The 144,179-nt window shown below is 40.4% G+C and overlaps 4 protein-coding genes and 1 pseudogene across 4 annotated transcripts; 4 read left to right on the top strand and 1 right to left on the bottom strand.

The window, feature by feature from the left end:
- Positions 1–39,351: 39,351 nt before the first annotated feature.
- Positions 39,352–39,470, bottom strand: LOC133368100 (5S ribosomal RNA; annotated as a pseudogene).
- Positions 39,471–65,332: 25,862 nt separating this feature from the next.
- Positions 65,333–75,775, top strand: LOC133367602 (vomeronasal type-2 receptor 26-like). Its single transcript, XM_061591698.1, has 5 exons — positions 65,333–65,392; positions 65,479–65,808; positions 68,922–69,149; positions 71,778–71,904; positions 74,877–75,775. Exons 1-5 carry the CDS (start codon positions 65,333–65,335, stop codon positions 75,773–75,775), a joined length of 1,644 nt encoding a protein of 547 aa, XP_061447682.1.
- A 4,761-nt stretch (positions 75,776–80,536) lies between these two features.
- Positions 80,537–90,746, top strand: LOC133367601 (vomeronasal type-2 receptor 26-like). The gene is made up of 5 exons (XM_061591697.1): positions 80,537–80,824; positions 82,759–83,625; positions 83,907–84,134; positions 86,762–86,888; positions 89,848–90,746. The coding sequence occupies exons 1-5, from the start codon at positions 80,537–80,539 to the stop codon at positions 90,744–90,746; spliced, it is 2,409 nt and encodes an 802-aa protein (XP_061447681.1).
- Positions 90,747–97,767: 7,021 nt separating this feature from the next.
- On the top strand, positions 97,768–117,360 carry LOC133367600 (vomeronasal type-2 receptor 26-like). Its single transcript, XM_061591696.1, has 6 exons — positions 97,768–97,910; positions 99,737–100,028; positions 110,333–111,199; positions 113,671–113,898; positions 115,076–115,202; positions 116,459–117,360. The coding sequence occupies exons 1-6, from the start codon at positions 97,768–97,770 to the stop codon at positions 117,358–117,360; spliced, it is 2,559 nt and encodes an 852-aa protein (XP_061447680.1).
- Positions 117,361–130,351: 12,991 nt separating this feature from the next.
- On the top strand, positions 130,352–134,875 carry LOC133367598 (uncharacterized). The gene is made up of 4 exons (XM_061591695.1): positions 130,352–131,179; positions 131,708–131,848; positions 133,364–133,472; positions 134,127–134,875. Exons 1-4 carry the CDS (start codon positions 130,352–130,354, stop codon positions 134,873–134,875), a joined length of 1,827 nt encoding a protein of 608 aa, XP_061447679.1.
- The last annotated feature ends 9,304 nt before the right edge of the window (positions 134,876–144,179 follow it).

The raw sequence follows: 144,179 nt of genomic DNA, 5'->3' as shown, positions 1-144,179 counted from the left end.
GGGGGACGCAAGGTTCCTACCAACCTTCGTCTGCTGTTGTGCAATGCCAGGTCTGTGGTACAAAAAACTCCACTCATCCATGACATGATCTTGGATGAGTGTGCAGACCTGGCATGTATTACGGAGACTTGGCTGGATGAGGCCTCTGTACCCATTCTCGAGGCCATGTGTCCGCCGGGATTCCGCTGCACACAGCAGCCAAGGGTGGGTAGGCGGGGAGGGGGTGTGGCAGCTATTTACCGGGAATCCTTAGTTTTTGCCAGATCTCCTCTCCATAGGACCAAGTTTGTTAACTGCATGTACTGGAGGTTGGGCCCGAAGGGCAGTTCAGGGATCCTGCTGGTGTACCGCCCACCCCGCTGCACAGCAGACTCCCTGGCCGAGGTGCTGGAGGTGGTCTCGGCTGTATGGACGTTGTCCCCAGAATTGTTAGTGCTGGGTGACTTCAACGTGCATGCCGGGACCACTCTCACTGGAGCCCCTCGGGATTTCCTGGAAACCATGGCTTCCTGGGAACTGCACCTCAGTAATACTGGGCCCACCCATGTAGCCAGTCATGCTGTCGACCTTGTGTTTGTCCTGGGAGAGGAGAAAAGTGCTCTGAAGTTGGGAGTGGTTCTTTCCACTCCTGTGTCATGGTCAGATGACCATCTGGTGAACATGGACTTCATGTTGCCACACCCTCTCCACAGGGGTGATGGATTAGAATGGTCCGTCCCAGGCGCCTGATGGATCCTGATGGATTCCTGACTGCGCTAGGGGAACTGGAACCTGCTGAAGGTTGCCCGGTTGAAACCCTGGTGATAGAGTGGAATGGAAGGATCACCAGGGCGTTAGACCGGGTGGCAACGAAATGTCCTCTCCCCCTGAATAGAACTCAGTTAGCACCGTGGTATACACCACGGCTGCGTACTCTGAGACAGGAGGTGAGACGACTAGAACGCCGGTGGCGGAAATCCCGCTCTGACGGTGTTCGGAGACAAGTTAGAGCAGCAGTAACTGCCTACCTAGTGGCAATAAAGACAGAAAAGAAGGCTTTCTTTACTGCCTCTATTGCGTCTGCAGAGTGCTGTCCCAGGAGATTGTTCCAAGTGGTCCGAAGCCTGGTCAGTCCAGTTGCTCAGGAACCTTGGAACAGTCAAAAGCCTCCTGTGACACTTTGGCTAAGCACTTTGTTGATAAAATCGAACACATTCGGAGCTCGATTCCATGCGCCGTGGATACAGTGAATGAATCGGAGTTGACCGGTTGCACGCCGGTATGCTGGGATCGTTTTCAGCCTCTCTCTTCTGAGGATGTGGACAAGGTGCTCTCGACTGTAAGTGTTGCGTGTGTGCGTGTGTAGATCATACAAGGATGGAATCCAAGAGCCGCATAGAAGAGGAATAAGCTAGGCCAGGCAAGTTTCTTGTAAGAGTCTTTACTAGGCAAAGACATTAGACACAGTTCTCTCCACAGACAGTTTCCCCCACACTGAGATTCTGCAAGTCTCCCACCTTATCACGCTTCCCAGTCAGCTGCTGACCTTGGCAAACTGGCACTCTGTTCTTACAGCTTAACCCTTCTGCTTCAGGTTTCACTCTCTCTGCTAAAAACCCTGTCTGTGAGTCTCACAGCATGCTTCACTGACCAACAGCCCCCACCTGAGACTCACAGATTACAAAACTTCATGTTACATTATTACATTTCTACAACATTAACTTTTCATCACAATACATATCAGTTTGTTTCCTTACAGTTTCTATTTACATTTTCAGTTCAGTTCTTGTTTCTTTATTTCTTTATTCACACAAGTTTCACAGATTCATGGTTGTTCACTTTTATTTGATAATACATTTATATTTCATTCCTCAACACAAAACTTCCACATGAGATCCATTGTTTCTTTGTCTATTGGTCCTTCTTTTTCCCATTCTACTGGATATTTATCTGTTTCATTATTCTGTTGTGTAACATTAAATGTGAATCTCTGAGGTGGTTGACCTTTCGTTTTTCTTTCTGATCTCCTAACATTATCTATTTCCATTTCTTCTTCACTCTCTATTTTACTTGGACCTGCACCTGTGTCTGCACTGGTACTTGGCATTTCTGTATCTTGCATTGCCATGTCTTCTCCTCTCAGTCTTTTCACAGTACGTTTGCCACCGTGTATTAGATCAGTCAATGCAGTTTTTAATGGAATTTGCTGTCCAAAAGGAACATCTGCTGCTTCCTGCTTGTTTGCACTATCTAGGATAACTGTTTGACTGTCTCTCCAAGGTTTATCTATCACCTTTATGCTTCTGCTTAACACTACTTGTTTCTCAGGCAACCAAACTCTATAGTATGAATTCTGAAATCCCAAAACGCGTCCTGCCTGAGCTCTTGAGCCTAATTTGCCATGCTTTTTCTGTTTTGCTACATGTACCCAGCATTTTGCCCCAAAACGTTCTATGTGTTTCACCCTGGGTTTTCTTCCAGTCAGTTTCTCATAGGGAGACATGCCTATTGTTCTGTGCATAAGACGGTTCTGAATATAAACAGTGTACAGAATACATTCACCCCAATAAGTGTTATTCATATCAGCATCTGCTAGCATGGCTCTCATTGAATCCTGCAATGACCGGTTCCTCCTCTCTGCAGTTCCGTTGGAGGATGGGCTGAAGGGAGCAGTGAGACTCTGTATTATTCCCTTCTTTTCCAAATATGTTTTGAATGAATTACTGGTAAATTCTCCACCTTGATCTGATCTGATATTCTTGATAACAACCCCATATTGTGTCTCTGTCCTCTGTATAAATGCCTTTAATTTCTCTTCTGCTTCACTTTTCTTTTTCAATAAGAACACATGTGTAAATCTGGAGAAATCATCCACAATCACTAAATAAAACCTTGCTCCACCTTTTGAGCACTGGAAAGGTCCAGCCAAATCCACATGTATGAGCTGATAGGGTTCAGTGGTCGTGCTTTCACAGCTCTTATTTACCGGAGTCACAGTCATTTTGTTTTATAACATACCTCACACTCATCCACATGCTCACAATGTGTTAATTTCAAATCTTGACTATGTTTTGGGGTGTTTTGTACCTTTTCGAAATGTGCGTGTGCCAGTTTTCTGTGCCATTCATGGAAACAATTATCATGTTTATCTTTATTAACTCCTATCCAGGCACACGTGGGTTTATCAAGATTGCACTCAACCATAAACATTTGGTTCTGTAATTTCCCTTGCATGCACATTTCACCATCCTTTCTCACAAAACATCTATCCCCTTCAAATGTAACTTTACAACCTATTTGAGCCAATTTTCTTACTGATAGAATGTTATATTTTAAACCAGAAACCAATAATACATCTGTCAATATAGTTCCCAAATTACCCAACTTCAGCGTGCCTGTTGCAATCGCGTCCTGAGTCGATCCGTCAGCCAGATAAAGCTTCTCCTGCGTCGGCTTTGAAGTGTAAAATAAACTAGAGTCTGTGATTAGGCAATTAGACGCTCCGCTGTCGAGAAGCCACTTAGAGTTAATGAGTTTATTGTCCTCCCTAGCAACAAAGTTCACGCTTGTTCTCTGACTTCCAAAGTCCCTGTTATTTCTCTTCTTTAAACAATGTCTCTGTATATGTCCACGGGACCCACAAAAGTAACATATTTTATTCTCTTGCCTGCTTCTTTGATTTTGTTGTTGTTGTACAGCTACAGTCTCTGTTAACTCAGGTTTCTTATTCTCTTGTCTTCTATTCCACTCTTGTTGAAGTTTCTGTTCTACAAAGTCCAAATGCAGATGTCCGTCAGGTAAAGTTTCCAGACTAGAGACCAGGACATCCCATTTTTGATCAAATGAAGATAACAGGATATAGACCATCTGAATGTCACTATGCTGCACTCCTCTATCTTGCAGCTCAGCATTTAATCTACGAAATTCAGCCAGATGCTCTGTCATAGTCACTTCATCTGTAAAACGCATCTGATAAAGTTTCCGTGCTAAACACAGCCTGCTCCCAGCAGTTTGCTGCACATGAGCGGCTCTTAGCTTCTCCCACATCTGATTAGCTGTCGGCTCATTACTCACCAGCAACAGTTGAGAATCAGACAGCCCCAGAGTAATAAAAGCCTTCGCTTTCTCATCTTTATTCAACCACGCTGCTGGAGGAGCTGCCGGAGGGGGGTTTTCTACGACATCATTCAAATCCTCTTTAATCAGAACTGCTCTCATTCTCCATTTCCAGCTGGAGTAGTTTACAGCATTCAGTCTCTCCATCGGCATCCCGGATAACAGGTTTACAGCCATGTTGTCCACTCTTACTTGCCTCTTTCTTGCACTTTGTTTCTCTCTGCAACAACATCACGTCAATGGCTCTCGAACCCACTACCACGTATGATAAGCTGGGCCCATAACCCCTGTTGCACGTGTGTAGATCATACAAGGATGGAATCCAAGAGCCGCATAGAACAGGAATAAGCTAGGCCAGGCAAGTTTCTTGTAAGAGTCTTTACTAGGCAAAGACATTAGACACAGTTCTCTCCACAGACAGTTTCCCCCACACTGAGATTCCGCAAGTCTCCCACCTTATCACGCTTCCCAGCCAGCTGCTGACCTTGGCAAACTGGCACTCTGTTCTTACAGCTTAACCCTTCTGCTTCAGGTTTCACTCTCTCTGCTAAAAACCCTGTCTGTGAGTCTCACAGCATGCTTCACTGACCAACAGTAAGGCCTACCACCTGTCTAACTGACCCTTGCCCATCGTGGCTCATTATGAGATGCAGAGAGAAGTTGGGTAAGGGGATCAAGGCGGTGGTAAACGCATCCTTGAAAGAGGGTGTGATGCCATCAGCCCTCAATGAGGCAATTGTAAAGCCCATCTTAAAGAAGCCCTCCTTGGATCCCCAAGTTTTTAATAACTTTCGCCCAATTTCGAATTTACCATTCTTGGGCAAGGTCATTGAGCGAGTGGTGGCCAATCAGTTGTCGACACACTTGGATGAAACGGATTACTTAGATCCATACCAATCGGGCTTCAGGACTGGTCACGGAACTGAAACAGCCTTGGTCACTCTGGTAGATGATATGAGGAGGGCATTAGATAGGGGAGAATTTACCTTCCTTGTCCTCCTCGATCTCTCAGCGGCTTTTGATACTGTCGACCACAGTATCCTTTTATATCGCCTAGAGGGATTGGGAATAGGAGGCACTGTATTACGGTGGTTCTGCTCCTTTCTCTCTGATACGTACCAACAGGTGGCATTGGGGGAGGAGGTTTCAGACCCTTGGCCTCTCAATTGTGGTGTGCCACAGGGTTCTATCCTCTCTCCCATGCTATTTAACATCTATATGAAGCCGCTGGGGGCAATCATCAGGAGATTTGGGCTGCAGTGTCACCAATATGCAGATGACACTCAGCTCTATCTCTCATTTAAATCCTCACCAGAGTTGGCTGTGGAGACCTTGTCCAAGTGCTTGGAGTCCGTGAGTGGATGGATGGGAAGGAATAGGCTGAAACTGAACCCCGACAAGACCGAGGTACTGCTCGTGGGGGACAAGAGAAGGTTGGGAACCATTGACCTGAAGTTCAATGGGGTGAGTCTACCCCTAAAGGACCAGGTCCGCAGCCTAGGGGTTGTACTTGATTCCAAGCTGTCCATGGAGGCTCAGATTTCGGCTGTGAGCCGGGCAGCTTGGTACCAACTACACCTTATACGTAGGCTGCAACCCTACCTTCCTGTTCATCAGCTCCCATTGGTAGTACATGCTCTGGTCACCTCTCGATTGGATTACTGTAATGCGCTCTACGTGGGGTTACCCTTGAAAACGGTCCGGAAACTAGAACTTATTCAAAATGCGGTGGCTCGATAACTCACAAACAGTCGTCACCGGGACCACATCACGCCAGTGTTGTTCGATCTGCACTGGCTTCCAGTTTTCCGGGCCCAATTCAAGGTGTTGATATTAACCTTTAAATCCCTATACAGTTTCGGCCCAGTTTATCTAAAGGAGCGCCTACAACACCACCAATCATGCCGCCTGACAAGATCGGCCACACAAGGCCTTCTCTCAGTCCCACCAACCAAAGCAGCTAGGTTGGCGGGTACTAGAGGGAAGGCCTTTTCAGTGGCGGGCCCCACCCTCTGGAACTCCCTCCCACAAGATCTTTGGCACATCTCTTCCCTGAATATGTTCAGCAAGGCCTTAAAGACCTGGCTTTTTCAGCAGGCTTTTGGGACTTCTGGGGAGGCTTAATATTCTCCTGTTTTAAATGCCTCCTATTAAGTATGTTATGTATTATATTATTTCATTGTATTTTGTATTCTATTTTGCCATATTTATTGTATGTACGTCGCCTAGAGTGGCCATCGGCCAGATAGGCGATACATAAATTAAATTTATTATTATTATTATTATTATTTATCTTATATACAGGATTGGACTCAGTGGGATTTATATCTGAGTAGCATGCACAGGATTGTGCTGTCAAAACTCTTGTCACTCCCAAAAGCTAAAAAGACTTTTGTAATGCATGACAAAGCAAGTCTGTGTATGAAGCCAGAATCTCTGTCTGAAGACTCAAACTATCAACAAACTCCCACCCACTCAACAAAGTCATCTTCAATATGCCCAATAGGTTGTTTCAGTTCCAAACTAGAATTTTGTTCATGGGCATAGCTCCTGGCTCCATCTCCAGAGAGTTTTGGCTGGACCAAAATGGGAAAAGCAAGGGTGCCACTTTCGATAACAGTTCCAGAGGTCTTTAAAATATACAGCAAGCTTATCCTGTAATAGCTTTAAAAATATTTTCAATGATCTCACAAACGATTCCCATTCAGGCAGTGACCAGACCCCAGACTTACTTTCAGTTCAGGTTGTTGCATCATGTGATCTCAGACCATGCCCTGAGACTGGTCAGAAATACATGTTTAAAGATGTAAGTCATAAGGAAAGAATATAGGGAAAGATCAGTGTGTACATGATGTGTAAGTGTTTCCAAAGCAAGTTGTAACTATTTCAAACCTCCCTGAGTTTCTAGTGATTGTCTGTTTTCCCTCTATAAGCTAATGATTAGGTTTCTTAAAACAGTTTTTCAAACTACTTTCCAAATGAGTTATATGCATTGATTTGTAAATCACCAAATCTTGTTCTTGAAAAAATATATTGTTTATTCTTTCACAGTCATCGAAGATGTATACTATCTTCCACAGATGTTCAAATATAGTTGCTAACAGTTTAGATATTTCCACTGCCTGTGCCTTCAGCACCCTGAGGTGTAAGTCATTAGCACCTGCTGTCTTAAAATCATTAAGATTAGTTCTGCTTTGTTTCTACCCTTACCTGCACCTCTTTCCCTCCAACTACCATGACTAGCATTTTTGCGAAGCTGGAGACAAACCCCCACACTGCTGCCTGGATCTAAGATGCTATTCAGCAAGAGAACTTTGAGCTTAAGTCTATTCTCTGCTAAATAAAATTAGTATTTCATAGGAGAAACTCATTCCACGCCCTCCTCATATGGAGGTTTTATTATGGGAAACTGCAGCTGAAGACCTTGTGACAATGTTAATTTGACAATAAGATGTATTGATTTCTCACTTCTGTTCAGACTTGTAGGAATCTATTGACTAAAAAAATTCACTTCAAGTGAATGAGCATCTGTCAAAAGAAAGCAAGCAAGCTTCAGAAAATTCTTTGTGGAACTGTTACTGAAAGATTGGTACAACACACACATTTTGCATACCACAGACTGCAAAAAAGACAAATAATTGGGTGTTTGAATAAATTAAACCAGAACTGTCACTAGAAGCTAAAATGGTGAAACTGAGGTTATCATACTTTGGACACATAATGAGAAGACATGTTTCACTAAAAAAGACAATAATGCTGGGGAACACAGAAGGGAGTAGAAAAAGAGGAAGGCCAAACAAGAGATGGATTGATTCCATAAAGGAAGCCACGGACCTGAACTTAAAAGATCTGAATAGGGTGGTTCATGACAAATGCTCTTGGAGGTCACTGATTCATAGGGTCGCCATAAGTCATAATTGACTTGAAGGCACATAATAACAATAACAAAGCTTGCTTCCAAGAGATAACTTTTCTTGCTCTCCCAACAACCAGCTCTTAGAAGCCATAATTCTTAGATAAAACTCCAGGCTAGGTTTGCCTGCCTTTACCTGGGATGCTCTGCCTGACTTCCTTCCCTTGCAGACTGATATGCTTAGGGAAGCTTATCTGTCCTTCCTCCTTCCACCCTTTCCCCCTCTTCTCTTCTTCGACTGTCTGAGAGAGAGGAGACACCTTTGTCTCTGCTCTCTCCCTCTTTGGGGTAACAGCCCACTGGATCAACCCAACTACCCTGAAATGTGAGGTCAGGGTGGGGGGATGTAAGATTCTGTTATGCCATTCTGTTAATCTTATGGTTAATTTTTTTTATTCTACTATCCCCTGTGTTTGTGTGTGTGTGTTTATTTTCAATATTGTTTTAGGCTTCTTAGATGTGCAGCAGCCAAGGCCAGCACTTTGTAGGAGTTTTTTTTAAAAAAAGTAACTGAAATGTAACTGTAGTGATTACTTTTGAGAAAAAGTAATCAGTTACTTTCAGAGCAATTGTAATTGTAACGGTAGTTACTACTTTTTGGGGCCAAGTAATTGTAACTGTAATTTATTACTTTTTAAAAGTAATCTTCCAAGCTCTGATTCTGCTGTCCCCCCTTGACTAATGTTTTGTGGCCTATTACTCCAAAATATAACCTTATAATGTTGAAAATGCTTTGCCAAGTATACCCAGCCCATAACGTTACCATTGCTCCTGATCGGTCAGGCTTGCCTAGTCCATTTGTTGTTATAGAAACATCTTCTACATAGCTACTCCCTTAAGGAAGATGACCATTCATCAAATGTTAATAATATATGAACCTGCGACTGCTCAAGTCAGGGTTGTTGGAAGTTCAAGGCAGAACAAGCCTATTGCTTCTTTATGATTTTCCTAATTCCTATAGTTAGAGTATCTCTTCTAACTTATATATATTTATTGGAAACATTGGAGACATATGGGATATATATGATATATATGATTTCCCCATATGCTAACAAAACTTTCCATCTATCTCATCGATTTAACAAGCCTAGCCATTAAAGCACATCTAGCCCTGGTAAACCTTCACTTACAGGCTTACTTGTTCACCAACAATATACTCATTAATCAAAGGTTAATCACACACAGGTAAATTTTGCAAAGTATTGCTGTACTTCACTTATTCACAGAAATAGAAGCAAAACAAAATGAGTTCCTATAGGAAACTTCACTAAAATTGCAAAATAAATCAGACATATTTAAAGTGACCATCTGAACAATATCAACTGTCTTAATATTGTTGCTTCCTCCCTGCTAAAACAAGATCAGCACAGCATATGTCTTGTTTCTAGTATTTGGGCCGACTGCAGGTGTTGCCACCACTCCCCATATGCTCAGAGGCACATGTTACCAAATTTTTCCAAGGTACACAAGAAGTGGATTGGACTATGAAAAACCAACTCAAATGGTGTTTGCATTTTGACAAACGTGTAGGGCAGTACACAATCTCAGAGAGAAGGCCAGGTCTCCTGCTCCCCTGGTGTATTCACTATAGCTGCCCAATTTCCCTGCTTTTTAAAGTTTGATACAAATATCTGTTGGCTATAGGTATGTTCTTAAACTGCAAGGGTTTTTTTGCCTATTACTGAATTTCTCTGATTTTTAATGCAGGAGGCAATAAATGGGATCCTGTGCAAGTTTGCTGAGAATGGATTGATCATTTGCATGCTTATTGAGTTCAGTGGGATTTATGACCCTGCAATCATTGCTTAGGATAGGTGAAACTGACCACAGGTGATGGGGAGGAGGGGTAAGGGGGAGGGGAGCATGCAGGAGGGGAGGAGAAGGACAGGTTTGATCATTTGCATGTTTATTGAGTTCAGTGGGATTTACTCCTGTGCATTCATGCTTAGTATAGGTAAAACTGACCAGGGGGAGGGAGGGATGGCTGGAGTGAGCAGGGGAGGAGGAAGAAACAAGAGGGGAGGAGAGGGGAGGGGAGGAGAGGGGAAGGAGAGGAAAGGCAGATCTGATCATTTGCATGCTTATTGAGTTCAGTGGGATTTACTCCTGTGCAATCATGGCTAGGATAGGTAAAACTGACCATGGGGGAGGGGAGAGTAGAGAGAAGGAGAAAGGGAGGGGAGAAGGGAGCAGAATGAGGGGGAGGAGGAAGTAGGGGATTGGAGGGGGAGGGGCAAAGGAAGGGGGAGGGGAGGGGAGGTTTGATTGTTTGAATGCTTTTTGAGTTCAGTGGTATTTACTCCTGTCTAATGCTATAGGTAAAACTGACCATGGAAAGGAGGAGGAGGAGGGAAAGGATGGGATTGGAAGGGGTGAGGAAGGGTGGGGCAAAGGAAGGGGCAAGAGGGAAGGGATAGAAGGGAGGAGAAGGGAAGGTAGGTTTGATCATTTGCATACTTTTTGAGTTCAATGGGATTTATTTCTGTGCAGTCATGTTTAGGATAGGTGAAACTGACCTGGGGAGGAGCAGGGAGGGTAGGAGGAGGGTAGGAGATTGGGTGCATGGGCACTGGGCAGAAGGAAGTCCCTTTCTTTTACAAAAGGAAGACATTGTGAACAGTATCATTCTTTTTCAGCATTTCCCCCACCTTTTTATTCTATAGGAGGCACATGTAGCCTCCCACCCTATTTTAAACCAAAGCTGCCACTGGCCACATCTACACCAGACCTTTATTTCACTTGAGACAGTCATGGCTTCCCCCAAAGAATCCTGGGAAGTGTGGTTAGTGAAGGGTGCTGAGAGTTGCTAGAAGATTACCTGTTCCCCTCACAGAGCTTCAATCAGAGTGGCTGACTGTTAAACCACTCTGGCCACTGAAGCTCTGTCAGGGGACTAGGAGTGTCCTCTCAGCACCCTTCACAAACTACAATTCCCGGGATTCTTTTGGAGAAGCCATGCCTGTCTCAAGTGAAACAAAGTTCTTGTGTGAGTGTGGCCGCCTGATTAACCAAGCCAAACAGCTGGCTTTATACAGTCATCGCTTCCCCCAAAGAATCCTGGGAAGTGTAGATTGTAAAGGGTGCTCAGAGTAGTTAGGAGACACCTATTACCCTGACAGAGCTCCAGCAGCCAGAGTGGTTTAACAGTCAGCCCCTCTTCTGGGGATTACCAAATACAAATGGTTGCCAGGCCCGGCCTCCAAGAGGTCTTCTGTATCTTTAAAAGTTGTGCAGGGGGAAGGGAGAATTCTGCCTTGTGGTTTTTCCCATTACAAAGTTGCAAGAACACCTGCACTTGGCTGACTTTCTCTTCTTCTAAAGATACAGGATCAGTCTGAGGCCCTGAACCTGGCAACTCTATTCTTGGCCTAGTTACCAAATAGAAGTTTGTTTCTTTATTAGATTTATATCCCACCCTTCCTCCCAATAGAGTCCAGGGCTAGTGATGAAGCTACATAGTAGACTGGCATAAGGCAAACGAGGGCACAAACTGTTATTCGTAGTGGCAGTGACATTCCCAGTAGAGAGAGAGAGAGTAGCATAAGAACAATCCTGAAGAGTAGGGTTTGGCAGGGGGAGAAATGACAAGAAGCCTGATCTAAATGTGTAGGCTCCCTGCAAAAATGCAGAGCAGTCTCTTGGAGAAGTTTACCCCAATGCATGTACAATACCAACAAAGTGATGATAGCGCGGGGTGTGTGTGCCAATGAGCATGGTGTACTTCCACTTTCATATGATTGGAATCACATGAGCAGTAATCGTGCAAATAGGATTAACTCTACCAATTTACAATAATCCTAAATAAATCAAAATGAGGGCAGGCTTAGCATCTATCAGCTGGAGTCTCTGAGCACTAATCAAGACCAGCCCTACAGAGAACAAATTCTGTAACTTCATTTATTTATTTATTGCCATAAAACAGGAGAAAGTGGTTGGTCAATAATATCAATGATATGTTCATCCTAAATATGCAGGCTCCATCTCTACCTCCATCCTAGGGCCTTACTCTTCTTCCACAACTTCTCTCTGTTCCCTATTGAAAGCACATGTCACATTTGCTCCACTAACTTACACTAAGATCCAGAGCTTGGAAAAGTTACTTTTTTGAACTACAACTCCCATCAGCCCAATCCAGTGGCCATGCTGGCTGGGGCTGATGGGAGTTGTAGTTCAAAAAAGTAACTTTTCCAAGCTCTGCTAAGATCTAGTAACATTTTTTTTCCACTTGCTGGAAATAAAGTCTTGTATGAGGGAACTCTCTGGAGAAATTAGTTTTGCACCTGTAATTATCCCAGATTACTGTAACATCCTATACTTTGGCAAACTCCTCATGGGTTTGCTAAGACTAAAAGGGTGATCAAAACCACAGTCTGAAAGCCTATCTAGAATACATATTTGTCTATTCAGAGCTCGATGACAGAAACAGCTATTACAACTTGATATTTGTCAATTTAATCTGATAAGGAATCTGAAACTACTGGAGAAAGATTTTTGTGAATGACACAGAAAACAGAATTCTAGACCAACATTTCCTCTGAGATGTCAGGGATGTGTTTGTGGTTGCTATTCCTGTTTCTGTGTCTGCAGGTGCATCCAGCAGAGGAAAAGGAAGACAATGTTTTGTGTGGCATGACCAATCCTTTCCAGTTTCCATTTGAGTATTATCAGAAAGGTGACCTAATCATTGGAGGAATAACTTCTCAGCTTGGCTTTGTATTTGACGAATTGTCTTTCAGTGAACACCCAAAATCTAACTTTGCATATGAACTTCTGTAAGTATTTTCCCTCCATTACAGGTACTAGATCAGATCAGATCAGATCTATTAGGTCATTTCAAATAATAGCAAGTTCAGAAAATAGTATGCATATGATTTAAAACAAAGGTATGTTTTCAAGATGAAATTTCATCTACAAAATGTTTTTAGTATTTTTTCTCTTTTTGCCCTTCATCTAGTGAGTGGCTGCTCTTGCAAACAGTTGTGAAGAAAGAACAGGAGATGGCCCGGTCCCCCACCCAGCAGTACCCAAGGGAAAATGTTATTTGCTTCTCTCTTCAGAAATCCAGGATCCATTTGTTAGGCAGGACCCATATTTAGGCACTGTGAGGATTGGGTACCTGGATTATTGCAGCACCATCAAGGGATATATACATACAGATGTTCATAAAGATAGAAAGCAAGCTGAATGTAATACAGACAAATTGAAAGATTGTTAGATCCATTTACTGCAAAGGAAGGGGAGATAATCGTATTCAAAACAATCCATTGAAACAAATAGGAACCAATGTGTTTAAAACTGGGTGAGTTGTCTTCATGCATTTTATTTTTTAAAAAATGGTGGGAAACCCCATTTTTACATTGGTTATCTGGTCTCAGAAGACAACTCAGAAGAAAAAGTATGCTAATCATGAAGGATCAACAACTAGAAAATAATGTTACAGGCCAAGCAAACCTCTATGGCTGTTAGGGGATTGGGAGTATATGTCATTGCCAGGAGAATGAAACATTTCCCCACCCCAAACTATGAAGAATCCAGGAAGAAAGAGGAAAGCAGGGCTATGTAAAACATCACAAAATGGTGCAAAAATTACAGTAATATTACTAAGATACATGGAAATACTGCCTAAGCCCACCAAGCAAGGGCTGTGGAGGAATTGAGGGCTACACACCACACACACATTGAAAGAATGATGGGGACATCTCCATGCACAAGAACATGCATAAGGGCCACATGACCTTCTCTATGAACTCCAGTGTCCATCCTCCTAGGCAGGCTCCTTATTGCAGCAGAGGGTTGAAATAATACATGGACACAGCAAGCTGGGTTGAACAAAGGGTTACTTTATTAAACTTCAAACAACCCCCTTAAACTAAACCTGCAGAGGAGAAACCTAGGTGCGGGAGCTGTTTATAAGCAAGCAGCTAAACTACAGCATTCCCTTCTCAAAAATGGTGCTTGGGGCTTCAACCCCAGGCTGCAAATACACATGCCTGTCCAGGCTGCACTTGGGCAAGTGAAGCGGGAATTCCTTAAACTACACACTGCAAGGAAAGCCACAACCACACTGACAGCTGCTTCCATCAATCAACTTCATAGGTCAGGGGGTTGAAGCAGGAGATAGTTATTGTACTCATTTCCTTCTTAAATGTATCACTCGGCCATGTGATTAGTCATCTAAAACAGAATGCTGGATTAGAAGGGTCCTTGTTCTGATCCAAGAGAGCTGCTCTTATGAAATGTGAGTACAAGCCCCAACAACATGAATTGTCAGTAATGGTCCTGATCCCAAACAAGAAATGGAGCTCAAACCCACACTGGGAACACTGAAAATCAGCCACAGCAGCAGTAGCAAACAAAGACAATAAGGGATGTTTTCTCTCCACCAGCACTAAACTTCAGTCATAGATACCAGAATCACATGTATTCCATAAAGAGCCCTAATATGGTAAACAAGCTGGGGTCTAACATGCAGGAAGCCCAAAGTTTAAACCCAATGTAAAATCCCAGATAAGGGAAGGCAGGAGGTCCCCCACACTAAGGCACATCTGAGCCAACCAGGATGAGTGTTGTGTGAACCAACCAGCTCTTTTGGCTCATACAATCTGCTGGCAATGAACTCCATCTTGCTGTGGGTTGATAGGCCAGCCTCGCCAGATAGTATCTCAGCAAGTTTCATTTTCCCTTCTTCACCTCATCTGTTTCTTATTCTCCCTCACTTTCCTCACCATCCCCAACTTGCTGCCTCATACACCCTGGCAGCAGCACCTATGGTAACCTCCTTCAGAGTACCATCCTACTTATGAGCGAAAGCCAGATCAAACAATGGTGTGGAAAATGGATTCCTATCTAGCACTCCCTAGTGACAAAGAAGGAACATAGGTAGCAAAGCCAAAGCCAATATTGAACAGCTTGCTCCAAACTTCAGTAGCTTTTTCCCAACAACAGATTTCCCCCCTCAATATATTGTTCTTTTATTGATTTTACTCACAGCATAGCACAGCGGTACATCTCTCTCTCTCTCTCTCTCTCTCTCTCTGCCACTCCCCACCACTCCAATAATCCAAACTCCAAGCAGGAGGAAGCAAGCCCAAGTCCCACCCACATCGACTCTAGGCTTTCCGAGGAAGACAGGGTGGGGGCACTGAAAGCTGCTTTCCTCTTTTCCTTTCCAAAAGAAAAGCAACTGGACTCTGCTTGCTAACATTAAAACTGACCAGCGTCAGTCATTCATAGCAAAGAAAGAGGCAGCAAAACGGGTTTCCTTTCCTTTATCAATATTTTCTTTCCAAATATTGATATTTTCCAAAATGTGGACATTCTCTTTCCAAATAGTGATATTTTATTTCTTTCCAAATAGTGATATCTTCTTTCATTTATCAATATTTCCTTTCAAAATATAAATATCTGGAAAGAAATATCAATATTAATATCAATATTTTTAGAGCGGGGAAAAACCAGAGCCATAAAAGCAGTGGATAGAGCACAAAGAACAAACTTGAGTGGATATTGCTTGTTAGGTTGATGGAATGTTTTTGAAGTGGCACCAGCTAACAGATCCCATCCCAAATGGCAAGCCGCACCAGGGGAGTGATTACCTACCTGCTTGTCACCCTCCTCCATGGTCAACATAATTTCAGTTTTCTGACATTTTCATAGAGCTGGGAGGGCGGCTTACAGACTTCCCTTGGTGAATTCTGACTTTTATATTGTGTTATGTATATGTTTATGTATACGGATATTGTTTATGTATTTTGCTTTGTAAATTAATTTGATATGTTTTTATTGTACCTTGTGTATTCTGTTGTAAACTGCTTTGAGACCTAGTAAGCAGTCTATAAATGGAAATAACAACAACAACAACAATAATATAGTATCTCTTATGGCTCTAGCTCCTTGTTTGGAAACATCTTCTGATCAACAGCAGTCTATCATGGAACTTGTGAGGGTGTAGGAGCCTGCCTGGAGCAAGAATGAGTTGTTTATAAAACAGAGACAGTGGGTGGGGCTGTCATTGTCAGGCTGGTGATAATGTTGATTTATTTATTTCCTCCTCTCACTGATTTCAGTGGAACATGAGAGTAGGGAATGGCATCACAGTGCTACTTTTCTGCCCTTTCCCCAATCCTCTGCATCTCTCTACTCCATTTTGGATATTACATTTTTGCTTGTGCAGCAATCACACTATTTGTGTCTGTTGCTCAATCAACTTATCTCCACTATTCAATTATACCCTAAAACGAATTATTTGTTTTGACTAAATTTTGTCTTTCAATTTGAAGATACTGTATGCAGATGTCAGTCCACATATAATTTCCAGCCATGATGACCTAAACAATGATAATCTCACAGACAGATAGTTCATAAAGGGTTGGATATCTATCTTATATATGCTGTAAATCTTTATCTAGGTCAATATCAAAGAAATACCGGCATGTACTGTCCTTGGTATTTGCTGTGAAGGAGATAAATGAGAATGCAAAGATCCTACCAAATGTCAGCCTGGGGTTCCACATCTATGACAGCTATACAAATGCAAGGATGACTCATCAGAACACCTTGAATCTTATCTCTACCACAGAAAAAATGGTCCCCAACTTCAAATGTGGCAAGAAAAATAATCTGATAGCAGTTATTGGAGGACTTGACTCTGACATCTCCCTTCACATGGCTACTCTCTTAGGCATCTACAAGATCCCACAGGTAGGCTGAGAGTGTGGGTCATGAAGCTTTTCTGATTGTAATACTTATTTTCCATATTCTCGTGGCGTTATTTCTCTTTTGTGTGGTCTCTCTCTCTCTCTCTCTCTCTCTCTGATGTGCATGTGGGAAAAGGGGCATACATTATTTTATGTTGAGGTGAGTATCACGTTTGAAAATGGCAATATGTTCTGTGATGTATTTTACTGATCTGCAAAGATGATGCAAGAGTGATTCTTATGTCTTCCCAACCAATTGCTTGCATAGATGTCTCTCATGAGGATGGTTCAAACCAATTATTTATGTAAAAAATAAGAATTACTTTTCTGAAGAGAAACCATAAACCTTTCAGGATATGTCTATTACTTCTTCCCGATATTGTATAAAAAGTCTAAGGGACAGTTCATACTTTAATTTAATAGTGTTGTTTCAGTTTCTACGTGTGATTTGCTAATGTGGGAAGGATTATAAAGTAGTTTGAATTTGTTTCTAAATTAATTTCTCTAAACATTTGTAAGATATGGAAACAGCAAGGAAAGACATATTATAGAACTACAAGAGTGCCTGTATACTATAGCTAGCATAGATTTTCACATTCTGCCATATTAAATAGAAAATACATCCCATTCCGTTCTGCTGCTTCTCATAAACTCACTTCAAAACATAATCTTACAAAACGTATAGTCCTGAACTAAGAAATGCTTGCTTAACAGCCCTCTACGTTTGCATGGCGATACACAAAACACTCAGAGAGAATCCAGTCTTCAAAGTCTAAAACTAGAATAAAAAAATCCAGATTCCTGTTGGACTTTTTTCTGTCCGTGATTTCATAATTTGTTGAAATGAATTAAGATCAGCCATATTCACAGAGTAGCTGTAATCCTATTACTGACCTTGCCCCCATATCCTGACCTTCATCTTCTGCAGTTTAAAAGTTAAACAAAAATGCATGGCTGATTTGAAATTAAGAAAATTAACATTGGAGTCTTTGATAGAAGAGGCATGCTCAGTAAGAACCAACTGTCAACGTTCTAAAAGCCAGACTAACAGCTATTTGGCTTGGCTAATCAGGGGGCCACACCCTTGTCAGACATTTTTTTCCACTTTAAACAGTTGTGTCTTTCCCCAAAGAGTCCTGGGAAGTGTAGTTTGTGAAGGATGCTGAAAATTGTTAGGTGACTCATGTTCCCTTGACAGAGCATCAGTGGCCAGAGTGGTTTAACAGTCAGCCCCTCTTTCCAGAGAATTCAGGGGATTGTAGCTCTGTAAAAAGAATAGGGTATCTCCTTACAACTCTCAGCACTCTTTACAAACTACACTTTCAAGGATTCTTTAGGAGAAGCCATGACAGTTTAAAGTGGAAAAAATGTCTAGTATGGATGTGGCTGGGGACAGCTTTGGTTTAAATTGGGTAGGAGACTACATGTGTCTGCTGTTTTCCTTTGGAAAGAAAAGGATCTTTCCCTCTGCCCAGTGCCCACCCACCAAATCTCCTCCTCTTCTCCACCCTCACCCTTCCCCCTCTCTGTGCCTCCCCCAGTCATTTTCACTTATCCAATGCATGATTGCAGGGGAGTAAATCCCATTAAACTCAATAAGCTGGCAAGTGATCAAACCTGCTCTCTCCTTCTCCTTCCTCATCCCTTTCCCCTCTTTTCCTTCCTTCTCCCCTCCCCTCCCCTTCCTCTCTCTCAGTCCCTCTTCCCCTCTACTTCCCCCTCCCTCCCCCTCCCCCTCCCTCCCTTCCCCATTCCCCTCCTTCCTCCCCCTCCCCTCCCTTCTTCCTCCATTTCTCCCCTCCCTCCCTCCCTCCCTGTTATGTCTCCTCTCCAGCCCACCCTCCCTCCTCCTTATCCTCTGCCCCCATGGTCAGTTTCACTTTTTTTAAGCATGATTGCACAGGAGTAAATCCCACTGAACTCAATAAGCATGCAAATGATCCCCTCCTATCACCTCCTCCCTGCCCCCCTTTCCCTCCTCCCCTCCTATCACCTCCTCCCTGCCCCCCTTTCCCACTCATCCTCTTTCCCCTCCCCTAACTCTCTCCTCCCCTTTTCTTTCCAGCCCTCTTTCCCTCCCTCCCTTCCCCTTATCTTCCTCCCCCAAGGTCAGTTTTACCTATTCTAAGAATGATTACAGGGGAGTAAATCTCATTGAACTCAATAAGCATGCAGATGATCAATCCATTCTTAGCAAATTTGCACAGAAACCCATTTTTTCCATCCCGGATTAAAAAACAGAGAAATTCACTAATAGGCAAAACAAACTTGTGGTTTAAGAACCAACAGATATTTCTATCAATCTTTAAAAAGCAGGGAAATTGGGCAGCTGTAGTGAATGCACCAGGGGAGCAGGAGACCTAACCTCCTCTTTGAGATATTGTGAAATGGAAATGGACTGCCTTCAATTTGATCCCGACTTATGGCAACCCTATGAATAGGGTTTTCATGGTAAGTGGTATTCAGAGGGGGTTTACCATTGCCTCCCTCTGAGGCTGAGAGGCAGTGACTGGCCTAAGGTCACCCAGTGAGCTTCCTGGTGTAGCTTGGAGGAATTCCTGTGTAGCTTGGAAGAATTTGCTAACATATGCCTCTGAGGATATGGTGAGTGGTGGCTTCCAATTCAGCAGATATTTGGGGTGTATCTTTTTTTAAAAAAAAATGTACAACTCTTACAAATTCTAAACATCAGGTGGCTTATACATACATACATACATATATAAATACTGTTCATAATCATTTCTGCCCATCATGGTGAAATCATTTTTCTCCCCTCAGATTGCCAATTGTGTATTAGCTCCAGAGATGAGAGTTGAATCCCAGCTCCCTTCTCTCTACCGTATGATCCCAAATGAAGTATATCAGTACAAAGGGATTGCCAAATTGCTCCTGCATTTCCAATGGTCATGGGTGGGGATTGTTGCATCAGGTGATGACAGTGGAGAGAAGTTTGTGCAAACCTTGATGCCAATGCTTTCCCAGCATGGAGTCTGTATTGCCTTCAATGAAAAAACACCAACCATATCTCACGCTTCAGAGCAATTCAGTTCATTAGAACTCATCCGAATCCAAACCAAGTCCTTTTCACAAACCATCTCACAAGTTAAAGTACTGGTTGTATTTGCAGAACCTCAGACCGTGACAGCTTTGATTTGGATGATATTTTTCTTTTCGTTATTGGAAGGAACTACAGAAACTTCTATGAATAAAGTGTGGATTATGACAGCCCAGTGGGATTTCTCATTAGAAACAATGCACAAGGATTTGGATATACAAGTCTTTGATGATGACTTGTCTTTTGCAATTTACTCAAATGAAGTGCTGGGGTTTCCAAAATTCTTGCAGATCCTAAATCCTAACTCTGCCAAAGGAGATGGTTTTATCAGGATATTTTGGCAACAGGCATTCAGCTGCTTATTTTCTGATTCTAATGAAAATAAAACGGATGATAGTTGTACTGGCCAAGAGAAGCTGGAGAGTCTTCCTGGGACTCTTTTTGAAATGAGTATGACTGGCCAAAGTTATAGCATCTATAATGCAGTCTATGCCATAGCACATACTTTAGATAAAATGCACTCATACCGGCTAAAACAGAGAACAGTGCGAGACAGAGATAGGCTGGATCCTTCATGTTTGCAACCTTGGCAGGCAAGATTTCACATTTCAAACAACCTTTCTTTTTTGGGGGGTGGGAGGTGCCAATTAATTGTTTCATTACTCTTATTATTGGGCTAGACCTGGACAATGTGTTAATATATGAAGGAGCCCTAACAGTGTTTGTTGTGATCCAGAAGAGTTTTCTTCAATGCTTGTCTCAGCTATGAAGCCATTAGATGACAACACACAAGGCACTAATCTTTCACACACATACACACAGAGAGACAGACAGACAGAGCAATGGAACTACACATGGGGGATAATAGTGTTGCTCTTCCTTATTTGCATGTGACGTACTCTGAGAATTAAAAAGAAACAAAAATGCCCTCTATTCCAGTGAACACATCTTTCTGAAACCTAACCTCTTAATTTGTTTCACAAAACACATTTGATACTGGTTATCATGTTTTCAGTCAAGAAAAATAATAAATATGTTTGAATATGTTTTATCTATTAATGATTGCATTCAGCCCTTTATATATGACTGCCCACCTTTTAGTCTATCCCTCCAGTGTGGTGTAGTGGTTAAGGTGTTGGACTATGTCCTGGGAGACCAGGATTTGAATCCCCACATAGCCATGAAGCTCACTGGGTGACCTTGGGCCAGTCACTGCCTCTCAGCCTCATGAAAACCCTATTCATAGGGTTGCCATAAGTCAGAATCAACTTGAAAGCAGTACATTTACATTTTCCCACACTTTCTGCAGCAAGACGATTTTTTAAAATAATATATATATATATATTCAATTGTGACTGCATGCCCATCCTCTCCACCCACAGCTAGCAGTACCCAATTATTTGTTAATGGAAATGCTCATACTGTTCTGCATATTATTTTTGACATCACCATTGTGTGACTTATAATATCCTTTGCCCCCCACCAATAGAGCAAGAAAAAATGTGTTGTATTATCCCTTTTTACCACTCTGTAACATCTGTCTTTCCCTCTTTCCATCTAGATTCTTCCTTTCCTGAAAAGTATCTCATTTAACAACAGTGCTGGTGATAAAGTGTCTTTTGATGAAAATGGTGAATTGTCAGCTGGATTTGATATAAATTGGGTTACTTTCCCAAATGGATCCTTCTTACGAGTGAAAGTAGGAAGGATGGATCCACAAGCACCACAAGGACAAGAGTTCACCATGACTGAGGAAGTCATCACATGGCGCAGCACATTTAATCATGTAGGAGTGGATTACAGAATTTTAAAAAGCGATATAAGGTTATATAGCAAACTGTTCCAATATTCATCACCTTCTCCACCCTGCTAGACCAATTCCATTCTGTAAAACTCAGGGCCAGCAAGTTATTGCACTAAGAAACAGTAAATAAAGAGGCAAAACCAAAGCATAGGGTAAACTAAGGCCACATTATTAACTACAACGTTAAGAACTTAAGAACATATGAACTCAAGAAATAAAACCGCTAACTTCTAAACTGCATAGGGGAAATGAGACCATCTGTGGAAAATCCATCTTCCTTTCTCAAGCTCCTAAGCCTGTCGCAACCAGGTGAGGTTACTGTGATGTTCCTATATTAATGTATATATGGTAAGTGTTGTTGTTTTAGAAGATACATGGTAAGTGGAGTGAAAGAGGAGGGGGAGTGAATGGGCAGTAGAATGCGAGATGATTGGCTGAGTGTTTAAAATGGCTGAATATATAAAAGGAAGAGTGAGAGTGGAATCGGGGGGGAGAAGAGAAAGAGTGGATTGCTTGGTGGGGTTTGAGAGAGTTGTTTGCCAGGAGAGAGTGGAGAAGGAGGGAGGTGGAGTTTGGATTAGTATTGAGTAAAACCATATGCTTATGTGCCTTAAGAAGAAATCTTGTTAATCTTGTTAGCTTTGTTATCTGTAATAAATACTTAATTTGGTTTACCAAAGGCCTGATCCTTGGCTGGGGTTTCACAGACCAGAAGGGAGGGTAAGGTAATGACCAAGGCTGAAGGGGAACTGTAACAAATGGTGGCAGCGGTGAAGAGAATAACAATACCAGTATTCAGAGTCTCTGGGAATACTAGTATTGGGACGTTACTGGTGGTTGCCTAGCAGGGGGATCTGTTGAGATCTGTGCTAGAGCGGATAGGTAAACCATAAGAGAGTGTGGTCTGGACTGGTGGAGTCCCTGGTGGTGCCTAGAGACAGGCAGTAACCACGAGCAGGTAGGAACCTGACAGGGAGAGCCAGGGAAGGACGCATCACAATTACCCTGTAGGGAGTTAAGCTGGCCATGCTTCTAGCTCTTTCCCCCTGCCACACTCCTACAGGTGGTGTGGGAGGACTTCCTGATTTACCCCTCCAAAAGCCCCACACCTCCAGGTGAGTAACACAGGTTAACTTCAAATGTGACCCACACCCTGGCCCATGGGGTCCCACAGCCCTGTGTGCAAGTCTCTGGTCTCACTATTCACCCTTCCCACTGCTGCTTCATGCCCTGGACCAGGCCTGGCAATATGGGTGCCCTTCTGTCCTGACTGGGGACTCTCTCTCAGCAACACTTCCATCATCTTCTGAATGTTGACGTCCCCAGAGATATCCTCAACCCCTTTCATCTTTGTCATGAAACACAAACTCACCATCTTACCTCTGGTCATCCTGACAGACAACCCCTTTGCCCTCAAATACACACAGTACTCCATTATCTGCTCTACATCAATGGGAGCACCCGTTGGCTTCTCTGAAATCAAAGAACTCCCTTATTGCCCTGTCATAATGCTGCCCTCATACTAGGAGCAATGGCCACCCTTATGATTCTCTCAGCTTCACTCCTCCAATCTCCCACAGTACCACTGGCATTAGATCAGGATGCTCCCAAGCTCAGAAAGCTAACTCCCAGAACCTGCCTATCTGAGCATGTGACAGAGCATCAGCTGTGCCATTATCTAAATCTGGAACATGACATGCCCTAAAAAGAAGATTAAAACACAGACATTGCACTGTAAACTCCCTAACTAATGCCATAAACCTGGGATTTCATGATGATAATGTATTAATCACCTAGACTGTGGCCTGATTGTCTCACCAAAAATGCACTAGACTATTGGCCAGGACCTGTGACCACAACTATACTGCCACTACAATCAGAAAGAACTCAAAGGAAAAGAGATCCTGAGTCAATCCTTCACAGTGCCATAGCTCAGGCCACTGCACAGCACACCACCTATCCCTCAAAATGATCCCCAAACTACATGCTCTGCTGTATCCAAAGCAACCTTTAGTTCCATTTCTAATAATACCTCCTCACTACAAAAAGGCACCCCATTAATGTGGTCCAAGAATTCCAACCACACCCTCAAGGTCCATATGGATCTCAGCTGTCACCCACAGTCTATGATATGGTGCCCGTAAGTCCTCACGGTGTCACCTAGATGCTTACTAAATGCCCTCTCCCAGGGCTACTACCCAACAAACAATATTAAGAGATCCTACTAACTCCTATAATTCCCTCAATATAACCTTCCCAGCTGACCATACCCCTTGGATCTCCTGACACAACACTAACAACTTGACAACTTGGTTCCAGGCTATGGTCTGAAGGCACATGAGGCCAGCACCCTGCTGAAGCTAAGCAGGGTCAGGTCTGGTCAGTGCCTGGATGGGAGACTGTCTGGCAACCATATGTAAGCCGCCTTGAATTTCTATGATGAAAAGAAAGGAAGGGTATAAATGTAATAAATAAATAAATAAATAATAAAATAGAATAAAATAGACTTAGCCACAGGCAGACAAGAACACTGGGCAACCAAGTCTAACTCAATGCCCAAAAATGTCAATACTGAACTAGACCTCGTTGTCTTCTCCTGAGATGACACCTCCAACTCCTCAGCCATCCCCCTAAATTCCTGCATCAAGCATGCACATCTACCTGAGACATTGGCTCCCACAAACAGAAAATAATCTAAATAGTGCACCTCTTCTGAGCCCATTTGCCTCCACACAGCCCATTCCAAAAATGAACTAGAACAGTTAAATGCAGTAGAGGAAATGGAGCAACACATTGGAAGGAGGTGGAAAGTCGATTTAATGTCACTCTTCCCTATCTGTGCCACTTTACTGCACCTGCACACAACCTTCACTGTACAGTCAAAAGATGTGTAATGGAAGAAACATAACTTCTCCAAAATATAATCATTCACAGAGTCCCCTTTGGGGTAGTGTAATGCACCAACCTAAATTGCCCTCGCTCCTTTTTCAAAACTACAAACTGTGGAGATGTGAGCAGAGAGGGCAAGGGGGAAGAGAATTGACCCAGTATTCTACCAGCCTGCACGTCCTTACCTATATACTCCCTAATAACCATTTTCATCCCTTCAAACTATTTCAACACAAAACCCTTGGCCCCTGATATGGGCTCCTAAACATTTCCTTAAAACCTTCTAACAGATAACGCCACCCTCCAACTTAGGATAATGCTGCAACAACTTTTGCAAAACTAGCAACATAATGAGGCTGGAGCCCTTTGTTCTGAGAAGGGCCAGTAACCCTGGCTTTCTTCGCTGACTGTCCCTCTGATGCCTAAAATTCCTGCCCCTGGGACATCCAGTGAATGGGTGAGCCCACCGCAAATTGAGCATTCATGCTGAAAGTTACAGGAGTTCCTGCCACAATGTCCATGGGAGCTGTGTTCCCAAAAGAGCAAGTGGGGTTGAACCACATGCTCCATGCTCCCACGGGCTGTATTGGTTATCTGCTGTTTAGATACTAGATGAGCAGTATCTGATCTATCCCCAGCTATTACCCTAGCCCCAGACATAAATTGCAGTCACAATTCTGGCTCCTGTCTATCCCATTTCAAACTAGGGTCAAATGCCACCTGCATCCTGAAAGCTTCATCAGAAGCTAACCATGCTTCACCCATGAACTCATTATACGTCCTAAAGACGATATCTATGTACTTCATGAGCACTGCTCATCTAGTAGCTGTTTCTCCAAAACTACCCCACTGTAAGTCAGGAAGCCCACTAACCAATTTGACCAATTCCTATCTATCTTCTCCTTTTTATACCTTTTTATACTGTACCTTTACTTCTCATTATCTTTCTCTAGCTCTCTAAACAGGAAGCAGATGATACCCTAACTCTACTAGAATGTCTATCGTACAGAATGTCTGCATCCCTCACCTCTGCATACACAACCCTGGCTCCTTAGCCGCCACCTCCACGTACCCTCCAACCAAGTGCTTCCCTGCTACAGACTCCTTACCACCAGTCTGTGCGGCCTCACTAATGGACTTAGCCATCTGCGGCTGTATTGCCAATATGTCCCCTTTTACTGGACTCTGCCCTTCCCCTAGCACTTCACACCCCACAGTCTGTATAGGCGCCCAAACTGGCAAACCCCATGGGGATTGCTGGCTCCAAGTTGGCCACCTCCATGGTGGTATAAATGCATTACTCTAACCAGCAGTGGGCTCTTGTGGTGCTTTGTTGCTTCTGAACAGCAGGCATCTATGCTGGTGGATCAGGCTTACTCGTTGATGCCTCCAATGCATCCATACATGCTACAATATCAATCAACATTTGCTTAGTAGAAGTCTTCCTCACTTTCACCAGCTTCTTACACGCAGCCTTTTCCGTAGCCTCTAGCCTTGCTATGATAGCACTGATATTGGGCCTTCATTCTCATCCGAAGAAGATTCTTCCACAGCAATCCATTTTTCAGGTACCTTTGTGGGCTGTTTTGGGCCTTGTCCTTGCCTTTCTTACCCCTGACTCCTTTCCTGAGTGCTATCCATTGCTTGGTCATAATGGAGAATTTTATATATCCACACATATATAATCATAGATACTGAGAAGGTATATGTTTTATAATCACAAGGAGTTAAGCATAGCCCTGGACTCGGTGGTGGGCTGGATGAGGGCCAATAAACAGAGTCTGAATCCTAGCAAGACGGAGGTGCTGTGGGTTGGTGGTTCCTGAGTTCGGATAATTGGTCAGTTGCCTGCTTTGGATGGGGTCATACTCCCTCTGAAAGAGCAGGTCCATAGCCTGGGGGTGCTTCTGGATTCATCTTTGTTGCTAGAGGCCCAGGTGACCTCAGTGGCTAGGAGTGCCTTTTACCAGCTTCGGCTGGTGAGACAGCTGCGGCCGTTTCTGGACCAGGATAGCCTGACCACTCTTGTCCATGCAGTGGTAACCTCTAGGCTGGATTACTGTAATGACCTCTATCTAGGGCTGCCCTTGAGGTTGGTCCGGAAGCTGCAGCTGGTGCAAAATGTGGCAGCGAGACTGCTCACTGGAGCAGGGTATCGCCAACATGTCACTTCGCTGGTGAAATAATTGCACTGGCTGCCCATTTGCTACTGGGCCAAGGTCAAGGTTCTAGTTTTGGCATACAAAGCCCTATACAGCTTGGGACCAGGATACCTGGAAGACCATCTTACCCCTTATATACCAAGTCGATCACTGCGCTCTGCAGGTGAGGGCCTCCTGCAGATACCATCTTATCAGGAGGTCCGTTCTGCACAATATAGGAAAAGGACCTTTAGTGTGGCGGCACCTACCCTGTGGAATTCCCTCCCCTTAAATATTAGGCAGGCACCATCTCTGCTATCTTTTCAGCACCTTTTGAAGACTTTCCTCTTTCAACAAGCCTTTTAAGTTGAGACCGATCCCAGTTTGCATCTGTGTCAGAATTGTTTAATAGGCTTTTTAATAATGTTTTTAACCCCTTTTTAAAGTTGTTTTTTAAAAAAATGTTTTTAACACTGTTTTGTTTTAATGTATTTTAAGATCTGTTTTTATGATGTTTTAGTTTTAGTGCTTTGTTTGCTGCCCTGGTCTCCTGCTGGGAGGAAGGGTGGGATACACATTAAATAAATAAATAAATAAATAAATAAATAAATAGGCCTGCAAGCCTATGAGATTCAGCCTATGACAGCCTGTGAGATCCAGGCTCACAGAGAACCTTAAAAATCCATAGGCCTTGATCAGACCTGTAAGCAAAACCTGTTGTAATGACAATGGTCACAGGGATCTTCTGTTTCCTTGCCAAAAAACTCAGCCAATGCATGACTGCCATATATTAATTGGTCTATTGTTCTAATTCAAGCAAGCATTTAACCTGTGTAGCTGTGATTGATATATTGTTATTTTTCTAATTCAGGAAAATGATTTTTTGTGTAGAGCAATAGCCTCATCTAGGGGAAAAAGCTTTAGAGCATAATCAAAGAGTTTAATAAGAGAAACGGTGAGATTTAAAAATTGATTTGTAATATAATCCAGTAGGTTAACTTGTAATACATTATACGTGTGTTTTATGACAAAAATATATTCTTAGATAGTATGCCTTCTTTATTTCTCTGACGCTGAGAGATAATAGTTAGCCAAAGTCACCCAGTCTTTTTCCCTAGTCCGTGTGGTTTTAAAATGAAACTCAGTGTTTTAAATATAATCCCCTGTCTTGAGCTATGCATTTTATAAGTAAGGAAATGGGATTTCTGAGAAGGTATAAGAGCATATAAGACCCCTATAACTATTAAAAATCTGTGATGCTCATGAGATTTCAGTTACACTGAGTTGAGGTAAAACCCAAGCAGGTGTACCTGAGTCTGTCTGACCCATCAGAAACAATGAAACAATGGATGTACCAAGTATGCTTAAAAGCATATTCACAATGGTAACTGTTCCAACTAGCCCCAAAATTCATTAGTCTTGAAAGACAGCAGAACAATGGTGATATTAACAAGATGGACAGGAACTTGGAATCAGGAGTAGAATTGCCTAATGCTTTCTGATTGGTTTGGAACAATTGCAGTAAGGAGGAACTGTGATGTTATCTGGGAAGGAACTTGTGGTATTGTTGGACTGCTATCACATGTTGTAACGGTACTGTATAAAAGAGCCTGCAACACAGTGTCTCAGTGCAGTCTCTCCTGGATGTTTCTGGGAGGCTGACCCTGCATATGCTTGTAAAGAATAAAGGCCTACATTTTTGCTTCAAGCCTATGTCCTCAAATATTTTTTAAGGACACCCAGCAAAATATCCCAATGGAGAAAAATTCTCCATCAGTCACTCCCTCCAAATACTCTGCCCTCTATGCCTGTGTATCGATTTGCCAATAAGTAACCCCCACAATATAGCCCCCAAATCCTACCTGCTTGTCAGTCCTCCACACCTTCATGCCTACCTGAGCAACAATGTACCAATCAGAGCTTGGAAAAGTTACTTTTTTGAACTACAACTCCCATCAGCCCAATCCAGTGGCCATACTGGCTGGGGCTGATGGGAGTTGTAGTTCAAAAAAGTAACTTTTCCAAGCTCTGGTACCAATTAAGGGATGATAGGAGTGGATTGCTTTAACTGCCCAACCACCCGGACATCCACCTCCACTAGACCAAACAGGCCTTAAGCCTGTGCCTCACTACTAACCCTCCTACAGACAGGGCCCAGCAAGCAAGCTCCAACCCCTTTTGCAGGGCTAGTCGGGCCAAAATCGAAGGCTGCACCACACTGTCCCCCAACCATTAGCCTAACCACTCCCTGAGGGATGGCCAAGGCCTAGGCCAATAGGTCACAGCATATGGCCTGATGCCAAGGCCTAGCCATCCCCCCACATAGCTACACTGGCTCCAAGGGCCATCACTCTGGCCCAGGAGTAGGGTTGCCATATTACCCGGTTAGCTGGGTTTTACCTGGATTCTTTGCAAGCCACCTGGCACCCGTTTAGCCCCTTAGGTGGCCCGGATTCTCAGCTTTAATTTTAAAAAAATTAAGTTTCTAGGTGGTCCGGTTCTTGAGATATACATAAAAATGTCAGCCACCCCCCGACTGTTAAATCTTTCTTGAAACAGTACTGTATAGCACTTCGTAGCTTTAACCCTACCCGTTCAGGATTGCAGCCAATCACTGAAGCCAGGGTTGTGTTTCAGTTTCATTGACCTGAGGCAGTGTCTAGAAAACCTCATTGCAATGCCAGAAAATGGTGGTTCCCCCCCCCGTTTATCTGAAAATCTCATAAATTGGGTAAGTATATATATTTCAGGTTTTTTTTCCTCTTGTGTGCAGGAGTCAGATCCCGGGCAGTGTTTTGAAAACCTTCCCAATACTTGCTTTTGTAAAAGCAATGCTAATCCGATATGCCCAGAGTAAATCCCATTGAATTCAATAGGACTTACTTTTGAGTAGACATGGTTATGAATGTGCTGAAAATCAATGGGACTTTGGAGTGAATGTAAAAAAGAATTGTGTTTGTGTTCTAACTCTTTCTGTGGCCCCTCCAGTCCTATTTTAAAGCAAGTAGGCAGGGCTTACTTAGGTATTACAGTTTTTATTCTGTAGGAAACTAATACTGATTTCTTTAAAACTAATACTGATTTTTCTGCAATGACTGGTTTGACAATAAACTGTTATATGGGCTGTATGTATTTATACATCTGCAGTGTGTGAGTGTGTGTGTATGGAGTCTTATGATTCGGAATTTTGGGTTGTGTGAATGAAGTTGCTTATCACTTGAGGTTGCAGTTCTGTCCCTGTTTGAGTAAGTTCCACTGAATACACTGGGACTTGCTTCTGAATAAACAAACCTAGGATTGCACTATAAATATCTTTACAGTTTGTGTAAATAATAAATATATTTGATAGTCATGCATATATAAATATTGCTTCATTTATCATATTTTTGGTTTTTGGTTAGGAATCCTGACTGGTTGTGAGATGCTTAGTTTTTTGCCTTACTCATAGGAATCTTGTTGTGGTTGGTATGGTATTACATTTAGGAAAGTGTTACTGCCTTTTGTGTTGTTTTTTTCCTGTTTGCATTTCACTTATCTTTAACCTCACTCCATTACAGCCATAGAAGCAACAGCAGCATATGCAAGATAATTAACTCCCATTAGTGATAAGAGCAAGAATTTATAATTATTATTTTAATTAAAACAAGAAGCTTATCAGTACTTTGAAGAGGACCAGATATTTATTTTCTTTCTGAGCCCAGGACTGGGTCTTTCATGATGCCCGGTGGGGGGGGGGAGCAGGAGAGTAGTCGATAAGACAGACATCCTGGTATTGGTAATCTAATTAGCAAGGTATGTGTGGGGTTGTTGCACACTTCTAGGCCCAGTTTCATTTTGAGTATGGAGGTGGAACCTGTGTAGATGTGGTTGATCAAAGGGAGAAGAAATTTTGAGTTAAGCAAAGCTCTGCTTTTATAAAACCTAAGAAACATACAGATACTTTGAATGTCTGAGTGCCTGCACCAGTGGAATACTGGAGGAACTTGTAAAACTTGCTGCAACAGTATTTAGAATGGAGCATGTGGTGTGAAAGACTCCTTTTCCTAACATTTTGGCTTCTTGTTTTTCTCCACCCACCACATCTCTGAAATATGTCGTATATGTAATGGTTAACCGTACTGCTGCCCTGACTTACTTTGTTTGTTGCTATTTTGTATTTTTATTATGTTTTCATATTGATTGTGCATTTTTATTGTTTTTATATTTATAAGCTGTGTTGAGCTCTGTTTTTAACAGCAGAAGGGCAGGATATAAATCCTCTTAATCACTCAATCAATATTCCATAGTGTTGGAAACTAGAGTCTAGGCATTTAAGGCTGAAAACGTTGCTTTTAAAAAAAAGATTTCTCACATCTTTCCCCAGTTTTTGGTGGTAATTCCTAGGCGCAAAAACAAAACAACTGGACAATCCAAATATTAACATGCAAATAATTTCCATAGTCATATGCAAATAATATGCAAATTAGCCTGCCCAGATTTGTGGAACTGGAATATGGCAACCCTACCCAGGAGCCATCCAATATACCGGCCTATCCATCTCCCCCAACTCTAAACCATATGGACACAATGTCCTAGTCCTCCTTCCCTGCCTGCTGCTGCTGCTCGTTGCTGTTGCGCCACTCGCTACCACTATTGTTATCACCAATTTCCACCACCAATTGCTGCTTCCTCTGTCACTACCACTTCCACAAATCCCACTGCCATAATCTCCACTGCCACACCCCCAAAGGCAGTGAGGCTGTAGGGGCAATGCCTTAAACAACCTGCCCCAATCCTCCCCTGCGCTGGTGTGCCTTGGTGCAAAAGTGCCAGAAATGGCTTCATACCCTTGTTCCATCTCCAGCCGCAATAATGCTCTTGCCTGGACCCCTTTTGGAGTCGGATGGTAGGGGTGGGATTTTTTTCACTGTACCTACTGTATAGTGTGAAGTAGCACTGTGCCAAAAAATTATTTTCCAGCTTCCATCAAGTAATAAGAAACCAAGATAAAGCAAAATTATGCAGTTTAATTTTGTGAGTGATCTTTCATTCTACAAATGTGGTCTGCATTCTGCACCTTTCCAGAGTATCCACACTTCCTGAAACCACCAAATGTCCTCAACTGACCTGTCTTGTCTGTTCATTAAGCCAGAGTGGTTGTCTATAATTGGCTGAGACCACTTCATTGGGTTTTTTCCTCTCCCCCCCAAAAATAAATAACTTACTTTTTCAATAAATCAGTGTGTGTGAATAAATCAGTTTGTTTTTAAAAAGTTAAAGGAAAGGGAACCCCTTAAAATATTAGTGAGCACACAAATCTCAGGTGCTTGATTGTCAGCCTCCCCAGCTTTCTGTGCATCAGTTAAAGCCTAGGAAAAGACATCATGATGTCACCCCTTCCATAGGGATTTCTCAGATCAGAAAGTAACAGTGCAGCAAGGGTGGCTGAAGAGCACTAAAGAAATTGTTAATGAAAAGAAAAAACAAAGCACCCTCAACCACTTGATAGTCATACAGTAAGCACAGCTGCAATTCTACAAAAAAATGCTAAACAAATTCTAAAGCACCCTGTGAATGAAGCAAAACCCAAAACAAAACTCAAAACTTATTTTATAGCAGAAGAAAGAGATTGAGAAATAGGAGGGTATATTTTAGCACAGTAGTAATAATTTCCCCTCCTATGATAACCAACAGTGATACAGGATATTTTGTTTAACATGAAAAAATATACTCTTTGTTTCTTTTAATGTATGGTTAGGCACTGCCCCTTGCCAGGTGTAATGAAAACTGCCATCCAGGCTACAGAATGAAAAAGAAGGAAGGGAAGCCATTTTGTTGCTATGATTGTGCTCCATGTCCAGATGGGATGATTTCAAAACAAAAGGGTAGGAGACCTTATATGCAGTGTTATAAAATAATACACAATATATTTTTTCCTTAGCAGCATTTCAGTTCTCCTAAATAGACCAGTGATTATGACAACCCAGTCATGGTACACTCCCTTTGAAGGAGGAGGTTTGTAGCTTGTGGGCAGTCTTTGATTTATCTTTGTCACAAGAGGAACAACTGATTTCAGTGACTAGAAGTGCCTTCTACCAGCTTTAGCTGGTATGTCAGTTACATATATTCCTGAGTAAGGATAACCTGACCACAATAGTCCAATATTTATTGGTAACCTCAGTACGTGATTACTGTAATGCAATATATTTAGAGTTGCCTTTGAGGTTGGTCCAGAGACTACAGTTAGTGCAAAATGCCACTGTGAGTGTTCTGTCTAGAAGTAGCCACCATCAACATATTATGCCTTTGTTGAAACAGAAGCACTGGCAGCCTATTTGTTACCAGACCAGGTTCCAGGTGTTACTACGTCTTTACAAAGTGTTAAATATCTTGGAACCAGATTACAGATATTCCTAGGTAAGGATAACCTAGCCACAGGGTCCATGTACTGGTAACCTCAGAGCTTGATTACTTAATACAATTTATTTAGGGTTGCCTTTGAGATTGATCCAGAGCAGAGCTTGAAAAGGTTACTTTTTTAAACTACAACTCCCATCAGCCCAATCCAGTGGCCATGCTGGCTGGGGCTGATGGGAGTTGTAGTTCAAAAAAGTAACTTTTCCAAGCTCTGATCCAGAAATAGCCATCATCAACATATTACACCTTTGTTGAAGCAGCAGCACTAGCAGCTTATATCTTACCAGGCCAGGTTCCAGGTGTTATTACTTCTTTCCAAAGCATTAAATATCTTGGAACCAGACTACCTAAAAGTTGAGCATCAGTGTAGGCACAGCATAAGCATCCCAACAGACAGCCAAAATCATTGCCAAACAGCAGATCTCCAGAGTAAGCCATCCAGAAACACATGTTGTTAGCTTATAATGCCTAACACAGGGTTGTATTCTTGAAATTAAGGAGCCTAAATTAATCATGTCTATTACCTTTGATGGGACTACTCTGAGTAGGACTAACATTGAATACCAACCTCATACTTTTTAATGCAATTCTACAAATGTCTACTTAGAATTAAGCCAGAATGTGTTAAATGGGAGCCTCTCTCAAATATGTGTGTAAGGGATTCCAGACTTTCTCTTTGAGTCAAAATGCATTCTGCACTGTTCACACTACCTACCTTTTTTTGAATATGAAGAACGTCCGTGGTTTCTTACTGATTTTCACTTATGTATAATTATAATTTCCTTCTAATTAATTTCCTTCAGTTTTGTGTGACTTGGATAAAGCAATATTTCAAAGAAAGATCTGGACAATAGAATAGATATTGCAGATGGATACCTTCATGTTTTTTGCATGGTACAATAAAGATCAGAAGAAAAAATGGCATGAGTGCAGGAACTGATATTTCTTTTATTTCATTTTTCAGATATGGATAATTGTTTTAAATGTCCAGAAGATCAATTTCGAAACACGCAACAAGAGCAATGCATTCCCAAATTCTTAAATTTCCTCTCTTTCTCACAACCTTTAGGGTTCACATTAGGTTCCTTGGCTGTTTCTTTTTCTGTGATCACAGCTTTGGTTCTTGGAGTCTTCATTAAGCACCACAACACGCCCATCGTCAAGGCCAACAATCGGGACCTCACCTACTCTCTGCTCATCTCCCTATTGCTCTGCTTCCTCTGCTCTTTCCTGTTCATTGGCGAGCCCCATACAGTAACTTGCTCTTTACGACAAACTGCTTTTGGCATCATATTCTCAGTAGCTGTGTCTTGTGTATTGTCTCCCCAGACATGTTCCAGAAAATAATGGATGGGATTAATGAACTTAAACAAGATCTCAAACAAGAGATGAAACAGGATAGACAAGAAATTAAAGATGAATTTGGCAAAATGAAGATGGAATTGAAAGATATAAAAGAACATATCAAAACAGAAGTGGATGAGATTAAAGGAACAATTGGGCAAATAACACAGGAGGTAAAAAACGTTAAAGGAAAGGTGCAAATCTTGGAGAACAAAACAGATATATTAAATATGGAAATGGAAAAAAATTGGGTCATATCGCTGTGATGGAATTAAGAGATAAAGAATATTGTTTGAGATTTCGTGCAATTCCTGAAGAAACAGGTGAAGATATCAGAGATAAAATGGTTAATGCTCTGGTAAAATTTTTGGATTGGAATGAAGATTTGATGGAATTTGAAATAGATAAGGTTTATAGAATCAATTCAAGATATGCAACAATGAAAAAAATTCCAAGAGATGTGCTTGTGCATTTTGTAAAAAAGAGGACCAGAGATATGGTATTACAACAACATTTCAATAATATCTTTAAAATTGATGGCAAGGAAATACTGGTGATAAAAGAAATCCCTATTAGACTTCTACGCAAGAGAAAAGAATATGCTTTCTTTACAGAAAAACTTAAACAATGTAAAATTCAATTTAGGTGGGATGTTCCAGAAGGAGTGATTTTTACATTCAGACAACAAAAATATTGATTGAATACTGTTCAAAAAGCAAGGGACTTCTTGAGAAAAGCTTCAAAAGACATGGAAGAAGACAAACTCAAAGACATGGATATAATTCCTGGGAAACAAAGACAACAGGAACATGCAGAGGAGGGAAAGGAAGATGATGGATTAAAGGGAGCATCAGGTACTTTTTAAAATACATGCTTAAAGATGGATTACAAATATCTAACTTGGAATATAAATGGAGCCAATACGTTGCAGAAGAGAAAGAAAGTGTTTCATTATTTGAAAAAATTAAAATTGGATATAATTTGTCTACAAGAAACTCATATTAAGAAGAAAGATTCCAAATATTTGATTTGTAAAAATTTGGGTGAAGAATTTATTTCGGCTGGATCAAAAAAAAAAAAGGTGTTGTTCTTTATATTAACCCACAATTGTTTCCTAAATTGATATTATTGGATGACAGTGGTAGATTTGTGGGGGTTGAAATTACTTTACAAGGTACAAAAATTTTGATAGTGGGCATTTATGCCCCCAATGAAGATAAAACAAGGTTTTATACAGGACTTATGGAAAAATTGTCAGAGTTTTCATATGATCATTGGTGTGTTATGGGTGATTGGAATGGAGTAATTTTACCAAAAATGGACAGACTTTCTGAGAAAAATATTAAAGAGACACAGGGTAAATTACCGAAAATTTGCTTTGAATTGATGGAAAATTTAGAATTGGTGGATACCTGGAGATATATAAATGATAATGCAAAGAAATTTACTTATTTTTCAGAAAGACATAAAACATTCTCAAGGATTGATATGATTTGGATGTCTAAAAGCCTAGTGAAAGACATTTCCAAAATGGATATATTACCAAAAACTTTTTCGGATCACAACCCAGTGATATTGACTTAAAAAAAAATAATCTTGGATTTAGATGGAGACTAAATGAATCTTTATTACAGAATGATAAAATAGTGCAAGAATGTAAGAAGAAATTAAAAGAGTTTTTTGAACACAATTTACATAAAGGAACAGATGAAAATATTGTTTGGGATACAAGTAAAGCATTTATGAGGGGATATTTTATTAAATGTAACTCTGAATTAAAAAAGAAGAAACAACCGAAAATGCAATTAATCTTGGAAGAAATAAAACAAAAAGAGGAAGAATTGAAAAAGAATCCAACTAAAGTTTCTATTGTAAATCAAATTAAAATGTTACAGAAACAAGTGTCAATGTTGACAGTTAGAGAAATTGAAAGGAAATTAAACTTTGCCAAACAAAGGACTTTTGAATTTGCAAATAAACCGGGGAAATTGCTAGCATATAAATTAAGAAAAGAACGACAAAAAAATCTTATTTTAAAGATACAAGAAGGAGATGAGATGTTGACAGACAATGTAAAAATCCAAAGGGTTTTTCATCAATATTATTCAACTTTGTACAAGTGTCAGGAAATTTCCTCTGAAAAAATTGAAGAGTATATATCTAAACAGAATTTGCCTAAAATTACAGATTTTCAGAGACAAAATCTATTGTCTATTACGTCAAGAGAAATATCTGAGGCTATAAGTAAAATTAAATTAGGAAAGGCACCAGGACCGGATGGACTATCAGCAATGTATTACAAATGCTTGGAGGAGGAACTCTTATTACCTTTACAGTATACAATGAATTCTATTTTGCAAGAGGGGAAGATACCGGATAGTTGGAAAAATGCCAATATAACATTAATACCTAAAGAGGAGCAGGATCTAACCAAAACAAAAAATTATCGGCCGATATCTTTATTGAATAATGACTATAAAATTTTTACAATGATTTTGGCAGAAAGAATGAAAATAATATTGCAACAATTTATTCAGGAAGATCAAGCAGGGTTTTTACCTAAAAGACAACTACGTGATAACGTCAGGAATGTTTTGAATGTGTTGGAATACTTAGAACAACGAAATGATAAACAAGCAGCTTTGATCTTTTTAGATGCTGAGAAAGCATTTGATAATTTGAATTGGAAATTTATGTTTAAGGTCTTGGAGCAAATGGATTTTGGAGATAACTTTATAAAATGGATTAAATCTATTTATACATCTCAGAAGGCACAGATAATTGTTAATGGAGGGTTAACGGACTCATGTGAAATACAAAAGGGTACAAGACAGGGATGTCCATTATCTCCCCTTTTATTTATTTTGGTCTTGGAAGTGCTGCTTAGAGATATAAGGCAAGATAAAAGGATTTCGGGAATAAAGGTAAAAAAAGAGGAATATAAATTGAGAGCATTTGCTGATGATTTGATAATTGTATTAGAAAATCCATTGGAAGGAATTAATGCATTGATGGACAAATTAAAAGAATTTGGACCGTTAGCAGGATTTAAGATCAACAATCAAAAAACAAAGATGTTGGTGAAAAATTTATCTTCAAGGGAACAAAAAGAGTTGACGGACAAGACAGATTTTAAAATAGAGGAAAAGTTGAAATATATAGGTATTATTATGACAAATAAAAATTCAAAGTTGTTTCATAATAATTATGAAAAACTATGGACAGAGATTAAGAAAGACTTGTTAAGATGGGATCAATTACAATTGTCAGTAATGGGAAGAATATCCGTGATAAAAATGAACATACTGCCGAGAATTATGTTTTTGTTTCAAACAATACCTGTAATATCCTCTGATTTACCTTTTAAACAATGGCAAAAAGATATTTCTAAATTTGTTTGGCAGGGAAAAAAACCAAGAGTTAAATTTAAATTATTACAAGATGCCAAAGAAAGAGGAGGACTGGGATTACCGAATTTGAGACTTTATTATGCTGCCTGTTGTTTAGTCTGGATAAAGGAATGGTTTTTATTGAGGAATAAAAGGCTATTGGATTTGGAGGGCCATGACCTGAAGTGGAGATGGCATGGATATCTATGGTATGATAAAGTAAAAGTTAATGTGGATTTTAATAATCATTTTATAAGACGTCCTCTGTTGAAAATATGGAATAAATATAAACCAAGGTTTTATTCGAAAATACCATTATGTGTTTCAAGTCAAGAAGCGTTTTACAGAAGAGAAATGGCTGGAAAAGAGAAATGGTTAACATATCAAGAACTATTAGAAAACGTACATGGAGAATATATAATGAAAGAGAGAGAACAACTGATAAAGGAAGGATATAGTTCTCAATGGTTTGCCTATTTACAATTGTTAGAAAGATATAAAATGGATAAGAAAATGTATGGGTTTGAAATAAATAAATCTGATTTTGAAATAGGTTTGTGTACAAATGATGAAAATATAATTGCGAAAATGTATAAACTCTTACTGAAAATGGATATGGAAGAAGAACAAGTAAAAGAGTGTATGGTAAAGTGGGCAAAAAATTTTGGTTATAATATACAAATGGATCAATGGGAAAATATGTGGAAAAAAGGCTTGAGATTTACATTATGCTATAATCTTAAAGAAAAATTTTATAAAATGATGTATCGTTGGTACATGATTCCAGAAAAGTTGTCAAAAATGTATAGTAATGTTTCTAATGTTTGTTGGAAATGTAAACAACAAGAAGGATCATTTTATCATATGTGGTGGTTGTGTAAACAGGCAAAATCATTCTGGGCACAGATAGGTAGGATGATGCAAAAAATCTTAAAGATAAATATTCAGTCAAAACCAGAATTTTTTTTATTGGGTTTTATGGATAAACAAATAGAAAAGAAATATGGAAGAATAATATTATATATGATTACGGCAGCAAGATTATTATATGCACAAAAGTGGAAAATGGAATCAACGCCAACAACGGAGGAATGGCTATTGAAATTAATGGACTTGGTAGAGATGGATAAATTGACATGTTTACTTAGAGAAAAATCGACAGATACATTTCTTAAGGAATGGAAGCCTCTCTTGGACTTTTTGTTGAAAGATAAAAATGAAATTATGATAATGGGATTTGACGATTAACTAAGAAAGACTATGGAGAACAGTGATTTTGTATGTATTAAGGGACAGGTTTGATATATATTATATATTTATAGCTGATCTGTGACAAATCGGAAGTCAATTTTTTTATTTTTATTGTTAATCTTATTGTGTTATGTTTCTTTTGATTTTGTTTTGTTTGTTTTATGAAAATTTGAATAAAAATTATTGTAAAAAAAAAAAATGAAGTCAGTGAGGTCCTGGAAGCTAAACACAGAAGAGGGGTCGTATAATAACATGTTGTTGTTATATGCTTTGAAGTCAATTAAGACTTATGGCAACCCTATGAATCTTTTTTTGGATATATTCATAGGGTTTTCATGGTAAGGCTATTCAGAGGTAGTTTATCATTGCCTTCCTCTAAGCCTATGGCACCCACTATTCCCAGGCAGTCTCCCATCCACGTGCTAACCAGGCCTGACCCTGCTTAGCTTCTGAGATCAGACAAGATCAGGCATGCTCAGGGTAGTATGGCCATATAAGACATATAAAATTTGGTAACTGAGAACCTATAAGAACCTATCCATCTGGGAAAAAAAATCCCTGAAGTCTTTAAATTTTCATGCCATAGTTAAAGTGCCACAAGACTGCTGCTTACAGAGTACTGTCCCCTTTGAATGGTAGACTTCCTCATTCACAGTCCACTTTCTTCTCCATTACATATTACTCTAGCTCTATTCAGCAATCACTACTCCCATTAATCCAATTGTGAGATGGCAAAAGTGGAACAATGCCGTTGTGTCCACACAAATCCCATCCATTTAGGTGGAATACCTGAAGTGAAGAGCCTGTGTGTAGGCTCCCTACATGATTCAGAACTCTGCAAAATCACTGTTCTATATCACCTGGGGATCTCCCCAAAATATAGAGAAGTCCCCCAGAGAAGTTTAGCCCAATGCACATAAAAGATCAGTAAGGAGATGATGGCAGAAGAGGTGCCAATGAGCATGGTGCACTTTCACCCTCATGTGATTGGAATTGCATGAGCAGTAATGGTGCAAATAGGATTAACTCTGCACCAATTACAATAATCCCAAAGGAATCAAAATGAGTGCAGGCCTTGCATGTATCAACTGGAGTTTCTGAGCACTAATCAGGACCACCTCTATGAAAAACAAATTCTGTGACTTCATTTTTTTTGTCCCCAAATTATGAAATGATGTTTTTGACGAGGTGCGCCTGGCGCCAACACTGTTATCTTTCCTGTGCCAGGTCAAGACTTTCCTCTTCTCCCAGGCATTTTAGCATGTGTTTAAATTGTTTTAAATTTTTAATTGTTTTAAATTGTTTTTAAAAGATGTGTTTTTAAATTTGTATATTTGTTTTAATGTTGTTAGTTACTGTAAACCTCCCAGAGAGCTTCGGCTATGGGGTGGTCTATAAGTACAATAAATAAATAAATAAACAATAAATAAATAAAATGGGGAAAGTGGCTGGTCAATAATATCAATGATATCCCAAATATGCAGGCTCCATCTCTAGATCCATCCTAGGGTCTTACTCCTCTTCCATGACTTCTCTCTCTGTTCCCTATTGAAAGCACATGTCACATTTGTTCCATTAACTTACACTAAGATCTAGTAACATTTTTTCACTTGCTGATAGTAATGTCTTGTATGAGGGAACACTTTGGAGAAATTAGGTTTGAACCCTGTAATTATCCCAGATTACTGTAACTCATCCTATACTTTGGCAAACTCCTCATGGATTTGTTAAGACTAATAGGTGATCAAAAACAGTCTGAAAGGATATATAGAATACATATTTGTCTGTTTAGAGCTCAATGACAGGAACAGCTATCCCAACCTGATTTTTGTCAATTTAATCTTATCAAAGCAATCTGAAGCTACTGGAGATTTTTGTGAATGACAGACAGAAAACAGAATTCTAGAGCAACACTTCTTGAGATGTCAGGGATGTATTTGTGGTTGCTGTTCCTCTTTCTGTGGCTGCAGGTGCCTTCAACTGAGGGAAAGGAAGAAACTGTTATGTGTGCCATGAGTGATCCTTTCCAGATGCCATATAACTATTATCAGAAAGGGGACCTAACCATTGGAGAGATGACTTCTCAGCTTGGTTGTATGATGGATGGATTATCTTTCACCGAGCACCCTAGAACAAAGTTTGTAGATCAACTTCTGTAAGTATCCCCCCCCTGTTAATAATACACACAAGATTATGCCATATCCACTCAAAAAGAAGCAATACAAGTCATTGCACGTAATCTGCATTCTTTTTTTAAAATCAGGATTATTCTAAAATGTATATGATGGTTTTTCTACATTATATTCCTGGTATTCATTTTCATCATATTTTTCAAACTCCTGTGAGCGCAATTGTTGCAGAAGAGCATCTTGTTGGGGAATAGATTCCCAGTGGCTTTGAGCACATGGAAGAACTGATTTTTTAAAAACTGTTTTCTGATCTTTTAAATAAAGCAAGATTAAAATGGCAGGCAGATCCCATATTATATGCACCAGTGAAGAATGGGCATTTGGAGTTTTGCACACCCAGTACATACAAGATAGATAAACCCTGGATTCACTTACCAGTCAGGACTCATATTTTAGGCAGTAGTAATGTCTTGGCCACTGAACTTTAGCATCACAAGTAAGAGGAGATAAAATACAGATGATTACATTGTGCCCCTAATATTTATCCCCCTTACAAATTTAGTGTTACACTAAGCCTTATGATAACTTCTCTTGTGTGAATAATGTAATTTTCATCACATAAACAATGGGTCTGTTGATTTCAACTGGAGGAGAGATAATCATACCCATAATAGACCTATCCCAGTCTGAGTCTGTGTTAGAAAAGTTGTTTTTAAAGTTTTTAAAATGTTTTTAACATTTTGTTTTAATGTATTTTAAGGTCTTTTTATGATGTTTTAAAGTGTTTTTAGTGTTTATGTTTGCTGCCCTGGGCTCCTGCTGGAAGGAAGGGCAGGGTATAAATAAAATAATAAATAATATATAAATAATAATATGTCATTGAAATAAAAAGGAATAATATGTGGCTAAACTGGGTTAAATTTTGTTCATGGATTTCATTTTTAAGTTGGGTGGAGACCCCATTTATAAACATCTTATCTTGTAGAGTCTGCTGAAAACCTGGGAGGAAAAGTATTCCTATCATAAGTCATATCTACATGACAAAAACAAGGATACTGTATGTGCTGAACAATCCTACCCATCAATAATTACCCATCAATTAGAATTATGCTGGGTAGTGGTGATGGTAGCTGGATATCTCTAGTGCCCATCACCAGAGTTCTTCATTATGAGCAATGAGAGAACAAAACCTATGGCCAGAGAGACATATTCCCATGTAGCATATTGTCATCAGCAGTATGCCACAGATGGAGATGCTGTGGGTTGGTAATTCCTCAGTTCCGATAATAAGTCAGTTGCCTGCTTTGGATGGGGTCGTACTCCCTCTGAAAGAGAAGGTTCGTAGTCTGGGGTTGCTCCTGGATCCATCTTTATCACTAGAGGCACAGGTGACCTCAGTGGCTAGGAGTGCCTTTTACCAGCTTCGGTTGGTAAGACAGCTGCGGCTGTTCTGGACCGGGATAGCCTGGCCACTGTTGTCCATGCACTGGTAACCTCTAGGCTTGATTGCTATAATGCGCCCTATGTGCAGCTACCCTTTAGGTTGGTCCAGAATCTGCAGCTGGTGCAAAATGCGGTAGTGAGACTGCTCACTGGAGCAGGGTATAGCCAACATGTCATCCTGCTGCTGAAAGAATTGCACTGACTGCCCACTTGCTACCGGGCCCAGCTCAAGGTTCTAGTTTTGGTGTACAGAACCTTATACAGCTTGGGACCAGGATACCTGAAAGACCATCATCCCTTATATACCTAGTCAATCACAGTGCTCTGCAGGTGAGGGCCTCCTGCAGATACCATCTTATCAGGAGATCCATTCTGCACAACATAGGAAACGGACCCTTAGTGTAGTGGCACCAACTCTTTGGAATTCCCTCCCCTTAAATATTAGACAGGTGCCATCTCTGTTATCTTTTCAGTGCCTAGTGAAGACCTTCCTCTTTTAACAAGCCTTTTAAGTAGAGAACTTATCCCAGTCTGCATATGTGTTGGAATTGTTTTTTAAGATATTTTCATAGAATCATACAATAGTAGAATTGGAAGGGGCCTATAAGGCCATCAAGTCCAATCCTCTGCTCAATGCAGCAATCCAAATCAAAGCATTCCAGACAGATGGCACCTGTTCAAATATCTCCAGGTGTACCTGGGTCAGCATGGCCAATCAGAGCAATGAAAGTACAGGGAAGCATGAAGGCACATTCACAATAGTAGAATGTAAGTGTATGGTAGTAACTGGTTTTAACTGGCCGGAAAAAGTGTTTGTCTTGAAAGACAGCAGAACAATGGTGATATTAACAAGATGGACAGGATCTTGGAATCAGGAGTAGAATTGCCTAATGCTTTCTGATTGCTTTGGAACGATTGCAGTAAAGAGGAACTGTGATGTTATGTGGGAAGGAACTTGTGGGATTTGTGGACTGCTGTCACATGCTGTAACTGTACTGTATAAAAGAGCCTGCACACAGTGTCTCAGTGGAGTCCTTTCCAGACTCTCTGGGAGGCTGACCCTGCATATGCTTGTAAAGAATAAAGGCCTACCTTTTTGCTTCAAGCCTGCGTCCTCAATATTTTTAAGGACCCCCAGCAAAAAATCCCAATGGAGAAAAAATTCTCCATCACTACCTACAATCCACAGTGATTTTTAATATAGAATCATAGAATCGTAGAGTTGGAAGGGGCCTCTAAGGTCATCAAGTCCAACCCCCTGCTCAATGCAGGAATCCAAATCAAAGCATTCCCAACAGATGGCTGTCCAGCTGCCTCTTTAATGCCTCCAGTGTTGGAGAGCCCACTACCTCTCTAGGTAATTGGTTCCATTGTCGTATGGCTCTAACAGTTAGGAAGTTTTTTCCTGATGTTCAGTCGAAATTTGGCTGCCTGCAACTTGAGCCCATTATTCCGAGTCCTGCACTCTGGGACGATCGAGAAGAGATCCTGGCCCTCCTCTGTGTGACAAACTTTCATATCATATCTCCCCTAACTCTTCTCTTCTGCAGGCTAAACATGCCCAGTTTCTCTTCATAGGGCTTTGTTTCCATTCCCCTGATCATCCTTGTTGCCCTCCTCTGAACCTGTTCCCAGTTTGTCTGCATCCTTCTGAAAGTGCGGAGACCAGAACTGGATGCAGTATTCAAGATGAGGCCTAACCAGTGCTGAATAGAGGGGAACTAATACTTCACGCGATTTGGAAAGTATACTTCTGTTAATGCAGCCGAAAATAGCATTTGCCTTTTTGCAGCCACATCACACAATTGGCTCATATTCAGCTTGTGATCAACAACAATTCCAAGATCCTTCTCACATGTCGTATTGCTGAGCCAAGTATCCCCCATCTTATAACTGCATTTGGTTTCTGTTTCCTAAGTGTAGAACTTTGCATTTATCCCTCTTGAATTTCATTCTGTTATTTTAAGCCCAGTGCTCCAGCCTATCAAGTTCCCTTTGAATTGTGTTTCTATCTTCCATGGTATTAGCTGTGCCCCCCAATTTTGTATCATCTGAAAATTTGATAAGCATGCTCTATACCTCCTTATCCAAGTTGTTAATAAAAATGTTGAAGAGCACTGGGCCCAGGACCAAGCCCTGTGGTACCCCACTCGTTACTTCTGCCCAGTTTGAGAAGGAATAATTGAATAAGCACTCTTTGAGTATGATTCTGGAGCCGTGGATCCATCTGATAGTTGTTTCATCCAGCCCACATTTAGCTATCTTGCTAATCAGAATATTAATGTTTTAAATGTTTTTTTTTTAAAAAAAGGTTTTTAAAGCTTTTTAAAAATGTTTTTAAAGATGGTTTGTTCTAATATGGTTGTGCTTTAATATATTTTAAAGTCTGTTTTTATGATGTTTTATGAAGTTTTAAAGTGTTTTAGTGCTTTTGTTTGCCACCCTGGGCTGCTACTGGGAAAAAGGGTGGGATATAAATCTAATAAATAAATAAATAAATAAAATGTGTGACATTTATATACTGGTAGCAATTGGGTACTGACCATATTCCATCATATTCTACACTCCGTCATCATTGTTGGGACAGTAATTTTTAATTTAAAATATATATATTTCCCACTCTCATTGAGATTAGTGGGAGTGAAATCGCTTCTATGAATTCCAGGTCAGAGTAAAGTTGTGCTTTGATGGGATATAGTCAGGGCCGGTGTCAGGCATAACTGGGCCCTTGGGCATCGGCCTGCCCTGGGCGCGTGGCTCCTGCCTGTTCCACCTACCTCTCTCCTGTGTTCTGCTGCTACATGCACATCAACCAAGATGGTGGTGGAGGCTTCTCTAAGGGGCTAATGCCCCCTCCACCATCTTCATTGATGGCACACATGCATGATATGCTACGTGTGTGCACTTGCCTGCCATCAACAAAGCCCCTTAAAGAAGCTTCTACTTGGTGGGTGGCAGCCCTGCACATGCAGTGTGAACAGCAGCAGAACACAAGAGAGAGGTAGGTGGAGTGAGCGAATGGGCGGGCAGCCTGGAAGCTCTGTCCCTGTGATCCATGGCAGGGAACCTGCTGTGGATTGCAGAAGGAGAGTGCCACTCTCCCAACCTATTGAGGGGCCCTTCAGGGGGCCCTCTGGGCCACAGGGGCCCTCGAGCAGTGTGCGACTTGGCCACCATTTGGTGCTGGCCCTGGGTATAGTTATGGGGCTGAACTGGCCTTGGTTGATCTGATGGGAGAAGGAAAGGGGAAATGTGACCCTGTTATTCTTACTTGGTCTCCCAGTGGCTTTTGAAACCATTGACCATGGTATTCTTCTGAACTGAGCTGGTGAGGGTATTGGAGGCCTTGTTTTACAGTTGTTCCAATCCTACCTCCAGGGTCAGTTCCTGAAAATAATATGGGATAATTGTATTTCAGCCCCCTGACAGTTATGCTGTGGGGAGATGCAGGATACCATTTTGTCCCAAATGTTGTTTAACATCTACATGAAGCTGTTGGGAGCAGTCATCAGGAGATTTAGGGCAAAGTGTTAGCAGTATGTTGATGATACCCAGCTCTATTTCTCTGTTATATCTGAATCGGAATAGGCCATACAAGCCCTGGACCAGTGCCTAGACTTGGTGGTGGGCTGGATGAGGGCAAATAAATGGAATCCTAGCAAGATGGAGGTGCTGTGTGTAGGTGGTCCCTGAGTCTGGATAATTAGTCAATTTCCTGTTTTGGATGGAGTCATATTCTCTCTGAAAGGTCAACTGTGTAGTCTGAGACTGCTCTCGCATCTTTGCTGCTAGAGGCCAATGTTACCTCAGTGGCTAGGAGCACCTTTTACCAGCTTTGACTGGTAAGATACCTGCAGCTGTTTCTGGACCAGGCTAGCCTGACCACTGTTGTTCATCCACTATTAACCTCCAGGCTGGATTACTGTAATGTACTCTATGTGGGGCTGTCCTTGAGGTTGGTCCAGAAGCTACAACTGGGGCAAAATGTGGTGGCATGCCTGCTCTCTGGGTCAGGGTATTGCCAAGGTGACACTGCTGCTGAAAAAATTGCACTGGCTGGCGATTAGCTGGTGGGCTAAGTTCAAGATGGTGGCTTTGGTGTATACAGCTTGGGTCTAGGATACCTGAAATAACTTCTTACCCCTTATATACCCAGTCAATCACTGCACTCTGCAGGTGAGGGTCTCCTGCAAATATTATCTTATCAAGAGGTCACTTTTGCACAACATAGGAAGCAGACCTTTAGTGTTGTGCACTTACCCTTTGGAATTCTCACCCCTTAAATATTAGACCTTAATCTTTCAACAAGCATATTAAGTAGAGACCCTATCCCAGTCTGTGTCTGTTCTGGAATTGCTTTTAAGATGTTATGAAATTGTTTTTTAAAAATATGTTTTTAAGATACTTTATTTTAAATTTATTATTATTATTATTATTATTATTATACAGTCTGAGGGATATAGAATATGGAATAAGTATGCCCTTGCCCTGCCCCACCTCCGACTCTGCCCCATCTTGGCTGCTCCAGTGGTGCATGAATGCTGGTGCAGTTGATGCCCTGGCAGCAAATTCCACCAAGGTATCAGTGACATTGTGCCAGTGTACCTTTTACAGAGCTTGGAAAAGTTACTTTTTTGAACTACAGCTCCCATCAACCCAATCCAGTGGCCATGCTGGCTGGGGCTGATGGGAGTTGTAGTTTAAAAAAGTAACTTTTCCAAGCTCTGCTTTTGTATCATATCATATAGAAATATATTTGCTTGTCTTCAATAGATTTGAAGTCATGGAAACTTGTGACCTAATGTTTGCTGAAAAGATGATGTAAGCGATTTCATTCCCACAGACAGAATTAATGAAGGGTTGGGGATTAGATATCTGTCTTACTCATGATGAAACTTTTAATTTAGTTCCACACCAAAGAACTACCAGCATGTTCTCTCCTTGGTATTTGCCGTGAAGGAGATCAATGAGAACCAAAATATCCTACCAAATATCAGCCTCGGGTTCTACGTCTATGACAGCTACACCAATGAAAGGATGACTCATCAGAATACCCTAAAACTTCTCACTACCACAGAAAAAATTGTTCCAAACTTCAAATGTGACAGGAAAAAGAATATAATTGCTGTTATTGGGGGACTAGACTCTGATATCTCCATTCACTTGGCTACTATCTTAGGCATCTACAAGATTGCACAGGTATTGTGATTGTGTGGGCCATGAGGCTTTTCTGAGTCTGAAGTAATAGTAATCCTTCCTTGATATTTTCTAAACGTTCTTTCTGCTACAATCTTTTTTATGATTGAGAAAATGATCAGAAGAACAGAAATTATAAGTGATACCAAACCTTAAGGCTTTGAACATATTTTATCACAGCATTAAAGATGTAAAAATTGTTTTTGGCTTACACTTATTTTCATGATGAACGTGTGGGGAAAGTTGCAATGCATTATTTTATTTTGAGTTCAGCAACACACACACACACATAATTTCTAAGATGTTTTTATCTCACGTTCTACAAAGATGATGCTAGAGCTATTTATGTTTTTCTAACTAACTGGTTTGCTATACACTTGTCACTAATTTTTTTAAAAAAACTTTGTCCAAAGTAGGAATGAATTATCTGGAGGAAGTGATAATTTTTTCAGTTTGTATGTGTAACATTCCTCTCAAGATCAAAGATCTAACAGAGAGTCTAGGGGCAATTCTCCTGTCTCCTTAGTTGAATAGTTCCATAGGCCAATATGGGAAGGGACAGTATATGAAGAATAATTTGAAATTTATTTTGCCACTTGGGTAAATGATTGACATGATATATTAATACATTCACTACATATCCATACACACAAAAAAACAAAATATAAAGCAATACACTTGTTAACATGGCACTCCATTATACTACAAATAAATAGTTGATATTTTCAAGAAATGAGTAGCTGAAGATGGAATTCAAAAACACATGTATGGAGTGAGAGGAAGGAATAAAGCATTTCATATTCTCAATTCTCTAGCCGCTAAAATAAGCATTTTATAAATGCTGGAGAATATTTTTATTATAGAAATTTCATGTCTTCCTAGTCAGCAGATATTTGCAATATATCTCAACAGTTAAGTTTGATTTCTGGCGATCATGTTGAAATTATTTCCCTTCCCCTTTAGGTTGCTTACTGTGTATTAGCTCCAGTGAGAAGTGTTAAAGCCCAGCTCCCTTCCTTCTACCGGATGGTCCCTAAAGACACTTATCAGTACAAAGGGATTGCACAGCTACTTCTGCATTTCCAATGGACATGGGTGGGGATTGTTGCAACAGATGATGAGAATGGAGAAATGTTTATGGAGATCCTGATTCCAGTGCTCTCCCAGCATGGAATCTGTACAGCCTTCAATGAAAAAACACCATCTCTATCTCAAGCTATAGAGCAGTTCAGTTCGTTAGAATATATCCGAGCCAAATCTTTCCCCCTCACCATTTCAAAAGTCAAAGTATTGGTTGTATGTGCAGAGCCTAAGACCATTGCAGCTTTGATATGGATGATATATTTATTTTCCTTATTAGAAGGTATTAGAGAGACTTCTATAGATAAAGTGTGGATCATGACAGCCCAATGGAATTTTTCACCAGAAACACTCCATAAAGATTTTGATATACAGGTCTTCGATGGTGCCTTGTCTTTTGCAATCCACTCAAATGAAATGCAGGGCTTTACAAATTTCCTTAAGACTCTAAATCCTAACTCTGCCAAAGGAGATGGTTATATCAAGATCTTCTGGCAACAGGCATTCAACTGCTTATTTTCTGATCCTAAAGAGGGCAAGGAAAATACTGATACTTGTACTGGTGTAGAGACACTGGAAAGCCTCCCTGGGACTCTCTTTGAAATGAGTATGACTGGCCAAAGTTATAGCATCTACAATGCAGTCCATGCCATAGCACATGCTTTACATAAGATGCACTCATCCAAGCCAAAGCACAGATTAATACCAGGGAGAAGTAAACTAGATCTTAAAACTCTTCAGTCTTGGCAGGTAAATTTTCAAAATCAGAACAAGCCTCTTGTCAGTTGGAATACACCAACTGAACAGAATCTGCATACCACATTCACTTTTGCTTAAAACTACTATCTTTTCCAGTTCATTCCTTCCCTTTCCCTCAAGCATATTTTATTTTTTATCTATTTTTCTGTACTTATCTATTCATGCATTAATGTGTACCGTGAAAGGGGAAGCCAGCGGAAGGGGAGCTGGCACGAGAGGAGTTGAAGAGAAGGTCCATGGCATCTAACTGCTATCTGGAAGCCTCCAGGCCAGCTGAACATTGGCTCAGCCAGGAACTGCATGCAGGGACCTGAAAGTAAAAGTCATCTGTCACAAATACCCCTACCGAGGAGTAAGCACTCTCCATTGACTTGCATTGCAATTATTTTCTTAGGCTGACCTTTTCCCCGGAATAACTTTTGCCTGGATTGGGACCTGCAGGAGGGCTCCGTACATGGGTTGGATGTGGCCAAATGCCCCCCTTGGCTCTTCCTCTGACATGCCCCCAGAATGCCTCTTTTTCAGACCGGGCTGCGCTTCCCCAGCAGTCCCCAGCTGAACCAGCTGGCTCCTGGCTCCACCGCAGCTGAGCTGGTGTGAGGAGCTTCTGCTGGTGTAGCCTGGCTGAGCTGGGACCCAGCCAGCTCTGACATGAGTCCACCATATCCAATTCCACTCAGCCTGGCGTAAATAGCAGTTGGATTGCACTCTAGAGAGGAAAGTGCATTTCCCCCCCACAACTGTGTCTACATGGCCATTTTTTCTATCTCCTTGTTAGCTGTGGCCATATATCAATTACCGAACATAAATAAAAAAATATTCTGATTCTGCATATTATCTATAGAAAAAAATCATTGTGTGGTCTTTATAATTATCTCTCTCTCAAAAATGTTTTCTTGTATTGTCTCTTTCTGTCATTTTGTAAAAACTGCTTTTTCTTCATTCTACATAGCTTCACTCTTTCCTGCGGAGTGTCTCCTTTAACAATAGTGCTGGTGACAAAGTGTCTTTTGATGAGAATGGTGAATTAGCAGCTGGATTTGATGTTGTAAACTGGGTTACTTTTCCAAACCAATCCTTCTTACGAGTGAAAGTAGGAAGGATGGATCCATGGGTGTCACAAGGCCAAGAGTTCACCTTGAATGAGGAAGACATCATATGGCATAGTGCATTTAATTGGGTGAGACCAGGCTATCAGTTTTTAGAAGTGGGAAATATATGCAAATGTAGATTCTAAGATATAAGATTATATGGGAAAGCATTATTATAAAATTAATAATCTTTGGTATCCTGCCAGACAAATTTCATGAAATTGCAGAACTCAAGGTAAGCACATTATTATGCTACCATGTGCGTCTTTTGAAGTATTTTTAAGTTGTTTTTCTACAAGAATATAACATTTCCCAATACCTGGGTATTTAGTAAAACAAAAGTAAGCAGTGTGTGACATAAAGCTGCAATGTTATAAGCATTTAGGAGTCAGTTTCCTTGAACCTATATGGACTTGCTGCTGAGAAAATGTGATTTGGAACAGGCTGCAAAAGGCCTTGTCACTGGTTCCGGGAAGAGAGAAGTGAGACACAAGAGATGTGTTGAACTGGGGCCAAATTTTAATAATATCTGCAGGGCGAGTAAGAACAGTGGAAAGTTAATGTAATTTCAACCTTGTGCAAGCCGAACCCTGACCATTCCAGGGGCTGTGACAAGGCATAGCACCAAAGCCTGGGCCCCATCTTATGGCAAGTAGGGAGGCCTTCTTGCCCCACCCTCTCCTGGAGCCCCACAACTCCATGCAGGTGAGCCTCAGAAACATTTCATATCCAGGCTAAGGGTCCTACAACCCAGAGAAGTTGCCCTTCACCTTCAAAGGTGCCTAAGGGTGCTCAACTGTTCCCTTATCCAGCATTAACCTTTCCCATGCCTTCCTGTCAACAATGTGACCAAGTTAACCATGAGACCAAATTAACATATTTAACTGTACCAACATTTAAACACCTATGTCCCCAGAATCCAGTTCAAAGGAAGGAAAAAAACTCTGCCCTGCTCAGCCACTATGCATGCAGGCGAAACATTCCTGGTCAGTCCCAAAGTCCTGGAAATCTATACTGGAAAAGAGGGTGGGTTGGGTGGGTTGGAGTGAAGGGTGGCCAAAGAGGCCCTCAGGGGCATTTCCAAAGCCTACAAATCCTGAGTTACACCCACAGATACAGATGCTTGTAAGCATGCAAACACATGCCAGGTAGCCTCGTCTTGCCTCCTCCCTGGCCAGCCGCAGCAATGCTTTCAGACGCAGCATTGCACAGCTGGTGGGAGAAGACATCAGTCAAAAGCCCCACTTCTCATGTTATTTGTTGTGAAGGGGCTTTATTTATTTATTTATTTCCCGCCCGTCCTCCCTGAAGGAGCCCGATAAAAGGCATGAGATGATAAAAGGAACCAAGGCCTCCCTCCAGACCCAATTTTGATTATGTGCAGTTCTCCCCCAGCTCTTCCACAGTATCAGGACCATAGGGGCAGCCCCATTGCCCTTTTAAATCTGTTGATCCCCTTTCATGCAAGTAACATGTGAAAAGGGGTAAACACTGAAGCACATGTTTTTCCTTGAGGCATTTTGAGTACATGAGATGGCATCATTTTATACATCATTAATTAATCACGTATAATTACTATTCCTACACAGGAACATATACATCTGCCTGATACTATATCAGATTATTGTCCCATGTAGCTGAACTGGAAATAGCTGTCCAAGATATATCTCTTCCAGCTTTTTCTACCTGAGAGGCTTCTTAGTGGAGATGGTGGGGATTTAATCTGGCTCATTGTAAATCCAGAACTATGTTCCTCCCATCACACCTCTGGAATCCATGTTGAATCAAGAGTAGGAATGGGTGGATGTGTCAGTTTCTCATGTTATTTCCTCCAAATCATAAGTTCCGTTCTCCTCATTAAAAAAAAATGAGTTGCAATGAAAACTTATCAGCAGATTTCTCCTACTATACACATGTCCACATGCAATTTTTGCAAAATATACACATTTTGGCAAATACGTTTCCTTTGATAGAATGCATTTTAATGATATTTTCACAAATACAACATTTATATGTACACTTTACACTAGCATATGCATTTTTGTACACATTATTTGGCTGGAAAACTCCACTGCAAACCCAGAGAATGAATTTTGAAGGATTGCTGTGTTTTGTTCCAAATCTTGTTTTGGAAGTGTGAATTAGATGAGTTTGCATTTAAATGAGAACTGAATTGAATCCCCCCCCCAAAATCCCTAATCAGGAATATCTGCCATCATTTAGTTCGGTCCTAAAAATGTTTAAATAATTAGAACTCCCCCTTTTTGTTCATTATAGGAATATAATGAGATACTTAGAAATGCTTTTTGCCTTGTAAACCATGTAACTATACAGCATAAAGGAATCCTGAACACTGGCATGTCCTGTCATCACTCCTGCCTAGATAAACAGTTTCTCACACTTTCCCCTAAATCTCAAAACACAGTTGTTAGTACAGACACTTAGCCAACCAATGCTTCTCAGGAATGCTGTTCATCTGCCTATAGTCTAATTTCTAATCTCTTCACATCAGTTACAATACCCCCCTCACGACAAGCAACATTGTGTTGTATGCTTTGTTTACAAGCTAAAAACCATTTGACTCTCTTTTTATGGATAGGTGCAGCCCATTGCTGTGTGTAATGACCACTGCCATCCAGGCTACAGCAGGATAAAGAAGGAGGGGAAGCCATTTTGCTGCTATGACTGTGCTCTCTGTCCAAATGGGATGATTTCAAACCAAAAGGGTAGGAACATCATGTACAGTGTTATAAAATATTCCATCACATTTCACCTAATGCTGTGCCAAAACCATTCCTCCAATTTCTCCCCCTACCCAAAATCTTCTCCTGCAAAAGAGGGTTCTATTTTTCTTCCTCATTCTCAAAGCACGTTTCATTTTTCAAGTGTAGTATTGGGCATTACCTTATCATTGTGAGCTGGCCAGGGGGAATCGATGTGCTTTTCTTTCCATGGGACATTTTACCAACGTTCTGCAGACTCTCTCATAGTTTTTCAGAAAAGAAGAGGACCCAGGAAGTCTGTAAAATGCAGAATCCAGGAGATATGATTTGGAGAATGACAAGACACTCACAAACATTCCCTGGCCACAATGAAAACATAGGGCAAATGGGCTACTGCCCCACAAACCTCAGTCTGCCCTCAGGCAGCCCCCACCTGTTTGTCTTCCTACTTACATCCAGTCCAGGAGATGGTAGCACTGGCTGTCAGCATTCTCCCCGGTGTCAGTGTTGCCATTGTAGAACTCAGCAGAGAGAAGGATGGGGACAAAACTAGAATTAGTGAGCACTGGCTCCACCTACTGTTGGCCTCTCTGCCTTCTTCTTTACCAGCCTCAAACAGCATCAGCCACCACTGCTTGCAAATAAGCAGAGCCAGTGTGGTGTAGTGGTTAGAGTGTTGTCCATGACCATGGTGTTCACTGATCTTCATATTTCAAAGAGAGGTCTGGATAAAAGAGTTGACATTGGGGATTGATATATTCACCTCATTTCCACAGGAAAATAAAGGCCAGAAGAAAAAAATAAATGATGACTTGGTTGTGAGGATTGATATTTATTTCATTTTTCAGAAATGGATAATTGTTTCAGATGCCCAGAAGATCAATTTCCAAACAAGCACCAAGATCAATGCATTCCAAAGGTCTTAAATTTCCTCTCTTTCTCAGAACCTTTAGGGTTCACTTTAGCTTTCTTGGCTGTGACATTTTTTGTGATCGCAGCTTTGGTGCTTGGAATCTTCACTAAGCATCAGAACACTCCCATCGTCAAAGCCAACAACAGGGAACTCACCTACTCTCTTCTCATTTCCCTGATGCTCTGTTTCCTCTGCTCCTTACTGTTCATTGGCCGGCCTAACACAGTGACCTGCTATTTACGACAAACTGCTTTTGGTATCATCTTCTCAATGGCTGTTTCTTGCATATTGGCAAAAACCATCACTGTAGTTCTGGCTTTCATGGCCACCAGGCCAGGAACCAGGTTGAGGAAATGGGTGGGGAAAAGACTGACAAATTCTGTTCTTCTTGGTTGTTCCTTTATTCAAGTGAGTATTTGTGCTGTATGGCTATGCACAATGCCTCCATTCCCAGATTTTGACATGCACTCTCTGGATGAAGAAATTGTAGTGGAATGCAATGAAGGATCGGTCACTATGTTTTATTGTGTTCTGGGCTACTTGGGATTCTTGGCTATTGTAAGCTTCACTGTGGCTTTCCAGTCTAGGAAGTTGCCAGACAGTTTCAATGAAGCCAAGTTTATCACTTTCAGCATGTTGGTCTTTTGCAGTGTTTGGTTATCCTTTGTTCCATCTTACCTGAGCACCAAGGGGAAATACATGGTGGCTGTGGAGATCTTCTCCATTTTAGCCTCTGGTGCTGGGTTATTGGGTTGCATCTTTTTCCCAAAATGCTATATAATTATCCTGAAGCCTCAGCTGAACAACAAAGACCACTTAATTGGAAGAAGTTAGAAAGAATCTACTTTTTTTTTTTTTGTAATTTCATGTTTGGATTATTCTTAAATTGCCATTTTTATTGGAAGAAAGCTAGACAAAATGATTTCAGGTTTCAGGCCTGGTTTTGGCATGGAAACAGCCTTGGTCACCCTGTATGATGATGTCTGTCGGGAGAGAGACAGAGGGAGTGTGACTCTGTTGATTCTCCTTGATCTTTCAGTGGCTTTTGATACCATTGACCATGGTATCCTTCTGGGGAGACTGGCTGAGTTGGGAGTGGGAGGTACTGCATTGCAGTGGTTCCACTCCTACTTGGCAGGTCACCTCCAGAAAGTGGTGCTTGGGGAACATTGCTCGGCACCCTGAACTCTCCAGTATGGGGTTCCACAGGGGTCAGTTCTGTCCCCCATGCTGTTCAACATCTACATGAAACCGTTGGGTGCGGTCATCCAGAGCTTGGGATTTTCATTGCCATCAGTATGCTGATGACACACAGCTCTACTTCTCCTTTTCATCTTCTTCAGGTGAGGCTGTCAATGTGCTAAACCGGTGCCTGGCTGCGACAATGGACTGGATGAGGGCTAATAAACTGAGGCTCAATCCAGACAAGGCTGAGATGCTGCTAGTGGGTGATTCTTCTGACTGGATGGTGAATGTCCAACCTGTCCTGGTTGGGGTTGCACTCCCCCTGAAGGAGCAGGTTCATAGCTTGGGGGTTCTCCTAGAACCATCTCTGTCACTTAAGGCTCAGGTAGCCTCAGTGGCATGGAGTGCCTTCTACCAACTTTGGTTGGTGGCCCAGCTGTGCCCCTATCTGGACAGGGATAACCTGGCTTCAGTTGTCCATGCTCTGGTAACATCCAAGTTAGATTACTGCAATGCACTCTACGTGGGGCTGCCTTTGAAGACGGTTCGGAAACTGCAGCTTGTGCAAAATGCAGCGGCCAGATTGGTAACAGGGACCAGACGGTCTGAACATATAAAACTGATTCTGGCCAGCTTGCATTGGCTGCCTGTATGTTTCCGAGCTTGATTCAAGGTGCTGGTTTTAACCTACAAAGCCTTACACGGCTTGGGACCACAATACCTGATGGAACACTTCTCCTGATATGAACCAATCCATACACTACGCTAAACATCTAAGGCCCTCCTCCGGGTGCCTACTCTGAGGGAAGCTCGGAGGGTGGCAACAAGGGAGAGGGCCTTCTCAGTGGTGTCCCCCAAATTATGGAATGATCTCCCTGACGAGGTGCGCCTGGCACCATCACTGTTATCTTTTCGGCGCCAGATCAAGACTTTCCTCTTCTCCCAGGCATTTTAGCATGTGTTTTTAAATTGTTTTTAACTGTTTAAATTGTGTTTTAAATTGTTTTTAAAAGATGTGTTTTAAATTTGTATATGTGTTTTTAGGTACTGTAAACCTGCCAGAGAGCTTTGGCTATGGGGCGGTATATAAATACAATAAATAAATTAATTAAATAAACATCTGTGTTTTCAACTTGTTTCATCTAGACCCATTTCAATCGGGTTTCAGGCCTGGTTTCGGCACCGAGACAGCCTTGGTCGCCCTGTATGATGACCTATGTCGGGAGAGGGACAGGGGGAGTGTAATTCTGTTGATTCTCCTTGATCTCTCAGTGGCTTTTGATACCATCGACCATGGTATCCTTCTGGAGAGGCTCGCGGAGTTGGGAGTTGGTGGTACTGCTTGGCAGTGGTTCCGCTCCTACTTGGCGGGTCGTCTCCAGAAGGTAGTGCTTGGGGAACATTGCTCGACACCGTGGGCTCTCCAATGTGGAGTCCCACAGGGGTCGGTTCTGTCTCCCATGCTTTTCAACATCTACATGAAGCCGTTGGGTGCGGTCATCAGGAGTTTTGGAGTGTGTTGTCATCAGTATGCTGATGACACGCAACTCTACTTCTCCTTTTCATCCTCTTCAGGTGAGGCTGTCAATGTGCTGAACCGTTGCCTGGCCTCGATAATGGACTTGATGAGAGCTAACAAACTGAGGCTCAATCCAGACAAGACTGAGATGCTGTTGGTACGCGGTTTCTCTGATCAGACGGTGGATATATACCCTGTCCTGGATGGGGTTACACTCCCCCTAAAGGAGCGGGTTCATAGTCTGGGAGTTCTTTTAGATCCTTCCCTGTCACTGGAGGCTCAAGTAGCCTTGGTGGCACGGAATGCGTTCTACCATCTTCGGTTGGCAGCCCAGCTATGTCCCTATCTGAGCAGGGAGGACCTCACATCAGTGGTACATGCTCTGGTAACCTCGCGATTGGATTACTGCAATGCGCTCTATGTAGGGCTGCCTCTGAAGACAGTTTGGAAGCTACAGCTTGTGCAAAACACGGCTGCCAGATTGATAACGAGGACCAAGCGGTCCGAACACATAACACCTCTTCTGGCCCGCTTGCACTGGCTTCCAATTTGCTTCCGAGCCAGATTCAAAGTGCTGGTTTTGACCTATAAAGCCTTATACGGCGCAGGACCACAATACCTGTTGGAACGCCTCTCCCAATATGAACCTGCCCATACACTGCGCTCTACATCGAAGGCCCTCTTCCGAGCTCTGACCCACAGAGAAGCTCGGAGGGTGGTAACAAGAACTAGGGCCTTCTCAGTGGTGGCCCCCGAACTGTGGAACAGTCTCCCCGATGAGGTGCGCTTGGCGCCAATGCTGCTGTTTTTTCAGCGCCAGGTTAAAACCTTCCTCTTTTCTAGGGCTTTTAATATAACTTAATTCAGTTTTAAAGTGTGTTGTAATTGTTTTTAGATCTTTCACTCTCTTTTGCTGTATGGTATTATTGGATTTTATTGTATATATTTGTATTGCTTGTTGTTCACTGCCCAGAGAGCTATGCTAGTGGGGCGGTATAAAAATTTAATAAATAATAATAAATAAAATAATTCCCAGTGCTTCCTTCCTTCCTGAAATAGCATGGATCCTTTATCTTAAGAATAGCATTAGGAACAAAGTTCCAACATGACAGCCCTTTGGATTGAAGTTGTGTATGGTTCAGTCCCTCCCCCCATAATGTAAATGTCATGAACTATAGGCCAGTTTGGAAACTGGAAAGAACATCTGGTACCAAATATAAATTTGAGACTATTACCAAAAGTGCAAATATGAACTAGCTGCATTTGTTAAGGGAAAGGGACATAACCCAGTGGTAGAGTGTCTGTTTTGCATCCAAAGGGTCCCAGGTTCATTCCCTGGCATTTCCAAGTAGAGCTGGGAGAGACTCTGGCCTGAAACACTGTAGAGGCATTTTCAACTGTAGAGAAGAATGAGCTACATGGTCTGACTCAGTATGAAGAAAAAAAAAATATTGGGACTGCCTTCAAGTCAATCCCGACTTATGGTTACCCTATGAATAGGGTTTTCATGGTAAGCGGTATTTAAAGGAGGTCTACCATTGCCTCCCTCTGAGGCTAGTCCTCCCAGCTGGCTAGGGCCTGCTCAGCTTGCCACAGTACCCAAGCCAGCCCCTTCCTTGTCTGCAACTGCCAGCTGGGAGGCAACTGGGCTCCTTGGCTTGCCCACAGCTGCACAGGTGGCAGGGCACGTAGCTCCTGAGCCACTCACTGTGGGGGTGATATTTAGCTGGCCCTTGAGACCCAGGAGACATGTGTGGGGATTTGAACTCACAGACTCTGGACTCCCAGCCAGGCTCTCCTCCTCGCTGTGCTATACCAGCTGTGTATACCCACAGAAAAAGTCACTACCCAAAATTGCAAAGGAAAATGGAAAACACTGTGGCATGCAGCTGAAATGAAAACTAGCAAAATAATAAAGACAAGCACAATGACTGTGAATAACAGAATAGATAATTATATTGAGAAGTCCAAAACATGGGACCTGAAACAGTAATATGTAACAATGCAAAATGCTGCCACAGTGAATATAGTAACATGAACAAATATACATTGATGACAGGCAATGGAAAATGGCACAATAATGTAAAGATGACAGTTATTCCAGATTGTTAAACTGTTTCAATGCTTCTTCAGACATTCATAATATTCAAATTTCAGCAGTCAGCCTTGAGTCTCCCACAAATATCTGTTAAAAATGTTACCCACATATAAGTCACTGAACAGTAAATATATGTAAATAGCAACATATTCAAAGTACATAAATACCTCCACTGAGGAGAATGCAATGTATATAAGTTACCAATACTGTAGCTCAACCACTATCTTCTTGTGGTGGGTGATATACCCTACAATTACATAAATCATAAAGTATTATAAAGAATGCAATCAATAAAATAGCCCATTGTGTGTCCAATAAAGCATCTAACCATTTACATACCTCATGTAAGAAAACAGCCACTTCTAATCGGGGAAGAAGCAAACCCTGCTCTAAACCAAGCTGAGATCTCAGCTGTAGTTATGGTATAATCAAGGTCAGCTGCTGGCAACAGTTAAAGGTAAATGAAACTGGTGTAGATGACCATAACAGGAACCCAACTGAATGGATGCGAGGGAAAACAACCCACAATACACTGGTCCAACTGCAACGTTGAACAACGATAAAAACATGAGACATTGTAATAACTTGAAAAATGAAATTTGCCAAGAAGAATTATTTTAACAATATGATATGAAGATCTGAAATATTTTAACAATATGTATATATATAGTGTGAACATTTAAAAGATGAAATACTGGCACATAAACAAATTACAGAAACAGAGACAGATCAAAACTATCATTAAGAACCCCAGGAAATATAGATCTTAATTTGTATATCCAGAAGGCCTCTCGTTTAAGTAAGATGTCTGTGAGTGAAACCCTTTTATAGGGAGAAGGTTGCACCCGTTCCAATAATGGAGAATTTTTATATATCCACACATATAGATGTAGATATTATAAGGTATATGTTTTAGAATCACAAGCAGTTAAGCAATAGGCCACAGGCCTCTTTGAGACCACAAAATCCAGTCTCATAGAGAGGCAGTTCAGCCTGAACCTCTTAACCCTGGTTCCCTGACTTCATTTTATTTACATATATACAAGTCATACAGGTTATATAGGTTAAGAAATATATTCAGGGGAACCCTAAAAATCCTAGCATTAAAATAAGACCTGTGAGAAGGCCTAGAAAAAGCAGGCAATGATCAAGTCCACCTTACTGTGAACTCCTGTTTTCTTGCCAAAACTCGGCCAGTGCATGATTGACAATTATTAATGAGTGTATTGTTTAAACCCAAATGAGCATATAACCTGTGAAAGCTATGATTGATATGTTATACTGCTTGATCCTGGTAAATAGTTAGAAATCACTTCTATTTGATCCTTGGGTACAGCAAGAGCCCCGACTACTGGAGAAAGTTTAAATTGATCAGCCTTGAATGCTGTAGCTGTGAGTAAAAGTGCTGTTTCATTTCAATCTTAAAAACTGCCCATATAGTAAATTAGTACAAATATATCTGGGATGATGGCTAGAAAAATGCAACAATTAATTCCTATCAGTTGTTCTGCTATAACTTTGTATGCAAATGCAATTGGAATGAATATACACCAAAACATCCAAGAAAGGAATTTGTTGATGATGCGCATGACATATAAATTTGATTTAACTACTGATGAAATTGATCCAAACAAAAAAATGCTGCACTCCTGAAGCACAGGTGAACACTATAAAAATATCATCTATATATCAGCCATAGAAGCTGAAATACATTTTATAAGGATTACATGTTGCATTAAGGATATAACAGTGGTTCAAATCTGTCATAAACAGGTTGGCAATACTAGGATCAACAGGACTGGCTATAGCTACCCCTTTGGTTTGTAGAGTGTCAAAATGAAAATAATTATTTTCTAATACAATATCCAAAAGATCTAACATAAAATGAGTGTGTGTGTGGGGGGGGGGTCTGCATGGGAATGTGAATGTAAAATCCTTTCAGTTGTAGAGCTGGCTACATGTGGTATGGAAGTATACAGGACATTAGCATCTAATGTGATGAGACGGGCAGACTCATTTACCTGTAACTCCTCTATTTGCTGAATGAAATGCCCAGTGTCTTTGATATATGATTCAGATGGAATAATGTTAGGCTGAAAGAAGAAGTCAAGATATTGAGCTAAAGGTTCCAAAAGAGACCCAGAGCCTGCAACTATTGGCCTGCCCAGAGGTGGAAACCCCTCCTTATGAATTTTAGGTAGAATATAGAATAATGGTGTTCAAGCACAGTCCTTTACCAAAAACGCAGACCATGGCCAAAGCCTCCTGTACAACTGTCTTGATAATGAATTGACTGTCCTGAGTGGGGTCTTTACAAAGGTGCCTATAGCTGCTGGTGTCCTCTAACTGATGAATCACCTCCTGGTGATAAATGTGTCCTGTCCAAAACCACTATCACTCCTCCCTTTTCGGCAGGTTTAATAACTATGTTAGTATTCCGAGATAACGAATGAAGAGTATGGTTTTCTATCTGGGACAAATTATGCCACATTCTATGAGAGAGCTGTTCAAATCTCTCAGCCACCCGTAGGACAACTCTTTCAAATGTAACTATGCTGGGATGGTTGGAAGCAGGAATGAATGTGGATTTAATTCTAAATTTAGAAGCTATTCTACCAGGGGAAGTGCAGCTGAGTATACTGACTCAATATACGGCAGCTTCTGTGTCCCTGTTTTGTAGATGATAATATTTCAAATATAATGTAACAATATAATAGCCACTTCCATAGCATCCATGGTAAAACAGTGATGCACAATAATCTTTCCATATCAGTGGTATGCCAATGCACAGAAGGACCCAGTTCACACAGAGCAATGGCAGAATGCTTTAGTGATGCCACCTTACCTCATTGCATAGACAGAACACACATGCACCCAACATCTCCCTCCAAACGACACACTACTCTTGCACAGCTAGAGTAAAGCAGCTAACACTGGTATCCAGGGACACAATCTACCCTCTTTGTGAGGTGGGGATGCCATATTTCTAGATAAACATCAAACAAATGAAAACCAAGTATTTTTCTAATAACCAACATAATCTTCTACACTGCAATGGGGTGGGGAGAAATGTCTAAAAACAGACAGAGGATTCTTTTCAGCAATCCCTGCATGTTTGATGTGCGTGAGAGATAGGAAGGAGTGAGTGCTATTTGTCTGCATGTCCTGTATATGTGTGATTGTCACAAGGGGTGGGGTAGGGTAAGAGGTACATGCATTTTTCTTTTTAGATTTTCTCTATTTGGTTTTCTTTTGTGCAGACCACATTTGATCCACCCAACATAGGAGTGTGGTCCTAGGAAGGCAGGCCAAGTTTGAATATGCCCATTGCATATAGGGAGGTGAAGAGGGTGCAGATAAATCTCTGAAAGGAAGAGCTAGGGGGAGAAGCAGACTTATAAAGCCTGCTCTAATATCCTTCTGATTAGACAGATAGGCCACCATATGGTCCTCCCCTCAACCCCTTCCTTTTGGGTTATAACCTCCCAAGTCCTCTTTGAGGAAGGGAGGGGGCAAATGCACCCACGATAGAAGAGTGGAAACAATAGTTTCATATGTTTACATAATGTTCTTCAACACATCTGAAATAACAGTCTTGCAGTCCTTCATTCTTTATATAATTTCCTATATCTGATAAATATTTCTGGTTTCGTATTTTACTTGTGCTCAGAAGCTATTTATAAATGTTGCAATACCTTTTTAAGGTTATAAGAATAAATGACCCCAGCCTGGTGGAATCACTAAGGCCACCTTACATCAGCTAAAAGCATTTACGAAATATCTTAAACCATGTTTACAAAGTCAGTAAAATGAAATGAGTGAAATTAAAGCACTGTTGTTTCTTTTTTTAAAAAAACCTCCTTGAAAGAACCAGGGGTCTTCTTGAAAGAGAAATAAGTATTCCGCTTAGGAAGTCAAATGCTGTTCAAAACAAAAAGTTCTTAATCAGGTGATGGAAGACCATTAGAAATGGAGCCAAATGAACTGCCCTTGGTAGGGAGTTTCACAGCCATAGTACACCCATAGAGGAGACCCTGTATCCAGGGTAGACCCTGTATCGGTTTCTGCATCCAGAACAATCATGTCTGCCATTATTTGAACATGGAGAAGCGCCTTTCCTGCAGATATTAAACAACAGCTGACCCATACGTCCTAATCTCTTATCCACTAGGTCAAGGTTGGGGAACCTCCAGCCTGCAAGCTCATCTTGGCCCTCTGGGGTGCCCGAGTTAGCCTGCAAGGGTATTTTCCCAAAACATGTGGCTTCATCTGATGGGCAAGAAGTGGGGTTATATCCTGTGCTTGCTGTGTGTACTTGTTCTTTGCTGGGAACACACAGCCAAAGCAGCAGAATTTAATCAGGGAACAGGGGTGCACAGACAAACTGAGCAGGATTTAACTTCTGCTCATCAACCAATGAATGGGGGTTACATTCAGCAGAATTTCATGCAGGAGGGGGTTTGCATCACAATCCTCTGATAAAACTTTATTTTAGTAATACCTTGCAAGGTGCTACTAAATCTTCAGGACTTCAACCTGACTAAAATCAGGACTTCAACCTGACTTTGGGACTTCAAAGCACCTTGCACCTGATGTCATTATGATGTCAAGTGATTGGAATTTGGCCTGCAAAGCCAGTTCTGATAAGGATCTGGTATGTGGATCCAAAAAGGTTCCCCACTCTTGCACTAGGTTATACTACTCTGCACTAATTTAATTTATTATGTGAATCAAGCCATAGGCAGGTTTATCCTATATCAGATGGTGCTTCTTAGCACTAATCAAGATCAGCCCATCAGAACATTATGCTCTGAGGATGCTGAATGCTGATACTGGGTCTATGAAAGGAAGAGGTCAGAAATCCTAGTCTTATCTCAAATATGCCAACTGTCTCTCTCTGCCTCCATCCTAGGGCCTTACTCTTGTCTTGACATTTTGCTTTCTAAGACCTAGTAGGTGTGCATGTTGCATTTGCCCTACTAACTTACAGTGAGATGCAAACAACATGTTTTCTTTTTCTGAAAGTAGTGTCTTGCACAAGGGAATACCCTGGAGAGATTACTGTGAAACTAGTGATTATCTCAAATTACTATGAGTCATCCTCCATTTTGCTGAGCTCCACATGGATCTTATATAAAATACTGCTGTGCCTGTTCAGTGTTGGAATGAGGGAATTTAACAGGCAGGATCACCCTACACTTCTGGAACCACTGAAGACAGTGTGTAACCTAGGTGAAAATTGTAGAGAAAAAACAGAATTCTAGGTCAAGATTTGCCCAGAGATGGCTGGGACGTTGTTGCTGCTGCTGTTATTTCTGTGGATCCAGCTATCTGCATCTGAGAAAAAGGAAGACATTGTTTTGTGTACCATGAATGATCCCTTCCAGATCCCATACGGTTATTATCAAACAGGGGATCTAATCTTTGGAGCAATTGCTACTCAGTTTGGCTGTGTGTTTGATGAAATATATTTCAGTGAGCACCCTAGAACAAAGTTTGTTGGTGAACTTTTGTAAGGATCTTTTTCACCCTCCCTAAAATATACTAGGCCAGTCACATGCATTGTAACCATACCTTGAATTGAATGTTTAGAATAAAGCCTGCATACTATTTCTTTAAAAAAGTGTTTTTCAAGGATTTTTAAAAATGCTTCTTAGGCTTATAAAAATTCTATGTGACATTCTAGATACTTACCTCATTTTGCTCTTCCCCTGCTTAGCAGATGCTGCTGCAGACAGGCAGGAAATAAGAGAAGGAGTTGGCCAGGTCCCACATGCAGCAGCACACAATGGAGGAATTTGAGGAACATGTATCATTTTGCCCATAATATTCTACTGAAATCAGTATGAATTTCATTTGGCTGAATCAGTTCATGAATTTTATTTTAAAAACTGGCAGGAGACTATGACTGAATCCATTTCTTATACATTATATACATTTCTTTTCTGCTAATGCCGCTCCTCTCCACCCAGCACCAAAAAGGGTCCGGGCGGAAGCCCTTTTGCGTGAGGGGCAGGAAGAAAGGCATGAAGCCACTTCCTGCCTCTTTGGCGCCAAAAGCGCCACCGCAGGGGGAGGAGCAGGAGAGGCTATTCAAGGCCATGCCCCTGCTGACCCCCTCCTCTTTCTGCTAAATAAAGTTAAGAGAGTCTGCTAAATAAAGTTAAAGGGAGGATAATCCAATCATTAAGCAAACATATGTACTCTTATGCTAGGGGAAAAAATGTATGATACTAAAATGCTTTATCTGTTTTCGCCTCTTGTGTTTTCTATGGGTTTGAAGGTATGTAAACTTCAATCTTGATAATATTTGCAGACTTGATTATATAAACAATGCTATGGTGTCAAAAATAAACTATATTCATAAAGGACTGGATATCTTACACCATTGTGTACCTCTGCCTTAGTGCAACGCCGAAGAACTACCAGCATGTTCTCTCTTTGGTATTTACTGTGAAGGAGATCAATGAGAATCCCAAGATCCTACCAAATGTGAGCTTCGGGTTCCAAATCTATGACAGCTTCTTAAATGCAAAAATGACCCAACAGAACACACTGAAACTTCTCTCCATGAGGGAAAAGATTACCCCCAATTTCAAATGTGACAAACAAAAGAATCTGATAGCTGTTATTGGGGGACTTAACTCTGAAACCTCACTTCACATGGCTACTATCTTAGGCATCTATAAGATTCCACAGGTACAGGGGATCTATGGGCCAGGAAGCTGTTTCCAATTTCTATAGCCTCAGTACTTAGGCTGCTATTCTAACCCAATTTACTTGGGAATAAACCACATTGAACTCAATGAGGCTTACATATGGACAGACATGGTTAGGACTTTTTGGAACTAGAGAGGATGGGATGTAATTGACATGCCTTGCTCAGTTTTCAAGAAAATATTTTGACTGTGGAATATAGTTTTGCTATTTTCCCTTACAATGTGCATTTTATCCTGAGCTCAGCAACACATTTTTTAAAAAATGGAAGTAACATCCATGTTTTGATGATGAGCTGCTCCAGAATGATGCTGGAGTGATTCTCATGCGTATGCAATCAAGTTGTTTGCTGTATAACATATTCTGGTCAGGATGTTTAAGCCAAGCTTTTAGTTAACATAAGGAATAAAATACATAGAGATAAACCACTGACTTTCCCCCCAACATTGCAAATCTTGAGGAAAGTCTTAAAGGATAATGGTTTATATTACATTACAGGTTTGTTCTTCTGCCTGCTATGTGATCAGCAGGATAGGAGGAGACACAAGGAAGGGCATATGGAGTGGGGGGGGGGTTCATGTCACACTGGCCCAAGAAATGTGAGATTATATGGCACTTGACAAAGAGACAGAAGAAGGAATTCACTGCTTGTTGTGACCACCAACAACAAAAAATAAGTTATTTACATTTAAAAAAAGGACTGTGTGGTTCATCCTCTAGTGCTCCCAAAAGATACACTTTATAGTGTTTAAATTCCTTCCATTTATACCTATACATAAATATATATGCTTTTAAAACTCTCTCTCTCTCTCTCTCTCTCTCTCTCTCTCTCTCTCCCTCCCTCTCTCTCTCTCTCTCTCTCTCCCTCCCTCCCTCTCTCTCTCTCTCTCTCTCTCTCTCTATGTTTCATCTTAGCAGATACTGTATTTCATTTTTTAAAATAATTTTTATTCAAATTTTTCAAGACAAACAAAACAAAGTCAAAAAACATAACAATACAACAAAAAAATAAAAATAAAATAGTTGACTTCCGATTTGTCGCAGATCAGCTATAAGTATATAATATACATCAAACCTGTCCCTTAATATATACATACAGGATCACTTTTCTCCATAGGCTATCTTAGTTAATCGTCAAATCCCATTATCATCATTTCATTTTTATCTTTCAACAAAAAGTCTAAGAGAGGCTTCCATTCCTTAAGAAATGTGTCTGTCGATTTTTCTCTAAGTAGACATGTCAATTTATCCATCTCTACTAAGTCCATTAATTTCAATAGCCATTCTTCCGTTGTTGGTGTTGATTCCATTTTCCACTTTTGTGCATATAATAATCTTGCTGCCGTAATCATATATAATATTATTCTTCCATATTTCTTTTCTATTTGTTTATCCATAAAACCCAATAAAAAAAATTCTGGTTTTGACTGAATATTTATCTTTAGAATTTTTTGCATCATCCTACCTATCTGTGCCCAAAATGATTTTGCCTTTTTACACAGCCACCACATATGATAAAATGATCCTTCTTGTTGTTTACATTTCCAACAAACATTAGAAACATTACTATACATTTTTGACAACTTTTCTGGAGTCATGTACCAACGGTACATCATTTTATAGAAATTTTCTTTAAGATTATAGCATAATGTAAATCTCAAGCCTTTTTTCCACATATTTTCCCATTGATCCATTTGTATGTTATAACCAAAATTTTTTGCCCACTTAACCATACACTCTTTTACTTGTTCTTCTTCCATATCCATTTTCAGTAAGAGTTTATACATTTTCGCAATTGTATTTTCATCATTTGTACACAAACCTATTTCAAAATCAGATTTACTTATTTCAGACCCATACATTTTCTTGTCCATTTTATATCAAAAAAAAAGGCAGATACTGTATTTCAGATGGATTGTTAGAATTTAATATAAGTTAACCTTTTCACCTCTTAGATCGCTAATTGTGTATTTGCTCCAGTGATGAATGTTAAAACTCAGCTCCCTTCCTTTTATCGGATGGTCCCCAATGAGGCATACCAATATGCAGGGATTGTCCATCTACTTATGCATTTCAAATGGACATGGATTGGGATCCTTGCAGCAGATGATGATAATGGCAACAAGTTTATGCAGACCTTGATACCAAAGCTTGCACAGCATGGGATCTGTACAGCCCTCAGTGAAAAAACACCTGACATATCTCAAGCTATAGATAATTTGAGTTCATTCAAATTCATCCTGTCCAAGGCTGTTTCGCTAACCATGTCAAAAGTCAAAATACTAATTGTAAATGCTGAATTTCAGACTATGACATGTTTGATGTGGATGATATATTTCTATGGATTAGTAGAAGATGTTAGAGAGACTTCTATAGGTAAAGTGTGGATTATGACAGCCCAGTGGGAGTTCTCATCAGAGACATTGCATCGAGCTTTTAATAACCATGTCTTCCATGGTGCCTTGTCATTTGCAATCCATTCAAATGAAGTGCTGGGGTTTAGGGAATTCCTTCTGGTCCTCCATAGGAACTCACAAAAAGGAGATGATTTTCTCAGGATCTTCTGGGAAGAGGCATTCAACTGCTCATTTTCTGATTCCAATGTGGACAAGCACACTAATGGTACTTGCACTGGGCAAGAGAAGGTTGAAAGCCTCCCTGGGGCTCTTTTTGAAATGAGCATGACTGGCCAAAGCTATAGCATCTACAATGCGGTCCAAGCAATAGCACATGTGTTGCATAAGATGAATACATCCAAGCTGAAATTCAGAGGAATATTCAACACAGGTAGAATGGATCCTCCACATTTAAAACCTTGGCAGGTAATGTTTCATGTCCATAATGACTTTCTTACAACAGTTAATCTTACATATGATGACACTTATTTCAGCAAAAACACCAAGAAACCCAGACCTATATATAATGTAATGCATAATATTTCTACAAGTTAGCATGGGAGTTGCTGCATTTAGTCAACAGAAACAGAAATAAATAATATGACGAATGATGTTGGATTGTTGCACTCATTTATTTATTTAAGTGATGCTGACCTTTTCATCATTTTGGAAAATATGTCTTTGTCTAATTCTGTCTAGCTTAACCCTTTCCTGAGGAGTATCTCATTTAACAACACTGCTGGTGACACAGTGTCTTTTGACGAGAATGGTGAATTAGCAGCTGGATTTGATATAATAAACTGGGTTACTTTCCCAAATCAATCCTTCTTACGAGTGAAAGTAGGAAGGCTGGAACCTCAGGCTTCACCAGGCCAGAAGTTCAGCATGAATGAGGAGAGCATCACATGGCACAGTATGTTTGATCAGGTGGGAATCAAATATATGTTCAAAGATATAAGGCTAATTGGAATCTTGTTCCAACTTCAGTCGTCCTGTACATCCTGCTGGGCATATTGTTGTGCAGAGCTCAGGGCAAGAAAAAATAGTTTGATATATCAGTACTGGTTTTTTTAAATATATATTTTCTTGAAGAATATCAAGCTGTATGCAAATTAAAGATGCAATCCTTATAGGAGTAAGTTGTCTTGAACTTAGTGTGACTTACTTCAGAGTAAACAAACACTGATCAGGCTGCAAAAGTGCACATACCTGACAACAAAATCAATCTATTCCATCTGACACCTTTTGCATACACGATACATTACTTTGCCAATGTCATGATGAAAATATCACCGACCCCCCATTGCTCTTTGCTCCTGAAGGTGCTGCACACTTGTCATCTTCAATCACAAATGATAGGTGGTGGTGGCCATTTTCAACAGTAAGTTGTATGGGGGCCCAGTTCACAACTGCTTTATCTTCCAAATTAAAGTGGCCAGTATTGCCCACTTTTTAAAATGTGTGTTTCTTATTTTATTTTATTTTAAAAAAAATAGTCCTAGGACATCCCTAAACATGCAAAAGTAAGGGCAGCATTCAGGACCAGGACCAGAAAATAAATAACTGCAGTTGATGCATTTGCAGGGAGAAGCACAACGGTTGCATTTTCCTCCCCTGACCTACACTTCACACATTCTAATTGGTGATGCTGCCCAAACTCAACATTAGCTGGTTTATATAGTTCACCTAGTATGTTTGTAACTCTCAGATCTATAGCATGCCCTGATTTTGATCAACAGATGTTAATATTTTTCAATTCAAAGCAAGTTTGATTAAGATTTCATTTATGTTTTCTGTACCTGCACAGTCTGCAGGGGAATAGTACTTGGGGGATAGTACAGTAATGTGAGATGTTCTGATGGCTTTATAACCATTCTCTTATTTATTTTTGTTTATCTCCCTTAGAGGTAAACATCTTTCTGAAATGCTTGGAAGTGTGGTTCCTGCCAAATGCTTTCAAAGCATCCCTCAAAATGGCAATACATGATTATGTAATGTTATTTGCAGACCAGGGACTGTAGAGAAGAAGGGAAAAAAATATATTCCGTGGGGTCAGCAATCTTTTTTCTTTCCAAAAAGGCTTCTCAAATTTGGCTGTCCTATGTTTTGTCATTTTTGAAACATTTTGTTGATGTTATGTGCCTTCAAGTCGATTACTACTTATGGCGACCCTATGAATCAGTGACCTCCAAGAGCATCTGTCATGAGCCACCCTGTTCAGATCTTGTAAATTCAGGTCTATGACTTCCTTTATAGAATCAATCCATCCCTTGTTTGGCCTTCCTCTTTTTCTACTCCCTTCTGTTTTTCCTAGCATTATTGTCTTTTCTGGTGAATCATGTCGTCTCATGATGTGTCCAAAGTATGATAACCTCAGTTTCATCATTTTAGCTTCTAGCGATAGTTCTGGTTTAGTTATTTGTCTTTTTTACAGTCCATGGTATGTGCAAAGCTCTCCTCCAACACCACATTTCAAATGAGTTGATTTTTCTCTTATCCACTTTTTTCACTTTTTTCACATCCATACATAGAGATCGGAAATACCATGGTCTGAATGATCCTGACTGTAGTGTTCAGTGATACATATTTGCATTTGAAAACCACTCTTAGTTCAGTTAAAATATTACAGAAGCTTTGTTCATTTGCCTGGTGTTAAACCACCAAAAGAACTTATGTCTGATTCCATATATTTTTTAATAGTACGAATGGAAATTTCTGTCAGTTTTGGCTCTCTTGGTTTCTCATTTTTCCAATCTTAAATTCAGTTCTACAGCAATTTGTGAATCTTTTTTTAAAAAATTCTTCAGCATTTTAGTGTGATTTTTTTTTCATACTAAACACATTTTCCATGCCGTTTTGAGTGATGTACTCATTTTTGCAAGCAATTTATCCTAATGAAATGCATTTTTATGTTATTTTCATTTTTATGCACACTTCACTCTAATATATAAATTTAATGAATTTGGCTTTAATTGCAAATTGTATCAAATTTCTCCTCCATCTCTAATTTATGGGTAAAGGCCATAGCTCAGTGGAAGAGCATTTGTCAAGCCTGCAGAGGGTCTCAGTTTTAATCCCCAGAATCTTCAGGTAGGGCTGAGAGTGGCTCCTCTCACCAGGAAAAACTTCCTAACTGTTAAAGCCATATGACAATGGAACCAATTACCTAAAGAGGTAGTGGGGTCTCCGACACTGGAATCATTCAAGAGGCAGCTGGACAGCCATCTGTCGGGAATGCTTTGATTTGGATTCCTGCATTGAGCAGGGGGTTGGACTTGATGGCCTTATAGGCCCCTTCCAACTCTACTATTCTATGATTCTATGATCCTACCTGAACCTGGGAGAGCTGTTGTCAGTCAGTGGAGACAATGCTGAGCTGGATGGACCAATTTCCTGACTTGGTACAAGGCAGCTAGCTATTTATATGCCACCTTTTAAAATATTATCAGCATTGGCCTCTCCACAGTAACAATATCTGGTGTCACATTGAGTATAGAGAGTGCTTTGTTGTTAACTACCACAACCAGACATTTTTCTTCTCTCTTATATGGTTAGATGTTGCCTCTAGCAGTATGTAATGACAACTGCCACCCAGGTTACAGGAGGAAAAAGAAGGAGGGGGCACCATTCTGTTGTTATGATTGTACTCTGTGTCCAGAGGGGAAGATTTCAGACCGGAAGGGTAGGAGACTATAATCTTCAGTTTTATCAGTAGACTGTAGAATAGATTCCATTGGCTTTTCTGTAGCACTAGTTCAATATTACAAAACAGAGTGACAACATAAGCTCTATTCAGTCATTACCCTCATGTAGGATACTACATTTTTTGGAGGGAGTGTAATGTTTCCTTCCTAATTCGAATGTGTGTTACCCATGGTGGTTTAAAGAGAAACCCAAATGTGCAAGATCCTACTGAAGTGTAGGGGCTCTACCTGATCAGGGCATCAACTTGTGCAAGTGTCCGAATCATGTAGATCCCCTACACACAGCCAGAAGCTTGTGCACTGAGATTTCTTTTCAGACAACCATGGACATTGCACAGTTGTTTGAAGAACTGAATAAGGAGACACAACAACATGGGAGTGGGAATAAAAGCATAGACCCACCCCAAGTAAACATAGGGCTCAAGTAATGGTTTCCTTCAGGAGGAAGGGTGGGATATAAATAAATATAAATAAAAATGTATAATGAGGTATAATCTGAGGGTGCTTGGTGCAGCCATCTTTTTGTAGCTAAACTAGATTAGGTCTGGTTGATGCCTGGATAGAAGACTGCTTGGGGACCCTTTGCACATCACTTTGAATTCACTGTTGGGGGGAAATCGTATATACATGCAATGAAGAAATGAAATAAACAATTGTAAGGTATGTAGGTTAATATCCCAAATGAGACTTTTTATACATGCCGTTCTGGCACATGCCACAGCACCTGAAGAATGACCTATGATGCCCGACTCAGTTTCACTCTTGTTTACAGCATTAAAACAGTAAAACTCAGCCAGACATGTGATAAGATAGATTGCTTTACAAACATTATCCTGTACATAGTTCATAAGTAGCTCACCTGATCAAATAAAAGAAATCTGGGTGTGGAAGAACTGATGTGGATATAGTTTTTCAGCTGGATGTGCATGCACACAGCGTGATGCTCATCCAGATCCCTTTGGTCTGTTTTTATGCCAGTTTCTGTCACGAATGTTCAGTTACTTTAGCAAAGGGAATATTCTGAGCATAAAAGTAGAATATTCTGAGTGTAAAAATTATAATAAAGGGCTGGTGAGAAGTGTTGTCCACTTCTATTCACTGCAGAGCAATTGTCTCATGCCAAAAGAAGTTACTACTGCTACCAACCAATAAACCAAGTCTCTCCTTTGCTTTAGGATTTCTGTCGCTGATATGCTCCTATCTAAATTTTTTTTGTCTTTCAAATCTGCTTCTCTCTAAACAAAGCACGTGGCATACAATTCTCCTTTGGTCACCATCCCCTTTTGTAGCCACAGGCCACCTGGCAAGTATTATGGCAAGTTCTTAGCCAAGGAGAAGGGCTGAGAAACCAACGCAGTGGCCAAAAATATTCTGTATTGCCCCTACATATTAGCTGCTAGCTTCCTGTCTTCTGATTATCAGTTGCAATTCAGGGGAGACCTACTGGCTACTCTAACTGCTACACTCACAGGCAATATTCTCTGTCAGTGCCACCAAATAGACAGGATCAAGCTTGCTTGCCCCCAGAATTACTGCTCCCTTCCTTGCCCCTGTCTTTCCAAGATGCATGTCCATCCTTGGGCCTGTGCACCTGACAAAAGTGACTTGGAAGACCAGCATTTATTATTATTATTATTATTACTACTACTACTACTACTACTACTACTAAAATGACAGAATAGATTATGGGGGGAAATGCAGAGTGAGGCACTGTTCTAATCCCTTCTGCCATGCCTTACTTTATGATCTTAGCTGCTAAAACAAGTTATTTCATGAGAAATCAGTGACACTGGGGGGCAATATCAAGCTACAGCAAGTACAGAAAGCGAGGGCCTCCTTTTGTGGTGGCCCACCCACACCTTTGGATGATCTCCCCTCTGGGATGTGCCTTACCATGACATTGGTGTTGTTTTGTCAACAGATTAAGGTACATGTCTTTCCCCAGGCTTTTGGGAACCATTTGAACTTTCTGTTGTTGCTGGTGGTTTTACTTGTAACTGAATTCTGAATTTCTTTTATGCTGTTTCTTTTTTTTCCTTTTCTTTTTTATTGCTTTAATATCAACAACAACAAAATGTACGCACACACACACTACAGGATTTCCAGGATTATTTATAGGAAATGAATACATAGGATACATTTTCTATAACCCCTCATGCTTTCCATATTTCTGAAAGAGCTGTCAGCAGGTGTCTTTGTATGTTGTCATTAGATGCATATAACACAAAGCTCCATCAGATGGCACAAAAGGCCTGTAGTTTTTCTTTGCCTTGCAGGAGCTAAATTTTATGTTTAATGTTTTTCCAAGGGTGAAAAAGTCTATACTCTTTGCCAAGCAGATAAGTCTAAATTTTCCAAGGATTTCCATCTCTGAATTACAGAATCAACAAAAAAGATACTAATTCCTTACATTTAAAATCATGATTTACCCCTTTTAATATTGATAGCAAAAACAATAAAGCAAGAGGTTATTCTGTAATTTTAACAAGTTCTTGGTGGATCTTGGACCAGAACTCCTGTATATATGGGTATACTAGTCTAAGGTGGTAACACAGAGTACAGTACATGCTCTTACAGATATATCCACACTGCCATAATGAATTAATTGCCGTTTCAATTTTGCTGCTTAATTTTTGGTTTGGACTGTGCATAATTTTTCCTCCCTAGGACTTTGAGTGAAGAATTGTTTATAAATACTACGAATAAACAATACAATGGCAATGACATGTCAGTGATTTCCCCTTATCTATCATCTTCATTTTGAAGTATCTCATGATTCAAACAAATGTGATTACAAAAGATTGGTTTTTGTTGTTGTTGTTTTAGGTGTAGCTTTTGGAATATACATCCAATACTGGAAGTGAACCCATTCATATCATGGGGCATAGCATGATGCATGTATGAAGAAAAAGAAGGCATAAATGAAAATGTGTGTTATTTTGTTTTCCAGACATGGATGATTGTTACAAATGCCCAGAAGATCAATTTCCAAACAAAGATCAAAATCAATGTCTTCCTAAGCTTCTGAATTTCCTCTCTTTCTCAGAACCACTGGGGATTATTTTAACTTTCTTAGCTGTATCTTTTTCTCTAATCACAACTTTGGTGCTAGGAATTTTCATTAAGAACCAAAATACTCCCATTGTCAAAGCTAACAATCGAGACCTCACGTTCTCTCTGCTCTTCTCCATATTGCTCTGTTTTTACTGTTCTGTACTGTTCATTGGCCGACCCCATACAGTGACCTGCTATTTACGACAAACTGCCTTTGGCATCATCTTCTCAGTGGCTGTTTCGTGCATATTGGCCAAAACAATCACTGTGGTTCTGGCTTTCATGGCCACCAAGCCAGGATCCAGAATGAGGAAATGGGTGGGGAAAAAACTCACAAATGTTATTCTTCTTAGTTGCTCTATTATTCAAGTGAGTATTTGCGCTGTATGGCTATGCACAGCTCCTCCATTCCCAGATGTTGACATGTACTCTTTGGCTGAAGAAATTGTAGTGGAATGCAATGAAGGGTCTGTCTTTATGTTTTATTGTGTCCTGGGTTATCTGGGTCTCCTGGCCATTGTTAGCTTCACTGTGGCTTTCCAGGCCAGGAAATTGCCAGACAGTTTCAATGAAGCCAGATTCATTACTTTCAGCATGTTAATGTTTTGCAGTGTTTGGTTGTCTTTTGTTCCATCTTACCTGAGCACTAAAGGAAAGCACATGGTGGCTGTAGAGATCTTTTCCATCTTGGCCTCCAGTGCTGGGTTACTAGGTTGCATATTTTTCCCAAAATGTTACATAATTATCCTGAGGCCTGATTTGAATAGCAAGCATCATCTAATTAGGAGAAATTAGAATAGATCTACTAGTTATTAGGATGCTTATAACTGAAATTTTGTATAGTTATTTAAAAAAAATGCTAACATGGCTTTCTGATGAGTAGTTCTGAGTTGTTGTCTGAAATTACTGTAGCTGGTTTTTATTTTTGCTTTTCCTTTCCTCCTCCCCCCCCCCCCAGTTTCCACTCAACCCCTAAGCACATCATTTGTACAGATGTCGATCTTAAAAATATCTCTGGGAGAGTGGAGTGAAGTCCTGCCGTCAGTGGAGCTGTCATATGATCAGTACAGAATAGAGAGCTTGTGAACAAAGGGGAATATCATCTGACAACTAGCAAAAGATTTCACTTCAACTTTTTATCCTGTTTAAAATAAATAAATCAGCAACAGCAATTTAACCAATCTTGCTGCTGTTTGCTGTGTTAAGAAAGGTAAAAGAGAAATCAAACTGTAGCTACTTCCAGCAAGAAAAAAGTGTTCTGAAAGAAGTTGTCTGCATTAATAATGCTAATGCACTAATAACTCTATCAGCTGAATGACCAAAATTACTGCACACATGAGATGCAACTGCAGTAGAACATACAGCATTAGAGAAGTTCATTAACAAACCAGGATAAAACTGCAACAAGAAAACAAGATGGACATTGATGTAACTAACTTTAATTTGTGTGATTACATTAAATTATAAGTTGAACCTAATAACAGGGTTGAGTTGAGATTTGTGAAGGGTAAGGGGGTGCTCACACCTCCCTCAACACACACCCCATTTCAAATTGAGTGGAGGGATTAAAACACATTTTACCAATGTAGCATTATCTCACTAAATAATTTTTGTGTTTCATTAAAACTCATACATGATAGTGACAATGTTTCATCCTGCTAGGTGTTTAGAGGATGTTTTAGGTAACTGAGAGGTCTCTAAACAGTTGACAAAATGACAATAATGCCAGCATCTATCTAGGAAGAATGTATTTGCTTTTATCAATAACATGAAACTTATCCATTAGATATGTATACCTGTATTATTTTCTGAAGAAACATAGGAGGGCATAATCTTTGGTTGGTGGCCCAGCTGTGCCCCTATCTGGACAGGGATAACCTGGCTTCAGTTGTCCATGCTCTGGTAACCTCCAAGTTAGATTACTGCAATGCACTCTACGTGGGGCTGCCTTTGAAGACGGTTCGGAAACTGCAGCTTGTGCAAAATGCAGCAGCCAGATTGGTAACAGGGACCAGACGGTCTGAACATATAAAACTGATTCTGGCCAGCTTGCATTGGCTGCCTGTATGTTTCCGAGCTTGATTCAAGGTGCTGGTTTTAACCTACAAAGCCTTACACGGCTTGGGACCACAATGCCTGATGGAACACTTCTCCTGATATGAACCAATCCGTACACTACGCTAAACATCTAAGGCCCTCCTCCGGGTGCCTACTCTGAGGGAAGCTCGGAGGGTGGCAACAAGGGAGAGGGCCTTCTCAGTGGTGTCCCCCAAATTATGGAATGATCTCCCTGACGAGGTGCGCCTGGCACCATCACTGTTATCTTTTCGGCGCCAGGTCAAGACTTTCCTCTTCTCCCAGGCATTTTAGCATGTGTTTTTAAATTGTTTTTAACTGTTTAAATTGTGTTTTAAATTGTTTTTAAAAGATGTATTTTAAATTTGTATATGTGTTTTAGGTACTGTAAACCTGCCAGAGAGCTTTAGCTATGGGGCGGTATATAAATACAATAAATAAATTAATTAAATAAACATCTGTGTTTTCAACTTGTTTCATTTAGACCCATTTCAATCGGGTTTCAGGCCTGGTTTTGGCACCAAGACAGCCTTGGTCGCCCTGTATGATGACCTATGTCGGGAGAGGGACAGGGGGAGTGTAACTCTGTTGATTCTCCTTGATCTCTCAGTGGCTTTTGATACCATCGACCATGGTATCCTTCTGGAGAGGCTCGCGGAGTTGGTGGTACTGCTTGGCAGTGGTTCCGCTCCTACTTGGCGGGTCGTCTCCAGAAGGTAGTGCTTGGGGAACATTGCTCGACACCGTGGGCTCTCCAATGTGGAGTCCCACAGGGGTCGGTTCTGTCTCCCATGCTTTTCAACATCTACATGAAGCCGTTGGATGCGGTCATCAGGAGTTTTGGAGTGTGTTGTCATCAGTATGCTGATGACACGCAACTCTACTTCTCCTTTTCATCCTCTTCAGGTGAGGCTGTCAATGTGCTGAACCGTTGCCTGGCCTCGATAATGGACTGGATGAGAGCTAACAAACTGAGGCTCAATCTAGACAAGACTGAGATGCTGTTGGTACGCGGTTTCTCTGATCAGACGGTGGATATATACCCTGTCCTGGATGGGGTTACACTCCCCCTAAAGGAGCGGGTTCATAGTCTGGGAGTTCTTTTAGATCCTTCCCTGTCACTGGAGGCTCAAGTAGCCTTGCTGGCACGGAATGCGTTCTACCATCTTCGGTTGGCAGCCCAGCTACGTCCCTATCTGAGCAGGGAGGACCTCACATCAGTGGTACATGCTCTGGTAACCTCGCGATTGGATTACTGCAATGCGCTCTATGTAGGGCTGCCTCTGAAGACAGTTTGGAAGCTACAGCTTGTGCAAAACACGGCTGCCAGATTGATAACGAGGACCAAGCGGTCCGAACACATAACACCTCTTCTGGCCCGCTTGCACTGGCTTCCAATTTGCCAAAGCAGCAGAATTTAATCAGGGAACAGGGGTGCACAGACAAACTGAGCAGGATTTAACTTCTGCTCATCAACCAATGAATGGGGGTTACATTCAGCAGAATTTCATGCAGGAGGGGGTTTGCATCACAATCCTCTGATAAAACTTTATTTTAGTAATACCTTGCAAGGTGCTACTAAATCTTCAGGACTTCAACCTGACTAAAATCAGGACTTCAACCTGACTTTGGGACTTCAAAGCACCTTGCACCTGATGTCATTATGATGTCAAGTGATTGGAATTTGGCCTGCAAAGCCAGTTCTGATAAGGATCTGGTATGTGGATCCAAAAAGGTTCCCCACTCTTGCACTAGGTTATACTACTCTGCACTAATTTAATTTATTATGTGAATCAAGCCATAGGCAGGTTTATCCTATATCAGATGGTGCTTCTTAGCACTAATCAAGATCAGCCCATCAGAACATTATGCTCTGAGGATGCTGAATGCTGATACTGGGTCTATGAAAGGAAGAGGTCAGAAATCCTAGTCTTATCTCAAATATGCCAACTGTCTCTCTCTGCCTCCATCCTAGGGCCTTACTCTTGTCTTGACATTTTGTTTTCTAAGACCTAGTAGGTGTGCATGTTGCATTTGCCCTACTAACTTACAGTGAGATGCAAACAACATGCTTTCTTTTTCTGAAAGTAGTGTCTTGCACAAGGGAATACCCTGGAGAGATTACTGTGAAACTAGTGATTATCTCAAATTACTATGAATCATCCTCCATTTTGCTGAGCTCCACATGGATCTTATATAAAATACTGCTGTGCCTGTTCAGTGTTGGAATGAGGGAATCTTAACAGGCAGGATCACCCTACACTTCTGGAACCACTGAAGACAATGTGTAACCTAGGTGAAAATTGTAGAGAAAAAACAGAATTCTAGGTCAAGATTTGCCCAGAGATGGCTGGGACGTTGCTGCTGCTGCTGTTATTTCTGTGGATCCAGCTATCTCCATCTGAGAAAAAGGAAGACATTGTTTTGTGTACCATGAATGATCCCTTCCAGATCCCATACGGTTATTATCAAACAGGGGATCTAATCTTTGGAGCAATTGCTACTCAGTTTGGCTGTGTATTTGATGAAATATATTTCAGTGAGCACCCTAGAACAAAGTTTGTTGGTGAACTTTTGTAAGGATCTTTTTCACCCTCCCTAAAATATACTAGGCCAGGTCACATGCATTGTAACCATACCTTGCAAGGAATTGAATGTTTAGAATAAAGCCTGCATACTATTTCTTTAAAAAAGTGTTTTTCAAGGATTTTTAAAAATGCTTCTTAGGCTTATAAAAATTCTATGTGACATTCTAGATACTTACCTCATTTTGCTCTTCCCCTGCTTAGCAGATGCTGCTGCAGACAGGCAGGAAATAAGAGAAGGAGTTGGCCAGGTCCCACATGCAGCAGCACACAATGGAGGAATTTGAGGAACATGTATCATTTTGCCCATAATATTCTACTGAAATCAGTATGAATTTCATTTGGCTGAATCATGTTCATGAATTTTATTTTAAAAACTGGCAGGAGACTATGACTGAATCCATTTCTTATACATTATATACATTTCTTTTCTGCTAATGCCGCTCCTCTCCACCCAGCACCAAAAAGGGTCCGGGCGGAAGCCCTTTTGCATGAGGGGCAGGAAGAAAGGCATGAAGCCACTTCCTGCCTCTTTGGCGCCAAAAGCGCCACCGCAGGGGGAGGAGCAGGGGAGGCTATTCAAGGCCATGCCCCTGCTGACCCCCCCCTTTCTGCTAAATAAAGTTAAGAGAGTCTGCTAAATAAAGTTAAAGGGAGGATAATCCAATCATTAAGCAAACATATGTACTCTTATGCTAGGGGAAAAAATGTATGATACTAAAATGCTTTATCTGTTTTCGCCTCTTGTGTTTTCTATGGGTTTGAAGGTATGTAAACTTCAATCTTGATAATATTTGCAGACTTGATTATATAAACAATGCTATGGTGTCAAAAATAAACTATATTCATAAAGGACTGGATATCTTACACCATTGTGTACCTCTTCCTTAGTGCAATGCCGAAGAACTACCAGCATGTTCTCTCTTTGGTATTTACTGTGAAGGAGATCAATGAGAATCCCAAGATCCTACCAAATGTGAGCTTCGGGTTCCAAATCTATGACAGCTTCTTAAATGCAAAAATGACCCAACAGAACACACTGAAACTTCTCTCCATGTGGGAAAAGATTACCCCCAATTTCAAATGTGACAAACAAAAGAATCTGATAGCTGTTATTGGGGGACTTAACTCTGAAACCTCACTTCACATGGCTACTATCTTAGGCATCTATAAGATTCCACAGGTACAGGGGATCTATGGGCCAGGAAGCTGTTTCCAATTTCTATAGCCTCAGTACTTAGGCTGCCATTCTAACCCAATTTACTTGGGAATAAACCACATTGAACTCAATGAGGCTTACATATGGACAGACATGGTTAGGACTTTTTGGAACTAGAGAGGATGGGATGTAATTGACATGCCTTGCTCAGTTTTCAAGAAAATATTTTGACTGTGGAATATAGTTTTGCTATTTTCCCTTACAATGTGCATTTTATCCTGAGCTCAGCAACACATTTTTTAAAAAATGGAAGTAACATCCATGTTTTGATGATGTGCTGCTCCAGAATGATGCTGGAGTGATTCTCATGCGTATGCAATCAAGTTGTTTGCTGTATAACATATTCTGGTCAGGATGTTTAAGCCAAGCTTTTAGTTAACATAAGGAATAAAATACATAGAGATAAACCACTGACTTTCCCCCCAACATTGCAAATCTTGAGGAAAGTCTTAAAGGATAATGGTTTATATTACATTACAGGTTTGTTCTTCTGCCTGCTATGTGATCAGCAGGATAGGAGGAGACACAAGGAAGGGCATATGGAGTGGGGGGGGGTTCATGTCACACTGGCCCAAGAAATGTGAGATTATATGGCACTTGACAAAGAGACAGAAGAAGGAATTCACTGCTTGTTGTGACCACCAACAACAAAAAATAAGTTATTTACATTTAAAAAAAGGACTGTGTGGTTCATCCTCTAGTGCTCCCAAAAGATACACTTTATAGTGTTTAAATTCCTTCCATTTATACCTATACATAAATATATATGCTTTTAAAACTCTCTCTCCCTCTCTCTCTCTCTCCCTCCCTCTCTCTCTCTCTCTCTCTCTCTCTCTCTCTCTATGTTTCATCTTAGCAGATACTGTATTTCATTTTTTAAAATAATTTTTATTCAAATTTTTCAAGACAAACAAAACAAAGTCAAAAAACATAACAATACAACAAAAAAATAAAAATAAAATAGTTGACTTCCGATTTGTCGCAGATCAGCTATAAGTATATAATATACATCAAACCTGTCCCTTAATATATACATACAGGATCACTTTTCTCCATAGGCTATCTTAGTTAATCGTCAAATCCCATTATCATCATTTCATTTTTATCTTTCAACAAAAAGTCTAAGAGAGGCTTCCATTCCTTAAGAAATGTGTCTGTCGATTTTTCTCTAAGTAGACATGTCAATTTATCCATCTCTACTAAGTCCATTAATTTCAATAGCCATTCTTCTGTTGTTGGTGTTGATTCCATTTTCCACTTTTGTGCATATAATAATCTTGCTGCCGTAATCATATATAATATTATTCTTCCATATTTCTTTTCTATTTGTTTATCCATAAAACCCAATAAAAAAAATTCTGGTTTTGACTGAATATTTATCTTTAGAATTTTTTGCATCATCCTACCTATCTGTGCCCAAAATGATTTTGCCTTTTTACACAGCCACCACATATGATAAAATGATCCTTCTTGTTGTTTACATTTCCAACAAACATTAGAAACATTACTATACATTTTTGACAACTTTTCTGGAGTCATGTACCAACGGTACATCATTTTATAGAAATTTTCTTTAAGATTATAGCATAATGTAAATCTCAAGCCTTTTTTCCACATATTTTCCCATTGATCCATTTGTATGTTATAACCAAAATTTTTTGCCCACTTAACCATACACTCTTTTACTTGTTCTTCTTCCATATCCATTTTCAGTAAGAGTTTATACATTTTCGCAATTGTATTTTCATCATTTGTACACAAACCTATTTCAAAATCAGATTTACTTATTTCAAACCCATACATTTTCTTGTCCATTTTATAAAAAAAAAAAAAAGGCAGATACTGTATTTCAGATGGATTGTTAGAATTTAATATAAGTTAACCTTTTCACCTCTTAGATCGCTAATTGTGTATTTGCTCCAGTGATGAATGTTAAAACTCAGCTCCCTTCCTTTTATCGGATGGTCCCCAATGAGGCATACCAATATGCAGGGATTGTCCATCTACTTATGCATTTCAAATGGACATGGATTGGGATCCTTGCAGCAGATGATGATAATGGCAACAAGTTTATGCAGACCTTGATACCAAAGCTTGCACAGCATGGGATCTGTACAGCCCTCAGTGAAAAAACACCTGACATATCTCAAGCTATAGATAATTTGAGTTCATTCAAATTCATCCTGTCCAAGGCTGTTTCGCTAACCATGTCAAAAGTCAAAATACTAATTGTAAATGCTGAATTTCAGACTATGACATGTTTGATGTGGATGATATATTTCTATGGATTAGTAGAAGATGTTAGAGAGACTTCTATAGGTAAAGTGTGGATTATGACAGCCCAGTGGGAGTTCTCATCAGAGACATTGCATCGAGCTTTTAATAACCATGTCTTCCATGGTGCCTTGTCATTTGCAATCCATTCAAATGAAGTGCTGGGGTTTAGGGAATTCCTTCTGGTCCTCCATAGGAACTCACAAAAAGGAGATGATTTTCTCAGGATCTTCTGGGAAGAGGCATTCAACTGCTCATTTTCTGATTCCAATGTGGACAAGCACACTAATGGTACTTGCACTGGGCAAGAGAAGGTTGAAAGCCTCCCTGGGGCTCTTTTTGAAATGAGCATGACTGGCCAAAGCTATAGCATCTACAATGCGGTCCAAGCAATAGCACATGTGTTGCATAAGATGAATACATCCAAGCTGAAATTCAGAGGAATATTCAACACAGGTAGAATGGATCCTCCACATTTAAAACCTTGGCAGGTAATGTTTCATGTCCATAATGACTTTCTTACAACAGTTAATCTTACATATGATGACACTTATTTCAGCAAAAACACCAAGAAACCCAGACCTATATATAATGTAATGCATAATATTTCTACAAGTTAGCATGGGAGTTGCTGCATTTAGTCAACAGAAACAGAAATAAATAATATGACGAATGATGTTGGATTGTTGCACTCATTTATTTATTTATTTATTTAAGTGATGCTGACCTTTTCATCATTTTGGAAAATATGTCTTTGTCTAATTCTGTCTAGCTTAACCCTTTCCTGAGGAGTATCTCATTTAACAACACTGCTGGTGACACAGTGTCTTTTGACGAGAATGGTGAATTAGCAGCTGGATTTGATATAATAAACTGGGTTACTTTCCCAAATCAATCCTTCTTACGAGTGAAAGTAGGAAGGCTGGAACCTCAGGCTTCACCAGGCCAGAAGTTCAGCATGAATGAGGAGAGCATCACATGGCACAGTATGTTTGATCAGGTGGGAATCAAATATATGTTCAAAGATATAAGGCTAATTGGAATCTTGTTCCAACTTCAGTCGTCCTGTACATCCTGCTGGGCATATTGTTGTGCAGAGCTCAGGGCAAGAAAAAATAGTTTGATATATCAGTACTGGTTTTTTTAAATATATATTTTCTTGAAGAATATCAAGCTGTATGCAAATTAAAGATGCAATCCTTATAGGAGTAAGTTGTCTTGAACTTAGTGTGACTTACTTCAGAGTAAACAAACACTGATCAGGCTGCAAAAGTGCACATACCTGACAACAAAATCAATCTATTCCATCTGACACCTTTTGCATACACGATACATTACTTTGCCAATGTCATGATGAAAATATCACCGACCCCCCATTGCTCTTTGCTCCTGAAGGTGCTGCACACTTGTCATCTTCAATCACAAATGATAGGTGGTGGTGGCCATTTTCAACAGTAAGTTGTATGGGGGCCCAGTTCACAACTGCTTTATCTTCCAAATTAAAGTGGCCAGTATTGCCCACTTTTTAAAATGTGTGTTTCTTATTTTATTTTATTTTAAAAAAAATAGTCCTAGGACATCCCTAAACATGCAAAAGTAAGGGCAGCATTCAGGACCAGGACCAGAAAATAAATAACTGCAGTTGATGCATTTGCAGGGAGAAGCACAACGGTTGCATTTTCCTCCCCTGACCTACACTTCACACATTCTAATTGGTGATGCTGCCCAAACTCAACATTAGCTGGTTTATATAGTTCACCTAGTATGTTTGTAACTCTCAGATCTATAGCATGCCCTGATTTTGATCAACAGATGTTAATATTTTTCAATTCAAAGCAAGTTTGATTAAGATTTCATTTATGTTTTCTGTACCTGCACAGTCTGCAGGGGAATAGTACTTGGGGGATAGTACAGTAATGTGAGATGTTCTGATGGCTTTATAACCATTCTCTTATTTATTTTTGTTTATCTCCCTTAGAGGTAAACATCTTTCTGAAATGCTTGGAAGTGTGGTTCCTGCCAAATGCTTTCAAAGCATCCCTCAAAATGGCAATACATGATTATGTAATGTTATTTGCAGACCAGGGACTGTAGAGAAGAAGGGAAAAAAATATATTCCGTGGGGTCAGCAATCTTTTTTCTTTCCAAAAAGGCTTCTCAAATTTGGCTGTCCTATGTTTTGTCATTTTTGAAACATTTTGTTGATGTTATGTGCCTTCAAGTCGATTACTACTTATGGCGACCCTATGAATCAGTGACCTCCAAGAGCATCTGTCATGAGCCACCCTGTTCAGATCTTGTAAATTCAGGTCTATGACTTCCTTTATAGAATCAATCCATCCCTTGTTTGGCCTTCCTCTTTTTCTACTCCCTTCTGTTTTTCCTAGCATTATTGTCTTTTCTGGTGAATCATGTCGTCTCATGATGTGTCCAAAGTATGATAACCTCAGTTCCATCATTTTAGCTTCTAGCGATAGTTCTGGTTTAGTTATTTGTCTTTTTTACAGTCCATGGTATGTGCAAAGCTCTCCTCCAACACCACATTTCAAATGAGTTGATTTTTCTCTTATCCACTTTTTTCACTTTTTTCACATCCATACATAGAGATCGGAAATACCATGGTCTGAATGATCCTGACTGTAGTGTTCAGTGATACATATTTGCATTTGAAAACCACTCTTAGTTCAGTTAAAATATTACAGAAGCTTTGTTCATTTGCCTGGTGTTAAACCACCAAAAGAACTTATGTCTGATTCCATATATTTTTTAATAGTACGAATGGAAATTTCTGTCAGTTTTGGCTCTCTTGGTTTCTCATTTTTCCAATCTTAAATTCAGTTCTACAGCAATTTGTGAATCTTTTTTTAAAAAATTCTTCAGCATTTTAGTGTGATTTTTTTTCATACTAAACACATTTTCCATGCCGTTTTGAGTGATGTACTCATTTTTGCAAGCAATTTATCCTAATGAAATGCATTTTTATGTTATTTTCATTTTTATGCACACTTCACTCTAATATATAAATTTAATGAATTTGGCTTTAATTGCAAATTGTATCAAATTTCTCCTCCATCTCTAATTTATGGGTAAAGGCCATAGCTCAGTGGAAGAGCATTTGTCAAGCCTGCAGAGGGTCTCAGTTTTAATCCCCAGAATCTTCAGGTAGGGCTGAGAGTGGCTCCTCTCACCAGGAAAAACTTCCTAACTGTTAAAGCCATATGACAATGGAACCAATTACCTAAAGAGGTAGTGGGGTCTCCGACACTGGAATCATTCAAGAGGCAGCTGGACAGCCATCTGTCAGGAATGCTTTGATTTGGATTCCTGCATTGAGCAGGGGGTTGGACTTGATGGCCTTATAGGCCCCTTCCAACTCTACTATTCTATGATTCTATGATCCTACCTGAACCTGGGAGAGCTGTTGTCAGTCAGTGGAGACAATGCTGAGCTGGATGGACCAATTTCCTGACTTGGTACAAGGCAGCTAGCTATTTATATGCCACCTTTTAAAATATTATCAGCATTGGCCTCTCCACAGTAACAATATCTGGTGTCACATTGAGTATAGAGAGTGCTTTGTTGTTAACTACCACAACCAGACATTTTTCTTCTCTCTTATATGGTTAGATGTTGCCTCTAGCAGTATGTAATGACAACTGCCACCCAGGTTACAGGAGGAAAAAGAAGGAGGGGGCACCATTCTGTTGTTATGATTGTACTCTGTGTCCAGAGGGGAAGATTTCAGACTGGAAGGGTAGGAGACTATAATCTTCAGTTTTATCAGTAGACTGTAGAATAGATTCCATTGGCTTTTCTGTAGCACTAGTTCAATATTACAAAACAGAGTGACAACATAAGCTCTATTCAGTCATTACCCTCATGTAGGATACTACATTTTTTGGAGGGAGTGTAATGTTTCCTTCCTAATTCGAATGTGTGTTACCCATGGTGGTTTAAAGAGAAACCCAAATGTGCAAGATCCTACTGAAGTGTAGGGGCTCTACCTGATCAGGGCATCAACTTGTGCAAGTGTCCGAATCATGTAGATCCCCTACACACAGCCAGAAGCTTGTGCACTGAGATTTCTTTTCAGACAACCATGGACATTGCACAGTTGTTTGAAGAACTGAATAAGGAGACACAACAACATGGGAGTGGGAATAAAAGCATAGACCCACCCCAAGTAAACATAGGGCTCAAGTAATGGTTTCCTTCAGGAGGAAGGGTGGGATATAAATAAATATAAATAAAAATGTATAATGAGGTATAATCTGAGGGTGCTTGGTGCAGCCATCTTTTTGTAGCTAAACTAGATTAGGTCTGGTTGATGCCTGGATAGAAGACTGCTTGGGGACCCTTTGCACATCACTTTGAATTCACTGTTGGGGGGAAATCGTATATACATGCAATGAAGAAATGAAATAAACAATTGTAAGGTATGTAGGTTAATATCCCAAATGAGACTTTTTATACATGCCGTTCTGGCACATGCCACAGCACCTGAAGAATGACCTATGATGCCCGACTCAGTTTCACTCTTGTTTACAGCATTAAAACAGTAAAACTCAGCCAGACATGTGATAAGATAGATTGCTTTACAAACATTATCCTGTACATAGTTCATAAGTAGCTCACCTGATCAAATAAAAGAAATCTGGGTGTGGAAGAACTGATGTGGATATAGTTTTTCAGCTGGATGTGCATGCACACAGCGTGATGCTCATCCAGATCCCTTTGGTCTGTTTTTATGCCAGTTTCTGTCACGAATGTTCAGTTACTTTAGCAAAGGGAATATTCTGAGCATAAAAGTAGAATATTCTGAGTGTAAAAATTATAATAAAGGGCTGGTGAGAAGTGTTGTCCCCTTCTATTCACTGCAGAGCAATTGTCTCATGCCAAAAGAAGTTACTACTGCTACCAACCAATAAACCAAGTCTCTCCTTTGCTTTAGGATTTCTGTCGCTGATATGCTCCTATCTAAATTTTTTTTGTCTTTCAAATCTGCTTCTCTCTAAACAAAGCACGTGGCATACAATTCTCCTTTGGTCACCATCCCCTTTTGTAGCCACAGGCCTCCTGGCAAGTATTATGGCAAGTTCTTAGCCAAGGAGAAGGGCTGAGAAACCAACGCAGTGGCCAAAAATATTCTGTATTGCCCCTACATATTAGCTGCTAGCTTCCTGTCTTCTGATTATCAGTTGCAATTCAGGGGAGACCTACTGGCTACTCTAACTGCTACACTCACAGGCAATATTCTCTGTCAGTGCCACCAAATAGACAGGATCAAGCTTGCTTGCCCCCAGAATTACTGCTCCCTTCCTTGCCCCTGTCTTTCCAAGATGCATGTCCATCCTTGGGCCTGTGCACCTGACAAAAGTGACTTGGAAGACCAGCATTTATTATTATTATTATTACTACTACTACTACTACTAAAATGACAGAATAGATTATGGGGGGAAATGCAGAGTGAGGCACTGTTCTAATCCCTTCTGCCATGCCTTACTTTATGATCTTAGCTGCTAAAACAAGTTATTTCATGAGAAATCAGTGACACTGGGGAGCAATATCAAGCTACAGCAAGTACAGAAAGCGAGGGCCTCCTTTTGTGGTGGCCCACCCACACCTTTGGATGATCTCCCCTCTGGGATGTGCCTTACCATGACATTGGTGTTGTTTTGTCAACAGATTAAGGTACATGTCTTTCCCCAGGCTTTTGGGAACCATTTGAACTTTCTGTTGTTGCTGGTGGTTTTACTTGTAACTGAATTCTGAATTTCTTTTATGCTGTTTCTTTTTTTTCCTTTTCTTTTTTATTGCTTTAATATCAACAACAACAAAATGTACGCACACACACACTACAGGATTTCCAGGATTATTTATAGGAAATGAATACATAGGATACATTTTCTATAACCCCTCATGCTTTCCATATTTCTGAAAGAGCTGTCAGCAGGTGTCTTTGTATGTTGTCATTAGATGCATATAACACAAAGCTCCATCAGATGGCACAAAAGGCCTGTAGTTTTTCTTTGCCTTGCAGGAGCTAAATTTTATGTTTAATGTTTTTCCAAGGGTGAAAAAGTCTATACTCTTTGCCAAGCAGATAAGTCTAAATTTTCCAAGGATTTCCATCTCTGAATTACAGAATCAACAAAAAGATACTAATTCCTTACATTTAAAATCATGATTTACCCCTTTTAATATTGATAGCAAAAACAATAAAGCAAGAGGTTATTCTGTAATTTTAACAAGTTCTTGGTGGATCTTGGACCAGAACTCCTGTATATATGGGTATACTAGTCTAAGGTGGTAACACAGAGTACAGTACATGCTCTTACAGATATATCCACACTGCCATAATGAATTAATTGCCGTTTCAATTTTGCTGCTTAATTTTTGGTTTGGACTGTGCATAATTTTTCCTCCCTAGGACTTTGAGTGAAGAATTGTTTATAAATACTACGAATAAACAATACAATGGCAATGACATGTCAGTGATTTCCCCTTATCTATCATCTTCATTTTGAAGTATCTCATGATTCAAACAAATGTGATTACAAAAGATTGGTTTTTGTTGTTGTTGTTTTAGGTGTAGCTTTTGGAATATACATCCAATACTGGAAGTGAACCCATTCATATCATGGGGCATAGCATGATGCATGTATGAAGAAAAAGAAGGCATAAATGAAAATGTGTGTTATTTTGTTTTCCAGACATGGATGATTGTTACAAATGCCCAGAAGATCAATTTCCAAACAAAGATCAAAATCAATGTCTTCCTAAGCTTCTGAATTTCCTCTCTTTCTCAGAACCACTGGGGATTATTTTAACTTTCTTAGCTGTATCTTTTTCTCTAATCACAACTTTGGTGCTAGGAATTTTCATTAAGAACCAAAATACTCCCATTGTCAAAGCTAACAATCGAGACCTCACGTTCTCTCTGCTCTTCTCCATATTGCTCTGTTTTTACTGTTCTGTACTGTTCATTGGCCGACCCCATACAGTGACCTGCTATTTACGACAAACTGCCTTTGGCATCATCTTCTCAGTGGCTGTTTCGTGCATATTGGCCAAAACAATCACTGTGGTTCTGGCTTTCATGGCCACCAAGCCAGGATCCAGAATGAGGAAATGGGTGGGGAAAAAACTCACAAATGTTATTCTTCTTAGTTGCTCTATTATTCAAGTGAGTATTTGCGCTGTATGGCTATGCACAGCTCCTCCATTCCCAGATGTTGACATGTACTCTTTGGCTGAAGAAATTGTAGTGGAATGCAATGAAGGGTCTGTCTTTATGTTTTATTGTGTCCTGGGTTATCTGGGTCTCCTGGCCATTGTTAGCTTCACTGTGGCTTTCCAGGCCAGGAAATTGCCAGACAGTTTCAATGAAGCCAGATTCATTACTTTCAGCATGTTAATGTTTTGCAGTGTTTGGTTGTCTTTTGTTCCATCTTACCTGAGCACTAAAGGAAAGCACATGGTGGCTGTAGAGATCTTTTCCATCTTGGCCTCCAGTGCTGGGTTACTAGGTTGCATATTTTTCCCAAAATGTTACATAATTATCCTGAGGCCTGATTTGAATAGCAAGCATCATCTAATTAGGAGAAATTAGAATAGATCTACTAGTTATTAGGATGCTTATAACTGAAATTTTGTATAGTTATTTAAAAAAAATGCTAACGGCTTTCTGATGAGTAGTTCTGAGTTGTTGTCTGAAATTACTGTAGCTGGTTTTTATTTTTGCTTTTCCTTTCCTCCTCCCCCCCCCCAGTTTCCACTCAACCCCTAAGCACATCATTTGTACAGATGTCGATCTTAAAAATATCTCTGGGAGAGTGGAGTGAAGTCCTGCCGTCAGTGGAGCTGTCATATGATCAGTACAGAATAGAGAGCTTGTGAACAAAGGGGAATATCATCTGACAACTAGCAAAAGATTTCACTTCAACTTTTTATCCTGTTTAAAATAAATAAATCAGCAACAGCAATTTAACCAATCTTGCTGCTGTTTGCTGTGTTAAGAAAGGTAAAAGAGAAATCAAACTGTAGCTACTTCCAGCAAGAAAAAAGTGTTCTGAAAGAAGTTGTCTGCATTAATAATGCTAATGCACTAATAACTCTATCAGCTGAATGACCAAAATTATTGCACACATGAGATGCAACTGCAGTAGAACATACAGCATTAGAGAAGTTCATTAACAAACCAGGATAAAACTGCAACAAGAAAACAAGATGGACATTGATGTAACTAACTTTAATTTGTGTGATTACATTAAATTATAAGTTGAACCTAGTAACAGGGTTGAGTTGAGATTTGTGAAGGGTAAGGGGGTGCTCACACCTCCCTCAACACACACCCCATTTCAAATTGAGTGGAGGGATTAAAACACATTTTACCAATGTAGCATTATCTCACTAAATAATTTTTGTGTTTCATTAAAACTCATACATGATAGTAACAATGTTTCATCCTGCTAGGTGTTTAGAGGATGTTTTAGGTAACTGAGAGGTCTCTAAACAGTTGACAGAATGACAATAATGCCAGCATCTATCTAGGAAGAATGTATTTGCTTTTATCAATAACATGAAACTTATCCATTAGATATGTATACCTGTATTATTTTCTGAAGAAACATAGGAGGGCATAATCTTGGAGTGGTGTGTGTGTGGAGGTAGGATTGAAAAACTATGGAGGGAAAGGCATTGAGTGGGGGCAGATGGCTATTATCAAGTTCATTCATAACAAAAATAAGTGATGTCTGAATTCTCCCAACTGAGGCATTCAAGAGGCAGCTGCACAGACATCTGTTGGACACCTTTAAGTTTGATTCCTGCATTGAGCAGGGGGTTGGGCTTAATAGTTGTTATGAGGAATCAATTATTGGGAATTTTTAATCTTTGATTCATCTCAGTGAACCAGTTTGTAAAGCCGCCAACAGCAAAGATTCCTGGGAGACAGCCCCTCTGTGACCTCTGAGTACATATCTTGCAAACCTGAAGGTATTGCAAACCTGACTCCTATGGAAATTTGAGATTTGTCACCCAGTAAGAATAGGCGCTCCTTTCAAACAAAGGAAATGTTTATGATAATCTAGGCCTTCAGGAGGAAACAGAATAGCTCCTTTCAAACTAGGAGGTGTTATGCATTTCTAAACCTTTGGAGGAGACAGGATTGCAGTCGTTATCTGGGAATCCCTCAGGGAATGGTTTCTGGAAAAACAACACATTCCCTGACAGGTTTATCCTAAATTCTTTCATTGTTCTTATTTATCACATCCACATCCTCCTGGAGACATTTACATTGGGTTTACTTTGGGGTCAGTTTAGTTAGGAAAAGGTATAAAATATGAGGAGTGAGAAGGGCAGGGCAGTGCCTCTTCTGGAGGGCTCCAACAACTGCTTTTCTTATCAATGCACGCCAGCATCCTTGGGACAATTTCAGAGCTATGGATTTGGGTGAGAACTTTCAAATCTGGCGCTGGTTACAAAGGCAGAGCTTTTGCTCATTGGGCTACATACAAAAGTCTCTCTCTCTCAGTTTTAGGCTTGCAGCAACTCTCCAGGAAAGGTATATGCAACTATCTGGGCCTTTTTCTTTCCTTTTTTCTTTCTTTCTGTGTGGGTGAGCTTAATGTGAAAATGTTTATAGGGTTAGTCTCTTTGCTTTAGTCTATCCAGTGTTGCTGAATGAATGAATAATAGTTAGAAAGCTGCTCATTGTTAACTGCAATTGTAAATGGCAATATTTTTCCTTGTTTCTTCTCTTAATAAAACCACTCTTTACTTTACTTTCAGTGTGTGTGTTATTGAGTTAAGGGTAAATTTATACATGCTCTGGGGGTGACGTGCGGGTAACTCCAGTATAAGATCCTGTTGCTCTCGCTTGATAGGGGAACTTGCATTTCTAGTGAGCTCTGCTCATGAGGAAGTTCAAGGTCCCTTTGTAACATAGCCTTGTAGGCCCCTTCCAACTCTACTATTCTATTATTTTATGCATTACTATGTGTATAATCTTATACACATATACACTACAGGTTTCCTAGAGTAAAGAGCACATGAACACTTACATACATCAATGCATGTAACTGAATTAACATAGTTATGGATTAATACATACAAAACTTTGCTACAGAAATATAGTAATGTTGAGATATTATTTTAAGTGCCTTTTTCAGCTAGGACTGGCCTGGTCCCGTGCCCCCCCCCCTTAAACACCAGTAGTGCCCTTCACCAGAACCAAAGTGGCCTTTGATTGACTTATGATATAAAAGAACGGTTTATTTCCTGGTGACCTGATCCTTTTGCATTCCAGTGGCTCTGCATAATAAAAGCCGGTTTAAGCTGGAAACCTCCCTCTTTCCCTTGGATCTTGTATCACATCCCCTTGAATCATGTATCGCATTCATGTTTATTGTCTCGCTTATAGTTGCAAATCATAGACACATATAGAAATGTTATAGTTGCACCCTAGCCCATAAACCTTGACATGTAAACCCTTTGAAATGCAAGTCTAGCAAGCCTGGCTGTCTCCAGTCAAGAGGCGCCTGGTTGCAGCTGAGGGCACCTCCTCTGTATCTCTCTTTGTTTCTGTAATTGCTGAGTGCTTATCTCAAGGACATGTAAAATATGCAGACCCATAGTCTGAAAGATGTTCTGATGTTCCCACTTATGTTTCCCCTCTACACCCCTTAACCTCCTTTTGCATATCTTTAGGTTATAGTGATAATTAAATGTTTCTTTGTAGTGAATGATGCTGCACCCCAATATTGTAACCTCCAGGGTAAGGCTATATATTCTCTGACTTATCAATAAACGAGGTTCCAATCCTGAACAGCCACTGGGCTTGTAAGTATTGGTTACCCCTTTGCAAAGGAATTTGTGCTTGTGCTTACTTGACCTCTGATAGTGGGATTTGCACTCAACTCCGCACCCTTCCCGGGTGGATGTGAGCTGAGGTAGACAGAGACGGCTCGCGTGTTGGGTTTGGACCTAACAGTAACACATGAGGCGTGGTTCTTTTACATATATTATGCATATAGTACAAATATTTTGTGTATTAGTCTGCCTTTTTTAAAAAGAAATACAATGCATGATGAGTGGTTGGACATCAGCAAGAACTTGATGCAAGTGGTGGTCCACTGTGGATAAAGCATGATCAGGTTAGAACAACAAATTTCATGTATAAATCCAGTTGAAAGGGATTCCTTCTCTGTCCCTATACCTCTGTGTTTGTATAAACCTGCCAACTAACATTGCATACATATGACAAAGTGAGCTGACCTCCAAAAACATTATGCAATAAATGTGTAGGTTTTTAAAGCCCCATCTGCACTATTCCAGCTAGGATAGAGATATATAGATATAGGTCCCACTGGTATAGGAGTGACCTATCTTGATTTATGCAGGTATATTGTAATTTGGTTGCCCCTGGGAAGATTGATTGATTATTAAATCACTCTGAGAACTGTAGCTCTGTGAGGGGAATAGGGTTCTCCTTCTACAACTTTCATCAGCCTTAACAAACTACAGTTCCCAGGATTCTCTGGGGAAGCCATGACTGTTTAAATTGGTATAACACTGCTGAAAATGTGCAGTGTACATAGGGTCTAAGGTTCTACCAGACTTTTTGTTATTGTTGCTGTGAAATACTGTCTTCCTAGGAATTGAATGGTGTACTTCAGGGTTCACAGTCCACTACAGTACACTAGGTCTGCCCCAAATTACAACATACCTACCTCTATATCTATATCTGTATCCCAGATGGAACTTCTGAACAATGATTCAGACCAGGACTTTAGAAGATCATTTATAGTATAGTATTCTAGTATTTTGACTTTGGTCAGGAAAAAGAGAGGTTAGCAATACCAGTGCTTCCTCTATCACATATATTTCTGTTCAATGCTGGCACCCGTCTCATATCTTTGATGTTCTTCTGCCATTATTTGCTATTAGCCCTACTGAGCCTCACAAGTGTCCCACTTAGTTACAGTGAAACCTGACAAACATGTATTGTTCTTTTGCTCTGTTGTTTGGCACATTACAGTGCTAGAAGTGATGATTTTAAAACCTATAATTATCTCAAATTGCAAGGATTCATCCTCCATCTGTACAAATCCGAAATGGATTATCAGGGCCGGCGCCAGACATTACTGGGCTCTTGGGCACCAGCCTGCCTGGGCGTGCGGCTCCTGCCTTTTCCACCTACCTCTCTACAGTGTCTTACTGCTGTGCATGCTGTGCACGCAGGGCTGCCATCAACCAAGATGGTGATGGAGGCTTCTCTAAGGGGCTGATGCCCCCGCTGTCATCTTAGTTTATGACATGCATGCACGGTGTGCTAAGTGCGTGCACATGCCTGCCATCAACCAAGATGTCGGTAGGGGCATCAGCCCCTTAAAGAAGCCTCTGCTGACATCTTGGTTGATGGTAGTCCTGAGTATGCAGTGCGCGCGGCAGCAGAAGACAGGAGGGAGAGGTAGGTGGAGCACACAGGTGCACAGCCTGGAAGCTCTCTCCCTGTGATGCGTGGCAGGGGAGTGCTACTCTGCACCCGTACGAGGGGCCTTTCATGGCCCCCTCTGAGCCGCAGGGGCCCTTGGCCAGGGCCTGACCTTGCCACCCTTTGGCGCCAGCCCTGTGGATTATCTAGGGCCATTGATGTAATCAATTGCACAGTGAGAAGGCTTATAAAAATATGCCTATGCATTCAGAAATGGGTTGAAGAGCTCTGGACAGGCAGGGCTGCCCCAGTTTGCATTTCAGCAGAATCTCTTTATCAAAATAAACCCAGCACCATTGAATAGAGGGCCTTTTAACCTGGTTGATAGTCAATGGAAAATAGAAATTGGGCCTTCTGTATCAAGAATTACCCCAAGATGGCATGGACATATCTGTTGTTGCTGCTTTTACAGTACCTGCAGTTTATTCAGACAGGGTAAACAGTGCACTCTGTTAGATGTACCATGACTGATCTTTTCCAGATTCCACATAAGTAATATCAGACAGGGGGCTTCATCACTGGAATGATTGCTTCACAGTTTGGCTGTAGATTTGGTGGAATACCCTAGAAGAAAATTTGACACTCAACTTACATAAGGAGATATTTTGTTTTCTCCATAACGTGTACTAAGCCAAGTCATGAGATCTACATATTTACGATAAAAGTAATAACATGTTCCAAAAAACAGATAGCTTTTCACTTTTTAAAATGATCATTTTGTAGGGCTATGCACCATATCTTGCCAAAGCATGGAGCCTGAACTAAATCACAGTGATTCAAGGAGGTCCAGGCTAGGCCCCAGTTCAGGTCAAGACAGCCCCACATTGCCCTGGATTGGGATCCCCCCCAAGTCATCTGGGGCTGTCAAAAGGCAGAGCAGCCTCTGCAAAACTAATTGTGGAGCTGTGCAAAAGGATAAGTAGCCCTAAACTGTGGTTTGGCTCCATGTGCATGTTTTACTGTTGGCCAAGTCCCACTGCAATGTGATAAAATAGTTTAGGCTTATGTTGCCTAATACACTTTGAATGGTGATCCAGAGATGGTCCATGATAACATCAACACTAACATTTTTGTTTGCAAAATTCAGTAGTCAGACTTATTCACAAGGCAGTTTAGAAAGAAACTTGACTACAAGAGAGAGCAAAGGGATCCCATTCTTGCAAATGTGATCTTGTCTCTCCATCCATGCTCCTCCACCCTCACATTCCTTATTCCAGGCATTGCTTATTTCAGGGGTATTAGTTAAGAGTATTTGACTTGGGAGACTATCCTCCAAATGAGATAGCAACAGAATATCTGCTGGATGCAGAGTGAAAGGAGGGTGAGGGCAGGAGGCAGGTCCCTGAGGCAAATTCCTCACAAAGCAGCACACAGAAAAATGAATTGCAGAAATCTATTTTCTGCCCTCCTTAGAAATCTTTAATCCAGCTGCCAAACCCCATTTCTTTAAACAACAATGGTGCCTGTGCATTGGGATTTTTGCACTCCTGGATAAGAGATTAATCTCTCTCTCTAATTAAATGGGCATGATTCAGGCACACTTAAGAACCTTGTAGACCCAATGACCTTGACATCAATAGGAGAGACACGTGCTTCAATTTTAATTGTGCCCATAAATCTCATTTTAAATTGGCAGGACACCACAGTTATACATTTCATTTCTTGTATAGTCTGATCTCCCCAGTCAATGTTTAACCTGAAACTCCACTGGAGTGCCGAGAGTCAACAGACTTGTTTTCTTCTCTTCTCCTGCTACAAGAATAATGCAATACTCTGGGGAGATATCTTTGAATCCTTTCATTATCACAAAGTACCAGGTGTCATCATCCATCTCACCAACCCCCTTCTGGACTTCTCGGAGATCACAAACCAAATCAATCACACAGTCTGAGTGCTGCAATAAAATATCCTGTCACCATTCAGTATTGAGATGTCAGATTGTTAAAAGGCAGGACTGCAATGTTGAGAAACTCCCTATATCAAAAGGACTTGGAGTCAGTGACAGAAGAGTTACAACCAGGTGTAAAGTGGATGATAGATCAAAAAGTATCCCAAGATGACAGCAGTATTTCTTTTGCTGCTGCTCATTTTGTGCCAGCCTCAAACTGAGTGTGAGACACCCACTTTTATGTGTGCCATGATCAATCCCTTCCAGCTCCCACATCAGTATTATCAGAAAGGGGACCTAACTATTGGAGTGATTGCTACACAGTATGCCTGCATGTTTGATGAAATAACTTTCAGTGACCACCCCACAACAAAGTTTGTAGATGAATTAATGTAAGGAATATTTTCTCATCTTCATGCATTAGGCCAGGTCATAACTACTATTTGTATGTCATAGCACTAGAATGAACAGGAAGCCATCTATAGATTACTTTTTAAAAAGGAACTGCATTGGGTGTATAGTAGCTGATGTGCGATACCATGATAATTACATCCTTTGCTCAAAATGAATCTAAGGTTTTACTCATCAGTTAATTAATAATGGTCAATAAATTGCATGCAAGAAATGTGTAAAGACAAAATACATATGTGTTATTAGAACTTCATAGTAAGACCTTTCATTCATATTCTAATTATACAGACAAATTAATAAATTTAGAACTTTAGCTGTATGCTTTGTTGAAATGTATTAATCAGCTGATGTTGAACTGTAGCCTAGGGTTTTTCCTAGTTTCCCAGTTCCCTTACAGATCACAAAAATATCATGCATATATCTATTGAACATTCCTATACATATTTAAGAGACTCATTATACTCATTTAGAATTTGCATTTGTTAAAACCAAGAAAAGGGAAAGCCAAGAGGTGCTATGGATATGTTGGTGTTTGTTGTCAGGAATGTTGTCAGTTTGCCTACAAAGTAACTTTAGGAAACATCATGGTTCAGTATCATATATGGGTTTATTTAATTAAATTATGGACAATTTCCCATGCAACCATCAACTGTATTAAGCGAAAGGGATTTGTAAAATGTGTGAATGAAGGGAAATATGCTTTGAAAGATTTACCACTTATCCAGCTGCAATGTACGATTCAGCCTAGTGCAAGTGGATGTCTGCTATCGCAATGGGCTTCTCTGTCCTCTGCCTCTCCCTTTGTGCCCCAGCTATTTGTTCTAGGATTTTGGGAACCCTTCAGAGCAGATTTTGGGAGGGGCACAGGGCTGGAAGGGAGAATCCAGGAGCTCCATTGTGTTTATTTATCTATTCAATTAATTTATTTTATATCCCGCCCTTCCTCCCAGCAGATGCCCAGGGCAGCAAGCAAAACTGCTAAAAACACTTTAAAACATCATAAAAAACAAACCTTAAAATGCATTAAAAACACAAGAACATTAAAAACATATTTTAAAAAAGCTTTAAAAACATCTTTAAAAAAGAGTTAAAAACATATTGTTAAAAAAATTTAAAAGGCATTTCTAACAAAGACACAGACTGGGATAGGTCTCAAAAGGCTTGTCGAAAGAGGAAAGTTGTGTTAGCAAAGTTCTTTTAGCACAAGCAGGTGGACATAATTGGATTTTACAAATTCATGATTATTTTTACTTTCTTTGAATATACATGTATATGGATATAGACCAGTAGTTATCGGGCACATGGATTTTTGTATCCACAGATAAAAGGGTATATGCCAAGGTCAATCGATCCTACCAAATTTAAGGAACTCCTGCCAATATTTAAAAACCAACAATATAAATTGGAAAAGGGAATCCTGTCCTTAACTTTCTCAATGAAATAAAGATTGCTCCAAAATTAGAAAGATTGTGCTAGCAGAAGAGTAATATATGTATCCTCCCCCATAAAAAAATGAGGTGACCAGCTGAAGTTAGTTGCATGTAGTTCTCATTAAATCAATAGAACTAGACTTATTTGTGACAACCTTCTCTTATTCATTTCAATTGTCCTGTCGTCTTGCCCTTGCCCTAGGGATTTTATTCCCCCCCTTATTTACTATGAGTTACGAGAGAGGTACACTTCTGTCCTAGTATTTGGAGCCATGACCATTTATCCAATTGCATCTTATTAAATACTGTATATGTTATCAAGCAGATGGTTGATGAAGGGTTCAATATATGTCTTCAAACTATAACTCTTTCTTTAGTGGAAAAACAAAGACATACCAGCATGTCCTGTCCTTGGCTTTTGCTGTGAATGAGATCAATGAGAACCCAAAAATCCTACCAAATGTCAGCCTGGGCTTCCACATCTATGACAGTTACACAGATGCAAAGATGACTCATCAGAACACCCTGAAACTCCTTTCAAGTCAGAAAACAATTGTTCCCAATTTCAAATGCGATAAGCAAAGGAATTTGGTGGCTGTCATTGGGGGTCTCGACTCTGAAATTTCACTTCACATGGCTATGGTCTTAGGCATCTACAAGATTCCACAGGTACAGTCACTGTGTGAACCATGAAGCTTTTCCAGTCTAATATTTATTCCAATGTAGAATTGAAACAGAAAACTTCAATTTTCTAAAATACCCTCATTATGTTTGCTACTCATCTCATTTCAGATGGGAGGAAGGTACCTCATGGAGGACTTTGAGGAAGGTATCAGTATATAGGAAGTTTTATGTGGGAGCAACTATTATCTCAGTTATCTATCTCACTTTCAATTGTGCCAGAAAATGGGTGAGAAGCAAGTAGGGGTCTCCAAATTCTGGTAAAATATGTTCCAACACCTAGAAGACAAAAACATAAGAAAAGCTCTGTCACATCAGGCCTAAGGCAGAATTCTTCTTGTGGATGGATCACTGTGATATGTTATATGTGTGGCTGCCCTTAAAGATTATCTGGAATCTTTAGTTAGTACAGAACTTGGCTGCTATGATTCTGACATATTATGCCTATCTTAAAAGATGCAGGCTGTCTGCTTATACACTTCTGAGCCTAATTTAAGGAGCTGGTGTCTGGGACCAAAATACCAGAGAGATTGCCTCTTCCCGTTACAGCCTGCCAGTGCCTTAAGATCTTATGCAGAGGTCATGCTTGAAGCACCCTCTTTATTAGAAGTTCATTATCTTACTAGAAGAGAGAGGGGTTTTTTTTGTGATGGTACCCTGATATTGAATTTCCCCAAGAGGCACACCTGGCACTAATATGTTTCTGGTGCCAGGTTGTAAATGTGTGCAAATGTGTGCTTGTAAATGTGTGCTTGTTAATGTGGTTTGTTTGTTTTAAAATGACACACAACATTGCAATTTATATGTCCCAAGGCATTCTGGAAACTGTGAATGACAACAAGTGGTGCAAAGCTCTCCCTACAGCTTCATGCCGGTCACACTTCCTGCTGTGTCACACACCTGAGCCAGTGTAGTGTAGTGCTTAGAGCAGCCTTTCCCAACCAGTGTGCCTCCAGATGTTGTTGGACCACAACTCACATCAGCCTCAGCCAGCATAGCCAATGGTCAGGAAAGATGGGAGTTGTGGTTCAACAACATCTGGAGGCACACTAGTTGGGAAAGGCTGGCTTAGAGTGTCAGACCTGGGAGACCAAGGTTTAAATCCGCACATGGCCATGAAGCTCACTTGGTGACCTTGGGCTAGTTACTGTATCTCAGCCTAACCTATCTCACAGAGTGGTTGTGAGAATAAATCTGGAAGCGAACTATGTTTGAATGCCACCTTGAGCTCCTTGGAGGAAAGATGCGATATAAATGAATTTTTGTATGTTTTTTTACAAAAAGGTTGCTTATATGCTATCTGTGGGTTAGTTCTTATTCACACTTTTATTCATAATCCTGGAATGTTTTGATGATGGCCAGTTACAAATATTTAAAATAAATAAGATTGGATTCACATCCACCCACCCACCCAACCCACACAATGCTTTTTTTTTTGGTGGTTAAAAGAATTAGGGAGGTTAATGCTATAAAAGTTAATACCCCTTTACCTTTACATTCATTGAGATGCCTCACGGGGAAAAGGTATATATTTTTATCAACCATTCACCATATTTTTCTTCACAGCAGATAGTTGAGCCAAACCACTGCATATTAACATAATTTCTGTAACTATATTATTTCAAAGGCTGGGCTGAAATTTTCTTTCCAATCTCCCCTAAATATTTCCCCCCCCCTGCAAATATGGGGGGGTCACTTTTTTATTTTTGTGTTGGAAATTTCTCTAAATTTCCCAGGATGGTTTCAACATACCTTAATGGGTTTTATCATAAAATATGACTTGCAGAAAGCTGTGGGAAGAGCCTTTCACCATTCCCTGTCATTAACAGTGTCCATAATGCCTTGAAACACTGGAGGCCTCTCATTAAAGCCCCAAACCTACAGCCAAACCCTTCTCTGTTCCTTACATTCATATTCAACTCACTAATAGGCAAAAAAACCTTGTGGTTTAAGAATGTACCTATAGCTAACAGATATGTCTATCAAACTTTAAAAAGCAGGGAAATTGGACAGCTATAGTGAATGCACCAGAGGAGCAGGAAACCTGACATCCTCTCTGAGATTTTGTACTGCCCTACACATTTGTCAAAATGCAAACACAATTTGGCTTGGTCTTTCACAGTCCAATCCACTTTCTGTATAGCTTGGAAGAATTTGGTAGTTGCAAAGAGAGGCCCTGTTCCCCTCACAGAGCTTCAATCGGAGCATATGACTGTTAAATCACTCTGGCCACTGGAGCTCTGTCAGGGGAGTAGGAATCTCATCTCAGCACCCTTCACAAACTACACTTCCCAGGATTCTTTGGGGGAAGCCAAGACTGTCTCAAGTGAAATAAAGGTCTAACAAGGTGTGGCCCCCTGATTAGCCAAGCGAAGCAGCTATCAGTCTAGCTTTTAGAACACTGACAGTTAGTTCTTACTTAGCATGCCCAAGCTTATCATTGAATTTAATGTAAAATTTCTTAAATTAATTAAAAATCAGCCAGGCAGTTTTTAAACTTTTAAACTGCATAGAATGAAGGTCAGAGTATGGGGCAAGGTCAGTAATAGGATTACAGGTACTCTGTGAACATGGCTGATTTTTAATTAATTTCAACAAATTATGAGAACTCTGACAGAAAAAAATCCAAAAGAGGTCTGGTCCCCCCCCCTTTTTACACTTTGTGGCTGTATAATAAAGTTCCTCACATTTAGAGACACTCTGAACTTGTTTCTGTCCAGTTTTTGTTTTGGCCAATCATCTTTGTTTAGCACAGCCAATTAAAATCATTGCTATGGTCCCACCCTTATCTCCAGTAGTAGTAGTAGTAGTAATAGTAATTTCTAGTAGAAGTGGCTTAGGGAGGACAGGGGTCCTGTTAGCACCTCAATTTTGATTTTATTCCCCATAGAATAAGCCCCAACCAATCAGGAATCCCTCAGAAATGCATTGGAAGTTCCATAGCATTATGGCTGATCTATGAAGAGCCTCTCTAATGCTCAGAGACATGCATTTCAATCTGAGCCAATCAGATACAAGCATTTGCAAACTGCTTGTTGCTCTTCTGTGAAGCTGAGTTACTTTCCCCTCCTTTTGCAAGTACCACCTTAAAGCAGCAGCAACCACAATATTTCTTTTCTTTTCTGTGACTAACCAACCTACCAGTCTTTGAAATCAGCAATACATCACTGTGAGTTCATAGAATCATAGAATCGTAGAGTTGGAAGTGTCCTATTAGGTCATTGAGTCCCACTCCCTGCTCAATGCAGGAATCCAAATTAAAGCATATCCAACAGGTGACTGTCCAGCTGCCTCTTGAATGCTTCAAGTGCTGGAGAGCCCACCACTTTTCTAGGCAATTGGTTCCATTTTTATATTGCTCTAACAGTTAGGAAGTTCATTGTTCAACTTCTGGGTTCATCACTGTCATATACACAAACACACACACACATTTCAGTGAGAGAGGTAGTAGTAAATGATCCCAAAAGTAGGGTTGCCAGGTCTCCGGTTTTCTGCCGGAGTTTTCGGCGAAAGGGGGCCATCTCCGGCCTCCCACCATAGTTTGTTTGAAGCCGTTGATCTCCGGCTTTTCAGTGTCTCCCTCAGGCACGCATGCGTGATTGACATGCATGCGTGATTGACTGGCCACCTTCCCGCCCTTTGTCATTGAGGGAGGGACTACTAGAGAGACAGGAAGTGAGCAAAGTGTAGCCACCGCCCCTGGAGCAAGAAGGCCTCGTCGGAGGAGGCCGGCCCAGCTTGTTGGTAGCTAGGCCTCTGCTTGGGAGTCGTCGCGCCGGGGAAACAGGCTTGGTAGGCCCGAGAGAGAGAGAGAGAGAGAGAGAGGGGGGCAGGCAACTGAGCTGTGGAGTGAGCAGATTCAGCCCCACTACACCTTCTGCTATTGCAGACAAATACCCCCTGCCTGGGTCATTGCTCCCACTCTTTATGGACTCCATAACTGAAAGTAAACTGAGCTGCTAGAGCCATGAGGAGGGGGAATTGGCAGGTGAGAGGTAAGTTTAAAGATTCCTCTCTCCTTTCCAACATTTGCATTGTTAACCAGCCTGGGATGGGGTGAAACAGAAATACTCCAGATAAAGTAAAATAACATTCCAGTTCTCCCCTGCTTTCACTTTACATTATTTTGGCTACCACAGGTTTGGGAACCTGCATTTGCTAAAATAATATGTAGTCCCTTCTGTCCTTAGGCTGAAATTCTGTGCACACACAAGCTTAATTACTATTAAACTCAGCACTTACTTCCAAGTAAATGTATGTGGGACTGGGCTGCAAGAGGCACAGAACAGAACATGAAGAAATAATAACTGAACTGAGTCTGACTGCTCGTTTCTTGAAACCACATTTTTAAACTTGTGCATAAAATAAGCTAGCTGGTTACAAAGTGATTGCTTGCCAGAAATCTAAGGATGTGTAAACACAAGCTGAAGAGTTGTTGGAAATTATCAGGGATGAAGTGTATGTATAGTATTACTCAAACCTGTAGAGCGACATAGTATTGAACTGATGTTTCCTTTAGCTTGTAAATAAAGAAACTGCTTGAAAATTACTGCACAATATAGAAGGTTCAACTGTAATTATTTTATCTCAAAGTGCCTGCTGAACATAGATGTTGACATAGTTTCAGCTATTTTACAGTTTATGACTGCAGCTTACAAACTGTTGGGAACTTTGTAATGTTAGTTTAGTGAAGATATAGTCATGTTAAGGGCTGTCATGTCAGCTTGTTGTTTCTAATGGTTACAGATGATCCATTGTGTCCCAGCTCAGTCACAATGCAACATAATCTGAATCATGTTGTCTTCTGGCTAATCAATAAATGACTCTAGTTAATTAAAAGCAGCTGTGGGGAACCTGTGGCCCTTTAGTTGTTGTTGAACTACAACTCTCATAATCCCTACCTAGCTATTAACAATGCTTGCTGGGGATGATGGGAGTTGTAGTTCAGCAACATCTGGTGGGCCAAAGGTTCCACACATCTGATTAAAATTGTCAGCTGATACATGATGGGAGCTGTGGGTGGAAATTCCCATTGGGTCAATAAACTGATTATCAGAGGGCTCTGATCCTGCAAATATCCAGTTGCCACATACACTACAGTTCAAGATCCACCAGCCACTACAGCAGGTCTGGGGAACCATGGCCCTCCAGATGTTGTTAGACTCTTAACTCAGCCTTTCCCAACCAGTGTGCCTCCAGATGTTGTTGGACCACAATCCCCACCTTTCCTGACCATTGGCAATGCTGTCTGAGGCTGATGGGAGTTGTGGTCCAACAACATCTGGAGGCACACTGGTTGGGAAAGGCTGCTCTAACTCCTGTCAGTCCCAGCAAGCATAGCCAATGGTCAGGAATGAATGGAGTTGTAGTCCAACATCTGGGTGCCATAGGTTTCCCCACCCTGCATTATAACACTGCCAGATTTAAAAAAGCAAATTCCTGAAGGAAGGGCTCAGTGGTATACCACATGCTTTGAACAGGAAACGTTCTGGGTGCAAGCCCTGGCATCTCCAAGTCAGGCTGGGAAAGACCCCAGTCTGAAATCCTGCAAAACAATACTCAGCTAGTTGGACCAATGGCCTGGCTTAATGCAAAGCAACTTCCTATATGCCTTTTAATTAACAGTAGTTTACAATTTCTGGAAGGTTGTAATGTTGTGAGAAACTATGTCTGCTGGAATTTGCCCTTCTGGGCAATTTTGAAAGTCCCTGTGGTATTTAATATGGCATCTGTAACAGCCAGTACATCTGCCCTTAAACTAGCTTTGCTTTCTTTTTTATGAAATTAACAGTTTGATTCCATGTATGTTTACCCGGAAGTCTAACCCACTAACAATATTTATTCCCAGTCCTAAATATGCATAGGACAGCAACCTAAATTATCACTGATTTCACTGAATGTGGTCGCACCATGAGTGCAACCCAGCTCCTCGCTGATTGCAGCAGAATTAATTCTGTATGTACTGCCTTATTAAGACACAGCAACAGATTTATTCAATATCTAAAAGACTCTGGAATGATTTCATGACTAACCAGAAATCTGTAAGCTATATGCAAAGCATATGCAAAGAAATGTTAATGTCTAGAATAATTTATGCAATGAAAAGCTCAAAGTAAAAAGGCTGATTGAGGTTTAAAAGGTTAACAAAAATAGCTGTAACTTCAATACTTAACAGCACAATCCTATGAATGTTTACTCATAAGTCCCACTGTTTCCATAGGGCGGGGCATATACAACCTACTATATGTATTTAGGATTGAAGCCTGTTGTTGCTATGTGCCTCCAAGTCGACTATGACTTATGGCAACCCTATGAATCAGTGACCTCCAAGAGCATTTGTCATGAACCACCCTGTTCAGATCTTGTAAGTTCAGGTCTGTGGCTTCCTTGATGGAATCAATCCATCTCTTGTTTGGCCTTCCTCTTTTTCTACTCCCTTCTGTTTTTCCAAGCATTATTATCTTTTCTAGTGAATCATGTCTTCTCATGATGTGTCCAAAGTATGATAACCTCAGTTTCATCATTTTAGCTTCTAGTGATAGTTCTGGTTTAATTTGTTTAACATGGCTGCAACCACATCTACTCAATAGTCCTATTGAGTTCTATGGGGCTTAGTTCCTTAATAAGCATGTTTACAGTTGCTGCCTTCAGGGGCATCCATCTGTGCTCCCCTCTAACATCTCTGCAACACTAAGCTCCTTTCTTCCAATAATGGCCTGGCCTGAGGGCACGTAAACCCTTCTTGCCAGAAGCAAGTAAGCTAGATTAAATGTTCCCTAAAGGCGTTGAACTGTGACCTGGCAGACCAGGGTTTGAATCCCCACACAGCCATGAAGCTCACTGGGTGACCTTGGGCCAGTCACTGCCTGTCAGACTCAGAGGAAGGCAATAGTAAACCACCTCTGTCTGAATACTGCTTACCATGAAGACCCTATCTGGGATCAACTTGAAGGCAGTCCATTTCCATTTTGCATCACCCTAAGCTTGTGAGAAAGAATGACCTTGTCACTTCAGATGGACCTAGGAACACCCTATTTTAGGTAAGATTTCTATTTTAATCTCCAGAGAATTTTTTTTTGAATGGTATGCTCCAAGCAACTGTGGTTGATACAATGTATCATGTTTAATGATGTCACTAGGGCCCGCCCCATGATGTCACTAGGACCCGCCCCGTGATGTCACTAGGGCCCACCCCGTGATGTCACTAGGGCCCGCCCCGTGACATCACTAAGGTCCGCCCCGTGATGTCACTAGGGGCCGCCCCCATTTTCTCAGGGTTTTGGATGGTTCCGACCTGGCAACCCTACCCAAAAGCATGTTTAGCTGGCGTGGGGGTGGGGGCAGAATCTGGTTTCTTCATAGACTGGAATGGGCCCTTTTTTATACGGGGGGAGAGAGACAGGAAATGAGATTCTTGGTAGCAAAAAGACCCTAAATATGTTTGGCTGGCATCATAATGGGGGGGGGTGTAATCTGATTTCTTCATGGCTCAGAATGGACATTTTATTGTTGGGGTTGGGGGAAGGGGAGATTCTTTGTGGCAAACTGTCCCCCAAAATGTTTGGCTATCATCATAAAATGGGGGGTGTCTTCATAGGCCAGACTGGGCCCTATTTATTGTAGGGGGGAGAGACAGGAAGGAGAATCTTGATGGCAAACTGCCTCTAAAAATATTTGGCTAGCATCGTAAGGTGGTAGTGGTAGTGGTGAGAATCTGGTTTCTTCATGGGCTGGGTTGGTCCTTTTTATTGTCAGGGTGATGGAGGGGGAATAATACATTCTCGGTGGCAAACAGCCTCTAAAAACTGTTTGGCTGGCATCATAAATGTGTGGGGTGGGTGGGTGGGAGGGGAGAATTTATTTTCTTCATGGGCTGGACCTGGACTGGACTTTTTATTGTCAGGGTGGGAGAGGAGATTCATGGTGGCAAACTGCTCCAAGACTGGACTGGGCTGGGCTGGACCTTTATAATTTATTTATTTTTATTTAAAGTATCTGAATATTTGATAGGGTTTATGCAAGATAATTAACTCCCATTAGTGATAGGAGCAAGAACTTCTTATAATTATTCTAATTTAAACAAAAAGCTTAGCAGTTCTTTCAAGAGGACCAGATGTTTATTTTCTTTTTGAGCGCAGGACTGTCTTTCACAATGGGGGGTGGGGGTGGGGAAAAGAGCAGGAGAGTAGTTGAAAACATAGACATCCTGGCAATCCAGTTGGCAGGACATGTGTGGGGTTGTTGCACACTCCCAACCCCAATTTCCCTTTGAGGTGGAACCTTTGTAGATGTGGCTGATCAAAAGGAGAAGGAATTTTGCAATGAGCAAATCCTGTTTTTATTTAAAAGAGAGAGAGAGATGCCTTGTGTGAATGTCTGAGTCCCTGCATCAGTGTAATCCTGGAGGAACATGTAGAATGTTCTGCTACAGTATTTAGAACTGATCATATGGTGTGAAAGACTCCTTTTTCTAACATACTGGCTTCTTGTTTTTCCCATCTGCCATATCCTTTTCTTTGCTTATCCCTCCTTACAGGATTAGCTTTATTTTTTAAAAAAAGAAATTCTGGAAATCTTTAGCCAATGGCTATTATCCATCATACTTGAATACACTGCTCCAGTCAGGGAGGTTCTTTCTGCATATCAGGGAACAAGCCAGGCATAGCCTAAATAAAACATAATATTCCTGAATATAAAATTGCTCTGACACATAGTCTCACATATATAATGATTAATTAAACCAAGGAGGAGGAGGTATGATTTAGCTGTAGTAACTAACATAATCCTATTCGTTTTACTTAGAAGTAAGTCCCACTATATTCATTTAAGTGGGTGTAGAACAGAACCCTTGTCTTCCAGGTCTCAGTCCAACACTCTAACCGTTACATGTATACAATTACAGACACAGATTTTAAATATGTTTTAATTTAAAAATGTATCATCAAATGGCCCAAATGTGTCTATTTTCTTTTTACTCTTCATTTGAGTTCTTTGCATGGCTTAGGGTTGGCCCTGGAGCAGAGCAGCACTCTTATGCCTTGTGTGTGGCAGGCAGGAATTATTATGAATTAAATGTGCATTTGGATGAACTTGAACTGAACTATTTTGTTCCTTTTCAAAATGAACTTTCCAAGCACTGCTTGTTACTAAGACAACCCTCTTCAGCTTATTCAGAAGTAAGTAAACCTCCACTGTGTTCTGTGGGGCTTACTCATAAGCATAGGACTAAAGACATTTATAGTGCCTTCTAAATGTGAGTTTCCAGCAACTCACTCATTCACTCTGTGTGTGTGTGTGTTTAAACAGGATTACGAGAGCATTACTGAATAAGCAGATATCTAGGTTTCTGTTCACTACTGAGGAGGTACAACTTACCTGTGTGCACACTCATGAGAGTGAACATAGGACAAAAGCTCTGTTGTGTGTGCGTGTACTGCCTTCAAGTCGATTCTGACTTATGGCGACCCTATGAATAAGGTTTTCATGAGGCTGATAGGCAGTGACTGGCCCAAGGTCACCCAGTGAGCTTTATGGCTGTGTGGGGATTCGAACTCTGGTCTCCCAGGTCGTAGTCCAACACCTTAACCACTACACCACACTGGCTCTCAAAAGCTCTGTTAGGTGCTTAGTATTATTAAAACTGCTTATTTGCAAAAGAGAAGGATAGGGAAAGAACCAGAACAGGTGGAGACCACCCAGTTTTTCTCGCATCTGATAAGCTACTCTGACAGCAGGGACCCCTTCTAAATCAAAATAAGACACGTTACAGTTTAGGTGCTATTTGTAAAATGGCAATGCTTTAGTGTTCACAGTATGTTTGCAAGGGAGGAGGATAGGGGGAAAACAGAACTTGGTCATGACCTCATGGGCCGTGCACCCATAGCAGCCCCACCAAGTCAAGTGGCACCAGCTGCCACTGCCTTGAGACAAATAAATTGCAGAGCTTGGAAAAGTTACTTTTTTGAACTACAACTCCCATCAGCCCCAGGCTGATGGGAGTTGTAGTTCAAAAAAGTAACTTTTCCAAGCTCTGATAAATTGAAATGTGATGTGGCATTCCCAAGGCATTCTGTGAAGTAAGGACAATAAGAAGCTGCCGAGAGAAAAATTGATGCGTGCCAGAGGGCATTTTGTAAAGTTTAAAAAGGAAGGAAAAATAGAAAACCGTTAGCTATCTTTATTTTCTCCACCGCAATTTTTCAAGAGGGTATCATTTTGTCCTATACACCAAGGAAAAATGCTGAACAAATAAACTGTTGAAATTTTCTGAAATAACATGTATTTTTACTTAGATTGCCTATTGTGTATTCACCCCACTGATGAACATTAAAAGCCACCTCCCTTCATTCTACCGGATGGTGCCCAATGAAGAATATCAGTATGCAGGGATTGTTCAGCTACTCCTTCATTTCCAGTGGACATGGGTTGGAATTATTACAACTGATGATGATAATGGAGAGAAGTTTGTACAGATCTTGATGCCAATGTTTTTACAGCATGGAATCTGCACAGCCCTCAGTGCAAAAACACCAGGCGTGTCTCATGCTATAGAGAAATTGAGTTCAATTAAATCTATACTGGACAAGGCCTACTATCTATCCAACTCCAATGTCAAAGTATTGGTTATAAATGCAGAAACACCCACCATAGCATATTTGATATGGACACTATATTTCTATTCTATGTTGACAGGCATTGCAGAGACATCCATAGGTAAAGTGTGGCTTATGACAGCCCAATGGGATTTCTCTTCAGAAACAATGCACAGGGCTTTCAATATCCAAGTCTTTGATGGTGCCTTGTCTTTGGCAATCCACACAAATGCAGTACTGGGTTTCAAAAAATTCCTGGAGATCCTACATCCAGAATCATCAAAAGGAGATGGTTTCATTAGGATTTTCTGGCAACTGGCATTCAACTGCTTATTTTCTGATTCCAAAGACAGCAAGGAGCTTAATAAGAGATGCACTAGTGAAGAGAAGTTGGATAAACTCCCTGGAACTCTTTTTGAAATGAGTATGACTGGCCATAGCTACAGTATCTACAATGCGGTCTATGCCATAGCACATAGTATACATAAGATGTATTCATCCAGGCCAAAACATGGAGCAATGATGGACATAGGTAGACTGGGTCCTCCAAAACTTCAAACCTGGCAGGTAATTTTTCACATCAAAAAAAGCTTTCTTGTAATAGCAAGTATTGTGTATACTAAGATTACATACATAACCAAATCTACATAGAGCATTCCCTCTTCCTTGAAAACTTTTATTTTTCCCATGCCTAGATATCTTCCTTACCAGCAAAAAGCACAACAAAAGTCCATATATTGAATGAATGAATGAATGAATGAATTGTTTTATTACGGTCACAGACCAGATATTAAAGAAAACAGCAAGAAAGATTAAAACATTTAAAAAACAATACTACCGAAATTCCTACAATCCATGAATAATTCTTTTAAAAGCAGACTGACAGCATTTTTTCCTATTTTTCATAGTAGTGAGCAGAAACTTTGCAACATTAGTGGTGACATGAGATGACACATCGCTTAAACAAAATGACACCAAATTGGCAGGATTACTCCTAGGCAAAGCAGTTAGCAGGGGGAAAATTAACTTAATTCTAAATTCATTGTACAACTCACAGGATAAAAGGACATGCTCTACAGATTCCGTTACACCAGCTTCACAGAGACATGTACATTCACTAACTGGAATCTTATTAAAGAGGCCTTTTAACAATGCCGAGGGCAACACGTTAAATCAGGCAAGAGTAAATGCTCTCCTGTATTTTGGAAGTCTGTATATTGTCACTCTGTGTTAAATGGTAGATTTATTTTGTTTGGACTCCTGGCTGATGTCCGATCAAATTAAGATTTATACACCCAGGAACTGAAAATTATATTTTGGTGAATACTAGCAGCTTTGACCCTGTGCACTGTGCATGCCAACACCCCCTGCACGCTAAGAGACTCCAAAACATAGACACACACACAGATACTCCCCCTCAGGGACTTCTGAACATACACACACTCACACACACCCAAGGCACTCCCAAACACACACACACACCAGACATCCCCAAACACACACAGAGAGAACACGCCCAAACACATACACAAGCACTATCAAAATGCCACCCCATCCCCAGGCAACTCCCAAACTGTCCCTTGCCACTAGGCAACACCCAAAATGCCCCCCAGGCACTTGCCTCTGCCCCATTTAGGCCGCTTACTGGACTCCTGCTTGCCCAGGTTGTCACCACCACCACTGCCCCACCCCAATCCCTTACCTGCCACCTGCAACACTCTCTTAAATGTTTGCTCATCTGTCTGCTCATGACGCTCACTCACCCACTTGCCCACCTGCCCCAATGCCCGCTCACTTGCCCACCTGCTCCGACACTTGCTCACACTCGCTCCAACCACCATCTTTTCTTCCTTCACTTCCTTGCTTCACTTTCCTGCCATCCTGCTGCTGTGCCCTGCCCCCATGTGTGATTGCTATATATGGTAGATATAGTTAGAAATAATTTAAAAAATGAGTTTGGGGGAAACAATAGCAACAACAAAAAAAGCTTAAATTACAAAGTTAACTTTCTGGAGATGCATCATTATAAAGATGTATAGAATTTTACATATGACAATTTTATTCATAAAATAAAGAGTATAATCTCACTTTTGCTGTTCTCCATTATCATGGTCTGGAGGAGCCACACCCAGAGTCAGTATGCTTCTGAATACCAGTGGCTGGAAACCACCAGAGGGGAGAGTGCTCTTGCACTCAGGACCTGCTTTTGGGCTTCCCACAGACATCTGATTGGCCACTGAGAGAAAAAGATGCTGGACTAGATGGGCCAGTGGCCTGTTCTTATTCATTGCCTGGCACTGATCAAAAGCTTTATAGACCAGCTTTTCAGCTAAGATTGGAGTCCGTTGAGATGACAGAAGAATACCTGAAAATCACTGCCAGTTAGGGGTAGGGAGCTCTAGTAGAGAACTAAACAGAGAGGGTGAATGGTTTAGTCTTTCCTCTCCTTTTATTTTCTTTCTTTTTAAAAAACACTTACTTTATAATAAGTTTTAAAATTCACCATACAGCAGGCTTTCAGGCATCTGTGCCTTTTCCTTTCCTTCTCATCTTATTGTACTTTGACTGGTAAGTGCCACAAATGGCAACACTCATACTAATAGCTGCCTCCTAGTACCCACAGTTGCTTTCTTCCCATAATGGATGCAAAACTATTGCATCTTCTAAACCTATTGTGGCTAATTTGTGGCCTTCTAGATGTTGGGCTACATTCCCCATGCCAGTATGTTGCAGTCCAACAATCTTTGGAGACCCATCTGTTAGTTACCTGCCATCAGTAAGGTACATGCCTCATCAATTTCATTAGTACCTATGTTCAACTGACTTAGTCTGCCTCCAACTCTTAAATCAAACATTTTTCAATGTATTATTAATCTCATTTTCTGATTTCTGGAAAAGTGATATATTTCCTCCACAGCAACAGAACCAAATTGTTTAACGGTAAGTTTATTAGAATTAGAATGAGGGGTAGAAAATACATATACACACTCTGTTTTGCATAATTTTGTAAAATCTCCCTTTCCCGCTTTTCATTCTAGCTTCACTCTTTCCTGAGGAGCATCTCATTTAACAACACTGCTGGAGACATCATGTCTTTTGATGAGAATGGCGAATTAGCAGCTGGATTTGATATAATAAATTGGGTTACTTTCCCAAACCAATCTTTTTTAACTGTAAAAGTGGGAAGGGTGAATCCACAGGCTACACCAGACCTAGAGTTCACCATGAAAGAGGAGGTTATCACATGGCATAGCATGTTTAATCAGGTACAATCCAAAGATGAGAGATAACATTAAACGGGAAGTGTCCCAATACTGAAACTTGATAGTTCCTCCCACCCTGCTAGATGGTTCTGTTTGGTAGCACTCAGAGCTGATTCAAAGTGTACCAGAACCACCACCTAAACTTAGAGTGGTTGTTTTTTTTCTTTCCTTCTTACATTTATATATTCCACATACAACTAAGTCCTCCAGGTGGGTTACAAACAGTATTAAAAAGTGTAAAATGCAATCCAAAGTTTAAAACGATAAAACCAATTATAAATAATGCAAATCAGTGGAAGAGACATGAGTCTTGCACTGTTGACATGTAACACTCATAGTTAAGAAAGTAATTAGAACAAAATGTAATAGTATGCAGTGTAAGATTGTCTTAAGGCTAACTGCAGGTCAGACTAGTGCAGGGATGGAAAACTTCTGGCCCCAGCCAGCATGGCCAATGCCTAAATGTGATGGAAGTCATAGTCCAGCAATATCTGGATGACCACTGGATTAGAGTGATGCATTTTTTAATTGGTCTACCCGTGAAGAGAATCCAGAAGTTAAGATTGGTTTGAAATGTCACCTCCAGAATGGAGTGAAGCCAATTGATGGGACCATATAAACTGTTCCTGGACTAGCTTCACTGGTTGCTAATTTGTTTCCAGGGTAACTTCAAGACTCTGGTATAGATCTTTAGAGAAAATAAAAAAGGAGAGAACAGGACATATAGAAGACAAGAAGGGAGCTGGCCTCCTGATGGACAGAAATGTTTACTGGCCCCAAAATAATTTATACCTGCTTAAGCATAACCAACTTGAGTCTTTGGCATAACCGGCTTGAGTCTTTGCAGAAAAAATCTTGGCTGTGCCTGAGAATGGACATGAAGATAATTTTAGATTTCCAAGATTAACAAAGAAGAGAAGATGATAGTGTGTCATTATATCTGAAATTACTCTGTTCCCTATTAAAATGTTCCTTTGATACTTGAAGCCGGTTTGAATGTTAAAAAATGAGTCCTTTACAGCTGCCCAGTTTTGAATTTCAAATTTTGCATGGGTTCTGATCCTTTCAATTCATTTAGAAATCTTACTTAGCATGAGGATCACCATAATAAAAAGAATAGGGTCATATTGTGTCAAAGGTACAAGAGCTATTGACTTTTTTCCTGTTTCTCTTCAAATAGGTGTTGCCCATTGCCATGTGTAATGAAAACTGCTATCCAGGTTACAGCAGAAAAAAGAAGGAAGGGGAGCCATTTTGTTGCTACGATTGTACTCGGTGCCCGTACGGGAAGATTTCAGACCAGAAGGGTAGGAGACATAATGTTCAGTGATGTGAATGATGCACTGTATCTTTCAGTAGTTATTCTTTGCTACCAGTTCAACTTCCCCAAAAGAAAACATTGAATATGATAATCAAGTTATGACAAAGATCCCTAATATGTTACACCACATAAATATGTTCAATAAACAACCAAGACCCATCTTCTTTGCCAACCTTGTTTGTAAAGAGCACACTAAACAAGCTATGTTTGAGGGAACTCTGAACACTGGAAAAATAATCCCACAACTAGAAAATAGATCTCTGAGTTACATAACTAAATCTACTCTTCTCCCACACCCCTCGTATTTTCCTTTTATGTAGAGCTTTCCTGTAGAAGGGTTAAAAATATATCAGCCTGGATTTACAAAACTGAAAACCACCATCTGAAGTGCCAAAGTGAGCCTGAAGCTATGGGATAATCTTACTTTAGTTCAGACAGCCTTTTGACCAGGGTTGTCTCAATTTGGAAGCAATCCACATCTCTCCAGAGCAAGCATTTTTGGTTCAAGATTTAGGTTTCATTCACAATAGATGCAGAAAGCTAAGATTTAGGTTTCATTCACAATAGATGCAGAAAGCTAATGTAGTTATCCATCACCTTCCCAAATGTTCAGCAAATGATCTTGTCTCCAAAATGTAGCAAAATACATGTTAAAATGTGGATTTGAAAGAAAGTGTGTATTTTAGGGGAATATATGTTTTTTAAAAAAATATTTGAAAAAAAATAAAAATATATTGTTGAAAGAAGACAGAAAAGTGTTATGGGGAACACACATGAGAAAGTGATAAGGACCAGACATAGACTGATTTACAAGTCCTTAGTCCTCCAGTACCCAGACACACACACACACACACACACACACACACACACACACACACACACACACACACACACACACACACACACACACACACACACACACACACACACACACACACACACACACACACACACACACACACACACACACACACACACACACACACACACACACACACACACACACACACACACACACACACACACACACACACACACACACACACACACACACTAAAGCATCAGTGTAGAATTTCCGGGGTGGGCATTGGATCGTTTACAGAGTATTCTCTAAAATAATCATCACTGAGGAGCCATCGCCACATTGAACAGCAGAGATTACATCCTCACATTGAACAGAGCTGAAATTACACATCGTTAACTATTGAGAGACTGACACGATATTCTTTCCATTTTTTTCAGATGTGGATGACTGTTTCCAATGCCCAGAAGGCAAATTTCCAAACAAGAACCGAGATCAATGCCTTCCTAAGACCCTAAATGTACTTTCCTTTACAGAGCCTTTGGGGATCACTTTAGCTTTCTTGATTTTCTCTTTTTCTTTAATCACAGCTTTTGTGCTAGGAATCTTCATCAAGCACAAGAACTCTCCCCTCGTCAAAGCTAACAATCGGGACCTCACCTACATTCTGCTCAGCACGCTATTGCTCTGCTTCCTCTGCTCCTTGTTATTCATAGGCCAGCCTCACACAGTGACATGCTGTTTAAGGCAAACTGTTTTTGGCATCATCTTCTCAGTGGCTGTGTCTTGTGTGTTGGCAAAAACTGTCATGGTGGTTCTGGCTTTCATGGCCACCAAGCCAGGATCCAGGATGCAGAAATGGGTGGGGAAAGGATTGGCCAATGCTATCCTTCTGAGTTGCTCCCTTCTACAAGCCATTATTTGTGCTATATGGCTATGTACTGCCCCTCCATTCCCCAACTTTGACATGGATTCTCTGGCTAAAGAAATCATAGTGGAATGTAATGAAGGGTCTGTCATTATGTTTTATTGTCTGCTAGGGTACCTGGGATTCCTGGCCATTCTCAGCTTCACTGTGGCTTTCCTAGCCAGGAAGTTGCCAGATGGTTTTAATGAAGCCAAGTTCATTACTTTCAGCATGTTGGTGTTTTGTAGTGTTTGGATATCATTTGTTCCATCTTACCTTAGCACCAAGGGAAAATACATGGTGGTGGTGGAGATATTCTCCATCTTGGCTTCTAGTGCTGGATTACTGGGTTGTATCTTTGCCCCTAAATGTTACATAATTATTCTGAGGCCTTTCTTGAACAGCAGGGACCAGTTTATAAGAAGGAATATCTAGGAATTTAGCTGCTTTCTGCTGCCCTGAATAACAGGCATGGGTGCATCTCTCTCTGTGTGTGTGTGTGTGTGTGTTTGTGTGCACATGTGCATGCATGTGTATGTGTGTGTACAAATACATGCATGTGCACACATATACATTAAAGGCTTTACTGTTTACTGCTAAAAAGTATACTGACCTGGTAAGAGTGAAGCCACTGCTCCTATAAAATCTTGAAACATTCTGTTCATGCTTGCTGTGTATATATAAATCATAGGTGGTATACTGTGGGTTAGTGACTTTAGGTAAGAGATGTTGCCATGATCAGATGCTGATTGTCTGAAACTTGTAAAAGAGCCATTTAGAATGTGGAAAAATTCAAGATTCAAGCCTCTGGTTTGGTGTACAAAGCCCTATACAGCTTGGGACCAGGATCATCTTACCCTTTATACACCCAGTTGATCACTGCAGTCTGCAGGAGAGGACCTCCTGATACCATCTTAACAGGAGGTCTGTTCTGCACAACATAGGAAGTGGACCTTAGTTGCACCTACCCTTTGGAATTCCCTCCCCTTAAATATTAGATAGGCACCATCTCTTTTATCTTTTCGGCGCCTACAACAAGCCTTTTAAGTAGAGACCTTATCCTAGTCTTAGTCTGTGTTGGGATTACTTATTAAGATATTTTTAAAGTTTTTTTAAATATGTTTTTAATATGTCTTTAAATATATTTTGCTTTAATATATTTTAATGTCTGTTTTGTAAGATGTTTTTGAGAGTTTACGTGTTTTTGTTTGCCGCCCTGGGCTCCTAATGGTAGAAAGGGCTGGATATACATCATCATCATCATCATCATCTGGAAGGAACCATAAGAAAAAGAGAAAAATAGTGCATGTTATAGAGTTTGGGGTGGGGAATGATGAGCGAATTGGAGTCTCAGGTGGCTTGAGGTTCCAATAAATAGCAATAATGTGATGACTTTGTTCCTTATTGTCTTTTCACAGATGAGTTGCATGTCTTATATAACTTATATAATATGCAATTAATATTGCAATTAACAAAACAGTGGAAAGTTGAATGATTTCATTAGTCATTTTTTCTATAAGTCTGAAAGTGACTTAAATTACTTAAATTGCAAGTACTCTTGGATGAAACGGATTATCTTGACCCTTTCCAGGTCTGGAAGGTGTCGGCAGGAGCTGGTCGTTTCTCTTTTGGAGGATAAAGATCCGACAATTTCATATAGGGTAGCGCTCTTTGCCTGCGCAGCGCAAAAGATAAGGGCGGCACACATAGCTCAACTCCCGAGTGTAGTATAGCAGGTTTTAAATTTTTAATTATTTATCTGTTTATTTTATTAAATCTTTTGCCATATGTTTGAATTTGTGCATACATGACCAATTATTGTACGTGTTGCAATGGCCTACGTCTAGGCAATAAAGATTGATTGATTGATTGATAAATTACTTAAATTGAAAGTACTCTTGGATGAAACAGATTATCTTGACCCTTTCCAGTCTGGGTTCAGGCCTGGTGATGGGACTGAATTGGCCTTGGTTGCCCTGATGGATGACTTGTATCAGGAGAAGGCCAGGGTGTGTGTGACCCTCTTACTCTTACTAGATCTCTCAGTGGCTTTTGATACCATTGACCATGGTATTCTTCTGGGCTGACTTGGTGAGATGGTTATAGGAGGCACTCTTTTACAGTGGTTCCGATCCTATCACCATGGTCATTTTCAGAGAATAGCATTGGGGGATTGACTTTCGGCCCCTGGCAGTTGTCCTGTGGGGTGCTGCAGGGTACTATCTTGTCCCCCATTCTGTTTTACATCTATATGAAGCCCTTGGGAGTGGTCATCAGGAGATTTGGGATGAGGTGACAGCAGTACGCTGACAATACCCAGGTCTATTTCTCTGTAACATCTGAATCGGAAGAGGCTGTGCAACCCCTGGAGCACTGCCTGGACTGAGTGGTGGGCTGGATAAAGAAAAATAAACTGAGTCTGAATCCTGGCAAGACAGAGGCACTGTGGGTTGGTGGTTCCCGAGTCCAGATAACTGGTCAGTTGCCTGCTTTGGATGGGGTCATACTCCCTCTGAAAGAGCAGGTCCATAGTCTGAGGGTGCTCCTGGATCCATCTTTGTTGCTAGAGGCCCAGGTGACCTCAGTGGCTAGGATTGCCTTTTACCAGCTTCATCTGGTAAGAAAGCTGTGGCCATTTGTGGACCGGGATAGCCTCACCAATGTTGTCCACGCACTGGTAACCTCCAGGCTGGATTACTGTAATGGGCTCCCCCTGTCCTTCTCCCAATAAAGGTCATCAATCAGGGAGACCAAGGCTGATTCAGTCCAATAATCAGACCTGAACCCAGACTGGGATGGGTCAAGATAATCTGTTTCATTCAGCAGTACTTGCAATTGCTGTGCCACAACCCTCTCAATCACCTTCCCTAAAAAAGGGGTATTTGCGACCAGTTGGTAGTTGTCACAAACTAATGGGCCCAGGGTGGGCTTTTTCAGGAGTGGTCTGATCACTGCCTCTTTCAAGGTGGCTGGAACACCCTGGATCCACTTGGTCAAACTCCCTCGGCAAGTGTTAATAAGCCAACAAAGGCAAGACTCAAGAGGACATGTTGCTGGCCACATCTACGCAAGCACCTTGTCTATGTCATCAGACCGCATCAACTGAAACCATTCCCAAGAAGTTGCAGCAGATGTTGCACTGGACACCTCATTGGGGACTAGGGTAGATGTGAATGGGGCATCAAGACTGCTACGGAGGTGAGCAACTTTACCCTCAAAGTGCCTTGCAAACAATTCACAGTGGGCCTTCGAAGGGTCTGTCACTCCATTTCCTTGAGTCGATGTCAACAGACCCCTGACAATATGGAAAAGCTCCACTGGACAGCTACTTAAGGATGTGATGGAGGCTGAGAAGTGGACCTTCTTTGCCACCCTCACTGCCACACAGTAGGCACAGTTATGATGTTTTACTTGTGCCAGATCACCTGCACAGCACTACTTTCACCACTTGTGTTCTAGCCATCATCCAGCCTGTTTTATTGCCCTTAGCTCACTGGTGTAACAAGATACAAACCAGGCTCCACAATGCCGGAGAGGGAGCTTGTGGGTAACTGTGTCAAGAGCCTGACACACTTTGCTATTCCACAGCATGGCAAGGGCTTCAACAGTGTCACCTGCTCTATCTACTGGGAACTCTCCCAAGGCATTCAGGAATTCTGTGAATTCCATTAGTGTCTGGGGGTGGACCATCTTAATTTGTCCACCTCCCCTGCAGGCAAGGATCAGAGCCATAAGTCTAAACTTCACCAGGAAGTGGTCTAACCATGACAATGGGGTGACATCCACCCCCCATCTCCAGACCACCCCTTCCTTCAAAAACCAAGTTGAGGGTATGCCCTGTCCTATGTGTCGGGCCAGTGACAACTCGATACAGCCCCATAGTTGTCATGGAGGCCATAAAGTCCCAAGCTGGAACAGAAGAGGCAGCCTCAGCATGGACATTGAAATCACCCAGTACTATCGTTCCGGGATCCTCCAACACCACAGCCGAGATGGCCTCTGCCAACTCGGTCAGAGAAGCTGCCGGGCAGCAGGTTGGATGGTATACCAGCAGCAACCCTAGTTTACTGTCTCCTCAATGTGACACCAGGTGCAGGCCCTCACAGCCAGCTCCAAGACAGAATGGTTTCCTGGTGACAGAGATGGAAGTTCTGTAGACCACAGCAACTACTCCCCCCATCCCTGCAGCCTGTGTTGGTGTTGCACCAAGTATCCAGGTGGGCAAAGCTACGTCAGATCAACTCCTTCCAGCTCACCCACCCAGGTCTTGGTAATGCACATCAAATCAGCACCTTCATCCACAATCAAATAACGGATGAGAGTGATCTTATTGTGTACCAATCTGGTGTTAAAGAACACACACAGGTCAGTGGGCACAGCAGGTGAGCAACGAGGAACCCATTCATGAGAGGAGTGGCAGCAAGGAGCAAGGTGCAGATAGCCTTGCCCTTGTCTTCTGTGGTAATTCACCACATCCCCATGGCTATATTTCCCTCTACTCATGATCACTGAAATTGCGGAAACATCACCCATGTTCCTCCTTACTAAGACTCCTCCTAAACAGTGATATGGACCCAACATGAGCCCACCAAGAAAATCTGCCTGAGCCAATTATCCCAGTAGGCCTCTGCAAGAATTGGGAACAGTCATACCCATTCAAACTTTTCACACAGAGCCCATTTACTCCCCCTCCTGTCTCACACCCAGGGAGGGCTAGTCTTCTGCCAGTTACAGACTCTCACTCAGAAGGCATCTGGCTAGTTTCTCCTATCATTCAGTTCACTGTACAGACTCTCACCCTGTACAGGAACTCCACAAATGCACCTCATGCCCTCCCCACCACCAGTATCCTCTAGATTGGTTTAACAGAAAAATAACAAAACATTTTTTTTAAAAAAAAGGAATAGAAGGGGCTCCCCATGGGAAGCTGGGCTTTTATGCCTCTCTCTGGAGCCAGGGTCAGGCAGGGGGTCCCAGTCCTTGCAGCACTTCCCAGGGAATTCAGCTGTCTCAAGGGACAGCAACCCAGAGGAGCAAGCAGCAAGCACCCAGATGCTCAGATACTCACTCCCAGGGCAGGTCTTCTTCAGTACCCTAGTGCTGCAGCTGTTCCCACAGTACAATGCAACACAATAGCCTTAAAGCCCTGGATCAAAACAAGCAAAGAGGTGTCCTTAAATATTTATTTATTTATTTATTTATTTATTTATTGCACTTGTATACCGCCCCATAGTCGAAGCTCTCTGGGTGGTTTACAGCAATCAAAAACATTAAAACATATATACAATTTAAAACACATATTTTAAAAACAATTTAAAACACAATTTTAAAATTTAAAACAATATAAAAACAATTTAAAACACATGCTAAATATGTCTGTTTCCTCTTTCTCACTGTTCTGCTACCATCTTTAACTTGGAGTCATATTGAGCCAACACCTTCTTTTTGGGTTATATTGAAGAATATGCCATGTGTGTTTAAAAAGGGGGGGCATAGATAAAGTGTGAGGGAGGGGCAGGTGCCTACTGTCTTCACAAGTGATTAGAAGCTCCTTTCAGACACTTACTCTCACATTGAGAATGTTGAAATCTCCCACAGCCACTGTTCTGAGGTTCTCCAACACCAGGCTTGAGACTACCTTTGGCAGCTCAGTCAGGGAGGCCATTGGGAAGCAGGGAAGGTGATAAACCAACAGCATATCCAATCTGTCCCACTGACCTTAACAATAGGTACAGCCCTTGCAAGGCTCACTCCAAAGCAAAAGTGTTTCTTGGAAAGCAGAATAGCCTGATGGACCACAGTGACCTTGCATTACCACTGGCATTTCAGCCTTGGTTGGTGTTGTACTGAGAAACTAGGGGAGGGCAGGTTGAGTTAAATCCATGATTTCCAATTTGCCCATCCAGGTCTCAGTTTTATATAAACATGGATGGGGGTGGTCTCATCATGTACGGACCTAGCATTGAATAACAGCACCTCCAGGTTAGGACCTTTGGTGGTCAAGTCACCAGTTACCTGAAACGGTAAAGAGAGTGGCCTGAAGCCATTGTTCCCCTCTATTTTTTTTCTTATTCCCACTGCAGTGTATTCCGAATAAAACACACTATATTGTCCTAGAATGTGAGTTCTCCTCAAACACCATCAGAAAAACAATTATTGTCAGTATTTTAAAATTCTCCAGCTGCTATAACTGGAGCACAATATTGTCTGTAAAGTGGTATTTTTTTCATTTAAAAATGTTTCTCTAGTTATTTATCCATAAGTAAAGGTTCACAATGCAATACTCTTGGGAGATACATTTGAACATTCTCATTATCACAAATTGTTAGGTGTCATCATTATCTTGCCAAATCCCACAAGGATTTTTGTGAAATCATAAGCACCACAGTTAATGCAGTCTGAAAGCTGATGTTAAATATTACACTGTTGGGAGGTTGGATGGTGAAGCAGCAGGGCTGCAGGAGTCAGTCTGATGTATGGGAGTTTCCCTTATGAAAAGTGTTCATAGCCATTGAAGAGGCTGATGATGGGTAACAGATTGAAACTGGCCATTCTGCATGAAGAAGCAGATCACAATGATTGGGCTATTACTTTCACCTCTGCTCATCTTGTTACTGCAACTACCTCAAACTGAGTGTGAGCCACATCCTGACATGTGCACCATTGCTGAACCCTTCCAGCTCCCACATCTATATTATCAATCAGGGGAGCTAACCATTGGAGCAATTGTTACTCAGTATGGCTTCATATTTGAAGAAATACAATTCAGCAAACACCCCTCCACAAGTTATCTAGACGCACTAGATGGACTTATGTAAGGAATAATTTTCCTTCTACATTTGTTAGGCCAGGACATGTAAAGAAGCCAACTCATACTTAATTTTAAGTAACTTGTATTAATTCATCAAGAGCTCTAAATAATCATCATGGTGGTCTGAATATTCTCTCATTGTCTAGAAACAATGTAATAGGTCATAATGTGTATTAAATGCATGGGACAGTTGACATACTATCTTCCCTTTATATAATCCTAAGAAACTTTGTGGGAAAAAACAGTAATTTCTCATCAAAATAACTCCCTACCATCAAATACAACTCATTTGTGCACTTGCTAGTAGTTCAGATTATACACTATTGATCAGATTTTGAAGTTACTAATGCTTCTGTCCTTAAATAATAAGATGTAAGCTTTTTAACAAGAAATATTTAAGCACTATTATTGCTTATCGTAGGCTGTGCTGTATTTTCGATGTTAATGTTTTATTGGAAGAAGAATGTATTTATTAACAAAAATGAATAATGGATTCAAAGGTTTTCCCAACTAATTCTTGTTAATGAAAAACCAAAAGTGAATCTAACAAAATAATTTTAGATTGAAGTGTACCAATCAGTTATAGGTAATGACCTGTAGCTTAGGGATTTCTGAATACAAGGGTGCATTGATAACAGTACCAAATATTAAATATATAACAGACCTATATCATCCAAACACGGGCAGGACCAGGGACCAGACTGTGACTTCTTCTGAATTGCATTTTAGCATAGCAGCAGACTTACTAAAGTTGGATATAGTCTTTTTTCCTTGTGATGTGCTTGTAATCTGCCTGTTATTTCATTTTGGCTTTTCATTTCCCCCTCATGTCTTGTGATATTATTCAATGCCTTTTACCACTTCCTTCCAACAGCCCACAGAGAGAAAGTCCTTCAGCATTTCAGAAATCCAGGATCTCATTTGCAGGACAATATAGACAACGACCAATGCTCTAATTAATAGATATTACATGCACAGTATGTTTTTATAGTTTCTGCTAGATTTTATTTAAGTAACTTGCCACTTTGCAGATTTTTAAATATATCACTAGTAGTAGCTGGGCACCTGAATGTTTATATCTATAGATCAAGATGAGTCAATCCAGCTAAGGTTGAAGACATTAAAACCCAATTATTTCAATTCAGAATATCCAATTCTGTCCTTAAATTTCTCACTGAAATAAACATGGACTTAACTTGGAATAAATTATTCCTATTAATTTTATTTAAAAGTTGACAGTTGATTTCAGTTTTACAAGGCTTATGATGTCTCCTGAAAAACAAATCTCCATGTGCTCCAAAATTGGAAAGATTATCCTACTTAAAGAGTTGTACAACTATCTACTTTTCTATGGGATAGATCAAGACAAAGTTAATTGCACATAAAATCAATTGAATGTAACTTACTCATGAGTCAGGGCTGACTTTTTATTTATTTATCATTTATTACATTTATACTCAGCCTTTTTTCATCATAGAAACCCAAGGTGGCTTACATATGGTTCCCAGGTGGTCTCCCATCCAGGCACTGACCAGACCTGACCCTGCTCAGCTTCAACAGGGTGCTGGCCTCATTTGCCTTCAGACCATAACCTGGGGATTTAAATAGCACTGCAGTGTGACTTAGTCTGGACTCAGTCCTATTGCCCCATCCCCATTTTCTCAGTTATAATGGAGGCATAATTCTTCCTATAATACTATTGAATTAGATGTTATCTAATGGAAACAGGATGAAGAGTTCCATATCTATCTGAAATAACATAATTCTCTCTTTAGTGCAAGGACAAAGAGTTATCAGCGTGTCTTGTCCTTGGCATTTGCTGTGAAGGAGATCAATGAGAACCCCAAGTTCCTACCAAATGTCAGCCTTGGTTTCAGTATCTATGACAGCTACACAAATCCAAAGATGACTCATCAGAACACTCTGAAACTTCTTTCCAGTAAGAAAATGATTGTTCCCAACTTCAAATGTGATAAGCAACAGAATCTGATGGCTGTCATTGGAGGACTTGACTCTGAAATCTCTCTTTACATGGCTACTCTGTTAGGCGTCTACAAGATTCCACAAGTAAGATAACTTGAGAGATCATGCAGCTTTTTCACATGCCAGATAGTATTTATCTTTCTGCTGTTTCCCTTTGAACTTCCTCTTAAATTATTATTGTTTACCAGATCATAACAATTAGGCAGGTGCATATGGAAGTATACAATCCATCAAATATCCCATTCTCAAACTGTGTCAGAGTCAAAGTCCTTTATTCGCATTAGCCACAAGCCGTTGCAATTGGAATATACAGAGAACATAGAAACCAGATAAACAGCTTTTATCTAGCATTTACATGAGATCCCAACCAATACAGTTTATATATAATCTATCAGCATAAAAGAACTAACAAATAAAACTATCAACTCAGCAAAAAAACTGTTATCAGATTAAAATTCAAGGTGCCATAATGGATCTTGTTCTAATGCTAAAAAAATTGTAGACTATGCTGTCACTATCTGCTTTTGGTCTGCAAGAAGAAAAGCCATATAAAAATTAGTTGAATGCCCTAGAAAAGATGACAACAATGTGGTATTTGGCTCGCTTCTCAGATCTCTATAGAGAGAGCAAAATAGCAGTACATGGGCTACTGTTTCAGCATTCCAATCTCTGCATGTACATACATGATTTTGCAATGGGATCCTTTCAAAATACCCCTCTAATACAACTGACAGTGATATATCAATCTTGCTCTAGTAAAAGCTCTTCTGTGTTTAAGGATTATTAGCTTTTGCAAATAAGGTGCCAGTGTATTAAGAGAAGTAAATGGGAAGTTGTCATACTATGGGCAAATTTTCTTGTAGCAGCCAAATTATTCTGCTGTTCAGTGTCATAGAAGTGCTATCTGATTAAGTATCTTGATTTACTGGACCCTAAGATTAGTAACTGTTGGGAGGATAAACCAGAACAGCAGAGCCTTAAGGTAATGGTCTCCATGCAGCTGCTCTCATGAGAGTGATACAGAATCAAAGAGAGCAAAGCAGCGGAAGTTAAATTTGACTGCTACCAATACTTGAATGTCCTCAGCCAAACCTGTAAAATAATAGAGGGAAGACCTGCTTCCATTTGCAATAAGGCATTAGGATGGAGAAGAAAAAGTTGTATAAGAAATTTGGACTAAACAACTTCCAATGATCATAACCAAGCGTCAGCCTAAATTTGAATCCCATATAGTAACTGGGCTGAAGATTTAGCCTTAAAAATCTCAAGTGCAGGATGTATGAAATTGCCACCTTTTATGCAAAAAAAAAAAGCATTAAGATTTCCCTACTCTTTAAGACTTTTTCAACCATATGTTTCTGTTGGGCTAGCCATGCCCCTGTTGATTGAAAAACTACACCCAGGTATTTAAAAACTCTTAACTTGTTTGATCGGCAGCTTATCCAGAAACCATCTATGGGGTCTATATCATTTAGAGAATACCATAACCTTAGTTTTGTTATAGCTAACCACTAGGTATGCTTTTTGGCAGTAATCAGAAAGTGTCTCCATCAGTCTTTTCAGGCACACTCTTATTTGAGAAAGAAGTACAGCATCATCTGTGTCCAATAAGATGAAAATAGCTTTTATAACCAGTTTGGTGGCATGAAAGGCTGGAAATATTAAATGTTCAACTATGTCATTGATATACAAATTGAACGATACAGGGGCTAAAATACAGCCTTGTTTAACCCTTTTTGTCACTGAGACAGAATCTGTAAGATATCCATCTGTAGCAGAGCTTGGAAAAGTTACTTTTTTGAACTACACCTCCCATCAGCCCAATCCAGTGGCCATGCTGGCTGGGTCTGATGGGAGTTGTAGTTCAAAAAAGTAACTTTTCCAAGATCTGATCTGTAGCACATCACATCTTCAACCAAGTATTATTATACTTGTTGAATTAAAAAAGAGAGGCTTTTATCCATAGATGAGAGGGCTAATTTTTGCCAGAGTCTTATGTGAGAGGCTGAAACAAATGCAGCTTTCAAATCAATAAATCCTGTGTATAACACATACCACCTGAATTTCTTTTTTCTTTTTTGCATATTTGTCAATTAGGAACATAAGAAGAGCCTGCTGGATCAGGCCAGTGTCCCATCTAGTCCAGCATCCTGTTCTCACAGTGGCCAACCAGGTGCCTGGGGGAAGCCCGCAAGCAGGACCCGAGTGCAAGAACACTCTCCCCTCCTGAGGCTTCCGTCAACTGGTTTTCAGAAGCATGCTGCCTCTAATTAAATGGGTTAGAACAAAGCAGTGATCTACAGTGTATCTGCCCTGCCTAGAGCCTGGTTGTTCATCAGTGAAAATAGCTTCCTCAGTTATGCAGTCAGTTAACTTATTATGAAATTGTTTTGCATTTTACTAATTACACATAGCAAACTGATTGGTGCTAATTTGCTGGATGAGATTTGGATTTTTTCAAAAATATATAGGAAGAATTATGGCAGTACACCAGACTTCTGTGTATAACTTTGCATATCAGAACAAGAACTTTGAACTTGGCTTGGTAGCTCATCAGCAACCAGATTTGGTCCAGTAACCAGGCATGAACCCAAACTGGTATATATCTAGATAATCAGAGTGCATCTGAAGCTAGTGGCTACCACCCTCTCAAGCACTTTCCCTTACAAATCATAGGAACATAGGAAACACCTTTATTCCATGATAGAACATTGGTCCTTCTACAGTAGCTCAGAATTGTCAACAATGACTGGTGGTGGCCAGGATTTCAGACAGGAGGCTTCCTAGACCTTCATGGAGATCCCAACAAATGAACCTTGGAACGTTTGCTTGCAGAACACGTGCTCTACCAATGAGCTATAGCAACTAGAAATAGGATGTTGGTGACTTGGTGATAGTTATTTTTAACATCTAGGTCCAATGCAGGTTCATTAATGAGTGGACATACCATTGCCTCCTTAAGGGGACCAGGTACTGACCTTCCTGCAATGATGTGTTGACCTCACATTTAGACCCACCATTAATGGGTTTCCTCTAAATAGCCAAGAAGGGCAAGGATAAAGAGGATAGGTGCAGAGATTCAAGCATCTCAAGAGTTCCACATCGAAACCATGGCCTCAACAGAATGGCCAAGCCTGTCACCTAGAAAATCCCTCAGCGTTTCAGGATCCATGGGATCAACCATCACTCCAAAACTTACCAGGCAGTTAAGATCTACAATAGGGTAGTGGTATCTGCCCCTCCCCTCAAAAAATCCATACCACACACTTCCCACCCTGATACAAATACCTAATTGTCATGCCAGCTTGGCCACCTTACCCTGGCCTGCAAGTAAAATGGCTAACTCCCAAAGCCTTATGGCGAATTCTTCCCCTTGACAACTTCCTTGTTAGCTTGCTAGCAAGCAGTTAAATCTTTGATGTTCTTTCATCACTGTGACTTGGTAATTTTTATAACACACCTGTATCAGTTTACAGTGATTTTGCACCTTCTTATCAGTGGAAGGGGCCTGGTTCCGTCAAGGCCGTAAAACTCCTTGCTTTGTTATGGGAAACCAAGAGGAGGTGCCAGGTGCTGTGAGAACATCATTTTTTCATCCCTTTGATGAAAATGTTAATTGGTTAATTGTCTCTGGCTGGGAGGGAATTTTCCTCCATAAGAGGAGGCTCAGAACTCTGGGTTTGTGTCCCACTTTGGAGCACCACCTTGCCTATGGTGATGTTCTGTTGTGGCTCCATTTACATCTTGACTTGCAACTCCCTGAGGGGAAGAAGGCTATCCATTGAGAGATCCTATGCTTTTGTAAGTATAGCTAAGGCAGATAGTTTTGTTATTTTGATTTGTGCCAAGGAACTTTCCTTTACCTTTTTTACTAAATACCTTACCCGTTTGGGTGTATGGTTTTAGGATTCAATTTGCTGCTACAAATTATTTGTGTGTACCTTTTTGCTTTTTGTAACCTTTTTATGCTTTTCTTATTTTCTTTTTAATAAACTTTAATTACTTTAAACCAATGTGTGTTTATTCCAGAGGAAGGGGTCAGTTCCTAAATTCAGTCCTTGCCATTTGACCACAACTACCGTGTAATAGAGAAATGTTTTTACCTAAGACTTCAGAAGGGGCCAGGAGTGTATCTAGCCTCTGGTCCTGAGAGGCTCAGGTGTTTAAGTGGGCTCTGGGGTTCCCTTTGCCCCAGAGTAGCTAACCAGTTGAAGGGTGGTGGCAGTACTACCTTGCAGGGTTGGTGTTGACGTGCACAACCTTGGCAAACCAGGATTTGCTGGGATAATATAATGTGATGTTGATCCCAAGCCATTCCAGAAAGAGTGGACAGTGGAAAGCTGAGGAATGAGCCTTGTACTGCTATGAGCTGGAAAATGCTTTCTTAAAAAAAAACTTTTAAAAGCAATTAAAAACTGAAAAATACTGGGCCACTTTGTAAGATTAAGTAAGGTAAGTGACAAATTTCTACTAAAAAAGTTTGGAGACATTTATTTTCTCCACCATGCCTTTTTATGAGAGTTTTGCTTCATCCCCACTCTCCCAAAGAACTCTTTAAAAAGACATTTCTAAGATTTTCTGAAATTAACATGTATTTATACTTAGATTGCCTATTGTATAATTGCTCCAGTGATGGATGTTAAAAACCAGCTCCCTTCATTCTACCGAATAGTACCCAATGAAGAGTATCAGTATGCAGGGATTGCCCAGCTTCTTCTGCATTTTCAATGGACATGGGTTGGAATCCTTACAATGGATGATTATAATGGAGACAAGTTTGTTAAGGCCTTAGTTCCATTGCTTTTGAAGTATGGGATCTGTACAGCCTTCAAGGGGGAAATACCAGCCATATCTCATGCTTCAGAGACATTCATTTCATTTGACTCCATCTTGGGCAACGCCTTTTATCTGTCCAAATCCAGTGTTAAAGTATTGGTTGTAAATGCAGAAACAGTTACCATTTCCTGTTTGACAATTATAATATATACATATGCAGCAGTGGAAGATATAACAGCAACGTCTGTAGGAAAAGTATGGATTATGACAGCCCAGTGGGATTTCTCAGCAGATACAGTGCACAGGACTTCAGATATGCAAGTCTTTGATGGTGCCTTGACTTTTGCAATACACTTAAAAGTAGTACCAGGGTTCAGAAAATTTCTGCAAATTCTCGATCCTAAGTCACTGAAAGAGGATGGATTTATTCAGTTCTTCTGGGAACAGGCATTCAGTTGCTCATTATTTGATTCTAAAGATGAGGAGAATAATAATAGTTGTACTGGTGAAGAGAATTTGGAGAGCCTCCCTGGAACTCTTTTTGAAATGAGCATGACTGGCCAAAGCTACAGTATCTACAATGCAGTTCACTCCATAGCACACAGTTTACATACAATGTACTCAACCAGGCAAAAATACAGAGCAATACCAGACAGAGGTCCTCCAAAATTGCAACATTGGCAGGTAGTATTTCACATCAAAATGATCTCTCTTGTAATAGCTACTTTGGTGTATGATGACACTCATTTTATACAATATGCCTACACACCCATATCTGCCTCCAAAGAATATTTCCGCATCAGTGAACAATGAAATGGAAGGCAGACTTGTGCGAAATAAACTATTGGTAAAGGAACAGAAAATACCAGGTGAACATGCAAATGATTATTGGAATGGATTGAGACATATTCAAACATTGGTAATCCTAGTCTGCCCCCAACAGTTAATTAAAAGTTCTTATCTGTATTATTGTTTAAACTGCCCTATTTCTGGATTGCCAATGACCATAGCATGCATTTTTTCTCTACAGAAAACCCCCCCAAATAGTTTAAGAAGCTGAAGTTTATTAATGTTACAATGAAGTATAGAAAAACATATACTGTTGCCCTTTTTCATCATTTAGAGTGGCCATTGGCTAGATAGGCGGCCTATAAATTAAAGTTTATTATTATTATTATTTTGTAAATTATCCCTTTGCTCTTTTCATTCTAGATTCACTCTTTCCTGGGGAGAATCTCCTTTAACAACAGTGCTGGTGACACAGTGTCTTTTGATGAAAATGGTGAATTAGCAGCTGGATTTGATATAATAAACTGGGTTACTTTCCCAAATCAATCCTTCTTACGAGTGAAAGTAGGAGGAATAGATCCACTGGCCTTTCCAGATCAAAAATTCACAATTAATAAAGAAACCATCACATGGCACAGTTTATTTAACCAGGTGGGATTTACACATAGAAATAAAAGAGGACTTTAAATAGGAAGTGTTCCAGTAATGAACCTTGAAGATCCCACCATGCTAGGTGATTCCATTCAGGATGAGAGTGATTGTGTGTGTGTGTGTATGTATTTTAATATGTCACACACAGGATAAATGGTTAAATGGAAAGAGTTTGAACATTGATAATTCTTCCCCTGTTATCTAATTCTTCTCAAAAGGACACAGACATGACTCAGTCATAAAACATAGCCAACAATTAGAGTGATTATTTCATTCATTCATTTACAGTATATACTTCCTATATATAAGGTATCATTATATAACAAGCACAAATTGTTGTTGTTGTTGTTGTTGTTAATTAATCAATTAATATCCCACCCTTCCTCCCAGTAGGAGCCCAAGGTGGCAATCCAAAGTACAAACCAAAGTTTAAAACAGTAAAAAGATAAACAGTGAAAATCAGCAGAAGATAATGTAAAATTGTTGCATTCCTGTACACTGTAGTTATTACATAATAAGTATGCATTGTGTAACATAAGCCATCCTCAAGGGTGCCTATAGCATAGACTAGTGTAATGCATTTTTCATGGGGCAGCCCTTGAAGAGAATACCAAAGCTTAAATTGGTTCAAAATATAGTTTTCAGACTGTAGCCAGATCATATTGGACCAGCTCCAGAGGCCACTAATTTCTTTCTAGATTTACTTCAAGCAGTTTTCTAGACTTTTAAAGAAAAATAAAAAATTTGAATGCAGGACAAATGAAAAGAAGTGAGCAAAGTACCAAGTGCACAGAAATAGCTCTATTGAGTCAAAAACGTTGCACACTTGAATAATTTTCCAGGGTCATTCTAGATACAACCATCTTGTGTATTTGGTATCAAATTCTGTTTGAAAAAGATTCTTGGCTGGGTCTGATAGAGTTCCTGGATAAGGATTTATTATTATACTTTCATTACATACATGTAGGACTAACAATGGTCAGGAGATTGCATGAAGGCATTATTTTGGATATTGCTCTGTTGTGTATGAAAAGTTGAAGCATTGTTGTCCTCCCCACCATTTGTCCTTTCTATCTGGCCAGTGCTGGGTTTCAAAAACAATGCAGGGTATGATCTTTCAAATAATTTAGAAATCTTACTTCCCATGGGAATTAACTTTCTTGATAGCTTTCTTAAGGACTTTTCTGTTATTAAGGTATAATCCATTTATTTCCCCTTTTTTTAATGAATAGGTGTTGCCCCTTGCCAGGTGTAATGATCACTGCCATCCAGGCTACAGGAGGAAAAAAAAGGAGGGAAAACCATTTTGTTGTTATGATTGTGCTCTGTGCCCAGATGGGAAGATTTCAGACCAGGAGGGTATGAGATATAATGTACATTCACATGAATGATATACTGTGCCTTTGATTAATTTTTTTTTACCATCAGTTTGGCTCCTTAACACAGAACACAGATGAATACAGGCAAGTTATGGAACAGATCCCTAACGTGTTAAATAAATACCATATAGATGTACTTGATAAACCACCAAAGGCAGGTTGGTAAATATCCCAAACAGGCTGATGATGCATGCATTTCTGATGTAACCTGGTACATCTAGACCCAGAGCATCTATATCATGGGGGCATCCCAGTTATCTGGGGAAAAGGTCACTTTGATTTGAGATTTGTTCTTCATCCATATGGATTCACACCGGTAATGTAATTCTCCATTGAATTTCACACTTCCTAAATATTTGGCAGCAGAGTTCTTTCTTTCTTTCTTCCTTTCTTCCTTTCTTCCTTTGCTTTAAAGAAATATCTAAGTTCAAATGTGAATTTTCATGAAAATCTTATTTTGGAAAAACACACACCAATGAATGAGATGAAACTAGTGTCAGAGAGGAAACTAGTGTCAATGCATGGGGGAAGTGGTGGGAGAGAGGTGCATAACTACAGAGTCATTTTGCAGAGTGAACTTAAAATTAATTCCCATTTCTGTATTGAGCTTGCCCATCTTTGATTACAGAGGGATTGACAAAGAATTCATTCCATTTTTTCAGATATGAACAACTGTTTCCAATGCCTAGAAGGTCAATATCCAAACAAGAACAAAGATAAATGCTTTCCTAAGATTCTTAACTTTCTCTCTTTCATGGAGCCATTGGGAACCACTTTAGCTTTTTTCATTTTGTTTTCTTCTCTGATCATAGCTCTGGTGCTAGGAATTTTCATCAAGCACAAGAACACTCCCATCATCAAAGCCAACAACCGGGAACTCACCTACTCTCTTCTCATTTCCCTGATGCTCTGTTTCCTCTGTTCTTTACTGTTCATTGGCCGGCCTAACACAGTGACCTGCTATTTACGACAAACTGCTTTTTCCATCATCTTCTCAGTGGCTATTTCTTGCATTCTGGCAAAAACTATTACTGTGGTTTGGGCTTTCATGGCCACTAAGCCAGGGTCCAGCATGAGGAAGTGGGTGGGGAAAAGACTCACCAATTCTGTTCTTTTTGGCTGCTCCTTTATTCAAGTGAGTATTTGTGCTATATGGCTCTGTACTGCTCCTCCGTTCCTACACTTTGACATGCACTCTCTGGCTGAAGAAATCATAGTGGAATGCAATGAAGGATCTGTCACTATGTTTTATGGTGTTCTGGGATACCTGGGATTCTTGGCTATTGTCAGCTTCACTGTGGCTTTCCTAGCCAGGAAGTTGCCAGACAGTTTCAATGAAGCCAGGTTCATCACTTTTAGCATGTTGGTCTTTTGCAGTGTTTGGTTGTCCTTTGTTCCTGCTTACCTGAGCACCAAGGGGAAATATATGGTGGCTGTGGAGATCTTTTCCATCTTGGCTTCTAGTTCTGGGTTACTGTGCTGTATTTTTGCTCCTAAATGCTACATAATTATCCTGAGGCCTTCCTTGAACAGCAGGGAACAACTAATGAGACATTTTTAGAAATTGATGAGTTTGGATATTTCTTTATGTAATGATACTTAACTTATCTTTATATAAAGAAAAGCCTAAAACATATTAACTAATTCATGTTGTTTTCTAATGTATTATTCGTTTCACACACATTTCTATCTCTGCACTGTGATTTATTTAGATTTTCTCAAAGTGCTTCATCCCTTTTGTAGAGGGGTAGGGTTGCTTCTTTTGTCTGAGGGCCACATTCCTTCTTGTCAAAATCTGCAGATAAAGATTTTCAGAGGCAAATACATCTCTTCAAACAGACATGGTGCAGGAAAGTGGTTTGCATGAGAAGCAGGTAGCAGGCTGAAAGTGGGCACTTCTGTGCCTGCCCCGAGATTTTCCCTGCCATAAACGAAGCCACTGATGCAGGAAATGCAAACACAGTAGGCACCAGAAAAACAAGGTGTCGCTCTGGAAAAGTAGCAGAAAACACACCATGTAGCTTTTTTTTTTTTGGCTAAACCTCCTGGGATTTTTAAGGTGAACATTATTAAAGTAGCTCACTCATCATTGCATTCCTGCTGAAAACAGATTTAAACTATATCTTAAAAAGCATCTTTAGAATTATTAAAAGAAAACATCTTTAAAACATCTTTTTTGAAAAAGCTTTAAAAATCTTTAAAAAATTGAACACAGACTGGAATAAGGTCTCTACTAAAAGGCTTTTTGAAAGAGAAAGGTTTTCAGTAGGCATCAAAAAGATAACAGAGATGGTGCCTGTTTAATATTTAAAGGAAGGGAATTCCAAAGAGAAGGTGCCACTACACTAAAAGTCCATTTCCTATATTGTGCAGAACAGACCTCCTGATAAAATGGTATCTCTACAGGAGGCTCTCACCTGCAGAGCATGGTGATTTACTGGGTATATAAGGGGTAAGATAATCTTTCAGGTATCTGGGTCCCAAGCTGTATAGGGCTTTGTACATAAAAATCAGAACCTTGAACTTAGCCCAATAGCTAATGGGCAGCCAATGCAATTATTTCAGTAGTGGGATGTCATAATGGCAATTTACAGTGAGTACCCATGCCACTGCATTTTTTACTCGCTGCAGGTTCTGGACCAACCTCAAGGGCAGCCTCACATAGATTGCATTACAGTAATCCAGCCTGAAGGTTACCAGTGCATGGACAGCACTGGTCAGGCTATCCTAGTCTAGCAATGGACAGCGTCTAACTAAGACTTCTTCAACAGAGGTCTTATCACGGCCTCCTTCAACAATGTTGGCATAGTACCTTCCCTTAGGAAGGCATTAATTAAATATGCCAACCAGCCAGCCACTCCCACTCTGACAGATTTGATTAACCAGAATGAATAAGGGTCAAGAGAACAAGTAATGGCCCTCACTTCTCCCAGAGTCCTGTCCACATCCTCAGGCTCTATAAGCTGAAGAGTATCCATAAAAAAATGACCAGAGGACGCCTCAGGGACATCTGGCAAAACTGTAGTTAATGAGGAACTCAAGTCAATCTGAATGTAGGTGATTTTATCTGCAAAGTGCCTCACAAACATGTCCCAGTGAATGACTGAGGCCTCAGGATGCAGTGTAGGGCCAGAGCCCCAAAGACCCCAGATCACTTGGAAAAACATCACCAAACAACACTAAGTGGATGCAATGGTGGCAGAGAAGTGCGTTTTCTTCAGTGCCATCACCTCCACATGATAAGCTTGAAAATGACTTCTGACCTGTATTTGGTCAGAAGCAGATTGAGTCTGTCTCCATCATCACTCTAGCCATCATCCCTGTTGTTTCATCAGGCCTAAGGTTTGAGTAAACTAAGGTGTGTTATAAGCCCTCCCAGGTGGGAGAGTGCACTTCACAGCTATACTGTCCAATAGCCGGGTCACCTCCATATTCCAGAGATTAATCAGGGCTTTGGCAGTAGTGCCACCCATGCTGGGAACATCCCCCAGAGCATTCAGGAAACCACCCAGATCACTAAGTCTCCAAGAGCTAACCATCTTAATTAACCCTCCAATACACTCAGAGTATGTGAACTGAACTATGCTTTTATTACCAATGATCTATTGTTGGGGCTGGGAAGTGAGTTCTGTATAATTCAGTTTTCTTTTTGGAAAAAAAACCATCTTTTAGTTTGGTTTGTATCTGCATGTGTTCTATTGTTCGTTTGTAAATAAAAAAACCTGAATAAATATACAATTTTTGAAAAAGGAAAGACATATCACCATGGTAAAGGGAGGACGAGAGGAGAGGAAGGCCATAATGGGGATAGTCATATTTTCCCCAAAAATGTCATTAGGAACAATGTTATATAACCATGTAGCACCTTTATCAGGGAGAGTCTAGCCAGGAATAAGAAAGAAGAATAAGAAAGAACAACAACAACAAAAAGGAGGGAGGGAGGGAGGGAAGGAGGGAGGAAAATTTGGAAAATCCTCATCCACCTTATAAGGTAACACAACAAATGTATTAGAAATATGCCAGCATGTCAGAATTGCCAATTCTTCTCCTCCCTGACACTTTTGAAAGGGATGAATGTTCCCACAAAATTGTGTCTGAGTTATATTCAACACAGATGTAAGTTTGGTCCAAAAAGCTGCTCTAAGTATAAATGCCACCTGGAATAGAACAACATGAAACAAACAAACAGATAAACAATGACAACAAGAAGATGCAGGTCCCTTAAATTTTTCCACTTCCTCTGCCATATTATTTTGCTACCAGCTCATTTTAGCCAACATGTTATGTAGTGAATGCCATAAAATAAACTGTCTTTTGCTCCTTGCCTCCCAACATGATTTCACAGACACACATGTTTGCCTTTCCACCAGTCTAATTCTCTGACACTGGGTCTTACTGTCATAACATTGCAACAGTGTATCCCTGGTGAAATACTTCCATATGGTCCTAGATGCCGGAATATCTTGAAACTCCATTGGAGAATAGGATTGTATCCAAAAGCTGTCTAGCTGTCCTAGCTGGATATGTGGAGACTTATTGCAGCCTGTTGACAGCCTGAGGAAGCTCCATCATCCTTGGTGCCTGACCATAAAAAGCAAGTCTAGAGACAGAGACCAGGGCAGCCTTTCCCAATTAGTGTGCCTCCAGATGTTGTTGGACCACAATTCCCATCTTTCCTGACCATTGGCAATGCTGGCTGAGGCTGATGGGAGCTGTGGTCCAACAACATCTGGAGGCACACTGGTTGGGAAAGGCTGGACTAGGGTGATGTCAGCAGTTTCCAGGTACCCTATTTGTTGTAAGAGTCTGTTGGTGAGCTGTGAGTTTGTTTGTGTGGAGTCCTGGGTGAGAACCAGGAAGCTGACAGGTCAGGTGTGTCAGAAGGAGAAGGAATCGTTATTGGCCTATTAGTAATTTGCATTAATGTAACATTTGAATATGTAACATTGTATATTTTTGTAACATTTGCTGTTTAAGTTGTCTGCTGTTGTTTACATTTTCTGTACTCTGCTTAGAAATATTTTTTTATATATTAAGTGGAACAAAAATGGTCTACATAAATAAATAAATATAAACTGGAACACAAAACTGCTTTGGAAGCTATGCTGAGATACATCAAAAATGTAATCTGCTACAAGTGGTTTCTTGCACAATGCAATGCTGTTGGGAAAAGTCTTTCAAACCTTTAATTATCACGAATTACTAGATGTCATCATCCAGTTTGCCAAATCCCAGCTGGATCTTCTGAGATCATAAGTACAATTTATAACAGAGGCTGAATGCTGATTTAAGCTACTAGGGTAATTGTTAGTACTGAGGTGCTAAATGGTGAAAAGACAGGGCTGCAATATTCAGTCTGATTTTTGGGAGATGATTTTGGAGCCGTTATTGTAACTAGGCTTATGGTAGATAAATCAAAGTAGATATTCTGCATCAGAAAGTGGCTGGGGATGGCAGGGGCCTTTCTTCTGCGGTTGCTTGTTTTGTGGCTGCAACTGCCTCACACTGAGTGCCAGGCAAACACTTTTATGTGTACCATGATTGATCCCTTCCAGTTCCCATACAAATATGTTCAGATGGGGGACCTCACCATTGGAGCTATTACAGCTCTGTATGGCTGCATATTTGAGGAAATAACATTCACTGAGCACCCGGAAAGGAAGTTGGTAGATGGACTTTTGTAAGGAATACTTTTTTTTCTTTTTTGGTCAGATGCATGCATTAGGTCAGGTCACAACTGCTACCCATGAGTCACACAAGCATTAGTATGATCATGAATTAGTTATTAGAGGGTATTTTGTGAAGACAAATGTAAACTTTTTTGCAGTCTAATTAAAATTATACATGGTCTTTCTTCTACATGATGTGCTGCATATTTCCATTTTTTAAAAACTTATGTTGGATTATTATTATTATTCCTTATATCCATTATTAATTCCATACTTTCCTCCTTGATATGATGTCATTTCATGTTCTTCGCTATTTTCTTCCTAGTTCGTGTATTCCTTCATTCTCCTGAGTCATTTTATGTTTTTTCCTGCTGTGTTTTATTCCACATAACATCAGAGATATCCCCTCCACCATTTCCACCATTTCCCCTCTCAGCCATTGTCATTTGTCTGTTATTACTCTGTAAGCCACAAATGCTGTTCTTATCCTGGTGATTATACAATTTGTAATATGTGGGTCACTTTAAATCACACATATTTTTTATTGGTATTACAGTCTGCATTTTTTATCCTAATATATCCTTTATTTTGTTGTTGATGTAGATCCATTGTAATGGGAATATGACAGTCTAGATTTATATTTAAATATTTTACACAATACACTCAATGATTGACAAATATTATTTCCCCCTTTGTATATGTAAATATATATATTTACTGATAACTACTAAGACACTGTGTGCTCCAAAATTATAAAGTTTGTGCTTCTCAGTCAGACATATTTATGTAGTGTTGCATTTGATGGAGATAAGCAAGTGTGATGATGTACTGTTTATTTGAGTATAGAACTAAAGCTAGATTAATGAGTTTTTTATTTTGTTTTTTATGGTCTGGATTCAGACTATTACTGCAATCCAAACCCAAGATCCACCAGGATGAAAAAGTCTAGATTTAGTGGGGCTCACAAGGGGCTATGACAGTGTACCTTCCTCATTTGACTGAGCTGGGAATCAGCTGACATTAGGGTTGCCAGGTTCAGGGCCTGAGACTGATCCTGTATCTTTAGGAGAAAAGAAAGTCAGCCAAGTGCAAGTGTTCTTGCAACCCTGTAATGGGAAAAACCACAAGGTGGGATTCTCCCTTCCAAGAAAACTGTAGAGTTAAAATCTACCTTACCATAAACGCAGTGCTCCAAAAAAGGAGTTAAGGTACAGATATAAAATACAATGTTTTATAAAATAATGTCAAAAACGTTTTTAATATGTATATAAAAACAGACAATATAAAATGCTCATAGGAGTTCTCATGTAATAATACAAAGATGGCCAGAAAAGGATTTTAGTGAGCAACTCAGTGTTCATACAAGATAAAGAATGAGATAATCAAAACAAAACCAATCTGAACATGAAAAGTAACTGATAAACAATGGCCAATAAACGAGACTCAGTACCCAAGAAATTCAAAATGTGTATTGTGGCCAAACGCGTTTCGACAGAACCTCTTCTTCAGTGGCCTTGAAGATAGATATACATTTTGTATTCTACATTTGTGTGTTCATTCAATTTTTTCATTTCCTTATATCAGTCAGTTTTGAACCATATTGAAGATTTTACCCTGGCAACCAAGAGGTCTTCTGTATCTTTAAAAGTTGTGCAGGGGGAAGAGAGAATTCCACCATGTGTTCTTTCCCATTACAGGGTTGCAAGAACACCTGCACTGGGCTGACTTTTTCTTCTCCTAAAGATACAGGATCAGTCTCAGGCCATGAACTGGCAACTCTAGCTGACATAGTTTAAGATAGCATAGCTTGCATGGGCGTATGTCCCAAAAGGGGGCATTCCTGAGGAGTGGAGGGGGCAGAATGGAGACACTTACACCTATTCTAAAAGCTGTTCAGCTCAGTCATGTGACCAAGGGCCAAATCCTCAAACCTTGGGCCCACAGGATCCCAGGATCCTGAATGGAGTTTGGAATAAGAATAACTTACATGTAAGTTCTGCTGGTCTAAGTTATATCATTGCTCTGTTAATGTGTTGGACTTCATTCCCATTAAAATTAATGGGGCTTAACTTAATAATGAGTCACTTTTCCTACTGATTTCAGTGAGACTTGGTTTCCAGTTATCTTTTTTTTTAATAAGTAAAGAGTCATCGTTCGAGCCTAATAACGTCTGTACCCATGATGATGCATTCAGTGGCATCTGTCCAGCAGATGGTTTTGAAGGACTCCATATCTGTCTTACATATAATTCTTATTTTAGGGCAAGTCCAAAGTACTACCAGCATGTTCTGTCCTTGGTATTTGCAGTGAAGGAGATTAATAAGAACCTCAACATTTTACCAAATGTCAGCCTCGGGGTCCAAGTTTATGACAGTTTTCTAAATGTAAGGATGACTCATCAGAACACCATGAAACTTCTGTCCACCTCTGAAAGGACTGTTCCCAACTTCAAATGTGACAAGCAAAAGAATCTGATAGCTGTCATTGGAGGACTTGACTCTGAAATATCCCTTTATGTGGCCACTCTCTTAAGTATCTATAAAGTACCACAGGTAGAATGAGTGGGTATGCCGAGCAACTTTTTCTGATATAGTATTTATCCTCTTATTATATATTTCAGAATTCTTTTTCTTTTGTTCTTTTTTGAAAGAGTGTGAGCCAGCAAGATATGTATTTTAAAATATTTTAGATGATCTTAATGTTCTTAAATGTTTTTAGATGTTCCTAACTGTTTTAAATGTTTTAATATAATCTTATTTTTATTGCATTGTTTCGCTACTTTGCTGTTTGTTTCCCTGGCCCCTTGGGATGAAGGTCTGAATAGAAATTTAATAACTAACTAAATAAATAAATAGTGAGGTTTATTTATTTATGTTTATTAAATTTATATCCCTCCCTCCCAATGGAACCCAGGGTAGGCAACACTACATCTCCCTTTTTCCAGAAAAAAAAATCATTGTCAAGTAACTAGCTTTTGTTCAGTTCTTGCCATTGTGTGCTTTTCATGCAGGAACATTACTATTATTTCATTCCTAAAATTAGCAATACAGTTGAAATAATCTAGATGTTAAACTTTTGAATATGCCCTGCTCAGTGACAGTTTCACAGTAATTTTCCTGTATTTCCCTCTATCTAGCATATGGGTCTCTGATCAGGATGGTACATATATCCAGCTTGTTGCATAATGTAGAAATGAAATAATATCTAAACAGAAATGGTAGATTTTTCAGTGAGAGCTGTGGTTTCTTTTTCCGAATACGACAGATACTTCTAGACTTGAAGGTCTGGACTGACTGCTTGGTTAACACATTTCCATGAGTGGTAGGATTGTTCCTTCTCTCACTCAGCAGTATTATGAAATGAAGAGACAATGTAGAAGGGTGTATGAAGTATTTATTTCTGACATATAGAAGACCAGTGATATTTGATACAACTGAATATGGAATTCAGCACAGAAAAAAACTGTGAAGTAATCCATATGTCACTCCCACAAACAAAAAAAGATGAAGAGTAATAATAACAAATATTTGTCATTTAGGGAGCAATACAACCCCCCATTCTGCCATACTGGGGGGCAGAGTTGGATGGGGCAAATGTCTATAACCCAGAACAGTTCCGTCAGTCTCTGCCTACTGGCACGAAGTCTCATTTTCTACCTGCTGAAAGTGTGGGTGGGCAGAAGTACCACTAGTGGTAGCCAATGGGTAATCATGAAATGTGTCATTGTGTGGAAGGGGATGGCTGAGCAGGTCAGGATCCACTAAGTCACCCATACTGCCCTTACTTGACAGCAACAGGCCCAACCTGGGCCTAATCACTATACCAAGGCGTATTCAGTCATGTTTCATGGCTTCTGCTCCAGCTGGCATGAGTAATGGGGCTGCAGATGTGGCAGTGGACACACCACTCTGTCATGCCCTGCCACTGCCTGGATGAGGTTTGGATCGCTTTGCCAGTATATAATTAGTAGACATAATCTATTGCTCTAGCATGAAGCTGTAGAATTAATCCACTAAGAAGAATTATGTCTAGAAAAATAACAGAAAATAATTTGGCATCAATGAAGAAAATAACGAGGGCTTAATGAAAACCACATTTTCTTGCTAGTACATTATTTCAATGCCTCCAATTCATTAATATACCAGAATCTTTTTTTTTCTTTATCAAATTCTCCCTACTTTTAATTTTAGCAGATAGTTGGGATAAATGTTAACATTATTTCTACAATTATAACAATTTAATTGATTTAAATGTTTCTTTATTATATTAAATGTATTTTCTGTTAGATTGCCTATTGTATAATTGCTCCAGTGATGGATGTTAAACGCCAATTCCCTTCATTCTATCGGATGGTGCCCAATGAAGAATATCAGTATTCCGGGATTGTCCATCTTCTACTGCATTTCCAATGGACATGGGTTGGGATTCTTACAATGGATGATGATAACGGAGACAAATTTGTGCAGACTTTGACGCAAAAGCTTCTGAAGCACGGAATCTGTACAGCTCTCAATGGAAAAATACCAGCTATATCTCATGCCATAGATATGCTGAGTTCACTTCCATCTATCTCAGACAAGGCTAGTTATCTATCCAACTCTAACATCCAAGTATTGGTTGTAAATGCAGAAAATCCCACCATAGCATCTTTGGCATGGACAATATATTTATACACAATACTTAATGGCATTACAGAGACATCTATATTTAAAGTATGGATTATTACAGCCCAGTGGGATTTCACATCAGATACAATGCACCGAGCTTCCAATATACAAATCTTTGATGGTGCCTTGTCTTTTGCAATACACTCAAGTGAAGTGCCAGGATACAGAAATTTCCTTCAGACCCTACATCCTAACTCACCGAAACATGATGGTTTTCTCAGGATGTTCTGGGAACAGGCATTCAACTGCTTATTTCCAGATTTTATGGTGAGCAAAGAAAGTGCTGATATTTGCACTGGTGAAGAGAAACTGGAAAGCCTCCCTGGGACTCTCTTTGAAATGAGTATGAATGGCCAAAGTTACAGCATCTATAATGCAGTCCATGCCATAGCACATTGTTTACACATGATATACTTAAAACACAGAGCAATGCGAATCAAAGCTAGATTGGATCTTCCAAATCTGCAACATTGGCAGGTAATGCTTTACATGAAAAACAACTCTCTTGCAATAGCTGTTATGGTGTATG

The sequence above is a fragment of the Rhineura floridana genome, chromosome 11, assembly GCF_030035675.1.
Source record: "Rhineura floridana isolate rRhiFlo1 chromosome 11, rRhiFlo1.hap2, whole genome shotgun sequence".
NCBI lineage: Eukaryota > Metazoa > Chordata > Lepidosauria > Squamata > Rhineuridae > Rhineura > Rhineura floridana.
The sequence above is the reverse complement of the archived record's forward strand: the minus strand, read 5'-3'. Positions and strand labels throughout refer to the sequence as shown.

Bases quoted from the DNA above. Each gene is read 5' to 3' on its own strand.
- LOC133367602 (XM_061591698.1), top strand. From the start codon at position 65,333: ATGTATGATACTAAAATGCTTTATCTGTTTTCGCCTCTTGTGTTTTCT. The intron at 65,809-68,921 runs GTACAGGGGATC...AATTCTGTCTAG, and splicing joins GCATCTATAAGATTCCACAG to CTTAACCCTTTCCTGAGGAG. The intron at 69,150-71,777 runs GTGGGAATCAAA...TTATATGGTTAG, and splicing joins GGCACAGTATGTTTGATCAG to ATGTTGCCTCTAGCAGTATG.
- LOC133367601 (XM_061591697.1), top strand. From the start codon at position 80,537: ATGCCGAAGAACTACCAGCATGTTCTCTCTTTGGTATTTACTGTGAAG. The intron at 80,825-82,758 runs GTACAGGGGATC...TTCACCTCTTAG, and splicing joins GCATCTATAAGATTCCACAG to ATCGCTAATTGTGTATTTGC. The intron at 84,135-86,761 runs GTGGGAATCAAA...TTATATGGTTAG, and splicing joins GGCACAGTATGTTTGATCAG to ATGTTGCCTCTAGCAGTATG.
- LOC133367600 (XM_061591696.1), top strand. From the start codon at position 97,768: ATGATCAATCCCTTCCAGCTCCCACATCAGTATTATCAGAAAGGGGAC. The intron at 100,029-110,332 runs GTACAGTCACTG...ATTTTTACTTAG, and splicing joins GCATCTACAAGATTCCACAG to ATTGCCTATTGTGTATTCAC. The intron at 113,899-115,075 runs GTACAATCCAAA...CTCTTCAAATAG, and splicing joins GGCATAGCATGTTTAATCAG to GTGTTGCCCATTGCCATGTG.
- LOC133367598 (XM_061591695.1), top strand. From the start codon at position 130,352: ATGGATGTTAAAAACCAGCTCCCTTCATTCTACCGAATAGTACCCAAT. The intron at 131,849-133,363 runs GTAGGAGGAATA...TTTTACCATCAG, and splicing joins AATCCTTCTTACGAGTGAAA to TTTGGCTCCTTAACACAGAA. The intron at 133,473-134,126 runs GTTGGTAAATAT...CTCTGATCATAG, and splicing joins TGATAAACCACCAAAGGCAG to CTCTGGTGCTAGGAATTTTC.